At 46.4% G+C, this 141,465-nt stretch overlaps 6 protein-coding genes and 1 long non-coding RNA gene across 16 annotated transcripts in view; 5 read left to right on the top strand and 2 right to left on the bottom strand.

The window, feature by feature from the left end:
- The window catches only part of DNAJC18 (DnaJ heat shock protein family (Hsp40) member C18), a 50,607-nt gene extending 15,431 nt beyond the window's left edge, over positions 1 to 35,176 (top strand). Inside the window, exons 5-9 of one of the 4 annotated variants that reach the window (XR_006292637.1) lie at positions 7,643 to 7,755; positions 10,462 to 10,571; positions 14,618 to 14,790; positions 25,110 to 30,242; positions 35,111 to 35,176. Coding sequence is in view for 3 of the 4 variants with exons in the window: in XM_037906027.2 (XP_037761955.1) it covers positions 7,643 to 7,755; positions 10,462 to 10,571; positions 14,618 to 14,790; positions 25,110 to 25,234 (521 nt within the window). In the remaining variant the exon portion in view is untranslated. Of the gene's footprint in view, positions 1 to 1,455; positions 1,952 to 7,642; positions 7,756 to 10,461; positions 10,572 to 14,617; positions 14,791 to 25,109; positions 31,107 to 35,110 lie in introns of those variants that run through there. The other 3 variants (XM_037906027.2, XM_043552732.1, XM_037906028.2) reach the window with 3 other exon arrangements.
- SPATA24 (spermatogenesis associated 24) lies at positions 34,174 to 42,786 on the top strand. Of its 2 annotated transcripts, none has more exons than XM_037906031.2 (6): positions 34,174 to 34,332; positions 35,111 to 35,176; positions 37,606 to 37,736; positions 38,856 to 38,926; positions 40,360 to 40,462; positions 41,852 to 42,786. In XM_037906031.2, exons 1-6 carry the CDS (start codon positions 34,231 to 34,233, stop codon positions 41,940 to 41,942), a joined length of 564 nt encoding a protein of 187 aa, XP_037761959.1. In that variant the 5' UTR covers positions 34,174 to 34,230; the 3' UTR covers positions 41,943 to 42,786. The 2 variants fall into 2 exon arrangements, with proteins under 2 accessions (XP_037761959.1, XP_043408668.1); XM_043552733.1 differs by lacking the exon at positions 34,174 to 34,332 and adding an exon at positions 34,411 to 34,576.
- A 7,927-nt stretch (positions 42,787 to 50,713) lies between these two features.
- On the top strand, positions 50,714 to 67,293 carry PROB1 (proline rich basic protein 1). Its single transcript, XM_027821661.3, has 2 exons — positions 50,714 to 51,961; positions 56,015 to 67,293. Exon 2 carries the CDS (start codon positions 56,211 to 56,213, stop codon positions 60,738 to 60,740), a length of 4,530 nt encoding a protein of 1,509 aa, XP_027677462.2. The 5' UTR covers positions 50,714 to 51,961; positions 56,015 to 56,210; the 3' UTR covers positions 60,741 to 67,293.
- A 1,735-nt stretch (positions 67,294 to 69,028) lies between these two features.
- MZB1 (marginal zone B and B1 cell specific protein) lies at positions 69,029 to 80,779 on the top strand. The gene is made up of 4 exons (XM_007059193.4): positions 69,029 to 69,365; positions 75,291 to 75,412; positions 77,411 to 77,515; positions 78,419 to 80,779. The coding sequence occupies exons 1-4, from the start codon at positions 69,144 to 69,146 to the stop codon at positions 78,603 to 78,605; spliced, it is 636 nt and encodes a 211-aa protein (XP_007059255.1). The 5' UTR covers positions 69,029 to 69,143; the 3' UTR covers positions 78,606 to 80,779.
- A 2,292-nt stretch (positions 80,780 to 83,071) lies between these two features.
- Positions 83,072 to 111,476, top strand: SLC23A1 (solute carrier family 23 member 1). 3 transcript variants are annotated; one of them, XM_043552730.1, is made up of 17 exons: positions 83,296 to 85,095; positions 85,678 to 85,846; positions 87,844 to 87,933; positions 94,605 to 94,706; positions 95,362 to 95,519; positions 95,661 to 95,749; positions 96,924 to 96,991; positions 98,891 to 99,072; positions 100,833 to 100,953; positions 101,650 to 101,806; positions 102,688 to 102,835; positions 104,006 to 104,111; positions 106,233 to 106,362; positions 107,477 to 107,620; positions 108,333 to 108,428; positions 109,679 to 109,920; positions 110,658 to 111,476. In XM_043552730.1, exons 2-17 carry the CDS (start codon positions 85,811 to 85,813, stop codon positions 110,685 to 110,687), a joined length of 1,899 nt encoding a protein of 632 aa, XP_043408665.1. In that variant the 5' UTR covers positions 83,296 to 85,095; positions 85,678 to 85,810; the 3' UTR covers positions 110,688 to 111,476. The 3 variants fall into 3 exon arrangements, with proteins under 3 accessions (XP_043408666.1, XP_043408665.1, XP_043408664.1); XM_043552729.1 differs by having other exon boundaries at positions 83,296 to 85,846; XM_043552731.1 differs by lacking the exons at positions 109,679 to 109,920; positions 110,658 to 111,476 and adding an exon at positions 109,489 to 109,671 and having other exon boundaries at positions 83,072 to 85,846.
- Positions 111,477 to 113,222: 1,746 nt separating this feature from the next.
- On the bottom strand, positions 113,223 to 130,764 carry PAIP2 (poly(A) binding protein interacting protein 2). Of its 4 annotated transcripts, none has more exons than XM_027821640.3 (5): positions 130,607 to 130,758; positions 128,413 to 128,519; positions 123,277 to 123,436; positions 117,553 to 117,732; positions 113,223 to 114,303 (listed from the first exon to the last, which is right to left on the bottom strand). In XM_027821640.3, exons 2-5 carry the CDS (start codon positions 128,421 to 128,423, stop codon positions 114,247 to 114,249), a joined length of 408 nt encoding a protein of 135 aa, XP_027677441.1. In that variant the 5' UTR covers positions 128,424 to 128,519; positions 130,607 to 130,758; the 3' UTR covers positions 113,223 to 114,246. The 4 variants fall into 4 exon arrangements, with proteins under 4 accessions (XP_027677441.1, XP_037762479.1, XP_027677442.1 ...); XM_037906551.2 differs by having other exon boundaries at positions 128,413 to 128,588; positions 130,607 to 130,751; XM_027821641.3 differs by having other exon boundaries at positions 128,413 to 128,496; positions 130,607 to 130,751.
- On the bottom strand, positions 114,502 to 115,959 carry LOC122466808. Its single transcript, XR_006292639.1, has 2 exons — positions 115,693 to 115,959; positions 114,502 to 115,477 (listed from the first exon to the last, which is right to left on the bottom strand). It is a non-coding gene; the product is annotated as an uncharacterized LOC122466808 (long non-coding RNA).
- Positions 130,765 to 141,465: the final 10,701 nt, after the last annotated feature.

Raw genomic sequence — 141,465 nt, 5'->3', positions numbered from 1 at the left:
ATTGGCCGCTACCACCACCAAACAAATACTGGTTACTGGGGAAGAGCTGTTTGGAAACGTCTTTCCCCCCCAAATACTTCCCAAAACCTTGCACCCCACTTCCTGGACAAGGTTTGGTAAAAAGCCTCACCAATTTGCCTAGGTGACTACAGACCCAGACCCTTGGATCTTAAGAACAATGAACAATCCTCCCAACACTTGCACCCCCCCTTTCCTGGGAAATGTTGGATAAAAAGCCTCACCAATTTGCATAGGTGACCACAGACCCAAACCCTTGGATCTGAGAACAATGAAAAAGCATTCAGTTTTCTTACAAGAAGACTTTTAATAGAAATAGGAGTAAATAGAAGTAAAGAAATCCCCTCTGTAAAATCAGGATGGTAGATACCTTACAGGGTAATTAGATTCAAAACATAGAGAATCCCTCTAGGCAAAACCTTAAGTTACAAAAAAGATACACAGACAGAAATAGTTATTCTATTCAGCACAATTCTTTTCTCAGCCATTTAAAGAAATCATAATCTAACGCATACCTAGCTAGATTACTTACTAAAAGTTCTAAGACTCTATTCCTGTTCTATCCCCGACAAAAGCAGCATATAGACAGACAGAGACCCTTTGTTTCTCTCCTTCCTCCCAGCTTTTGAAAGTATCTTGTCTCCTCATTGGTCATTTTGGTCAGGTGCCAGCGAGGTTACCTTTAGCTTCTTAACCCTTTACAGGTGAGAGGAGTTTTCCTCTGGCCAGGAGGGATTTTAAAGGGGTTTACCCTTCCCTTTATATTTATGACAGACGTAGAGCTGTCCTTTGCTTTGTATATTCTAGAAGTGGGTGAAGGGATAGAAATGTACTAGGCTAGTTGCATTTGTGTGTGCTTCACATTCCCCAGTGCAGCTAAGCAGTGTGGTGGAACAGTGTGTTAATACACACCGAAACATCACGAGAAGCCTCCAGAGAACTCTCTAGGAAATTTTCCTAGAGGTCCCTTCAATCCTCTGCCGAAGGTTCCTTGGCAGAGGTGCTTTATTCCTTCCCCCATTGTAGGAAACTTTCTTGCGCCAATCAGCAATCACTGTGCAGGGACCAAAGCAGCACACAGGTGAGCAGCATATGGACCCGGTCTGAAGCCACACGCATGCAGCAGATGCATTGTTGCTTAACTTCAGGAGTGAGATATCTGCTTCAGTGACCCCCACCTGTGGAAAATGGTGGCAGAATTTACAGTATTGTCCCTAGTTGCCTGCAATGATCCCCTTAAAAAAACACTTCCTAGATCTTTTGCCCCATCTTGAACGTCCTCCCCCCCCAAGCCAAACTCACCATGGTTAGGGTATTAGTGGAACTGTGTGCTTGCCAAAGGACAGTGAGAAACTCATTCATATGTAAAAAGAGGTGTATTTTACTACAATGATTCAATGCTGTGTGTGCATGCTTCTGCTTGTTGTGCTTCTGCAGACTTGGCTGTCAGGGGAACCCCCTACACACCGGCGGAGCACCTCCGCCAGATAAGGACGCAACCAAGGAGGAGCAAGGAGGACATATTTCAAGAGGTGTTCCAATACTCGGAGACTGAAAAACAAGAACGCAGGGTATGGAGCGAGTCTTTAAAGGAAAATTTTAAAATAGACAGGCAGGACAGAAAGGAGAGCCAGGAGCAAATTTTTATGGGCCATGAGCAGATGATAAAACTGATGGAGGAGCAAACAGAGATGTTGAAGTCCCTAATCACGCTGCAGGCAGAACACATGCGTGTTCGCCCTCCCTGCAGCTGATACAGAATTGTGTTCCATGTTCTCCCAAATGCCTTCCACAAGTTCCTTGCAACTTCCTGGCCTGTGTCAATACCCTGTTTACTTCATCCCTTCGGACAGCTTCCAAAATTATAGCTGGACTTACACACCTGTACTGCCCTTCACTGTTATCTATTAATTGGTATTTAATAAAAACATACTCTCTGAAAGATAACCAGTCTTTGTCTCCTATATGCGGTTGTTGCAGCTGGAATTAATACACAGTGCAATTTGATCGTTTGCTGAGTACAAATCCTGGTCAGGAATCATCAACATTTTCATGCAAAGTGGCAAATAAATAAAGCATGGCAGAGTGCTGTGTATAGAAAAACACATTACTGGTGCTGCTTATCAAAATGGTGTCTTGAATAGCCTCTCATTGTGCCCCTCTAATTGCCCTGGTATCTGGCTGCTCAAAATCAGGTGATCCACCTTCACGCTCCATTCCAGGGGAAATTTTTCACCCTTAGTCTCACAAATATTATGGAGCGCACAGCAGGGGAATATTTTCCTCATTTAAATCTAACCACTCATAAAGACAGTGCTAGTGTGCTTTTAGTCTGCCAAAGGCACATTAAGCAGTCATTCTGCACCTGCTCAGCCTATTGTTGAAGCACTCCTTACTGCTGTCCAGGTTTCCCATGTATGACTTCATGAGCCATCGGAGTAAGGGGTACACTGGGTCTCCCAGGATCACTATGGGCATTTAAACATCCCCCACTGGAATATTCAGGTCTTGAAAGAAAGCTTGGAGCTTTCTGTAAAGACAAGTGTTCCTGAAGATGTGTGCGGCATGCATCTTCCTGGACTACCCCACGTTGACATCCGTGAAATGTCCACCGTGATTCCGTCGCAAGATGGTCCGGGGCCAAAATTGGAATATGTGTTCCATCTGTCGCCCCACTGAAGTTAGGAAATCCCATTGCCGCAAAGCCATCCAGTATTTCACGCACATTGCCAAGAGTGTCAGTCCTTTGTAGCAGGATGTGATTAAGGACCCTGCACACTTGCGTTAATGCAGCCCCAACGATGGACTTCCCAGTCACCAGATGCCACACAGCAATCCACACACGCTTCTCCACCAAGAGGACAGCTCTCATTTTGGTGTCCATGCGACGCAGGGCTGGGGTAAGCTCTGCACACAGTTCCAGGAGGGTGGCTTTCCGCATCTGAAGAAAGTCAAGGAAAGTGTGGGCCCCTTACTGAATGAGGGAGGCAACCTAGCGACAGAGGATGTGGAAAAAGCTAATGTACTCAATGCTTTTTTTTGCCTCTGTCTTCACGAACAAGGTCAGCTCCCAGACTACTGCACTGGGCTGCACAGCATGGGGAGGAGGCGATCAGCCCTCTGTGGAGAAAGAAGTGGTTTGGGACTATTTAGAAAAGCTGGATGAGCACAAGTCCATGGGGCTGGACGCACTGCATCCGAGATTGCTAAAGGAGTTGGCGGATGTGATTGCAGAGCCATTGGCCATTATCTTTGAAAACTCATGGCGATCGTGGGAAGTCCCGGACGACTGGAAAATGGCTAATGTAGTGCCCATCTTTAAAAAAGGGAAGAAGGAGGATCCTGGGAACTACAGGCCAGTCAGCCTCACCTCAGTCCCTGGAAAAATCATGGAGCAGGTCCTCAAGGAATCAATTCTGAAGCACTTAGAGGAGAGGAAAGTGATCAGGAACAGTCAGCATGGATTCACCAAGGGCAAGTCATGCCTGACTAATCTAATTGCCTTCTATGACGAGATAACTGGCCTGTGGATGAGGGGAAAGCAGTGGACGTGTTGTTCCTTGACTTTAGCAAAGCTTTTGACACGGTCTCCCACAGTATTCTTGCCAGCAAGTTAAAGAAGTATGGGCTGGATGAATGGACTATAAGGTGGGTAGAATGTTGGCTAGATTGTCGGGCTCAACGGGTAGTGATCAATGGCTCCATGTCTAGTTGGCAGCCGGTATCAAGTGGAGTGCCCCAAGGGTCGGTCCTGGGGCCGGTTTTGTTCAATAACTTCATAAATGATCTGGAGGATGGTGTGGATTGCACCCTCAGCAAGTTTGCAGATGACACTAAACTGGGAGGAGAGGTAGATACGCTTGAGGGTAGGGATAGGATACAGAGGGCCCTAGACAAATTGGAGGATTGGGCCAAAAGAAATCTGATGAGGTTCAACAAGGACAAGTGCAGAGTCCTGCACTTAGGACAGAAGAATCCAATGCACCGCTACAGACTAGGGACCGAATGGCTAGGCAGCAGTTCTGCAGAAAAGGGGACCTAGGGGTTACAGTGGACGAGAAGCTGGATATGAGTCAACAGTGTACCCTTGTTGCCAAGAAGGCTAATGGCATTTTGGGATGTATAAGTAGGGGCGTTGCCAGCAGATCGAGGGAGGTGATCGTTCCCCTCTATTAGACATTGGTGAGACCTCATCTGGAGTACTGTGTCCAGTTTTGGGCCCCACACTACAAGAACGATGTGGAAAAATTGGAAAACGTCAGCGGAGGGCAACAAAAATGATTAGGGGACTGGAACACATGACTTATGAGGAGAGGCTGAGGAAACTGGGATTGTTTAGTCTGAGGAAGAGAAGAATGAGGGGGTATTTAATAGCTGCTTTCAGCTACCTGAAAGGTGGATCCAAAGAGGATGGATCTAGACTGTTCTCAGTGGTAGCAGATGACAGAACAAGGAGTAATGGTCTCAAGTTGCAGTGGGGGAGGTTTAGGTTGGATATTAGGAAAAACTTTTTCACTAGGAGGGTGGTAAAGTACTGGAATGGGTTACCTAGGGAGGTGGTGGAATCTCCTTCTTTTTTGGTTTTTAAGGTCAGGCTTGACAAAGCCCTGGCTGGGATGATTTAGTTGGGGATTGGTCCTGCTTTGAGCACGGGTTGGACTAGATGACCTCCTGAGGTCCCTTCCAAACCTGATATTCTATGATTCTATGATCTGAAAGTTCTGCAGCCACTGCTCGTCATTCCAGACCTGCGTAATGATGTGATCCCACCAGTCAGTGCTTGTTTCCTGAGCTCAGAAGCAACAGTCCACTGTGTGCAGCTGCTCCATGAATGCCAAAAGTAATCTGGTGGTGTTTCTTTCCATGGCGCACAGCAGGTCAGGCACCTCTGATTCCTGTTCAGATTGGGTGCTTATGATATACTGCAGGACCAGCAGTGATGTGGTCATAACAGTGACCACAACAGTAGAGAGCAGTGCAGGCTCTGGGCACACAGTAAACAGGGGTCATTGAAAAATGCCACGAAAAACAGTCAGAACCTGGGAAAGGATAGCTCAGTGGTTTGAGCATTGGCCTGCTAAGCCCAGGGTTGTGAGTTCAATTCTTGAGGGGGCCATTTAGGGATCTGGGGCAAAAATTGGGGATTGGTCCTGCTTTGAGCAGGGGGTTGGGCTAGATGACCTCCGGAGATCCCTTCCAACCTTGCTATTCTGTGATTCTATAAACCTCATGGAATGATGGGACAGGAAAAAATGAGTCATGGGACATAGAGCCCGCACCCATGATGCACTGCGATCCACTCCACCATTCCACAGTTCCTAGCTGCAGAAGGTGGCAAGTAGGATAGTTACCCACAGAGCACTGCTTTCACTGTGGATGCTAAAGCTGTGGATGTGCCCCACCAACAAAAGGAGCATTGTGTGAACATCCACAAGCGATGTAATTATACCATTTTTTGATCATTGGTGTAACTTGCATCAAAAAAACTCTAGTGTAGACAAGGCCTAAATGAGGGTGTTACAGATTCTGTGGCAAAGAAAAATAAGGGAGCACAGGGATTTTCATTACAACTCCCTATTAAAACTAAATAGCTATGATTTTAGAACATTTTTTTCTTCCTGTTTGCTATACAACTAAACATCTTCCTTGCAATTCTTTTGCAAAGCAGAAATTGTGTATGCTTTGCCTACTTCAAGCTTAAACAAAGCTTAAAATTGTTTTGATATTCAAACCAAATCATAACTTCCTCCAACCAAATTAAATTAAAACCAAATCTTAACTTCCACCTCACTTTTGAGATGAACTTTCTGTACCTTTTCCTAGCTCAAAGGTTATTTTTCTCTTTAATTGAGGAAAATCCATCCAGCTATTTTGGTGCCCATGCACAAACCCCATGTGCACCAAAACGGTTGTAAGCTGCAGCATAGTCTTTTTGAGTATTGGAGTTGAAAACCTTTGGAGATGAGCAAAACTAAAGTTCCACACCTAACTTTTTCTTATGCTGGTAGGGCATTCTGCGTGAGGGTCCTGGGATCTTGGAACTTGCTCCCTCCGCTTTGTCTGAAATATTCTGAACTTGATGTCCTTCTGTGCATGCCACAAAAGCCATTCAGGTTTTGAAGAGATGGAAGATATGGACCCAGAGGCATTAGGGGATGGAAAGTAACATTTCTGTTCCTTTCCATTTGCTGGCCAACTGAGCCCTATTGTCTACACTTTTAGATCAACCCCTGAATGCCATAGTTAAGTTGACCATACTTCCAGTGTGATGCAGCGAGGTTGACAGAAGAATTCTTCTATCAACCTAGCTACTGCCGCTCAGGGAGGCAGATTACCAGCACTGACAGAAAGACTCCTTCTGCTGATATAGGAAACGTCTACGTAACTGTGCCACTGTAATGCCCAGAGTGTAGACCTGCCCTGAATTAATTTGTTACTGTTTGTTTGAATGCTGCAAGTAGGCTGAGTTTATGATATCAATGGGATTTTTTTTTAATGCTGCTGGATGGTCATTATGCTGTTGTAAATAATTGGCAGGGTGCCTCAAGCTTTGTGTATGGGCATTTTGTTATTTAGACTTTAATAAATAAAAGTCAAGAATTTATTTTAAGTTAGGTGTCATGGAACAATGTTATCTTGCCCATGTTTGTAAAGTGCTTTGAGAATCTTGGATGAAGGATGTTATAGAAGTGTAAAGTTATATTAATTTCATGCGGACTTAAAGATGGAGTCATATTTCTATGATTCTGATTAGGACAAACATTTTGAATTTGGAGCCTCTACTACAAAAGAGTTCTGAATTAAAAAGGAAAGAGCATAGCTATTCCGGTGTTCATGTGATGTAAAATTCATAGCTTTAAAAATTGGTAGAGATTTTTAACAGCATCATTCTGATCAAAATAGCTTGTGCTTCTTTCTTCCCCCATCTTAGAAGTTCTAAAATAAATCAGCTATATACCGTGTCTCTCTTTAGCCTACAAGAAAAGGAAATCCTGAATTGTATTCTTTATCAAGTAGTACTTCTCCTTAATCTCGTCTCTCATTACAAAATCCTTAATGAGGCAATAAAGAGCTCAAAGAAAGAGAACAGAAATGATTACAGAAGGGCAAATTCAGTAATTAAGAGCAGCCTAATTTATGGACTGAATGATAAAGCCTATTTCTTATATTTGGAGCCTCAGGTTCCCACGCAAAATAGTCTCTCAATGGGACATGTTAAAACTCATGTGAAAGCAAGAGTTGCAGTATAAAAACCCCAATGAGTCTCTGGTTGTTGGTTCTTTTTAGAAAATTAACTGAGATGGTTTTGCACCAAGTTTTGCTTTGCCTTTTGTGGTGGTGGTTTTCTTTTTTTTTCTTTTTTTTTTTTTAAAAAACATTCATTTTCTCTTGGCACACCAATACCCCAACATGCTGCATACTGGCTAGCTCCCATGTGCTGTTTTGGAATTTCAGTTCTGAGTTGTATTATTTGAAGTTTACAGTCTGGCCTTTCATGACTATGCCTGGTAACTCAGGCCATTTACTGTAAGATTGTATAGCCAGCTAGAATTTCTGAGGAATATTAGATGCCTGCAATTGAATGAAAATGGCTAGTTCACCTCTCTGGGTTTTTTTAAAACAGGAAATACTCATATGTTTTCAAATGTGACACCAGACGCCCACTATTATCGGCGACGACACCGAAATGAGAGAGCCTGGATGCAGGACAAAGAGGAGGACGAGAACAGGCCTCAGGTACCGTGGGAGGAAGCTGTTAGCTTTAAATATTGATCATGGCTACAGTGGGTGCACTTCAAGATCATATTGGTTTCAGCAATGTTCCCTATACAGTAGAACCTCAGAGTTACAAACACCAGAGTTACGAACTGACCAGTCAACCACACACCTCATTTGGAACCAGAAATATGTAATCAGGCAGCAGCAGAAACAAAACAAATACAGTACGCTACTGTGTTAAATGTAAACTACCAAAAAAAAATAAAGGGAAAGTTTTAAAAAAAAAAAGATTTGACAATGTGAGCAAACTGTGTCTGTACTTGTTTCATTTAAATTAAGATGGTTAAAAGCAGCATATTTCTTCTGCATAGTGAAGTTTCAAAGCTGTATTAAGTCAATGTTCAGTTATAAACTTTTGAAAGAACAGCCGTAATGTTTTGTTCAGAGTTATGAACATTTCAGAGTTACAAACAACCCATTCTGGAGGTGTTCGTAACTCTGAGGTTCTACAGTTCTTAAAATGGGGAATGCCTCTAGAACCAGTAATATTTTTACAATCAGAAAGGACTTTTTATGTGGGACCACTGTACTTGTCTCTTTATTTGCTACTTCCAACATGTATCTTATTGTGGGGGGGCTCAGAAAAGAGCTACAGTCTTTCATCAGTTGAAATGGATCAGTAGTGGCTGAAAATCATTACCATCCAATGTCAGTTGTGTAGCCTAATAGAAAATACATTTATGGTGTGGACAGACAAGTGTTCATATCACATGCAGTTGCAGTGAGCATTCTTGTTGGTAATCTTGATACAGACACCAAGGACTGAATAGCTACAGACTGCTTTCTGCTCTTCCCCATAAGGGCCAAAGTTGAGGCAGGTGGGCAAGACAATGTAAAAAGAAACTTACGCTGTTACTGTCTGGGCGGTTTGTTTTATGGAGTAACAGAAGACTTTTGTCCCTAGAGCCATCACTGTTTCACTTGCACTAAATTCACTTACTTTGAAAAACATATTCAAACAAATAAAAGAAAATACACATATATAATTCCAAACTACACTAAGTATTGTTTATTAACCTGTAACATTCTTAAGAGTTTCAGAGTGGTAGCTGTGTTAGTCTGTATCAGGAAAAAAAAACAGAAGTTCTTGTGGCACCTTAGAGACTAACAAATGTATTTGGGCATAAGCTTTCGTGGGCTAAAACCCACTTCATCAGATGCATGGAGTGGAAAATACGGTAGACTGGTATAAATACACAGCACATGAAATGATGGGAGTTGCCTTACCAGTGGGGAGTCAGTGCTAACGAGCCAATTCAATTAAGGTGGAAGTGGGCTATTCTCAACTGTTGAAGGGGTGAATACCAAGGGAGGGGGGAAAATCACTTTTTGTAGTGCTAATGAGGCCAATGTAATCAAGGTGGTCCATTTCAAACAGTTGACAAGAAGGTGTGAGTATCAGAAGGGGGAAATTAGTTATTGTAGTGACCCATCCACTCCCAGCCTTTATTCAGGCCTAATTTGATGGTGTCCAGTTTGCAAATTAATTCTAGTTCTGCAGTTTCTCGTTGGAGTCTGTTTTTGAATTTTTTTTGTTGAAGAATTGCCACTTTTAAGTCTGTTATTGAGTGTCCGGGGAGACTCAAGTGTTCTCCTACTGATATTTGAATGTTACAATTCTTGATGTCTGATTTATGTCGATTTATTCTTTTGCGTAGAGACATTCTCTGGTTTGGGTAATGTACATGGCAGAGGGGCATTGCTGGCACATGATGGCATATATCACACTGGTACATGTGCAGGTGAACAAGCCCCTGATGGTATGGCTGATGTGGTTAGGTTCTATGATGGTGTCCCTTGAATAGATATGCGGACAGAGTTGGCAATGGGGTTTGTTGCAGGGATTGATTCCTGGGTTAGTGTTTTTGCTTTGTGGTATGTAGTTGCTGGGACTGGGAGTGGATAGGTCACTACAAAAACTAATTTCCCTCTGCTGATACTCGCACCTTCTTGTCACCTGTTTGAAATGGGCCACCTTGATTGCATTGGCCTCATTAGCACTACGAAAGTGGTTTTCCCTCCCTAGGTATTCACCCCTTCTTGCCAACTGTTGAGAATAGGCCACTTCCACCTTAATTGAATTGGCTCGTTAGCACTGACCCCCCCCACCCCCCACTTGGTAAGGCAACTCCCATCTTCTATATGTGGTGTATTTATACCTGCTTATTCTTAAAAGTTTCAGTCATTGGGTAGAAAATAAATCTTAAGTATTTTATGGGATTTGAGAAAAAAAATTGTAAATTTTAGAAACTACAGGGCACCTGTAGATGTAAACTGTATCCAAGCAGGGTGTTCCTGGAACTGCGTTGCCGCCTGGCAGCACAGTGTGCACATACTTTATGAGGGAAAAGATATTTGACTTATAAATGGAATTGTGCATTAAAGAAACTTTGCAAAAATTTGATTTGGAGAAAACTTATTTATTTGAAATTTAAGTTATTAAAGTGTTTTTCTAATGAAGGTAATTCTGAAATTTAACTAGTTTGAAATGTAAATGTCACACTTCTTCTGTAAACTCAAGTGTAGTCTCTGTTCTTGTTGTCTGTTTAACATCTGATACGTTCTCTACCTAGAGACAGCATTGCATCCTGCCTTTTATGAGCTAGTAGGTCTTATTCCCATCTCTAACTTTTATCATCCACTCACTATGGTTGTCCATTTCAGAATACGTACTCTGCATTTATTCAGTTGCTGCCGGTTTTGGTGATCATAGTTGTGTCAGTTATAACTCAGCTGATGGCCACTAATCCACCGTACAGCCTGTTCTACAAATCGTAAGTCCAATTTTTAAAAAACTGTTTATCTGATCTAGGTTACTTGGGGTGGGGAGGTAGAGGGATGTTGGACTTAATAAAGAGTTCACTAACTTTTCCTATCCGCTCTCTGCAGAAAGCATTATCATTTTGGAATTAAGGGACTAGGGCTATTTCAATTTTTATTGGTTGGTTTTCCTAGGCACTACCATAATACAAAACCATCAAGGAGCAGGGCCCCATTGTGACAGGCTATATACAGACAAGTAAGAGAAGACAGCCCCTGCCCCAGAGAGCTCACCATCTGGTTTAAAACACTTTCATAGAGTGGGCTAGTAGCATTAGCACCTTCTAAGCCAGCAGGAGCTGGAGCATTACAGAGCAACCTGGTTAGCCCTGGAAGGAGTGGGGAATGCCTAGCATTGTTCTAATCAGGGCTTGGGGAAAACCCACTTGCCTGTTCATCCAGCGCAAGTAGAAATGCTGTCCAAGAGAGCAGGCCAATTCGGGATGGAGAGCTGGTGGGGGGATTTTCCCTTGGGGGAGAGTAGAGCCACCCAAGTACTGCTAGTTGTTTTTTTGGGGAAAGGAGCAGTAGCTAGGTGGAGCTGTAAGGCATGAGACCTGTGTCCTCAGGATGGCAGCGATGGCAGCAGCAAAGGAACCTGCAAAAGTTCTGGAGTTGCGAAGGTATTGTTGATTTGAATGGTAGGAAGGATGTGCATGGTTGATTTATACACCAGTGTAAATCCGATATCCATGGGCTTGGGGTTGTGGACTGCAGGTGTTTTTCAGTTGGATGAATAGGTGTCAGGGAAACATTGCAGACCCTCCTTTCAATCCAAAGCAGTTCTCTCATGCCAGTACTGGAATAGTATTAGCTTGGTGTTCAATTCTTGCTGGCTCAAAAGGCTTATCATGACTGTGGAGGAATATTTAAGGGGAGTTGGAACAAGTAGGTGGGAAAGAAACCTGCAGTACTGAACGCTCAGCCCACGGGGGTTCTGCTTTGTTAATCAGGAATAAAATGAGTTTGAGGGTTTAGGCATTTGCCTCCTTGCAGTTTTGTCATTTAAAAAGCAAATAGCTGTTTTGCAACAAAATTCCCCCCTCCTTTTGGGGCATTGTCACACGTTGTCTCCTCCTTCACTTGGGCGTTCCTAATGCTGAGAGTTGTTGGTTAGGTGACAAACTGGAGCATGTGTGAGAGGAGGGGCATAGTCACAAAGCGTTCACTTCGGATGAAATCCAGTGTTTGAAAGGTCTGGGTTTGCTCCGTTTAAAGAACGGGGGTCATTTCAGATTTCAGGGGGGGCAGCTTCTTGCAGGAGTCTAGGGGTTGCTTTGGCCCCTGGCAGCTGTTGGATGTTTTGAAGGATAAAAGGTAAAAAATCAGTCTGTTTCATTTGTTGTGGTTATTTCCTATATTGTTAATAATAATTTATATAGGCTTTCTACAACAAAATTATCAACACAGGACAAACAGGAAACTTTTAAAGCTAAGCAATCTGCACCTAGGACCCACTGCCAAATAAAACTTAACTTTCAAGCTTATAAAGCAGCAAAGTTCAGACCATACAGGCTACAAATACAGTAAAATATTATTGATTCCAGATAGCAGTGCAGTCACACAGCAGTCTACTCCTACAGCTGCTTGCCAGATATCTCTGAAATGACTATGCAGGATCACCCATCTTCAGTTTTTAAAACACAAAAGCATGAAATTTAGTGCTCACACCATACTTTTTAAAACCTTCTTTTCATCCCAATACCTTCCTGGCTTAGTGCAAGACTCCAACAACAACAACAACAACAACAACAACAACAACAACAACAAACAAACATCGTAAGCCCTTGACATAAAACGTATTGTGCTTTCATTTGAAAAATGTGACAGAAAAACTTGAACTTCAGTTGCTGTTTGACAGGATAACAAAAGTGAAGATCTAATGATAAAATAACTGGGGGTGGAGGAAAGAAAAAAACGTGAGGCTGTGCATTTGCATTGCCATCCATTTCTTGGCAAGCTCCAAGTGAGGGGTCAGCAGTCTGGCGTTGGTCACAAAAGGGAACACATATTGATTAAAGCATGTTTTAGGGGCTAGTGAGGTAGGAGTACGAATCCAGTCACTGCACTGCTGGAACAGAGGCAGTGGTGAGATTGAGGGACTCCTTCAGAGAGAGATCACAAGAACATCACATGAATACGTGAATCCTGTGCCAGAAGGCGACTGTCAGGCTTCTTGTGGGTTGTATCTGCTCCCACCTCCTTAGCAGAGACAGCTCTCCCTGTCAGCTCAGCAGGAACAGGCAGGATAAGGTTTCACCACCCCTCCTGTTGTGGGCGGCTTGCTCCCTATCCTGCTGCCTGTGAGGTGGAGTTTCCAGACTTTTCAGTGAACTTCTGGGGGTTTTGCTGCCTGCCTTTCCCAGCACTTGCTCCCTCGTACCCCTTCAGCGGGACAGATGCCTGGCAGACAGGCTGCTCAGCATGCAGAAAGGTACCCACCCCCCAGGCTTTGCCAGCAGCAGATGGCTCCTGCTCCAAGATACTGGCAAGCCCGATGGTCGGGAGCCCAGGCGGATGAGCTTTAGTCCTTAGTCTCTCCCCAGTGCAATGCAGAAGGACAATGATGCCAAGGGGGAGCTGCTGTGGGAGAGCTTTGCTTTCTGCCTCTGCCTGCCCTCAGCTACATGCTTCCTTTATCTTCAGCTGGGGCTGAGGCGCTTCATGGGGGAAGGAGGAAATTGCCCCTCCTAAATGGCACCCCTATTGGGGGTAGCGTAATTGGAACTTGCTGAGGTTGGACTCGCATTCTGTCCTTTTCCATGGGGCATTTGTTTTTCAAGCTGCCCCAAAATTCTTATCTCTGTTACCACAAGATGTCAGCCTGCATCAGCAGACAGCAAGAGACTCCCCCACTGAGTCTTTTGAGTTGTGCCAATCCCAAGTGAAACCCCCCTGGCTGCTCCCAGAATAGGCAGTCCTTCCTGCTGCCTCCGTGCTCTTTGATCCAAGAGAGTCACACTTCAGTCCTGCACATAGGCACATATGCTCTGCCTCTAAACCTTATCTTTAGGAATTAAACTCTACAAACTTCATTGTTCTTAATGCAGAGAATAAAAATCCCAGACCTTAAGAGAGGAAGAAAAGAAGGTTTTTAATAAACCAAGAAGGAAGGGACAAACCGAACTGTGGAAGGAGGGAGAGGCATGTCAAATGGAGCGTGACCCTCCCTTCTTGGCTGCTTTCCCCTCATCCAGGGTAACAATTCTAAAGATGCAAAGAGAGGAGCCAAGAAGATTAGAAAGAAGAATATGGTTTAAACCATTGGAGGAAGCTAGCTCCACACAGCTCTCCTGACTGCAGGGCAGTTTCAAAACATTTGAAGGAAGTGGAACCAGGATCACCCCTTATTCAGAATTCCACATTCTATAATTTGCCCTGGGGTACCTAAAATGTGAGGCAGTGGAAATCTACGTGGAATGGGCTATATGACTACAGTCACATTGCACCCTAAGATATTTGGCCCTGTGCCCTAAATGCACCCTGAAGACTGCTGTCCTTTCAAGTTTGTCCAGTCGTTTCCCACTGATGTTGACAGGAGGCTGCTGGAAAGTGCAGGCAAACAAACAAAGCTGTGTTTGGGCCTTTTTGTCTTGGAAGTGACTTGACCCAGTTACCAAGAACTCCCTAGAAAAATGCAGTCTCATTAATGCATACTGTACTTGAGTTTGGGCAGTGTTAGTTCTGAGGTTGCTCCTTTTAGATTCCATTTTTCATGTTAAATCTCTTTAGATATTGTGTCTTCATTGTGTTTTTCTAGCCAGTCACGTTTATTTCATCAGCTGTGTTAGGAAGGTGTAAGGTTGATTATGGAGCAGGGAGAAGTGTAATTTCTTTAGTGAATGATTGAGGGCGCTGTAGTTCTGCAGTAGCTGCTGTGAAGAAGTTACAAGTATTTCCTGCTGAGAATATTGGAATGAAGGAGCACTTCTCTCTCCTTGCCTTTTTTTAACATTCCTTGATATTTCTGAACACATTTGTCTCTCTGCTGTTTTCACAGGTCCATAGGCCATACCATTCCTAGAGAAACACAAAACCTGCAGGTGCCTTATTATGTTGATAAAAACTTCGAAAATAGTTATAAAGGAGCAGAACTTCAAGAGCTAGAGAAAACCGTTGAAAAGGATTATATAGACTATATCCAGACCAGCTGCTGGAAGGAGAAACAACAAAGTAAGTAATCTTTGTTGTTTATAAGTGTATTGGTACGCATCACATAAAAGCCAGAGCGTGGCTTTGTTTGAGCAGGTATTTCCATTATAAGCCCTAGCTTATGGAAATATATAACTTCCTAAACCGTTGGTTCTCAACTTGCGGCCCAATCAGAACAGAGCTGTGGCCCATGTGACATCCTCAGGGCCATACAGGTAGTATATATATGGTGTGGATGCGGCCCACATAACACGTAGAGAGCTGCATATGCTACCCACGGTGGTAAATGTTTAGAACAGTGGTTCTCAGCCTAAATTACCTTTGCACTGGTTTTTGTCACACCTGCTCTCTTTTGTCACCTAGTGAATTTGTTGTTGAAAGCTTGACATAGATCTCTTTGGCTGATTTTAAGAGATGAGTTTGAAGTGTTTTTCACCAGTGGACTTTTTTTTTTTTTCGGGTGCTTTCTTTTACACTTGAATAACTCAGGGTAGCAATGTTTTAAACATGAAATCCACCACATTTATTCATCCAGTCTTTGACAGATTCAGAAAATTTTTGAAAATGGCATTCACATACCATGTTACTTTGTATCACATTTTAAAAAGAGAGAGGCAGAAAGCATGTGCGTATTTGAATGTGCCACCTTTATTTGAGTCTGAGGTCATGTTTTTTACCATAGTCAAGCATTTATTTTACTTTAAGAAAATGCAATGCAAAAAGTGACAATCAATAAAATGTTGAGACTTTAAAATGCACAAAAAAGTTAGGAAATTCAAAATTATTATTCTCACATCAACCTTAACTTGGTCACATGGCACATATATATTAAGGCATAAACTTTAACACCATATAGTACTGATATCTGAATTGATGTGCATGGAACAAAGATTCAGTCCTTGTCCCTTTCTTACATTTTAACAAAATATACACACACAAGGGGACCAAGTTATATGGGGAATCACAAGTTTGAATTTCCATAATTGAAATAACTAGACAAAGTGCATAGTATACTGAAAAAAAGAGAGAAACATTTATCATCTTAAGTGTTTTAGTAATAGTAAGCTTAAAGCACTTTCACATAGAAGTTTTTCTTTTTAAGTTAATAGTATCCCTATAAATCTCAACCTGAACATGTTTTAACAAACTTTTTGCTTTTGATTGATCTCCTATTATGTCCAGCAATCAGGTCAATATGGCACAAACATTGTAGAGCACATGCCTTGTCCAAACAATATTTGCTGTATCAACAAAGAGGCATCAACAATGTTGCCAACTCTGGTAATCTTCTCACAAGTTTCATAATATTTGATGTTTTAAAAAGCCCCAGCTCCTGGATTCAGGTGATTTATGTGAGACTCTCAGCTTTCCTTAAAAAACAAACAAAAAAAAACCTAGCCATTTTGACTGCAGAGAAAATCTTGAAGGCCCAAAAACCAGAAATCAAGTTAAAAGAACCCAAGAGGCATGTAAGTTTGTTTTTTGTTTTTGTTTCTCAAATATCATGATTTTTAAGCTACTCTCATGATTTTGAGAGGCCCAACTCATGATTTTTGGGTACTTGTGGACACAATACCAGCCTGTAGATACAACATGGCTGTCTATGAACTTGAATACAATGATAATGGAGTCTCACGTCAATGTCTACATACAAGGATTCAGCAAACACTGTAGGTGAACACGTATATGTGAGGCAGACCAATACAGGAACCACAAACATGGTTACATATGAGACACACAGGATTATCCAATACCATTGCTTTTATTCCTTGCTTAGTGCTATTCTTGTTTTTCACATAAGGTGTTAATGGGCCTTGCTTCAAAGCATATAACAGCGACATGACAAATCTGCTGCCACCTTGCTCTGTTGTGGGCTCTTCCTTCCCAGTTGCTCAGGTCAACCTGATATGCTTTCAGCTTTGACTTCAGTGTATCTTTATATAATTTATACTGACCACCATGAGAGCAGGTGTCTTGCTTTATCTGACCCTAAAACAGAGGTTTTCAAACTGTGGTCTGCGGACCACCAGTGGTCCACGAGCTCCATTCAGGTGGTCCTCAGATAGGTGCGCGCCTGGGCAGTCGCGCACGAGAAAATGAAGGCCCACCCACCTAATTAGTGGAGCCACGCAGGCGTGGCTCCACTAATTAGGTGCCTGGACCCTGAGAAGACGCACATGTAAGGTGAGGTGGTGGCCTTGGGGGAAATAGGGGTAAGGGGCAGTGGTGAGAAAGAAGGTGAGGGGTAAGAAGAAGAGGTCTGGGGAATTTGGGACATGCAGGGCTGCGTCGGCCAGAGAAAGAGGCAACTTTCCCCAGCTCCAGGGCTGTGGCTGCTGGGGAGAGACCCCCCTCCTTCCCAGCCTCAGCTCTGTGGCTGCTGTGGCGGGGGAGAGACCCCCCTCCTTCCCAGCCCCAGCTCGGGGGCTGCTGTGGTGGGGGAGAGAGGGCACATCTATTGCATTAGAAATGTAAGACTACTGATACTAACATATGAGTTGTGTGCTTTAATTTGTAGAACAAATTGGTACAAACAACATTTGAAAAGATCATTAAGTGGTCCACCAAGACCCTCAGCAATTTTCAAGTGGTCTGCGAAAAAAAAAAGTTTGATTACCCCTGCCCTAAAATATGGCCTTGGGTATTCTCAAGTTGGACATACGAATGAGATGCCCAGATTAAGGCAGCTGAGTTTTTATGAGCGTGCTTTGAATGCCAGACATCCAACAACAATTAAAGATTTCAATATCGGGAATCCTGTCCAACCACTTGATCCTGCAAATAGACCAAAGACAGCATGTATGGAACTGAACAAGTGACCTAATGTGGCAGCACTATATTGTCATGTCTCTCAATCATATAGAAGCATTGTAAGCATGACTGCTTGATAGACTTTTAGCTTTGTGTTTATTTTGACATTCCTATTGTTCTATAGGTGGTGTGACAGCATTCCAAATGCAGTGCTGGCCTTGGTTATGCAGTGGGTAATTTCATTATCAAATGTGGCATTCTGTGAAATCATACACCTAAGGTAGCAAAACTTCTCCATGGACTTGAGAGGAGCATTGCTGATCCTAACAATTGGGTAGACATGCACATGTCCCAGAACAAATTGGTATGGTATGTCAGTTTTCTTTAGGCTGATGGTGAAATCAAAATGATTGCATGAGCAAAGTGATCAGATATAAGTTGAATGTCGTCAACCGAGGGAGCATCAGCAATTAAAAGGTCTTTAAAAAGTAAATCTGCCACTTTTGTGTGAGCACAGAAGCATTGCAGGTTGAACAACTTCCCATCTGCATGGAACTGGATAAATACTCCTGTCAATGTCATGAAATGCATCCATAAGCATAGCCAAAAAAGGATGGAAAAGAATACGGGCACCAGCATGCAACCTTCTTTGGTGGCATTGGTGAGCAGAAAGGGGTCTGATATATTTTCAATATGACCTGTTCAAGAATTTTCCCAGCAACAGAGTAGGGAAATGCCACAGTCATCATCGCAATTTGCCCAATCATTTTTATGTTTATAGAGGTAGATGAGGTTGGCAGCCTTGAGAGTCTGTGGCACCAACTCTTGCTCCCAGATAATATGGAAGAGCCATTTGAGGTGCTTTGCATAGTGGTAGCCACCCTGTTGGAATGTCATGTGGTCCAGGTGCTTTCCCTTGTGACATCTCCTGTGGCTGCGGTGGTCTCATGTAAAGTGGGGGTTATTGCTAGTTTTTCTTTTAAGAAGCATTGTGTAAGAGCATTAATTACTTCCGAAGATATGTTGGGAAGGGTGATTAAGAAGCAAACTGAAATATTCTGTCCGTCACTCAAGAATTTCTTTTTTTTTCTTTTTCCAGCTAAGGGTCGATTGCAGTGCAGTTTGCATACAGGGCTTATCTTGTTGCACATGGTGCCGTATATAATATGAACACCAGCAAAAAAAACTTTTGGTGTCTTTGCAGTCTGCTGCCAATTGTAACGCTGCAATTTTATTTTCTCGTCACTGTTTTTGTTATTTGCCGAATTCTGGTCTGAACCATCTTTTTTGTTTGGTATGCAGCTTTTCTAGCTGCTGAATCCTTGTCCACTATGTAGGCTTGATGGGTAGCATGCAGGGAGTTCAAGAGCTGACATACTTTGGGGTCCTTCTCAACAAATCAGTCCTGATATTTCCTCTTAATGAAGCAGAGAACTTTAGCAGCCATGTTATATATTGTGTCCCCAGAATGTTTCCAGACTGCCTCAATGTCCACTGAGGCTTCTGTAACTGAGGGAAATGCTCCCATGAGTTTCTGTTGGAATTCAGACTGTTTGTCACGGTTTTCCAGGCTTGAAATACTGATATTCTTCACTGGCTTGAGTTGCTATCAGTGTTGCTTGAGAACACTACAGAGGAACATTTGACTTCTCATGAGTCTATGGGCTGACTAGAAGTCGGCGCCTCTCATGATGCAAGTGAGCCTGACATGGCAGAGATTTCTTCACCATATAGTAACATAATCATGTGCCAGTGTTTTGAACAAGGATGCATTCAGGTCATATACCTGTGGGCCTGTTGAAATGTTGTTGGTGATGATTAGGTTGTATTCAGTGCATTTGGAAAGTAGTAGCAAACCATTAGGTCGTCATGGAGTTGGCAATGCGAACTCTATACATTCCCCATGATTCATAGGTTTTGGCCATTTTAATGACAGGCATGATTGGAACCATCAGTTTATTGTTCTGTGGGGCCAACCTGACAACGTTATCAAGGGTTTGATAGAAGTCCTCCGTATCCTCATCTGGGTAGATCATTGTTGGTGCCTATACACTGATGACAGTAGCAAGGCCAGTGCAAAGGAGCATAAATGTGTCATTAACACCCTCCAGCAGTGACTCAAATCTGCAGGCAATCAAAGTCTGGATGGCAAATCCCACCCGTGCATCGGCATTCATCCTCAGATTTGCCAATCCAGTAAAAAGTGTAACTAGCGCTCGCTGGTGAGTTGCAGCTAGAAGAAGTAAGTCTTGTCTCACTGAGCCCAGCAACATCTGTATTGTACTGCGCCAATACTTTGCCAAATACAGTGGTCCTATGCTCAGGTCCATCACCTCTGTTGAGGAGCATGTGAATATTCCAAGTTGCAAATGTTGTTTGTCTTCCTTATATTTTGACTGCAGAAAAGCTGGGTGACCAGTCATGTGGGACACTGACAGGTTTGGGTGGAGCAAGCGTTTTTTAGGGTCCTTTCTCCATCCCACTCCCCCTTTGAAACGAGCAGCACTGTTCCTAGATAGTGCTGCTCTGACACTTGAGAAGGATACAAACGTGGCATCCAGCTATGACTAATGGCCATCACTCCCATTCAACCTGTGTGCAGGATTGTGACTAAGGACTTCCAACAGCATCCTCTGCCTGTCCCTGTTGCCATGCCCCCTCACTGCAGGTCTTGGATTAAGAGATTGCAGAGTCACTATTGCCTTGTTGAATCACCTGCACTGTGATTGGGTTCTAGAGGGAAAGGTGTGTGCAGTTCCAGTCCCACTCTCCTGTCCATGCAAGCCATGTGCTGTTCTGGTACAGAAATTGCAACGAGTAAGCGCAACAAACATGGATGCAGGTTTACATTTTGAGTTCTTTCTCCAGTGAATGTCCTTGGCCCCTTGTGAGTCTTCCACCTTTCCAGAGTTACTTTTGGAAGGGCAATCTCATGTCTCTATAGGTTGCTATTGGCTGTTGGCTTATTTGATGGTGGCCTACCATTTCCTGGTCCACTATTGACTTTAGGCATCTATGGCATTTTATAAGGCATTGCAAATTATTTCAGTTGTATACTTGAATACAGGTTTGGGTCTTTTCCTTTTACATAAAAAGATTTGATAAAATGACTTGGTGCTGGTGAAATGTGCCAGATGAAGAGCCCTGTGCTGAAGACCGAAATCCCTGTGCACAGAATGGGCTACACCAGAGGTTGTGGCAGTGCAAGCTTCCACAGTCTGCTCCAGTCTTGTGCTTCAGGGGTAGGGGAACACATCAGTCTCCATGCACCTTTCAGTCCTTTGTCTCAGTGGAATCTATATTGAGTCCCTAGCTGTGTCCAGTCCTGTCTGTCTGTCTGTCTCTGGACAGGAAATGGTACTTTTGGTTTCACAGCATAGGGTGGAAGAAATGTCTAGTTTAGTCTGCTTATCTTGTGCTGATGATCATGGCATTATCATTTCTCATACCCTTAAGATTTAGAGCCATTGCACCATGCAATTTCTTGTTTAACCAGCACCCTGGGACCTTCAAGTTTTTAAATGAAGAAGAACAGTATCTTCCTTACGTGAACATTCTTCTTCAGCGAATAATTGTTTTATAGAATTTGTGCTGTCAGATACTTCAGTTGGCTTCAGGACACTTACATTAAGCACATAGCTGATCTCCTTCATGTAGTTCTACAAAGGTCTCCAGAGCCAAGGAATGCAAAGCTGGAAATGGTTGCAATCACTTTGGAGGCCAGGAGTAGAACTCAAAATGACCATCACAAATTAGAGAAGTGGTTTGAAATCAACAAGATAAAATTTAATAAAGACAAATGCAAAGTACTAAGCTTATGAAGGAAAAATCAAAGGCATAGCTACAAAATGGTGAATAACTAGCTGGTGGCAGTATGGATTAGAAGGATTTGGAGGTTATAGTGAATTGAATATGAATCAACAAAGGGATGCAGTTGCAAAAAAGGCTAGTATTCTGGGATTTATTAACACAAGTGTCATATGTAAGACACGGGAGATAATTATCCCACTCTGCACGGCACTGGTGAGGCTTCAGCTGGAGTACTGTGTCCAATTTTGGACTTTAGGAAAAATGTGGATAAATTGGAGGGAGTCCAGAGGAGAGCCACAAAGGTGATAAAAGGTTTAGAAAACCTCACCCATGAGGAAAGGTTAAAACCACTTGGTATGTTTAGTCTTGAGAAAAGAAGACTGGGGGGGTGGGAGGGAAGCACCTGATAACAGTCTTCAAATATGTTAAGGGCTGTTTATAAAGAGGACGGTGATCTGTTGTTCTGCATGTCCACTGAAGATAGGACAAGAAGTAGTGGACTTAATCGGCAACAAGGCAGATATAGGTTAAATATTAGGAAAAACTTTTATTGTAAGGATGGTAAAGCTCTGGAATAGGCTTCCAAGGAAATTGTGGAATCCCCATCATTGGGAGGTTTTTAAGAACAGATTGGACAAACACTTGTCAGGGATGGTTTAGGTATACTTGGTCCTGCTGAGGGGGTGGAATCAATGACCTTTTGCAGTCCCTTTCAACCCTACATTTCTAAAATTACATGCCCCAGAGTTTGCAAGTCTAAAAGGATCTGAGAGTTAGAGGGAGGAGAAGATCCAAGTTCATAAATGCAAATAATCTTCCACTCAGCATTTTACATTTGTACATTAGCTTTCAGCCCAAAGCACATCTTAAGGTGAGGTGGGGAGGGGAAGCCAGCCAGCGGATAGTACACTGCACAATCATGGGGAGAAGGAATATGCCTGTTGCTGACATGGAATGTGCTAGTGTAAACAAGGCTTCAGACTTTAGTAGGGCTGTATGTATTATGAGATGGCAATGGTTGCTCCATATTTAAGGTTAATAGATTGTAAGGCCAGAGGGGACCTATGTAATCATCTAGTCCAACCTCCTGCATGATGAGGGCCATAGGACTTCCCTGAATTAATTCCTGCTTCAAGTCCAATATGCTCTAGTTCAACTACAGCTATCTTTTACAAAAACCTCTCACCTTGATTTTAACATTGCCAGTGATGGAGAATCCACCACAACCCTTGTTAAGTTGTTCCAGTGATTAAGTATTCTCACTGTCAAAAATGTGTGCCTTATTTCTAGTCTGAATGTGCCCCTCTTCCAGTCCCAGCCATTGGATCTTGTTGTACCTTTGCCTGCTAGATTGAAGAGCCATTGATTGTAAAATTTCTTTTCCCCATGTAGGTATTCATAGACTGTCATCAAGTCACTCCAAAACCTTCTCTTTGATAACATATGGTTGTAATAGGAGCCAGATCCTCAGCTAGTGTAAATGGTTGAGATCCATTGACTTCAATGCAGATTTATAGCAGTTGAGGATCTAGGACCTCTCTAAAATCCACAAATTTAAGAGAGATGTTTGCTGGGCACAATGGTCCTAGAAAAGGAAAACATTACAATTTTGCCATTCTGTTAACTAAAGAGCAAAAACATATGCTCCCATAATTAGCCATGGTATACGTTAGAAACACATCTGCAACTATATTTACAGTGTTTGAGATTAGCAGTTGCCTGAGGACACCACAGTAATTAAAAACCGTTTAAGAATGATTATCATCTGGTCCGGTGAGCCAGTAATGAGTACAGCTGAGACTGTGCTAACTTTAGACAGCCAAGTTTGTAAAAATAAACTGTTTGAATGCAAAACACAGTCATGGAGAAAAGCTCTCTGGAGACCTTTAATCAGCTGTTTTGTAACTTTGGTCCATTAATTCCTTTCTGTTCAGATGTTTAGCCTCATTTGGGCCATGCATTTTGTTAAATGAGTATTTATTGATAGTAGGTAGTTTGTTTTATTTACTGGAGTTTACTTCGTTGCTGATGGATATAGATATATACAATTTCGCAAAGTTAAAACTACAGGAACAATGGATATTGTATTGTCTTTGATCTGACTATTGAAAAGGTTTCTGTCTGCTGTCTGTCTACCTCATTAATGGAGACTACAAAGTAGTCATTCAACAGCCTACTAGTCCACTAAAGCACATGGTCGGCCGGTCACTTTTTTGGTGCCTCTTATTTATTTTAAAAGATTTGATTGCCAGCTGCAGGCAGTGTTTCTCCTCTTGTGGCTTAGTATTGCACAATAGGCTGGGTGTGCTGTGGCTTTTTGTCCTTTAAAACACCTGATATAGGCTGAAGGAAGGATACCAGATTTGGATGGACCGTTAGTCTGTTGTGGTAGAGCACTTTCTGTGTAAGACTGAAGTTAACAAAATTCAGGACCAAAGAACACCAAATAAAGACAACTGAAAATAGGGGGTTAAAATATGACATTGAAACAACATATTTGATGAATACCATATTACATTATTTTCCTTTATAAATTTTAACTGGATATTAAAAGATACAGGTATAAGGACAAATCAGCATAAAGAATCAGATAAAGTATAGGAGATTTACATGATGAAATTCATACCAGCATAGGTGTAAACATCCCACAGTAAGAAGTTTGACCCCCATGAGAGAACTTGTAACAGAGACTTCATTTCAATAAGCTTTCATTTTAAAACTAGTTGACTGAGAGTCCCGGTGTGCTGAGACCAGCCTAGTCTTGGCTGGCATCTGAAAACATGTTCTTATACAAGTGCCTGCTCCAAATCCATGTGTGTCTGTCAGGTGCATGCTGTACTCAGTGGATGGTATTTTAGTGTTAGGGAATGGAGGAATGGGTTTCTGATTCAAAATAAAAATCCTTGATGCTTGTCACTGTATAGAGTCATTCAATAAATACAAAGAACAAAGTCCTACAGTTACTACTCAATCAAAACTCCCACAGATTTCATGGGACAGAGTAGCAACTACAAGATTTGTCCCATTGTGAGGTTCTTTCCATACTGAATCAGCCTGTTGGCTGTGATATCTGACAGCTGTGTAAAGTTCTTCAAACAAATTGAATGACATCAGGTAGCTTGTGCATAAGGAAACTTTTCTGACCTGTTCAGAAATCCATGTCTGCCATTCTCCATAGGTACATGTAACTGTTTTCAATTGGTAATTTCCTTAAGGAAAAAATTATATTAGTGAGCAAATCAAAAAGACTAAAAATAATTTTTCAGTGAATGGAATTAGGCAGTTTAGGATTTAGGCAGTGTAGTTGGTCCCTTGTTCATTTCCCTCACCTCCCCCCCCCCTCCCATGTTCCTCCGTGCCCCCAAGAGGTGCACGCCCCACAGTTTGGGCACTACTGCACTATGCTGTTTGTTTACATTTTGTATTTTTCTTTGTGGACAATGAAAATAGACAATCAGTTTCATTTTTGATGTCTACTCAGTTTCATTTTCTGGTTCTCATACACTAGCACAAGGCTGCAGTGTTTGGATTACAAACACTGCAGGAGATGGTTTATTTCATACAGTTAAAATTTTAAATAATGATGGAAATATTTGTTTTTACTTTCCTAAATGCCTAGCCCAATTTGGGCTGACAACGTCTCCGTAAAGATAACTGCTAAAAAGTTATAGGATTTTATTAATCTTATTAAAATGTATTGAGGAAAATGAAGCATTAAACATGATTATACACATCAGGCTCAGTAGCTTTGTTCTAATGTTATCTTTTTCATCTTTCAGAATCTGACTTGTCGAATTTGGCCAGATTATACAGAGATGAGCGATTAAAACAGAAAGCGGAGTCACTGAAACTTGAGCACTGTGAAAAGCTCTCCAATCTTATTGGACTACACAAGGGGGGCTGAGTAGGCCAGACAAATCCTGGGTTATTTATTGCTGTTTTAACTTGTTTCTATTTTCCTTTGTATTTATTAAAAAAAGAAAAGAAAAAGAGCCTAATGTAGAGTTTTAATAATTGGTAACTTTGTAATGTTCACCGAACTGGGCAACCCTGAGCCATAGACACAGTATTTGCTCTAATATACTATATACGCTGGTTTGTTCCAAAAACCAATGGTATTCAATGTAAATTAACTCCCTAAAATGTAGCTTAGTTTGGCACCAGTCTTCATTTGATATAGTTTTTCTGCCAACCAAGCAACTTTGGTTCCCCGAAAAGTGTACATAATATCCCATATACCCTGTATTTTATTTGGACATAGACCACACTCAGTCATTCAGGCGATGTAGGTTTCAGTTATATGCTGGCATTTCCATATTCATCTGAAGCTGATGTCCTTGCATCCAAAATGGCTTGTGAAAAAAAATTGAGAGAGGGCATACTCCCTGCTCCATTCTGCTTTCCAGTGCTTACCTCAGGTATTCATCAAAGCCTTGATTCAGCTAAGTACTTAAGTATGTACTTAGGTCTCATTGAAGTCAATGAGATTTAAGCATGTGCTTAAAATTAAGCATGTGTTATGTGCTTTGCTGAATTTAGATCCAAACCTATACTATTCTTTTATAATTAGTGATGTAATTAACCCAGATTGCCAGTAAGAATTTGGAAATTGTTTATTTCTGCAGTAGCATATTTCAGTTGCTAACATTCATTTCTGTGCATGTGGGATGCATTCCTGGAGTCCCTGCTCTTGCCACAATGTCTCATTTGAACTCACCCATTTATCCTTTTCTCTCACGTGGAAAACTTGCAATGATAACATTCATTGTGAAAATTATAGCTATTCTTTAGCTAAATTTGAAGGATGCCAGTGGATCTAATTAAGCAAAGGTGTATCCCATCTCTTTTGCAATGAGCGGGAGAAGCTTTCCCCCAACTAACTAAGAAAACCAGCTCAAACTTTGAGAGTTTCATTGTAATCAGAAACTTACAAGAGGTGATAATTTTGTTAACTTTACAGTAGGAAAGGAATCTTAGGTGGATTCTTATGACTGCCAAGCCACTGGAGAAGAGGATGCAGCCAGATACATTGTTCTCGTGTATTCTATTCAGTGGCACAGTATTTTTATTTTTTAAGCTCATTGTCTAGTTTGATTTTATCTCCAAGCCTTCTCTTTCTTCTTGCTCCAACAGAGATTCTCCAGGCAGTTTTTTGATACAGTTCTTATTTAACACATTCTTGCTTTGATGTGCAATTGTCATGCATGTTTCACTCTAGAGATTGAATTTTTTTCTTTGTAATACTAATTTATTACTCTCCTGTTTTATAATCCTCTTTTATAAAATCTGACATTTAATGGAAGGCAGAGGAAGAGATGTACTCATATATAAAGTTATGAGTGGTGTGGAGAAAGTGAATAAGGAAAAGTTGTTTACTTGTTCCCATAATATAAGAACTAGGGGCCACCAAATGAAATTAATGGGTAGCAGGTTTAAAACAAATAAAAGGAAGTTCTTCTTCACTCAGTGCACAGTCAACCTGTGGAACTCCTTGCCTGAGGAGGTTGTGAAGGCTAGGACTATAACAGGGTTTAAAAGAGAACTGGATAAATTCATGGAAGTTAAGTCCATTAATGGCTATTAGCCAGGATGGGTAAGGAATGGTGTCCCTAGCCTCCGATTGTCAGAGGGTGACGATGGATGGCAGGAGAGAGATCACTAGATCATTACCTGTTAGGTTCACTCCCTCTGGGGCACCTGGCATTGGCCACCGTCAGTAGACGGGATACTGGACTGGATGGACCTTTGGTCTGACCCAGTATGGCCATTCTTATGCTCTTATGTGAAGAGAACAAAATGTTACTACAAATAATCAAGTTACTGGGTGTGTTCCTCTAGTGCAGGGCTGCTACTGTGTACTACATTACCATTATAATCTAGTTTAACTGGCCTAAGAACTGTAAGGCTGATCCTCCAGTGGACTAGATCTGATGTAGAGGCTCTTATTCCACACAACCACCCTGCAGCCAGTGTAGCTGGGAAAAGAGGGCATGGCCCAGATGCTTCTGCAACATTTCAATCCTCAGTTGCATTTTGGCCCCTTGTAACTATTTCAGCCTGGTGTAAATTAGAGCATTCTTTGAGCTGCTCTAACAGTACAAAGAGACCAGCCTGCATGCAGCTGCAGGAGGATCAAGGCTGTCCAAAGGTGGGTTTTAAACCACTTATGCCTATACCATTAATAGGACTCTGCAGCTTAGCTGCACCCCATGTTCTGGACTGTTGTATTTCATCTTTGACTTGACTTAGCAGCAGAAGGGGTAGGCACTCATACTTTTCTTTTTCTGTCTACAAATTTGTTGAACAGGCTCTTCTAGAGGATGAAATTGCCTTTTTCCACGGACTAGGTACATTACTTCTAGTGATAGTGCAGGCTTCTCCATGTTCAGCCCAGATCTTGTTGTAATAGTGACTCTTGTAATGTGTTGACACCTCTCCACTAAGAACTAATCCAATACTCCACCCACTTTTAAACCTCACGATAGGTAGTGCAGGTAGCCACAATTTGCTTTTTTTTTTTTTTTTTAAATCTAGGATATCACATACAAAATACTACCTTAGAATAACGTTAAGGTTGCAAAGTCATGGGCTCCAAAATTAAGAAATGGCAGAATTAAGGTTGCCCATGCAGCTTTAGTGCAGCCTCTGCGTACGTTATGTTGCAGTCTATAATTACATGATCACATACTTTTTTTTTTTCCCCACCGGACCGCTGCCTCGTTCAGTGTACAGGATGCAGTGCTGAGGAAAAATTAATCAGGGTTGCATAGAGACAGTTGTCTGTAAGACTGTTTATTCTAGAAATTGGAAGGTGCGTGGGGAATGAAATGGGATTGCAGTAAGAGAAAGGATAGTTTGATAGTTAAGGTAACTGAATTCCACGCTTGAAAAGTTGGATTCTGTCCCTGCCTCTGCCATAAAGTTTCTGTGTGGTGCTGGGCAAGTCACTTAAGCCGAACTTTTTTCACAGGTGGCCACTAGTTTGTTTGTCATCTTGTGAGTGTCTGATTTGAGACACCTGGGGGCTGATTTGCAGAAGTGCTGAGCACTCACAACTGTAGATGAAGTCTGTGTTTTGAACCTATAAAGTGTTATAAAATACGAAGTTTTCTGAAAAATCAGACTACAGGCACCTTAGACACTTTTGACAGGAATCTCTCTGCCTCAGCCCCCCCATATGTGAAATGGGAATAATACCCCCTTTTCTCTAAGGGTGTTGTGAAGATAGATTGATTAATGGTTGTGAAGCACTCAAATACTATAGTGATGAGTTCTATAGAAAACCCACAAAGAAATTAAATCTGTATTTGGTGCAGGGCTTGGATGGCGTGCAGTATAAATAAGGATGGACGCCACAGACTGCTCAATGAAGATAAAACAAAATATTGAGTAGCTGCATATTCAGCGAGCAACATCCATCCTGTGCTCTGAATGAGGCAGGGATCCTGCAGGGGGAAAAAATAGTATGTCCTCATATAATTAAAGATTGTATCATCGTGCATGCTCACAAGGGTGCCAAATTAACATTTCACAGGCGACCTTAATTCTGCTGTTTTCCTAATCTGAGTGCTGTACTTGACTTTGTTTATAAAGTTTTTTAATATAGCATTGTACATGTAATTTGATATATGCCACAATAGATTTTATGTGAACAGCAGGTCAGTGTTTACACCGAGTTTAGTATCCTCCAGTTATTTCTAATTTACGCTCCCAGTACTATCAAAAATGTGGTAGGAAAACTGAATGCTATGAGCTGGTTAGACATATAACATGTACTGTATATAACTTGAATACCTACATAATATTTTGTAATTACAGTATATTTCACCTTTCATCCAACAATCTTAAAGTGTTTTATAGAGGCAGGACATGATCTATAAGAAGCACCATCATTTTAGGAGTCTTCTGTAGGACTCAAGAAGAGAACATGATTAAGTGGAAAACACGACTGAAAAGTAAAGAGATGTTTTAAAAAACAGTAAGATGTTCTGTATTCAGAATCATGGCCAGTCATATCAGAGATTAAAATCCTTCTCAGAGACTACTTCAATGCCAGTATTCTAGGGAATGTGAGTAAAAACAATTAGCAACATAAAGTGTCTTGTTCTAATGTTTGTCGCTACTTCTGTTTTTGCTAGGAAATAGATAAAATAGATCAAATCTAGTCAAATATTTCTCAAGGTAACAGTAACTCGTTAAATGAACTGCTTTCTTTAACCAGAAGGCATTTACCAAATTGTGATCAACTTCTATTTCCTGGTCTCTAAATTAGAGTGTTTTTCTGAGCAGCAAGTAGGGCGTGTTCATTTTTATTTAGGCTTCTAATATTTCCTGCCATGATATAAATGTGAGCTGTGTAAGGATATTTATTACTTTTAAGAAGGTGCTTGAAGCTTTGTAAGCCCCCTGGGCTGTTTCTATGAGAATTCCAATAGATTTGTGAATATGATTATATTTTTAGAAATGAAGGATTTCACATTCTAATTTATGTACATACTGTGGGTGAAAAGATACTGAATATGAAAAGAGACATGGTTGTGGAGTTTTGGGCTTTATCATGTGAAATTGACGATGTGCAATGGTTTCCACAAAGACTTGTAATGAAAAATTAATAACTGTCCCACTGGTGGCCATAATCCTGAGGCAGTGGTTCTTCAGTTTTCTTGTGAAGATGGAACACTCTTGGCTTCTTAAGCAGCGGGAGGGGTGGGGAACAAGGCAGGGCAGCATAGCATTGCCACTTGAAAAGCCTGTTTTCTTCCAAGCAGAGAAAGCAAAGCAGTTTTTGAAGGCTGTCCTTGGAGAGTCTAGATTACCTTTTCAGACCAAGCCATTAACGCTGTCTTCCTATCTATGATCCACTTGAAAGTCCCAATCTCTCTTCCTCTTGCCAGCCCCCGAGACAACATAAGGTACAAACTCTATCCTTAGATGTACTCAGATATATAATTAATATATATTATTTCCAAAGCACAGGGCCAAATATAATTTAAGCCAATGGCAGTTTCATACGTGTATCCAAAGGGAGAATTTGGCCCTGTGCTTTGGAAACATGGCTCTATTGTGTGATCTTCTCTGATGCACTGGATTTTGATAGGAGCAGCCCACGGTAATCAATTAATTGATACTAGAAACAGTTTTTCCACTTTGCTAAATTGCAAAGTGCAGTAATGTTACAACATACAGATTTATAGTCAGGATTCACTATGTATTTGCTTCAATATTTGTCCAACTAAAGAGATGCTCACTTTGTGGGTAAATATAGGTGGTAATATAAACGAAAGATTTGCATTTCCTGGTGATATTATAAATTATTTCTTACCTAAGCACGCATGACGCATCAAAAGATGCAGCATTTATTTTGTTGGTTTCAAACTTTTGTTTAATGGAAAGTGCAACCTTAGTATTCCTATTTATTTAACTTATTTCAGTAGGAGATATTAAAGTATTTTCTGAATGTATATTCCATTTACCTTAAGTAAATCCATATTGGCCATACTGTAATAGTGTATCAGTCCATTGAACCTTGACTGTACAGTTCTAATTTACATAAGTTGTATATTTGTGTATATTTCCTCTCTGTATTGTTACACTAGATGATTAGAAAATAAGCTGTTCTGTCCTTACTACAGTAAGAATTCTGGAAAAATCAGTTCTGTCTTGATTGTTGGGTCTGAATAATCAGCTCAGTTCTTGAGACCTTAGTTTGTTTTGACTTGTGTACTCTTAATCAGAAGATGAAGTTTTTGTATTAAATGTAATGGAGTCACGCTGTTCATCTTGGAATGTTGATCCGAGCTATTACTGGGCTCCCTGAAGCACTCCTTTGGGTTATGAGATTTAACAAGGCTATATCTAAAGCTAGTGCCATCAAAAATTATGAATGGGAAGTAGTAAGTGAAGCTACCATTCCATCGGTTTTGTGCTTATGTCTGTGCCAGTCAGGCCTGAAAAAGAGGTGCTAAGGCCAAGCCTAAAACCAGATCTGAGTACCAAACAGCTGAATAAGTGCTTAATGTGTTTCTGTCCCCTATCCCTATGCCTCACTGGAGTTTGAAGTGCAGAAACAGCCAAACCCATTGTATTGCTTAGGGTTGGCACGTTCCCTTCTGTGGCATGGGATGCCTGCCAGGATTCCGGGGACTGGTAGGCTCCCTGCCAGAGCTGTGAACCCTACAATGCTGGCACTTGTCCAGTAAAAACCTGCTTGCATTGAGGCAAAAGTTTTTGTGAATATTTAATAGATTCAACAAAACGTTTCACTGCAATGAATCAGCATTTGGTTTGTTGGAAATTTTCTGACCAGCTGTAATGATGTTAGCCAGTTGCAGCTAGGACAATACTCCTAACGAATAATCTAGCCTTTCTATAAAGATAATTGATCTGTTCCCTCTTCCCAAATCTTTGAGAAATATTTCACAGTTAACTGTCACACAGTAAACTGTTAACATTAGCAGACTCAAGCACATCAGCTGGAAACATCACGAGGAAGTTCATACCCCCATACAGCCAGATGCTTAAGTCCCAAAGGACTGACTTGTCCCTTAAGCCTTCCAATATTGATAAATTGAGTACCTTGGAGTTTATTATGTGGAGGAAGCTTTCAGAAGGTACCTTTTAACTGAATTTCTACTTGCTCTCTCTCCTATCACACATGATCAAAGTAGCTGACTGCACCAGGCTCCTTAGCAAAATTGCCTACTCCCTGTCGTGTGAAGTGCCAGGGCTGGCTGCTGATCTGTACCCCAATACTTCATAGTATAGGGCTTTAGCATCAAAGGTCATAAATGTAAACCATTTGCTTTTAATAGTCCTGTTAATCAGCAGCTGACAGAGGTTATCCATTGTGTACAGCCCAGCTACAGATCAAAAATATATTTAACATGAGTAAATCAGTACCAGTAAAACTGCATTTTCCATAGAACTTGGACTCATTCCCAGTGGGTCACTACTGAAAAAACAAGGAGAATGATTCTCAGTATAAACAGACACCATACAACTTCATTTCCTTAACAGAATCAGTGCCATTAATGCAGCTGGGGGGAGGGGCTGGAGTTTTGGGAAAACATGGGAGGGAAACATGCTTTAAGCAGAATGACAACTATTTAGAAGATGAGACCTACATTCTTTGATGTCACCTTATTGCTGTAAGATTCTCATTGCTTTCTAACTGCTCCTTTAACATATCTTTCCAGAGTTACACCAGTGTTCCCTAGCTTCTCTCCTATATTTCCTGCTCAGACCGATAGTTAGAACACCTGTACCCCAATCAGGGCTAGCGCAGATTCTGCACCAGCAGTGGGAGAATTGCTGAAGTCTTGTATAGATAATGCCCCTGCATGTGATCTCATCTCTTGCTATGGTTTCAACAGTCACCAATACAGCAGTGGCTACCATTTGACCAGGTATCAGAGCAGAATATTAGCAGCAGCAGAGCCCTGCCTATCATAAGAAGAAATCACAGGGAGGGGCCTTGTCTATGACATTTTAGCAATTTTCCCACCATTTACTAAGCCCAAAACTTCCTGTAGAGGTGAAATGTAAGATCCACCTTTTTGAAGATGCTTTCCTATAGCAACAGTGCCTTTAACCATTGCCAGAAACAAAACCCAACGCTTCCATTAACAAAGCCAGATATATCACTGTGCTTTTGTTTGACTGGTAATTTTGTGTGACAGCCAGGGGGGAAGCACCTTTCACGCTACCTTAGGTATTGGCATTAATTATTATTTGTGTTGCTGTAGCACCTTTGAGCCCGTGTCACAGACCAGAACCCTTTTGTGCTAGGTGCTGTACAAACCCAGACCCAGCAATGATGATCCCTGCCCCAAAGAGTTTATAATCTAGGCAGATAACCATTTATCCTCCATTCACTTCTACATCTGAACCTGTCTGATGGCTCCAGTGTCAGCTCCATGAGTCTGATGTTCCTTTTGCTTTACACAGGCATAAGGAAGGTGAATCCACACTGAATTTACTGACAGGTGTAAATGGGTTTTAGGCCCAACGTGTCTAGGGTTGTTGACTCACTCTCTTTCTGCCCAGGCTTCCCTTACTTAGTGTCAGTGCTCCCAGGAGCAGGCTGCCTAGCAGGAATGCTTACTCCTCTGGCTTGCAGGCCCCTGCAGCTGATACTGTGCTGGCCTCTCTGGCTCATCATGGCCTCCCTTCCCTACCGCCTTGGCCACTCCTCGCCTGGCCTGGCCTGCAGGCCTTTTGCCACCTTGCCCGTGCTACCCCAAGCCATGCCCCGGCCCTCTCTCCCAGCAGCCAGTTCCCAAAGTCCCAGCAATGCTGCTGCACTGGAGAGAAACTCTTCCCTTCCCCATCTGTCTTAGCCACCGGTGCACAGGTCACACACCAAAGCTGGGGCTGCCCTGCACCTGGGTTTATGGGTCAGGCCGCACAGCTTCCCTCTCTCCTCCTTTCTAACCCCTCAGCCCCCTTGCTGTCTCCCTTCTCCCTCTCCTTGTCCTCTTCCCCCCCCCCCCCCCCCCCCCCCCATTTGTGTTTCCTTCTGTATATGTCTACGCTGCAGTTAGCCGCCATGGGCTGGCTCATGCCACCTGACTCTGGACAAGGGGCTGTTTAATTGCAGGGTAGATGGGGCTGCAGCCTCAGCCAGAACACCTCTGGGGCCCTCCCCCCTGGCAGGGCCCCAACTCCAGCCCCAGCCTGAATGGCTACAATGCAATCAAACAGCCCCTTAGGCCAGGGGTTGTTCTTCCCCGTGTAGACATGCCCCCACGTGGCTCCTTTCAGGAGTGGGCGTGTCCCCCGCCCGGTTGCCAGCGGGCGGTGCCTCGCTGTCCCCGTTGCTGGGGGCGGTGAGGGAGCTGGGTTGTGATTGGCCGGGGGGAAGCGGCGGCGGCCATTTCCAACGGCGCGGGGAGCGCGGAGATGGCGGCGGAGCCGGGGCCGGGTACCGAGGCTCTGGCTTTCCGGCAGCTGCGGGACCTCGTCGCGACCCAGGAGGCGCTAATAGAGCGGCTGCGGCTCCGGGTGCGGGCGGGGCCCATGGGCGGAGCGGCGACGCGGATGGGCGGGGCTTGGAGCGTTGGTGGGTGGGGCCATTTAGAGGCCCCGCCCCCTCACCCTGTGCTTGTTGCGCTTTGTCCTAGAAGGTTCCTGCGGCCCCTCACCCCGCACTAGGGCGCCCGCTGGGCTGCACCCGATACAGGGGTCTGAGCAATGGGTGTATGTGCTCACCCCTCCCCCCGGCTCTATGACGTTTGCACGTGAGCAGGTGTGTTTGTGTTGCCTCTGCCAGTGCTGTTTTCACAGGCATGCAAGGCCCCAGCTGCCCCCTTTTCCCTAGTTTTGTTTGTGTTCAAGATAGTGAATTCCTCTTGAGACACCTCTGCCCCAGCGACTGGCTAGCTGCTGGCAGGCAGCAGGGTCTTTGTAGCACACCTGGTTTTTATGGCCAGGCCTTTAAAAAAACATAAGTGATTTGGGTGTGTCTGTTGTTGGGTGTCCAGGTTGAGACACCTTAAAAAGCGCTGATGGTCAGAAGATGCTGAGCATTTGCCCTTGGAAAGGCAGCCTTCTTTCTTCTTCTACACTCAAAAGCTGTAGCTCACGAAAGCTTATGCTCAAATAAATTTGTTAGTCTCTAAGGTGCCACAAGTCCTCCTGTACTTTTTGCGGATACAGACTAACACAGCTGCCACTCTGAAACCTGTCAAAATCGCTAGTGACTCTGGTAGTCTGCCCAACATACATTGAAGCTCTATCTGTGCATGTAACTGACTTATTGAACTTCAAATTCTTTTTGCAGATAGTAATACAGGAGGATAATTTTGTCCATAAAGAGGATTATGAGGCTGTTGTGAAGAAGTTGGAGGTAAGTAACCTCTTGGGGGTAGGGACTACATCTTCATACATTTTGAACAGCATCTGGTACCAATGGGGCTCCAATCCTGGTGGAGGCCTCAATGAATAATGTAATGATTTCTGTTTCTATTGGAAACTAGGCCAAACAGATTGAAATTAGCCTTGCAGTGCTTAATGAAAGGTAGGAGAGCTGCATTTGGACTCAAGGGTAGTTTTGGTGCAGCTTAGCAGTTCTAAAAAAAATTTGCTGAGTACCACATTAATTAGACAGCAAAGAGAGTGAAGCTCATGGAAAGGACTATTAATTGTCAGCAGACTAAGATTCCATGGGGCTACATGTGGCACAAACAGAATAAAAAAACTGTCTTAGTACCGTTAACGATTCTTCTCTGGGTGTGTATTCTCTCTACCACCCCTGGGACCCACGCCTTTTCCTCTCTTTTTGAATATTTGTCTCTAGCTATTTTGTGTTCAGTGATGCTGTACTAGAGGCTCATGCTTGATTCATATGTGGTGAGCTGTCTAAAGAACCAGGTCAGTGCCCTGGAGCTTGCTTAGATGTTTGACATTTTAACTTTTTGTGGCTCCTGAGGTTATATAGGGTAAAGGATACTAGGAGGCCCATGGAGCATGGATCTGAGGAGGAACACACACCCGTTCAGCCAGTGGAAGTGTTTGGGAGCTGGTCAATTAACTCCTTTCCCCAACCCCCTACCCCTTCCCTCGAACTAAGAACTATCACAAACCTTACCACGTTCCACTCCAAGTGCAAGGTTCATTTATTTGACCTTGCCTTCTTTAATATAAATACATAGCAACAGGTATATTTTAACAAAAGAAAAAACGCTCCGAGTGGGCAAGGGTGAGAGAGCAAACAACACATGTGAGATGTGCATTACTACTACTGGATGGTGCTCAGATACTACCATGATGAGTGCCATATAAGAACCTGTGAAAAACAGAACAGAAAATAACCCTGTTTACTTTGGAGCTGTGAGCAGTTTGTCTGTTATGTGATGCCTGGTTGAAGATGAAGGTTAGGATGTTGCTTAAAGGTGATTAAAATGACAAATCCGTTCACTTCATTTTAAAAAATGATTTCAATTCCAATAGGTATAAAATAGTAGTGAATTTTAAATGCACTTTTCCAAAGTATCAAATATACCAAAAAATCTGCCACATGTTGGCCTCTTCCATGCCAGCTCCATAGTAACTGGGAGATCACAGCAGAGTGCATGTTCAGATGTCATGGATAAGTGGGAGCTGGATAGCTCAGTGATGGAGGGGATCTAACAATGGAAAAAAGGTGTTCAGTTGTTAGTGTGTTGAGAGCCACTTAGCCTGAATGGTAAGTTGTGTATGGTAGGAGCAAGTGAAGTGGGACACCCAGTCCATAGCTGGTGAGGTAGCCCACATATATTGTGTAATTAATGGATTTTTCCATCCTTTGATTGAGGTTCACCAGGAAAGATGTAACTAATAGAGCCCCTGATTACTCAAGAGCTTGTGAGCAGAAGGATGAAATTGGTCAGTCAAGATCTTTTAATATTTACATTTAAAGAATTGTGGCTGGATAATTCAGTAAGTGGCACTCATCTCTCTGAGTAGATATTGAATTAATATTCCTTAGTGGTGCTAGGGGCACCGTTCTGCCAAAGGTGGTGTCTTTTGGAGAAGACAAAATGGTGGACTTGTCCACTTGTGATCATTAAAGATCCAGTGACACATTTCCTTAGAGTTTGGGTGTTAATGCTAGTGGCCCGGCCATTGTAGGGATTTGCATTCTGCCTCCTTCAACTCCCTTGCAGTTTCAACTGGCTATAGTAATTTTTTTTAACACATCCTGTCCTAACTTGCTTTGTAATTTTGCTGTGCCCTGTTAACCAGCTACCACCTTCCATCCTAGCCATGGCTGCTTTTCATTAGTGGGCAAAATGATTAGAGTGTTTGTAAAGTGCTTTGGCAACTTCTGAAATGAAAAATCCTCTGGAACTGTAAGATAATGATCAACCCATGTTAGATTTTTGAGGGGGTGCAGGGACCTGATAATAGTCTTCAAATATGCTAAGGGCTGTTAGAAAGAGGACAGTGATCAATGGTTCTCCATGTCCACTGAAGTTAGGACAAGAAGTAATGGACTTAATCTGCAGCAAGAGATTTTGGTTAGTTATTAGGAAAAACTTTAAGGCTAGTTAAGGGTTAACTCTAGGGGTAGTTAAGCTCTGGAACAGGCTTCCAAGGGATCCCTGTCATTGAAGGTTTTTAAGAACAGGTTGGACAGATACCTGTCAGGGCTGGCATAGGTTTACTCAGTCCTGCCTCAGTACAGGGGGCTTGACTTGATGACCTCTCAAGCCCCACATTTCTATGAGTCTGTGATTTACACTCTGTGTTGGTCTGGGGCTGGCAGAGAACAGAGGGATGCTGTGTGTATTACAGAAAGAAGAGGAAGAGCACTCTAAGACCAAAATCCTGCTTGCCAAGGAAGCTGAGAAGCTGCAGTTTGCGCTCGGGGAGATTGAGATTTTGTCCAAGCAGCTTGAAAGAGAGAAACAAGTCTTTGAAAAAGCGTAAGTTTGGTTGGGGGAGAGGGATTTTTGTGTTTAATATTTGAAAACAGGCAGCAAGTATTTTGTCTCGTTGGTAACCAGGCTGGGTATGACAGCATTGTACTTAATTAGGGACTCCATTTTCACGGGGGGGGGGGGGGGGGGGGGGGGGGGAGTTGTTTACCCGAATTTAATAGAATTAGAGATCGGAAAAAAGTTAAGCACATACTAAAGTGCTTTGCTGAATCGGAGCCAAAAGCAGTTAGCAACCCTTTTTTGTTCTGATTGTACAGCCCCTAGCACAAGGGGGCACTCCCTGGTCAGGGACTGGGGCAACTGGCCATTACAATAATACAAGTAATAAAATCTTCATCACAACAAACTCCCTTGTTGACTATATTTACCTATATATTTAAATTCAGTTGACGTAAATGGGACTTAAGCATGCGCTTAATTTGAAGCTCGTAATTAAATGCTTTGCTGAATCTGGACCCAAGTTCAGCATTGTGAGGCCTGGAATTTAGGGTTTGGAAGACAAGGCTCTTTAGATTGCCTCTAAAATGTATTGCTTTGTGATGGAAGAGGTTCAGCAGCGTTTTTTAAAGGACATTTCTGCCTAAGGCCCCAGCCTTGTAAAGTGATTTGTGTGTGGAGATCATTTTGAAGCCACTGGGCCTTTGCCTGGTCTTACAGGTGTGCCCAAGTGGATCATTTTGCAGGATCAGGGCTTAAAATGTAGTCCCAATCAGTGTCATTTGGATGCCTGAGTGCATAAGACTGGCTATACTGGGCCAGACCAAAGGTCCATCTAGCCTAGTATCCTGTCTTCTGACAGTGGCCAATGCCAGGTGCCCCAGAGGGAATGAACAGAACAGGTAATCATGTAGTGATCCATCCCCTGTCACCCATTCCCAGTCTGTCAAACAGAGGCTAAGCAGAGTAGCTGCCATGCGAGTGCACATCAGGTAATGAGATCTCCAAATGCCGTGGAGGCGGGGATGTTCAGAGCTGCGTAAGGGGGTTGCATGCCATGTTGGTGCAGAAGGAAGATCAGCCCTTAAAAATGGGAAGGTTCTTCAGCATTTAAAATTACACTGACACTCTTGTCACTTGCCTTCATTTTTGTTGCTTCTATTATAGACTTTCCAACATTAAGACCAAAGCGCTAAAAGAATCCACCAAAAAAGACAAGCTAATAAGCAAATGCAATGGTAAGTTTACCAGAGGCTACAGTCTGTTATGCATTGCTCTACTGGCTTAGAAACAAAAGCCCAGTAACTAGGATTTTCTTTAATTAGGAAGGGTGATGTGACTTAACATTGTACTCCTGCCAAGACTCTGTACAGGCGTGTAAAGGGGAGTAAGACAGACACACACGCGCCACCTGCCACGGGGTCTCTCTGAACCGTAGATCCAGGTGTAGGGGATGGGGGAGCAGGTTCCATGTAGTCACTATTCCCAGGCACCTACGAATACATGGGCATGAAGCAGGGCAGGGAGTTGGTGGAGCCGTAGTTCCATTCTCCCGTTAGTATATCAGCTGAGCTGGTGCAGGAGGGAAGGAATCTGCAGCTGGGAAAAGCCTGGTGCAGATACCAGCCGCTCCTGGAGAAAGGGAGGAGCAGGGAGGGAATCATGCTTCTCTGAGTCACTGAGCAAAGGCTCGGAGTGGCCCTGCTTGACTGCTAAGGAGAGCTGGCTTTCTCCGCAAGCAGACGGCACATTTTAAATATCTACCCACTTTTTCCTCCCCAGTCAGGTTAAGGTGCTCCCAGGGCATTAGGCTGAAATCCCAGGCCAGGCAATGAGAGCCATGCATGGCCCAATCCAGGGTTTGAGCAGTAAAATATTTAACAGGGCAACGCTTTGTTCCACTCAGTGTCTTCTCATCTGTAATGAAAGCACCTTACTGTTTAGCTTCAGGAAGCACGACCTGGAGTTGAAGGCACAGGGGGACCTGGGCCTATCTCTGCCACAGATATAGCATGTGATCAGGGGCAAGTCACTTAGGGCCTGATCCTGGGATGTGCCAGGCATCTCCTGGGAGGTGCCCAGTGCCTTCAGCTGAAGTCAGTGGGAGCTGAGGGCATTCAGGGAGTACTCAGCATTTCATAGGATTAGCCCTTTAACCTCTCTGTGCCTCAGCATCTCTAGCTGTACTATATTGCTTGTGATAAATACCTGCTTCACGGGGGTGTGGTGAAGCCAACAGATGTCCGTGCAGTGTCCTGAAGCCTGCAGATGGAAGGGGTTAGACCCAAGAACCTTTATTTTTGGTGTATTTCTGTTTAACAAGCTGTCCTCTCACCTTAGCTGCCCTAGTTAGGTTTCATGCCGCCATTGCAGACAGTTTGTGTTTATGTGAAACCAATCCAGAACTGACTGTAGCCGAACGTCACTGTTGTCAGCATTTCAGCAGCACCTGCTGCAAAGCTGATCTCCATTTTTGGGGGGTGTGGGAACATTTTCCCCATGTTTTCGGTATCCATGTTTGTAGCTGATACTATAAGAAATTCTTAGAACAAAGGCCAAAAAAAACCCCAGCTGCCGTGCTGATGCCAGAGGAAATAGAAATGCACCTAAGATTAGCTGCATCTCAAGTGAGTTTTAAGCCTCAACTCCCCCTCCGCATTTTTTTTGGTAGAAATCGAGAGCCATATTATGAAACAGGAGGATCTTCTCAATGACAAAGAGAATGAAATTAAGGAGCTGCAGCAGTTCATCACCAAGCAGAAGCAAACACTCAAGTAAGTATTACCTCCTTAGATCGTTATCGGCCCTACGCTGCAGCCAGTGGGAGTTTGATGCTGACCTCAGTGGGAATATGGGGTCTGTTTTGTCTGTTTCAGTGTTTTAACAATCTACCCATCTGGCTCTCTAGCAGCCTCTGATATCACTTCAAAAGTAATCCCGTTAAATTCACTCCAACTAGAAGCCACCTGCCTCCGCACTGACCCTTTGCCCCTGTCAGTCCCCTTCCGCCTCAGAGCCCTTGCAGCATGCCTGGAAGGTCAGCAGGCCGGTGCTGTTTCAGAGCAGGTGGGAGGGGAGTAGGTTCCAAAGTTGAGGGCCCCTCACAGAGAACATCCTGTCAACCCCCAACGTGTAAAGCAAGAGAGATCTAGCTCAAGTGCCTCTGCGGATTGCAACCAGGGCAGCATGGCACAGGGGCCAAGGCATCTCTCACGCAGGCAGATCCCAGTGGCTGGGAATGGGCATCTGCATTATGAAACCCATTCATCGGCCCCATTGCTAGCTGTCTCAGTAGAGCAGCTAAGGACTGAGCTGTCCATGGAGACTTCCCCTCTGGACTGTCCCTCCGGATCAAGGGGCAGGCACATTAATCGGGGGATGTTTGCGCCTGCTGTACCTGCTCTGTGGATAAATGGAGAACAAACCCTCTCTGCGGCTGCCAGCCTTGCACTTTTCATCTGTATGAAATTCTCTTTAATAAAAAGCACTGCATTCTTCTTCAGGTGTATCTACGGCATGGGGCCCATGCTGGTGTCACCCACCAAGCATGGACACAGCCTACATTGGCAGACGGGGTTTCTGTTGGTGTAGGAACACCACCTTCCTGAATGACATTGGCTACATCAACAGAAGCCTTCTTTCATTGATGCAGCTGTGTCCGCACTGGGGGGGTTTTCAGCATAGCTGTGTCGCTCGGGGGGAGGGGGGGGGGTTGTTTCACACCCCTGGCCAATGTAGCAATGCAGACATAACTTTTAAGTGTGGACCAGGCCTGAGCTACCTCTTGACTGAGCAGTGAGTCTTCCCTGCACCTTTCACACCTGGAGTCCGATTTACCAACCTGACACTGATTGCCAGGAACAGGAAAGTTACATTGCCAATACCAAGAAGTGAAATCAATGTAACCCTGGTTTGCCAACACACCTGGCTATAGAGTGACAAAAAACTCCTGAGTGGTACCACCTGGGTAGCCGTTAGCTCTGGGTTAATGGAGCATCCTTGTTAATGCGGCCATTTCCTTAGTAAGTGCTTAAAAGATCCCTGATTAACCTGCCCAGGAAGCAACCAGGAGAATTGGTGATAAATTAGCAGTGTGATGCCTGCCAGTGCAACTTTCTGATGGGTGGTTTGTTTGTTTTTTGTTTTTGTTGGTTTTTTTGCAGGACTCAAGTGTCAGACTTAAAAATACAGAAACAACAGGAAAGTTACATAGCACAAGTGCTGGAAAAGAAACAGAAGAAGGGTTTAAAGTGAATGTATTAGACATTACACTACCATCCATGTATCCCCTCAGTATGCAACTGCTGTTGCAAAAAGATTCTAGTGCTCACAGTTACTGCAGTGGCCAACAAGACCAATAGCAATATCCAGCACTATCTCAGGAAGGTTGTAGATGAGTCACCACATTAACCCATCAGTGGGCCTTGGCTTACACAAACATACTTTTCCTGGCCTGGTGCAGAGGGGAGGCCCCCGGGGCAGGGGGAGGTCAGGGCGGGGGTTGGAAAGCAAGCCCACCCTGCACTCATCCTTCATTGGTGGCTTCTGTCCTGTGGGGCTAGGCCCAACTCCCCACTCCAGGCAGTGCGACCTGGCACATGGGGTTTGCGTTGCTGCCGCTCACTCAAATTTGGCCCAGCTACCCCTCTGTCATGGCCAAACCTGAGTGCAAAGACAGACTCAGGCTGCTGCAGGTGTGGTTTAATACAATGGCCTTTCACCCCTGGAGCCTGGTGCAAGTGAAATTAATTAGATGGGCTTCCCCTTGTCCTCTAAGCATTTGTGTGCTTCACAAAGCCACCACCTCAGCTGGGTCTCTGCTCAGAGCAGGCCCTGGGTTGCAATAGCGGCAGTTCCTTGGTCACTGCTGCTGTGGGCTAGGGGCTTATATGGAAACGCTCCCATTGCCTAGCCATGTTCTGCCCCTTCCTAGCCAGTGCTGTTTGTGTCTCACAGCTTCCCCTGTCTGACCCCCTGTACCCACCAAGAAAATGGCAGGGACAATCTCCTGAAGCTTGGTAAATACTGTTAGACCCCAGAAGGGTGATGGGATGCATGTACAGGCCAAGTGCCTTCAAATAAATGGTTTTATACTAAATACCTCGAGATCAGCTTCCCCTTTACTGCCCTGTCATGATCTGAGTTCAGTCCTATGTGTCCCTTGCTGCTGAACCCGGCATCTCTGCACCATGCCCCTTCTTGGGGGAGGATGGGACTCTTCAGTGGTTCAAGAACTGCTGGTAAATTTCCTTCTTGACCCATTGGACTCAATGGGGACTCTTGGCATTGCATTCCTGCTCCCAGCCTTGCAGGTGCAGGTACCCAGGATGCAGTGGGGGGAGGGCCGGATGTGACTAGACTCTGACTCCCCTGCCCCCAGCAGGGAGACACCCCAAAGTTTCCCTCCAAGATGGACAGATGCTGGAGGGGTGCCTGTTGCTTTAAACAGCCTGTGATGGGAGGGCAGGAGAAGCTGCATTGGATTCTGCATCCATTCAGCCCCAAAGGCTTGGCCAGAGGTGCGTAATGCTCTGGGTAAGCCTTGCCCCACACTCCTCCTGAAGCACAGTTCCTGGCAGCCTCCTGCTGCCATCGCCCTGGCCTTCCAGTCGCTTCTGCATCACGTTCAAGCCTGGTGACACACAGGGCCCTGCATCCTCCATTCCCTAAGCTCCTGCCTCCCGTGGCTGTGCCTTTGCCCCTGCCACCCTCGTACTTTCCATTGTGCTGCACTGGAGCCCTCTCCGTTTCCTTCTCACCCCCGTTAAACCCAGCTCCCCAAACTCCCCTCCCTTGCCTGAGCCTTGTGTTTTTGGCTGCCCTAGACCTTGCAGTCCCTGTGGAAGCCTGTGGTGATGGGGGGCTGCATAAGGAGCAGCTGAGAGGGAGCAGCAAGCTGCATGGGACAATGGTGTGGCCTAGCCAGAGGGGCCCCTGCATTGCTTGATTTGGGGTGGATGGGGGCGGAAAGTTGGGGAGAAGAACTGAGAGGAGCTGGGAGGGGTCAGCTAGAGAGGGAGCAGCCGTGGGGGGTGATGAGATGGGTGAAGCGGGAGAAGAGCAGAACAAGGAAAAGACAAACTCCACCCTGCAGGTGCCTGCTCTCCTGCCAGTCACAGCCGGAGGTGCCGCCTCCGAACACAGTGACACCCCCCTGGAGTGTGCAGATGGGGTGTGGAGGGGAATGGCAAACACCCAGTAAATTGAGACTCTCCACGCATGGACAAATGCCTCCCTTCTTCTTCCCTCTACTGCCCTTCTCATGGCCAGGGAGCTTGTTCGCTCCCCCCGTCTGAGCTTGAGCTATAGTGGGACACTCTGGGTGTCAAGGGACTGCTGCTGACGTACCAGATGGGGCTACGCTGGAGTCCTGGTAGCTCAAGTAAGACGAAACCCAGGGTCCTCCGTAGGTGATGGCTGCAGAGCCCCTGAGGGATGTGTCGTGTGCAGCGGGTAGTTGGCAACATGATCAGTTGGTCATGGTTGAGGGAAGTAAAGCTGAGGGAAGTAGACATTTTACTTCCATTTTTCCCAAGGGTGATGGTTCTGGAGCAGTCTCAATTCCGCAGGGGAGACACAGTTTGGCCATCAGTTGCAAGTGTGAATCTCCCACTGAGGAAGCAGCATCTGAGTGTATCCCCTGTGTAAATCTGTAGTGACTCCCCCGCTGTGCGCTAGGCTCACTGAGAGCAAGGTCCAGCCCTATGGGGGTTACACACGTATCCGAGGGCAGAGTTCTCGTGGGACAAAGCACTTTCTTAAGGCAGTGCCCCCTCATCCTGCCTCCTACTCTAGCCCGATTAGGATAAGCACACGACTAACCACACAGGGAGGCTTGTTATTATACCATGGCCTTGCCTTGCTGATCCCATCTCACACAGGACTATGGCATAAGCCTTAAGGAATGGTCTACAGGTGAAAATTAGATCAACCTAGCTACATTGCTCAGGCTGTGAAAAATGTTGTACCTTGTACAATGTAGTTAGAGTGAGCTAACCCCACTGTTGATGTAGGAGGGTGAGAGAAGAATTCTTCCAGCGACCCAGCTACCATCGCTCCGAGAAGTAGATTATATTGACAGAAAAACCCCATCTGTCCATGTAGGAAGCGTCTGTGCTATGGCGCTACCAGGGCACAGCTACAGCTCTGTAGTTCTGCTGCTCAAGTGTAGACATACCTTAAACTGCTTCGCTGCAGTTCCTGCCAGAGCTCAGCCTGTAAAGAAATCCTGAGGCTAATCGACTGTTTCTGGTCTGGACCAAATTCAGCTGTTTGTCGCATGGGGTGGAACCAGTAGGCTCTGAACCCTAATTAATGGAAGCAATATTGGACAAAACACTGGACAGCTGAGAGGGCTTTCCATTGTTGAGGGGGCTGAGCCTGAGTTCCTTTGCACACGTGCAGCATAGAACTGGGAGAGTCTTGCGTGTTCAAACAGCCCTGCCACACTGGTTGTGTTTCACATAAACACACTGGGCTACCTCCTTTACACAAGTGACTTCAGTGGTGTTACTCCAGCATTACCCTGGGCTACCTAGAGCACAATAATGTCACCCTCTTTCTCTGACAGGCTCTGTGCAGAGGGCCCTGTCTAACACACATCGCTGCAAAGGGCATTCTGTAGAGTTCACAGCAGACAGGCTTGGCCACGCATGTGAGTCAGTGCACAGAGCACTTTCCTCAGGCTATGTCTCCACCGCAATGTGAGCCCAGGCTTAGCGGATTCGAGTCAGCTGACCCACATTAGCGAACCCAGGGCTTGAGCAGCTACGTTGTGTTTTAACCCTACATTAAGACATTTTAAACCTGTGCTCGAACCTAGGGCTCTGGCCTCCACACTGCAGAGCGCAGACTGGAGTCAAAATAACCATATACCAGAGTCCCTAGCGTTCTCACTCTCCCCCCAAAATATGGTCATCCTCGCCCTAGGACTGTGATGCACTGTGGAAAAACTTTACTGCCCACCCTGCGCATCACAGGTGGTTTGAAGCAGCTCCCTTTGCAAAAGGTTTGAGGCCTTCACTCTCTATTGCAAAGCCCAGAGGCTCTCTGTAGTGTGCTTCCAGATTGGTGCTCAGGAGAGAATATGTTAATGCTGACTGGAGTGGCTGTCATTCACAGGGTGGAAACGGGCTCCTGTTATCAACAGCATGTATTTCAGATTGTTGGCCTAGAGAGGACTGAGGAAGTTATCCCATGGAATTGTGGGATACTTCTAGCTGACTCCTGGAACCCGAGTCAAGCGGGGCAGTGTCTACACTTCAAAGCAATAGAGCTTGGACCCTGGGTCCCAGCTTAACTCAAGCATGGACCCTCCAGCCCTGCAGGGTCCTGGGACCCTGGGTCTGAGCCCTTGGTTAGTGCAATTGCAGTTTAGACTCGAAGGGGGTTAGGCTTGAGCCCAGGCTCAAGCATGGGCTTACTTTGTAGTGTGGACGTCCCCTTAGTCACGAAAGCACCAGCAGGAGGGCAGAGGGCACTGTGCTGCTTTCCTTCAGAAGAAATATAAACTCCAAAGCCTGGTCCCTTGTGCTCACTACAATCCTGCGGCACTCTGGCTTGTCTGCATGAGACGTTACTGTGCAGCAAGCCAAGTTGTGAGGCTATGGCACATTAGCTTGCCGAGGAGTAACAGTCTGTGTGGGCATGGCTAGAATGCGCTGAAAGGCCTGGAATGGTCTTTGGCTTATAACACTTTACAAGTAGTAGCCACACTCCCGGCTTTTCAGTGCTCTGTAGCAGGGTCTGGATGGGATGTTACTGCACGGCAAGCTGGTGCACTGGAAGTCACACCCCAGCTTGCTGCACAATAATATCCCATGTAGACCAGCCCTTTAGGGCCCAATTCAGAAAAGGATATAGCCTCCACATGCTGAAAGGTCTTTGGGCTCCTCAGTACCTTTGAAGATCTGGGCCTTAGGTCTTAAGCACATGCTTATGTGATGTGGGGTCTGTACAAACAGTGTCCTGGCCAGATTTCCACTTGGTTAATTCCCGTCTGCTACTGAAGTCTTGCACTTTCATTTGGAGATGGGGCCAAATCTCCAACTGTGTAGCCCCACGGACATCAAGGGAGCAATGCAGTAGCCGAGGTTCTGGCTCACTATTCCTAAAACGGCTTTGTGGTGTTGTAGATGCTGTTAACAGCTACCACATCCACTCCAGAGGAGATTCTGTTCAGAGGGGTGCCTGTCCCTGCCTTACCTCCTGGAGCACTGTGAGGATTTCTTCATTAATGTCTGTAACATGTCATGAGAGCCTTTGCTGAAACGCCCCAGAGAAAGGAACATTGATGACTATTTAATACATAAGCAGGCACTCACAGATGGCCAGCTGCGATGAGCTCGCACATATAATTATGGAAGAAGTACCTGACCCAGTTGCAGACGGTCTGTCCTGGTAACACAGCAAGGACGGGGCAACAGAGAGATCTTTATGGACAAGTATTTCGTGTTCCTCCAGCATGTAGGGTGACCAGATGTTCCGATTTTATAGGGACAGTTTTGATTTTTGGGTCTTTTTCTTATATAGGCTCCTATTACCCCCCACACCCTGTCCCGATTTTTCACACTTGCTGTCTGGTCACCCTACCAGCATGAGCGCTGAATAAAAGCGGCTTGTGATGAAAAGGCCAGATTCTAAAATGTTCTCCCTTTTTCTGGCACTGAGTTCAGAAATCAAATGCTGGGGATCAAGGCTTGAGCGCTGAGCCAGCTGGGGCCTTTTTGGTGTAACAGGCTGTATGTCCCAAGCCCAAATATGTCCCACTCCCACTTTCATTCTTCCTCTGCACTCTGTGCATGATGTTATTCATCCTGGAGAGGCAAACGGGAATTGAACAAAGCAATCAATCCACCTTGAAAGCTTGCGAGAGCCATGCTGCCTCAGCCCTTAACTCCTCTAGGGCTGTTTATAAAAGATCACATTCAGTAGCACTTTTGGGTTCCTAGCTCTCCCCACCCCAATGATGGTGACATGAAATCACCTTTTGTGCTGAACAAGTGAGTACTTCACAATGGCACTGTCTGATGAGCTCAAGGTAACACAGATTGACAAGGGCTCGGTCACCCCGAAGGCCACAGCCACAAGGCTGCTGGGCAGTCATATGATTCTTCTTACATTTAAATAGCCCATTTGGGTGTGGTTGAGTTTGGCAGCTAAATTCCCCAAACATTCTGTCCGCACTGAGCGTGCTCCAGCACACTCAGTCCCTGCATGTGACCAGGCTGCTCGTGTGCCAAGCCCACAGAGTGACAGAGCATGTCCCAGCCCAGGGCTACAGAACTCAGGACTTTCCCTGTAATGACAGCGGCTGGCTGCTCCAGCTGGGCACTGGAAGTGAGAGGTGGGAGCCTGTCTCCTTGGTGTCTATGCCCCTGGCTGGTGCCCAGGCAGAGAGGAGAAGAAGGGTGGGGAGACTGGGGCAAGGGGCCAGAGGGATGGGAGGAGACTGGGACAAAGAGCCAGGGGAGTGGCTGGGAAAAGGAGCTGAAGGAGATAGGATGGGGGCCTGGGCTATGGAGCTGAGGTGGGGTCTCGAATTGGGAGGTTGGGCTGAGGCAGAGGGTATCTGGGAGTGGGACACAGAGCCGAGGGGGGAGGGGTGAAGGGGAGACTGGGACTAGGACAACAAACTGAGGGGGCTGGGAAGAAGGCTGGGACTGGGACAAGGGTAGGCGGGAGGGGCCAGAAGCAGACGGGGTCAGACGTGGGTTACTTCCCAATTGCTGAGGGCAGGAGTCTGCAGTGTCAAAGTTCTTTGTGTGTAATACACGTTGAACAACACGGTAGGTATACGGCTCCCTCGGTGACGTTCCAGCGCTGGCCAGAACTGATTGCCTCCTCTCGTCAGTGACTGGACCTTCCGGAGGCCAGACCCTCTCCCCGCCCCACCCCCGGCAACATCCCTTAGTTGTCAGAGTTACGTTCTCTGGTCATTTGGTGGGGGACATTCACAGGTACACACAATAGCGTAAAGCATTGCTGGAAGGCTCTCAGCCCCAGACTTTAGCATATGAGCCAGGCACTAATGGTTGGGGAAAACTTGCCCCAGGGGCAGGTTATTCGGTAATTTTCCACTAGGGGGATTCTTGCACCTTCCTCTGCTGCTGGCAGTGGAGTGGCTGGACTGTGGGTCTGGTCCATGCTGGCAATGCCTCTGGGACACTGTATGCCACATTTCCATCAGTGTGACTGAGGGAAGCGTTTGCCCACCCGTCCTACCTGGCATGCCCAGAAGGCCTGCAGGCTAGCGCCACAACTCCTTGCTGCCTGTGTCATCGAGTGGTTAGGGCAGAGGACTGGACACTAGGACTCCTGGGCTGTGCTCAGCTCTGCCCCAGACTCGCTGTGCAAGCCTGGGCGAGTCACTCGCACACTCTGTGCTGCATTTCCTGCAGCTGCGAAAACCATAGTCCCTGACCGTGCACGGAGGTGTGTGCACCTGAGCGCCCAGGTGCCGGCAGCGCCGCAGTGAAGCCCGGGCAACTTGTAGCAGGGTCGGGCCCACTTCTTTATGTGCTTGTTTAGTTGGTATCAGCTGTGTCCATTGCAGCCTCTAGTGGCACGGGCATTGGTTTTAACACAGCACAGCTTCCTTGGCACCGCGTCAAGCCCCGAGTACTCGGCCCAACAGTGACTCAGCAGGCGCCAGACTCCCGCTCCGGCCCAGCCTGAGGGCACAGATGGGCCTTTCTGCCTGCGCTGAGGGGCATTCGGGCTTGCTCTAGGGATGGGGTCTTACTGATGCCTGCCTGGCCTCCTTCTCAAAGATTACTGGATGTTTGCAAGGGGCTCTGAGATCCTAGAACGGGCGTGACACCTTGTTCATTGGCTCTGAAAGAAACCCAAGGAAATGGGTGTGCAGGGCACTCAGTCTCAGAGCTGCCTTTTTAAGGTGTCTTCTTTACTAGGATGCAGCAGAGATCAACAGGATTTAGGCCTGTGGTTTTCCTCCAAGCTTGTCTCTTATTTCAACTCCAGCATGGCTCTCTTTGTCTTATGCTTAGCTGGCTGCCCCAGGCTGCCCCAGAATAGTCGAGATCTTTAAAGGGCCAAGCTGCATGGACAGATCCTGCGACCAACTCATTTAGTTGTACATGCATCCTTGTGTGGCACAGCCTCTGGTGGTTTATGGGCCTTTCATATGCCTTCTGCTTAGGTGCTTCCTCTGTTTCCCTGAGCAAGGGCTTTGTGAGTTTGGGGCATTCAAAGTGGCTGCCATCTGGAGCCTGGGTTTACACATCTCACTCTGGCACTCCCATGGTTAGAGCCTCTGCAGGTTTTTGATAAAGCTAGATGGTCATATGGGCTCACCACACTCTCATAGACTTGTGTCCTCCAAAGCCAGAAGGATTCCAGCAGCTCATATGCCAGGCTGTTTTGTGAGTGGAGACTGATGGCCAGTCAGAATAGGGTGTTTATTATTTATGGCAGGTTTCCTGTGGGCTAGATTGTACCTTCAGACTGAGACCTGAGCAAGGCGAGATTTATAAGTGACACCACGCCGCACCCCCTGGAGCATCCAAGGGAGGTCCTATGCTGCAGAGACATCCCTCAGAGGCACAATTCCCTTCCTGGTTCCTCAGGCTGCAGCTTACTCCCCCATTATGTCTGACCAGCCACTCTGGGGGGAGTGGTTGGGAGCTTTGGCTCTGCTTCTCCTCTCACACTTCCTCACCCACGAGGATTGCAGAGGGTAAGGGCTCCGTACCACACCAGGCTTAATCAATCTGTCTGTCGTGTGCTTACACGGCCCTCATCCCCATAGTCTCAGAAACCCTGGACCCAAGATCCAGGTAGGCTGAGCAAAGCCATGAGGTGCCTTACTCCTGTGCTAGGCTGAGTAAGACAAGGGCATAGTAATGCTGCTCTGTGATTTAGCTTTATTAACCTACTCTCATTATGCATCATGGGCCCAACCCACGGCAGGCCTTCAGTGCATTAAGCTCCTGCAGGATTTGTTTCTCTAGTCTCAAAAAAGAATACAGCTATTTGGATGTAAAATAATGATTGGGTGAAAAATACCAAAAGAACTGTCAGTAACGATCTGGTTGCTTTAGCATATTGTCCTTTCTGGACATCTCCTGTAGAGTTTCACAGAGGAAAATCAACTTTCTATAGTGCTTGTCATACCATCCTATAGACTTTAATAGGGAATTCTATCCCCGCTACAGAATTCTACAGGACGGTTTAAAAAAACTATGGAAAGGACCTTATTCGCTATTAAGCTCTGTAGGTTTGAGAGTCCTTTCTATAGAAACTTCTTAATTCCTTGTTAAAATCTACAGGACATTCCCATAAGGACCCAGGTGCCCCAAACATATGCTTTACAAGAGGGATTTTCAAACCCAAATTGCTCAGATGTCTGAAAATCCCTTCCTACAAACATAGAATACAGTTCACTGCAGCTAGCATGTCTGTCGGGCTCCAGGCATGTGTCTGGTGAAGGAATTGACTGCAGGAGGCAACTCCTCCAGTAAGAGTTTGCTGAGTATGTAGCCCTGATTCTGCTGCAAATTGATGACCTCTGGCAACTCCCCTAGACTTCAGCACCCTGGAGGGTCAGGCCCCAAAGGCTGCACCTAAAATAACCCGGTGATCAAGCAAAGCAAACAGTCTGCAGGTTGTCTGAACACAGAAGAGTTAATTGCCCTGAGAGTTATTTCTAGTAAGGTCTTTTTTTAATTACTAAGGATTATATTTAGTCCCCTATGTGAACCCAATTGAACAGGAGTCTCCAGTTACTTCTGAACCTGGCACAGCTCTGATGCATCAGCACCTGCCGCTGTTATTTTGCTGATCTATATTAACAACCAACAACAACCCAGACCATAATCTCCAGTAAGACCAGCCTAGTGCATCTGATTTTATAGCTATGAAGCTGACACTTCTGCATCTCATTGATGTTCAGATGCAGATCCACATGCTTTGAACCCAATCAAGAAGATCTTTCTTCACACAACTTTTTCTAAACATGGATGAGCTCGGAGCTGTCAGCTCCAAAGGCAGATTTGGTTTCAAGCTCTGCAGAGACAGAATTCATTCTTGGCGTTGAGACAAGTTTGGCACCCACTTTGGGAATGGTGTGGTTGGATCCCTCCACTGTGAAATGACTGTGTAAGTCAGTGTCAGATGTACCCTTAACAGTCTCAGCTTTATTTCACTATGGCACTGATGTTCGGAGAGCTGGGTAAAGCCTTTGGCATTTGGAAACTGTGAAATGCTCACAAGAACACACGTTACTTGCCACAGTACCCTGAGTACTTCCAAAGGTAATTTAAACTTTCTTAATTTAGCAGTCACTTGTGAATAGAGTTTTGTCCTCAGAGGAGGGGGGGAGGGGCGGGGGGAGAGGCATCTCTGAAATGAGGGATGCAGAAAAGCCACATTAAATAAATGATCCTGGTGCAACTGATTTTAACTGTGGCTTTCCTTCTGTCAGTGCTTAGGCAAAATAAACTGGAGCCCCCTATGTATAAAAAAAGAGGGGGGTCCAAGCAGGGTGTTGTCTGCAAGGGCCCTCAACTTGAGAGCTTGGTCCAAAAGCATCTATATATGTTGCCCCTTGCATGCTGCAAAACACATCTATTGCCTGGCTTTTTTTGGGGTGGGGGTGGGGGTTGGGGAGAGTCTCAGTGCCTGCTTTTTGTCAGGCCATTACTGGTTGGGGGAGCAAGATGAAACCAAAGGATCTGTAGCGATAATACTTGTATTTGTAAATATTGCCAAGGGTGCCCTGAGCTGCAAAAAGGCAGCTGCTCTGTTATCCTTCATCTCTTAGAGAAAGGGAAATAAATACCACTCAAAGTGACCCTTTGGTTTAGAGATGGGTTTGAACTGCAGGGTTCAGCCCTGGATCTGATCCAAATTACCTCAACGCCCAGTAGGGTTCAGACTGAGGCTTTGAGTCCAACTTTTATCCTGTTCTGAGCTATCTAAGGGCCAGAGCCTATGCTCTTCTCGTAGGGCCCGATTCTGTTCCCACTGCAAACAATGGGGGTTTTTCCAGACTATAGAACTAATGACCCTACTGCTGCTCCCCTTGAAATCAATGGCAAACTATCCCCCGGCCTTCAGTGGAAGCAGCACAGAACAATGGAGGATTTGATGTGGCTTGTAAGCAAAATCCACAGCAAGGGACAGGCACTGCTCCCTTTGGAGCAGCTGGACATTGTTTCATTAAAATACTTTTGCATTAAAAAAAATTATTTTGCTCAAAGTTGGCCAGTTTTTCATTGAGAACCCCGGAAATTGAAAAAAATATCAGTAGAAAATGTTGTGGGCTTTGGTAGAGATTGTCTCATTTTTGTTTTTGAAAACTGAACATGTTTTATTGAAAATTGTATATCAAAAACCGCACATTTGGGAGGCAGGGGGTTCCCGTTTTTTGTTGGAAACCCAACGAAACTTTCACTGGTTTAAAAAAAACTATTGTAATGAAAAATTTTCAAAATTTCCCATGACAAATAATTGTTATTTTTTCTAAGCGCGGAGTGAGAGGCGTTTTGCCTCAAGTAAGAAGAATGTCCCTGCACACAGCCAGTGTGCCCACTGCTACACAAAATAGTGGGGGATGGGAGACAGAGCCCTGGCGCCACCTCTTCTCCAGGTGTCCCCACCCCTTTGGGCTCAGGCCTGCGCTCAGTGAGTGTAATTCTACCTGGCCCTCACTCGGGATCTCCTTGGACCCTGCCCTCAATCCAGACCCTATAAGGCCAGGAAGGGTCTGGGCCTGAGCAGTTGGGGGAGGTCATGGGTATGAGCTAATCCAGAGGTGTTGAGTAAATATCTCCTTTCCAGATGAAACATTCCCTCCATATACAATTGATAGCTGCATTCTTTGTCTCCAGACACTGAGTCAGTGATCCTGGTGGGTCAGTTTGCCAAGCATCTGTAATTTTAAAATGCCATCAAGGCCCTCCCTGAGAAGCTGGTTCTGAACTGCTGTTTGTAAAGGGATCTGTCACATTCCCAGCACAGGGCCTGTTTCTACTTGCCTCTGTAAATCTTGCCTCTGGCTTGAGCCTAAAAAATCCCTCCTCAGACGAGTAATCCTTTCACACAATCCAGTCACTCCAAAGGGCCTGCCTGCATGAGCAACCGCTACTTGCCCGAGTGAAGTTTAGCAGGCCGAGGCCAGATCTCTGTAACCCTGAGCTGTATAAATACATTCTTATTAATCAATAACAACCATTCACACCGAAATTGCTTTCTTCACTGTCTTTGCAGTTTTGAGTGCAATCCCACAATGATAGTAGCAAAATAAATATGCACTGGGGAACCCTGGGGCTACAGATTAGCATGAGGAGGACATGCCTATGAAGGTGCTGACGCCCAGTAAAATCAATTTGCCTGGAGGAAAATGATAAAAGCTAATGGCACTGCTTGCTTGTGAGAGGGTCTTTCCCCTACTGGGAGTTCTTTTGAAAGGCAAAAATGAAACCCAGCCTGTTGATTAATGAAAGTGCTTATCTGTGATTAACCATCATTAGTATTATAATTACATTCAGGTTTTTTCAAAAGCACCTTGTGACTTCAAGGCCTAAATCTCATTAAAAGTCAATTGCACTTTGGCACCTAACAGTCAGGTCCTCAAAGGTTTTTAGGCCCCTAATTCTCAATGGGAGTTAGGCACCTAAACCCCTTTAAAAATCTGCACCTAGGTGCCTAAGTCCTCTGGAGAGAGTTGTGGTGGATTCTCCATCACTAGAAATCTTTCAATCAAGACTGGATGTTTCTCTAAAAGCTGTGTGTTATGTTCATGGCACACATACTGAGAAGTTAGATAAAAAATACGCATACTCTTACTGGAAGCTTGCAACATACCACTACTTTCTGTCTTAAAATCCAGAATGAGTACCATGATCCCAAGAGAGAGAAAACAGGCTGCTCTGTAAGGCAGCGAGAGGCACAACTCACCCCACCTTTCTTTAAACTGGACCTTTTCAGACTGACTCTGAATGTACACTTTGAGGCTTCCTTACCAAGCCCCCTAGCCTGCCAGCAGGACTAACAAGCCCCCCACAGTCTTAAAGTGATAGTTTGATATTCCCGTACAGCCCTCAATACTTCAAAATATGCTCTAGATCAGCCACAGCAACTGGATTTGAAAAGTAATTAATTCTGGGAAGTTCTATGGCCTGTGTTATGCAGGAGGTCAGATGAGGTGATCACAACGGTCCCTTCTGGCTTTAAAATCTAGGTATGAATCTAAGTCACTTAGGTGCTTTGGAAAATTTCACCCTGCGGTGATATTACACGGCACAAGAGGGCTCGGATTTTTTCACTAATAAAACATTTTAATAATTTATGTGAACAGTACAGCTGGAAATGATCCAGCTTTAAGGGGCTTGTGTTGTTACAGAATGAATTTTGAGGCTAAGACTTTCAGAACAGTCTAGGGGGGTTGAGAGATGCCTGGTTCCTGTTAATTTTAATGGGAATTGGGCATCCAAACCCCTTGGAACTGAATATTGAATACTCATAATAAAGGGAACTTCTTTGTGAATGCTTGTTTGTAACACAAAAAACCTGGGCGTGTTCAGTCTTGAGAAACGAAGATTGAGAGGGGGGATGACCAGATAACAGTCTTCAGATATGCTACGGGCTGTTCTAAAGAGGACGGTGATCAATGGTTCTCCATGTCCACTGAAGGTAGGACAAGAAGTAATGGGCTTGATCTGCAGCAGGGGAGATTTAGGTTAAATATTAGGAAAAACTAACCAGAAGGCTAGTGTAGCTCTGGAATAGGCTTCCAAGGGAGGTTGCGAATCCCCATCACTGGAGGTCTTTAAGAACAGGTTGGACAAACATCTGTCAAGGATGGTCTAGCTTTACTGGGTCCTGCCTCAGTGCAGGGGGCTGGCCCAGACGACCTCTCAAAGTCCCTTCAAGCCCTACATTTCTATAATACTATGGTCTTTATCTCTGATTTATTCATGGATGTTTAGTATTGTTCTCAGCATCCTGGCCGTTTTTTGGGAGGGCGGCTACTAAATCGCCGCACATGAAAGGGGCAATCTAGGCAGAGACCTGTTAGATTATGGAAAGGGTGCTGCCTCTCACAGCACCTCCCCAACTGAGCAGTCCGTGCATGAGACCCATGCGGGTATTTTGTTAGGACTGCATCTCACAGCTGTTTCTCAGAGCATAGTGTATAGCTGGCTGCATTTCGGAACGGCTTCCTGAATACATACTGTCGAGCTGAACTTTTCATTCCGTTGCCTTGCTTGAAAACAAAAATAAATCACTGATACCTTGGCTCTGGGCAGTTATTGTCAGTTGTGCTGCTAGCATATGATATCTGTTTGTTTCTCCTTTCCTAGGCTGGCAACCTATAACAGGTTTTGCTCTTTATTATGACCGTATCAAACGGTGGGGATGGAAAATGCGCCCCCGGAGAAGATCAGGTTCTCAAGTCCCAGGGGAAATAGCACCAGCTCCAACAAATATAAAGAGGTGCCTGAGCTGCATTTTCAAATGGAATCCTCTGAACCTAGCATGTGCTGCAGGGAATAAAAAATGATCCCCGCAGTGAAAAGAAATACTGTCCAGTTCTCTAGGCCGGGGCAGCCCCCTGAGCCTGATGGATTAAGTGGGGAAGGGACCTTCAGTGACTCTGAATGCAAAGAAGCTGCTTCAGAAAAGAACAGCCACACACCTAGCCAGTCCCCAGGAGACCCCCTAAAGGACACATCGGACTCCTCTGTCTCCTCTTACCACACTGCTCTGTGCTCAGAGGGGGCTGAGAGTTTTAAGGACTGCGCGGAGTCTCTGGAAGACGAAGGGGACGCTCTGTTAACCCAGCCGCCTGATGGTGACCCAGATGATGAAAGCGATCTGCATCGCAAGAACAAAACTGCACCGGTGAGCCTTCCTGAACGGAGCCCGGCTGGCATGAAAGGGTTCTGGCCAGGCGCTTCTGAGGACACAGCGGAGCAGCTACATGGGACGCCAAGCGATTTTGACAAAGCCACATGGGAGCTGCCTGATAAGAACAGCAAAGGTGCTGGTGATATTTGTGCTGCTGGCTCTGCGGCCGTAGTTCATTCAGCTTTAAATAGAAGCCAGGCTTCAGGGGGGAGTTTAACAGCCACAGCTGAGAGGACCTTGAGCCCCCAGGCAGGCAGGGAGTGTGCCACAAGCAATCAAGTTTGCAGACACAGAGGCTACCTCAGTGCCAAGGAGAAGCAACAGGTTCAGATGTCAATCACAGGCCCTGCTAAGAATAGCTCTGCTCCAGGGTACAGCAGCAGGATGGGTCTAGCCACAAGAGAGCTGCAGCCTGGAGGCGGTGGGTCTAAATATTTGGATCCACCTTTACGATTCAATGCACCGAAACCCAGGGAGATGTTCCTCAAAGCGCGCAATACGAAAGGCAGCAGAGCTCCTGTGATTAGCAAGGCCTCCTACCCCCAGTATTGCGCTGAGAACTCCAGCGCTGGGAGCGACTCCGAAGAGGCTGATAATGAAGTTCAGAAGCTCACTGCTCTGTCGTTCCGGAGCCTCTCGTGCCCTCACGGTGGTTCCCTACATATGTACAGTTCTAGTAACAGGACATCATCTAGCTTGTCCAATTCCTTGTCAGAAGACAGTAATGGAATGAACAGGTGGTCAACACGTAATGAGCTGAGAAAAGCAGAGGTGGTCAGCCAGGCAAAGGGCAGCAGACAATTCCCTGCTGGCAGCCAAGTCCCAGAAAAAGATCCGCCCAGTTACTCATTCGGGAAGGACCCGCTCAAGTGTGTTGATGTGGCGTTGGAAAGTGCCGACGGCAAAAAGGGCCACCCCAAAAAGAGGACCGTGCCCAAGAGGCAGATCCAGCTAAAGCAGAGAGACAGGAATCAGATGAGTTTCCTCAGAGCAGGGGACTGCACTGCTCATCAGCCCTTTGCAGCACCCAGGAACAACCCCTGCCTGAAGGGCAGGACCATCAGCGATGAATTCAGGATAAACTACAAACAGTTTATGAGAACAGCGTCATTAGACGACTCGTACAGCAAAACCAGGATGGCCTCCTGCCTGGTGAAAAATGTGCTGGCCAAGAAAATGCAGTATGAGCAGAGGATCAGAATGGAGCAGAAATCGATGCAGGGCAGCTTGACGTCTTCTGTACCATCCTCCGTAAGTACGGACCTTGTGGGGGATTTCACGGAAGGGAAGTCAAGTTCTCTGTCCAAGTCCGACTGCAGCTGTTCAGCTGAAGATCTGCAGAGTCATTCAATGAGTGAAAGATCTGAGTCAATGAGCCAAGAAAGTACCGATGCCATGCGGCCTACCAAAGGGGTAGTGCTGAACGAGCAGCAAAGGGAAAATGTCTGCAAGCTGAAAAAGACATTCAATGAGCTGAATGAAAGACTGAAGTCTCAAGAAGCCACCCAGTCCAAGCCACTCCCCATCTTGGCAGATGATATGAATGGGGATTCAGGTGACAGCAGGAAGCAGGTTGCCAGAGAGAGGAAAGAATACTGGAGAGCTCGTGCCCTGTTTGAATCCAAGCAGGCTGAGGTGAAAGGCTTGGGTGTCACCCCGACGTTTTCCAAAGCACAAAAGCCATGGCCCAGTTTGAAGCAGCGAGCGATCAGCAAGAACGAGCACATGTCATGGAAAGAGGAGAAGGTCCCTTTCAAGCCAAAAAGCTTGGTGGTGCCCAGGGATCCAGCCAGGAACATCTTCACGTCCACAACGCAGGAGATGAAACTGATCCCACATAGCAAACCCGAGCAGCAACAGAAGATGCTGAATGTCTCCAGGCAGCTGACTCCGGAGGGAGGTGCCGAGGAGAAGAGGCCAGCAGCAGTGCAGAGCACCAAGCATTCTGCTCTCATTTTGCCCACTTCCTGCAGATCACGCAGTGATGAGAAAAGCAGACCGCCTGAAGCATCATGCACTCAGAAAGCCAAGAAGACAGAGAATAAAGGGAAGGGGCGGATACATCAGCCCAGGGATGTCAGAAAGTTAGTTAAGAACACCTATAGCTTGTGCTTTAAATCTTCAGACAGCTTCAATATAGACCAAGAAACCAACAGTGGGGATAGTGTAAGCCTATCAACAAAGGAGTCCACTGCAACCTCCCCTCTGTTTATACACTGTACCTCGGTGTGTCGCAAAGATGATGTGCAAACGAAGACCCATTCACATGGAAAAAACTGGGAGGAGCCGCTGACCTTAGATGTGTCAGCGGTTTCCATACCAGATCAGAGAGCAAGTGACCTGCAACACAGTGCCACTTTAAACCCCATCACTAAGCCCCACGTGGATGGACCTGCCAGTCTTACTGAAAGCAAATGCACTGCAGTGAGTGAATCTTCAATGCACATCACTCAAATTCAGTCCAAGAAGAAGGTTGTAGCTGGGAATGAAGAACCGCAACTAAAGCCTGAAAATAAACAAGTGCATTACGAGAGGAGTGAGCTAAATGTAACACCATCTTCCAAAGCCACGAGGAAAGCACCTCAGATGGAATCCCAGCTTAATATCAAAGTCAACAGTTCTCTTTCCAAGCATCCACACAGAACACAAGCTGACCACTTCCCTGCTCCAAATTACTCAGCTTCGAATGGAAGGGCTACGAAAGACTCATTGACACAAGCTAATTGCAACTCACTAGAAAAAAGTGAAGCTGTTCTGTTTCCGTCTTCAGCCTCTCCTAAGGACACCAAGAACCACACTGACATCAATCACAACACTGCCAGGCCAGGTCACAAGGAGTCTGAGTGGCCATTTCAGAAACATTTATCCACTGAGATCATCTCATTGACACCTCACAACAGTCAAGACTATTCTGTCAGTCCAAAAGAAGAAAACAAGGTCTCCGAACCGACCAAGGAAGGCTACAGACATCTACAGCCCATAAAGCCAACAGTGACAAGTACCCAAACATCCCACACAAACACGCCAGCAAACAATCAGTCTGCTAACAGTTCGCATCAGCAGAAGGCCCAAAACAAAATGCTTGATGCCCCCAGGCCGTTGGATAGCCAAGTGTTTGTGCCAGCAACCCACATGTCTCCAGAGTGTGCCAATTCCAATGCCCCCTTGAGATCAAAGGTATACGGCGAAGGAACCAGACTACCAGGAGTTCCTTCTGCTGCACCATCGCCCCCAGCTGGAAAGCTCCAAGATCAGAGGGAGAATTGGGATCACTTGAACAGACAGCAGGCAGGAAACGAGCAATATTTCACAGCCACCCATGCTGAGAATGCCAACTATTTAACGATTCCTGTGAAAGCCCAGAAACCCGAAGCAGCTCCTAAGCCCTTGGTGCCCTCCCATCCACGCCACCCTTTGGTCAGTTCCAACGTGTCCTTCCAGCCAGGCAGGGAAGCACCCATGAGCACAATGAGCAATGAGTCTCCTCAGCCGAAAGCACCAGAGGGCAAGACAGCCACGGACCACGCCATGCAGGACCAGCCAAGCCATGTCCAGCCCCACTGCAGAGTCAACGACTCACCCAATTTCTTGAGGAGGAACAATGGCGTTTCACCGGGCAGCAGAAGTGCCCCTAGCCCCACCAGGTCTTTTGCTCCCCAGCCCCAGGCTCACAGGAAAATGCTCGTTGATCCAGACAGCGGGAAGTGCTACTACATGGAACCTCCCAGACAGCCGCAGCTGAAAATGCTCTATGACCCAGAGACAGGCCAGTACCTTGAAGTGTTGATACCACCAGTCCCCTTGGCATCACATAGTAGGCTTTACCCAACTCCTTTCAACCCACTGGTCATGAATCCAGGGGTTTATGGACCCCCCTACATACCATATCCGGGATTCCCAGGGTTTCCTCCTCCTCCTGTGGCTGTGCCATCCGTCCACCCCGATCTGCCAAACCAACAGCCTGGTCAAGAAAATACAAATGTTACTGAAATCTTCAGCCCTGGTCCAAAAGGCGAAGCTCCACCAGCTACTCAAGCCACCGACTGCAACTACATGGAGAGTTTATATTATATTCCTACTGGGATGAATTCAAGTCCTAGCCCTAATCAGCCTTTGTTCTCCCCAGCTGCAAGTTTCAGTCCTTCCATGCCAGAGAAAGGGCCCTTGTTCCGGATGTGAGACCCTCACCCAAATGAACCTGCAGCACACGGAGGGTTAAAATGGTGGGTTTCCCCTCAATGAATGTGTACTGCGTATTTATTTCTGACCATTCGTACTTGAAAACAAATCAAGCCTACACCAGTCCCCAAGATGTGTTGGAAAAGGAGAGAGAGACCCACTGCCTGACCCTGCTGGTTACAGTTTGCTCCCCTTGTCCAGATGTTTGGGCTTCCAAAGCAAATCAGAGGTAACAGTGCACCAAGAAGACAGCACAGGGCACATCACTTCCAGTTCATCTCATTGGTTTCTAATGAGAATGAAGAATGCAATAGCCAGACTAATTAAATGTAACCAGCCCTGACCATCCTGGTGCTCGTGAAGTCAATGGGAATTTTGCTATTGATTTCAAAGGGACCAGGATTTAGCCTAGCAGCCTCTCATCCATAACTGCTGATCTGTTTCTTGATGCACAGAACAAACTATTCTAATGCTGGGCCTGATCCTGGGAGGTGCTGTTCACCAGCCACCAGAGTTATATGTGCTCAGCACTAAGTGGATCAGGATTGGGCCCTGTGCCAGGTAACAGTCATTTTATTTTGGTTTTTGCTTACTCTGTATTGGTAGGATGCTGTCCAGGAGAAACCCACTCTCTCGCTTTGAAAGACAAAACTTCCACTAGTCAGCATTACAAAAATTACCCACACAACCTAGTTTTTATTTGTGAAGATCGCTGTTTCAAGGGGCTGCATGCATGAAGGCTGGAATGCATACCGCCTCCGAGCTTGTTTTGTCCTCTCAAGCAAAGAGTCTGTGAAAAGGGGAGGGCATGCTGCGTTATGGGCTGTGGTCACTGGCTGTGGAAGCTGACTGTAAAATTATTTTAGGGAAGTTTTCTACCCTGCAGGAGGGCAGCCTGGCTGGTCACGGTGTGACAGCCTGGGAATCTGTGAGAGCTGTTATGGAACTTGTCCAAGTATTTTCAATATTAGCAAAAAGGGTCAATAATCATTTTTAAAAACAGGTTCTCAGACCTGTGGGAAATGTTAGCTGTTTCTTGACTGCTTTGTGGGGCTGGCTGAGTGAAATGCAGCCCTGCAGAGGGAAGGTACACCACGTAAGTCCTGCTTAAACTCTTAAGGCTCTTACCTGCCTGCTTAACCTCTTACCTGACACTGCAAACAGTTGCTGTTGGGCTTGGCTTTGCCTTTTTTTGCAATGGTTTGTTCTTGTTCTGACATATTTTTCACTGCATCGTTATTCCTTTGGTTTCTTTGGCCTACACGCTCCCAGGGTATGTCTATACTGCAGTAAGGTTGGTCGCAGCTTGACGAGACAGATTCGAGCTAGCTAGCTCCGATGCGAGAGCAGTAAACCCACGGCAGTTTGGGCAAACCCAGCAAGTAATTACCCAGGTTAGATTAAAAGATTGCAAGTTGCAACTCAAGTTGCACTCATGCCCCGTGACTGCAGTGTAGTCAGACCTCCCCGCCCCACACCAGCTCAGATCCTCAGCTGGTGTAAATCAGACTGGTACCACTGAAATCATATGAGGTGGTACCTGTTTTCCGCCGCTGAGGTGCTGGCCCAAAGAACTGAGTGAGAAATAATTAAGGAATCTGGCGCTTTTGTCCTTTGCTGTATAGAAAAGAAAAATTACAGTATATCCAAAGCACGTCTGTTAATAACTATTAGGATAATTAATGTATTTATGTACATTGTGGCAGCGTCAAGGAGCCGCAGTCATGGCCCAGGACCCGGTTGTGCCAGGCGCTGTACAAACACCGAACAAAAAGACAGTCCCTGCCCCAAGGAGCTTCCAATCTAAATATAACAAAAGACAACAGGTGGAGACAGACAGGCAGGCAGACAAGGGGGCACAAGGAAATAAGAAGTTCGTATGGGTCAGCATGGAAGGCAATGGCTATTTAGTAAGTTGCATCTTAGTGCTCGGCAGATGGTCAGTACTGGAACAAAGGGACCCAGTCCAACCCCACTGGACGTTTGGAAAATAAGCAAGCAGTAGGAAGAGTGAGAAGAGAATTAATCAGTTATTAAACTTCTTCCAGTGTAAACGATCAGATCTGCTGCTGGTAACCTGGGTACAGAAACTGTGTTTGAACACGGTCTAAACCTGCCTTTGTGGCCAGGGGAGGTCCTGCCTCTGTCCACATTCAAAATGCAGGCAGTCTGCTGGTGGAGAAAGCCCATCACATGCTCCAGCTCGGTGCTAGACCCAGCCTGCAGGCCCGATCATGCAGCCCTCCTCAGCGCAGCCCTCCTCAGCGCGAGTGGCCTTTGCCCCCCGTGGGAATCCCACTGACATCAGGGGCATGGCTAGGGTGAAGAACTGTGCATCAGAACGTGCCTCACAGGATCGGGCCCCAGGGGTGTTTGAGCTCCAGCGTCCAGGGCAGTGGTGCAGAGCTCTTGCTGCTGCTTTGCAGACAGCTCCCTGCTCACGGGCCGGCTCACTGGTTTCCAGCTGTTCTGCAGGTGTCAGGCTCAGTGCAAGGAAGCAGCTAGAGAGGCTGGAAACAAGGCAGAACCAGCTCAGCTGCCCTTCCTAGGAGCCACTGCACCACAAGAGGAAAGGAAACCGGAGCAGCCCTCAGGGACCAGAGTCAGCCAGGGGGAAGGACTATCTGGGGTGCAGAGAGTGAGGCTGCTAAGCAGTGTGTAGTGGGGAGAAACACGTGGCTGGTTCAGGGAAGAGGGGAGCAGAAGTGATGTGGGGGGAGGTGGAATGAGAGCAAAGGGCGACGGAGTTAGAGGGGAGATTTGCCCTTCTGAGGCCAGAGTGTAAGCGGGGCCCTGTGCCGAGTTTTAACAAGGTTTAATGAGAATCTCTAGCTAACAGCTCAACACTGCTATGCTTTAGAGCTGCCAGCCCTGGAGTAGCTTGGACGTTCTGGCTGGGCAGGAGCCAGAGGTGTTGGGTCCAGCCATTCTAGACTCCTTGGAATTGATGTCTGGTCAGGTGAAAGGAGGGTTGACGCAGGTTGAATAGTGAGTGCGAAATGGGAAGGGGTAATTTAATAGTGGTGCTTACAGGTGAACTGCAAATCAAGCATGAAACCTGAGCTAAGCAGTGATTTCGATCCCTTATGCCCCCGCCCTGAGAGAACGCAGCATAGGCACGTGAATAGGGTGACAGAGTCATGGTGTCGATCCTCTCTCTGCCACTGATTCACTGGGTGAGCTTGGGCAAGTCACTCAGATGCGGCATGTCTCAGTTTCCCCATCTAAGGGTTATGATAGTGACTCATCTCTGTAATGTGCCTTGAGATCTACTGATGAAGTGCATTCTGTAAGTGTGATTATTATTTATCATGCTGCCATGGGAGGCATTCAGCACAGAAATGATGCCCAGCACAGCAGGGCCCTGCCTTCTAGGCACTACTGCAGGACAAATTCATAATAAGAAGTAAACCTTTACAAATTCTTTCTAGCCCTCTTGGAAAGCCTCTCAGTACTTCCTGCTTCTCTGATGCGATTCCAGAATGCATCTTTTGGCGACATCCAATGGATTACCATGGATTATCCAGGCTGCACTGCGACCTCCGGTATTTGTGATGTCACATCCTGGAATCTCGTCAGAACTAACGGGATTTCATGCAAGGGGGCGGCAAAAGAATCGTATACAAGTAAATTAAACTGTATTTCTCTGCGGAATGCCCATCATGGCCTGGCAAGAGGTGGGGATGAGTATCTCTAGGGAAACCTACAGCCGGAAAGCAAGACATATGAGCCCACTAGACCTTTGCAGTGTCATAGATAACACCTTTCTGTGCCTACTACAGAGCTTTTGGGAAAGTTCACTGCAGATGAACACAGCTCAACAGCCCTTGCTAGCCTTCTAAGCCACCTTAACTTTTCATCCCTTTGCTGTTTATCATGGACTGCAGCCAGGGAAAAGCTTGATCAGCCTTCTAAATTGCACCCATCCTGGAACGCCTGACATGCTGGCTCCATGACAAGCTGACCTGTTCAGAGCAAAGGACAACATGTTGAGCAAGCTGTAATCCCCACCATACCACACTAGGGCAAGCCATAGGTCTATGAGTACCCTAAATCCAATAAAGGAAGCACCCTTCCCTCCCATAATATCATATGTTCAGTGCCAGATCAGGAGAGAAGTGTCCTTCCTGACCCTATCAGTGATCAGCAGCAGCCCTGAAGCATGAGATTTTATTACTCAAGATGCTTTCAAATATTTTCTTTTTTATCTTAAACCAGGGAAGTTAAAAGCCAGTAACTATGTTAAATGCAACAGTAAAAGCTGGGATCTGAAAGCCACTTATGCCTGAAGAGACTCCCACAGGAACCATTCCACCATCCTCATGTGCACTGCAGTAGGGTCAGTCATTAGGTGACCACATAACAATGGGGCAGGCTTGTCATTAGATATATAGGGTGGGATTTTCAAATGCACTCAGTTTTGATTGGCCTAACTCCACTCTCCATTCAAGCCAGTGGCAAAACTCCCGTTGATTTCAAAGGGAGTAGGGTTAGGCCAATGCAGAGAGCTTTTGAAAATTCCCTCCTTATTTGACAAATAAGAACGGCCATATGGGGTCAGATCAAAGGTCCATCAAGCCCAGTATCCTGTCCTCTGACAGTGGCCAATGGCAGGTGCCCCAAAGGGAATGAATAGACAGATCATCATCAAGTGATCCATGCCCTGTCACCCAGTCCCAGCTTCTGACAAATAGAGGCTAGGGACACCATTCCTGCCCAAGTATAAGTGAAATAGCTGGTATTATAGAAATGGGCCAGACACTGAGGGGCACAACCTGCTCTCAGTTACAGTATGTTAGCCTGAAGTGAATCCACTGCAGGATCCGCACTGCAGAACATTGTGAGCTTTTAACAAAGAGAAGAAATGTGTAATGGGTCCATCATCTGGGGAATAAAAAAAACAGAAGGCCTTTTTTCAAAGGTAAGCATGGGTTCATCTGCTGGAGACCCTGCTTGTGCAATCAGACCTGCTAGTGTAGCAGGTGAGAGGGGCGTAAATTAGGGTTAGCCCAGACATCAAGATTCTTCACAGGTGCTCTGGTCTGTGGGTCTGATTGCAGGATCAGGACATGGCGTGATCAGTATTTGGATTCCTAGTAAATGCAAGAGCTGATCAGTTGTCTAGTGGTGCTAATCTGGTTTTGTTTTTTAAATGTGATCACGTGCGGCACCAGAAAAAAGCAACAGGAGTGACACTTGACGCTCTGAACTGCCAGGCCCTCTTCGCTCCGGAGAATATGCTTTGCCCAGCAAGCTGGAAAGATAGGTTCAGATGGACCTGCTAAAAATGCCTTGTTGTCTCCCTTTGATGTATTTGTGTCTTTCCCCTGTTCCAGGAAAATTTTGTATACACTTGAGAAGATGAAGACACTGAACAAAATAGCAGGTGCTGAATACTTTGTTTTGGTTTGTAATGCAGAGGTTATATCTGCAATGAGATAGGACTGGACGGGACTGTCACACTGGACCCTGACCTGCTCGTGGGGCTAAAGGAACCTTTCTCTAACATGCATAAAACAAATACATTTTTAAAGGGCAATAAAAGTGGTGAGATTTGAAACCATTATATTAATCATGTGTGTGAAACTGTATCGGAAGCCACCTTACGGGGGGCGCGGTATGTTGATGCAGATTCCTGATATGTTCGAATTGAATGCAATTCTTCTGTACAGTACAGGCTGATTCACTGAGGTGCCGATCCAAAGCACAGAGAAGCCAATGAAAAGCTTCCTGTGGATTTCAATGGGCCATGGGCACTTTGGTAGTCAACCTGCTATGCCAGTTCAGCCTCTGTCCCCATTAAGGGGCTGGTCCTGGAAGCTGTCTATTTGAGGAGCCCCAGTTGAAGATAAGTCACCTCCGTTTGCAGGACTGGACCATGACAGAAAACATCATTAAGAGACAATCCAAAAAAACTTGAAATCAAATACAATGCTGCATGGAACAACAGCCCCAGGCTAAACCGATACTTGTTGCATTTCTGTATTGCTGCACTCCACAGGGTGTTTTGGGTAGGCAAAATATGTAGGATCAGGCTCTTCCTCGTGATGAGAGCTTTACTCCTTCTTCTTTTATTATTTCTTTGCCTTTCTGTTGGGCTGCACAAACAGAAATGATTTAAGCCCCACAACGCCCCGGGAGGTAATTAAGTGGCATATTATTTTTATTTTGCAGATGGGAAAACTGAGGCACAGAGCTATGCAAGCTCTGATTCTGCACTGAAAACTGTGCAGGTGGGAGGTTCGGGGTGGGGGGGGACCCAGGTTTAAGCAAAAATAAAATCTATCCACCTGGAAAGAGCAGCAACTGCCAGGAATGGTGCCAACTGGTGCTTTATTTGGCTATTGTATTCTATTCTATATGGGTTCTTATACCATGCTCAGCAGATCTATGTACTGAGACCTGCCAACTCATTTCACAGATGCCACTGACCTGCCGTCTTCCATTCACCAGCAGCCTGCTCCATTTGTGCCCGTCTGAGCCAGGCTGACCTTTCCGCTGTATATCTGAGCCAGCTGTAGAGCCAAGCCCTCAGTGTGTGCTGCGTGGAAGGAAAGGGGTATGTTTGCTTGGACCAGGCCCTACATTTTCAAGCCTTAAGATTCTAAGTGGTTTTCTCCCCAAGGGCAATATAACTGCAAGTCTGCTCTTCCGATCTGCTGATTTACCTGGAGGCAACTGAAATTTCACAAAGATGGATCCAAACTTCCTTAGTGCAGCTAGGAATTGTGCCAGTCAGCTGATCGCGCCTGGCCTGCAGCCACCGGGCTAACCCTTCCTTGCACTTTTAGCTCTGAGCAAGGGGCCTGCCGTGTTTTAGAGCACATCAGTGAGCCCAGGGGGTGGGGTGGGGGGAGCTTCTTGTAGCTAAAGCAAAGGGGGCAGAGCAAACTGCCATAGAAATGTGAGAACCTGGTGGGAGTTTGGACAGAAGAGCTGGGGGTGGGGGGCTATGATGGATTTGTGCTTAGTGCCCAGCTCCACCCCCCAGTGAATTAATAAAGCCTGGATTCCCTGAAGATAGTTACAGAATCCAGGATACACCGACCAGCTGCCTGATTGCTTCAGTCAAAACATAAGGGGCCAAATCACCAGCTAGTGTAAATCAGGCAGCTCCAGCGAAGTCTATGGACTGCCCCAGCTGAGGCCATTATGTCATGGAACAGTATTTGTTAGGAGAGGCTGTGACTGTCCACAGAGCCTAGTGGAGTTAGGTGCCCCAATGAAACCATCTCTCACCTGTTGGAGTCGCAGACTGTCTGAGCAACGTTTGGGGTCTGACCCTGCAGGCCTTAATCAGGTACTGCTCCCACTGATTCAGTGCTCAGGGCTGGGCTCAGGCAAAGTTTGGTGCCAAAGAGAAAGTGAACCACTCGTTACCACTGCTAGAAAAGCAACACAAGCTGTCACTTCCTCCTCCCCTGGGGAGACGTAGGGCGAGAAAGTGGAGGGAATGCAGCAGGGAAGAACAATCAAGTAATCAGGGGATTGTTGGGGGGCTGATTGAAAAAGAGAGAATAAAGGATTTCAGAGTGACCAGCTTGTAAGTGGGAACTTGAGAACTCTTTGCAAACCCTGGAAGTGTGCAACATCTCAGTTGGGGTGTGGAATTATTTAGGGTGGCATTATTTATCAGGAGGACAGAACTAGGGATCAGGGGGTGGAATTAAGCTGAAAACACTCCTAGGGGTTAGTGAATGAGGCAGAGGAATAAACTCTCCCAGGAAAGGGGTGGAAACCTGAGGCCTGGAGAAATTTAACCCTAGACTGGCCAGGAGGCTAGCTAATAAGCTCAACCCTGCATCAGCCCAAGAGGGAAGCAGTCTGGTTGCTCTCGTAGGACTTCCAGCTGTAACACCTTCATGCTTCTGTGTCTTTATATTTAGCTTTCAGAGTACCAGCCGTGTTAGTCTGTATTCGCAAAAAGAAAAGGAGTACTTGTGGCACCTTAGAGACTAACCAATTTATTTGAGCATAAGCTTTCGTGAGCTACAGCTCACTTCATGCATCTGATGAAGTGAGCTGTAGCTCACGAAAGTTTATGCTCAAATAAATTGGTTAGTCTTTAAGGTGCCACAAGTACTCCTTTTCTTTTTATATTTAGCAGAACTATGGCCACAAGTGACCCCCAAACACCACAAATGCCTTGAGACTGAAGAAGGGGAAAACAGTGGAAAGCTGCAGCACCAATGCCCCCCAGGCCTTAACCAACGGGGTTTTTATTTGGGTAAAAAAACCACAACAAAGCGGGTTGTGCAGAGGGTGACACTGCCTAGGTGAAGTGTCAGTGTCTTCTCATTGGCCAAAGGGTTTGCTTATTGCTGACCTGCTGCTTCCTTTCAGCGCATTCAGTCTCTCTCCCTTCTCAGTAGCTTCCTGAGAGGGGCTCTCTAAGCAGGGGAAATGAAGTCACTGCTGTCGGCTGTCTTGGTGCTGACCTTTTTTGATCTAAGAGCAGCAGATGACCGAAAGCATTCTCCCTGCAGCAACCCCCTCGGGGACTCGGGCCCAGTCTCGGAGACGACCTTCTCTGCTACAGCCCCCCGCTTCAACGCTGAGGAAGCCTATTCTGCCCATATGCCTGAGCACCTTCAATGTGATGCCTGCAGAGCGATAGCCTTCCAGGTGAGTTCCCGCCCCACAAGCATTAGGGCCACTGGGCCTCAGCGGCCCGGGACAAAGGCCCACACAGAAACGCATTAAAATCTGAAGCAAATCAGTGGATCACAGAACTGAGGGTTCACCTGATGATAGTGACTGTAGTTACACTGAAGTTTATAATACAGTGACTGTAGTTACGTTGTAGTAATTAGTGTATAGTTATAGTGTGGTTATGCTTTCAATACATGGAGATACTATTAACAGGCAAGTGAACTCCATGACTGAATTACTTGTTGTTACCCTTTTAGGGTCACTCTTAACACATGACACTACAACAACTGTGAAACGGTAGTTTTGGGTACAGGTACCTAGCCTGAAATCCTATACCCAGACAGTGAAGTAACTGGGTTACCCTCTAGCATTACGCTGTAACTGCCGTGTAATTACAGTCGGTGTATTATAATGTATGAGCAAAAGGAGAGATGGACAAGACCTGTTAGAGTCTCTATTTTGTTGGTGTTGTTGTTACTGTTATTACATAGCAACCCCCTGTCATGGACCAGGACCCCAAAGAGAACAAGAAGACAGTCCCTCCCCTTGCAGGATCCTTACACAGGGATTTCCAATGCTGCTCAGCTGATTTTGCTGCTGGTATTTCCACCTGGTTGACAGAGGAGTCCATGGCACAGAGAGGCTTCATATGCCCCCCACCCTCCTGCCAGCCAGAGGAGCATGGGCCTCTTGGTTGTCCTGTGGAGGAACTTCTGAAGGCTCAATGGGTGGGTTGGATCAGGCTCTCACCTTCCGTGACCAGAGTAACCCAGCCCTAAATCTCTATGGGGCAAACCCTGCCTTATCCTCCAGCTCTGGGATGGGCTCTGCCCATCACTGAAGCACACAGGTTCTGCTGCTCAGGGAGTGAGGGGGCAGGCACTGAGAGCCAGAGCATGAAGGGGGATCAGAATACCAGAGCTGAGATCTGCCAGGCAGAGCTAAGAGGAGAATCCGGCTCTAAAATCTTGGCAAAGGAATTTTTACCAGAGCTGCTTCCCTTGCCCACATTCCTAGAAACCGTGAGGGAAGAGGAATGGGTCAGCGGCCACTCTCAAGGGAAAGCCAGGGGAACAATATCCATTCAGTCTCCCTGGCATGAAGCAGGCATTTCCTGGGCCAGAGATTTAGGACTCAGTCGTGCAATTGGATCCTCTAGCACTGGCTCTCCTGGGTATTTCTCCCCTTCCTCTGGTATAAATTCCACAGTTGATGCAAGTGACTTGTAATATGTAACCCAGATTTAATGGCCTTTTATTTACTTTTTATGGTTGACATTGTGGACCAGGTACAAATTGCTGTGCCTGGCTATAAACCAAAGTTATATGCATCGCACACCGCTTTGCTGTAATAATCTTTTGGCTCAGCAAGGCACTCTGAGGCCAGATTTTGAGAACCTGGCCCCCAACACAATTTAGCACCCACTGTTATTCGGAGGCACAGTTTATGTTGTAGACACCTTATCCTCTCAGCCCATTCAGGGACTTTCCCATCCAAATGCCATGTGCCACGCTCAGAAAAACTCACTCCAAATCACCTCCTTAAAATGCAGCTCTGCTCTGCAAAGTAACCCTGCAAAAGTACAGCTTCTTACTTGGCAGATCTGTTTCTCATGGGTGTTGGAGCTGAGTTTATCTAGACTTGCTCTGAGCAGAGTTAGGCAATGCAACAGCTAAATTCCAGCACCTTGTCTACACTAGAGCTGCCCTGGAATTAGTAATGGTGTGAAGACATCTTAAGGGGGAAAGGCTAGAGTAGACAAGTGGTGCGTCCTTGGGCATCTTGGGCTGATCCAAAGCCCACTGAAGTCCAGGGGAGTCTTTCCGCTAACTTCAATGCCCTTTGGATCACGCCATTGTGAAACAAATGTTCAGTCCTAACAATGGCACAGCACCTTCCATCCAAAGCTCTCAAGGTGCTTTCTAAGCATGACTGAATTAAGCTTCGCCCCCCTCCCCCAAAAGCTAGGTGGGAATGGACATACGGCTACCAGTGACCTGTCCTGAGCCGAAGTACTGGGCCTTCCCTGGGCTCCTGTCAGTCCTGCTCTCCTACGGCTTATCTCCTTAGCAAAGCAGCATATCTGCATTGAACTCCGAGGCAGGAGCAACTGCTGAGGGCCTTGGGTCCCTGTATTTCAGACAGCCATGCTGCACTGCACAGGAGCTAATGCAGGAGAGCCCAGCTCCCCAGGAGACAAAGGGGTGAGGCGTTCATAGCTTGCCAGTCCAACATGGACAGTTGCAGAAGTTAAATCTACATTAGAGGATGTCCCTGGTGTATTAAAAAGAAAACCTCCTCTTGCAGAGAGGGGCAGGATGCTGCCGTTAACAGCTGGCTCACAGCCGTCCCAAAGCAGCCTCTGTTTTCCCGCTAGAGGGTAAAAATGGATTTATGCAAATCACCCCAACCAGAAGCCTGCAGGTGCAGAGCGTCCCGGGAGAAAATCCCCGAGAAAACAGCCACACAGCTGCTTTCAATAGCCTTCGCTGGGCTCAGGCTGTAGTCAAGCCATACCAGCCCTGTGCGAGTCTGACTACAGCCCCTTCTGGCTGAGATCTCACAGCTCTTTCCTACCCAGGAATTCGGCCTTGCAATCCCTGTAGGAGGTAGGGAAGCATTTATGCCCCATCCCTCAGAGGGTTAGGTGACTTGGCCATGTTCATGCAGCAAGTCAGTGGCAAAGCTGGTCATAGATCCCCCGCAGGAGCCCTGATCACTGACCAGCTGCTGTGTCTGTGCCCAATGCCTTTCTGCCCATGAGCTAATGAATGGGTTTCTTTTGCTGCATCCAGCATCCCGCACAGCTCACCGCTCTGACGTAGTACTGGAGCCCCCAGCTCTCTGGACTTGGCTCATTGATAGAGACTGTTGCATTGGGAACACTTTAGTGGTCTAGCTCAGCTCCTCAGAGGTCTTCAGGCACCTGACTCCCTTTGACTTCAATGGGAACTCGGCCGTAGTGCCTATGGCTGGCTCCAAGTGTGTGTGTTCTGTGCTGGGCTGGCAGCCCCCTAGATAAAGCACTGCTAAGAGCAGCGCAAGCTCCCTCCCATCATGCCCTGCTTCCCCACATGTGCTTCAGACCTGGCCCGGAGGGACCACTCCTACGGGAGAGTGGGGGGTGCCGGCTCCTTGACCCAGAGCAGACAGCCAACGAGAAAGCCAGTCATGGCTGTAGCTGCTCTGAGTTATAGAGGTGGTTGCTGAGAGCTAAGACTGAGGCCCACCAAACTCATTACACATGTTCAGCAAACAGCTGCAAATGGGCACTGACACCCTGGGGCTATGGCAGGGTGCTGTGGTGACTGAAACAGGACCTTTCCAACCATGCTGAATAAAGACGAGCTGAGCTGCAGCTGCCCCTGAGAGTAACTATTTTTTGGCTCTTGTGCCAGGCTTTGCCAAACAGCTTGGCATGTTGGGTATTGATAAATCAGTCCCTTGTTTAGGTGCTGAGCTCTAGCTAGCCTCACCTCTGTTGTGAGTGCTGAGCCTTCAATACCTAGTCTTTCAGCTTGGCAGGGTAGCACAGGGCTCATAAGAATTAGAGAGGGAGGGGCCTTAGGCCATCCAATGCAGGTTGTTGTCTTCCTATCTCTTTGTCCAGCTCTCTCTTCTCCATCATTCCCCGCCCCCCTCCACCAGTCTCTTTCATCTGCCATCCTTCAGGACCAATGCCTGTTTGGTTTTCTGTTGGCCTCAGGCTTTGCTCCAAACGTTTGCTAACAGGTGGCCTGCTGCTGCCTCTGCATGCCCACTGCAGCTGAGCCTTACTGGTATGTGAGGGGAGGATGTAAACTTATTTTAGCTTCTGGCCTGAAAGAAAGGAAACTCTGGGCGAGTGTTCGAGGACCACGTTGCAGACAGGCTCCTGCCCCCACTCACGTGCAAAATGGACTGGAGGTTTGGAGGGAGGGGACACGTGGTGTGTCCCACTTTTAAGCAGATTATTTAACGAGCTGATTTGCATTGTGAAAAGACTGCCCATATAACTTTCAGCTTCAGTCTGTGGGCAACAGGCCCTGGCCCCAGCAGTTGCCGTGCACGGAGCTGCACAAACCTTGGCATATGGGTGGATGCTGGCAGGTGCCAGAAGGGGAACCAGGGGTCAGTGCTGTTCCCTGCTCCCCTTTGGTCCCTGCTCCCCCAGCGGCTGCTTCCTGGTTTGGATCCAGCAGGGGGTGCAGCACAGGGTGAGAGAAAGGGGTCTTCTGGCTGCCTGCGACTGCACCCCTGGTGGCCACCAGCTGCAATTGCATGCCAGGCCTGCAGGATGGTTGGTGGCTTTGCTACCAGCTCAGTCCCCTCCAGCGCACTCTACTCCCCGCCTGTCCAGCCAGGCCCTGCCTTCCCCACACCCAAATCCCCCAAATCAGCGGGGGGTGGCTGAGACAGGCCAGGGTAGAGCCAGAGCTGCCTAGTTAGGAGTCCCAGCTGCAGTCTCCAGCCTGCCCAACTGGGGACTGATGAGACCTGCTGGCTGAGCCCAGCAGCTGTTAGGCCGCTGGCACAGGAAGGGGGAAGGAGCTGGACAAAAGCTGGGGAGAGACATTGTTTCCTCCATTGACACCCCCCGAAAGTTGGGGATATATGTTGGGGGAGGGATAGCTCAGTGGTTGGAGCATTGGCCTGCTAAACCCAGGGTTGTAAGCTCAATTCTTGAGGGGTACATTTGGAGATGACCTCCTGAGGTCCCTTCCAACCCTGATATTCTATGATTCTATGACAGAGGCAGCCAGGCTGGCTTTAGGAGCTGCTCCTGAGCAGCCCCATTGACTGGGGCAGGCTTGGTAGGGCTTCCTAGCCAGTACTGGCATGGCTGCACCAGTGCAGGTCTGAGTGCCTCCCGGGTTCCTCCTCTATGCATGCCAAGGGGAAGGGATGGATCCTTCCACAGTAGGGTTCCAACTTTCTAATTGCTGAAAACCAAATACGCTTGCCCAGCCTCCTGCCCCACTTCTTCCCCCGAGGCCCCGCCCCTGCTCAATCCTTGCCCCCCTCCCTCCATCGCTCACTCTCCCAGGATGCACCCGGCTGGGAGGAGCTGACACAGAGCTTGCCCAATCAGGGCACTGCGAGGGCTGGGGCAGGGAAATCAGGGCAGAAGGGGGGTGGACAGGATCCCCACCACCACCAGGTGGCGGCACCTACCTCTTGGAGCCCGATCTGGAAGCCAGCCACTGCTGTGTCAGGTGTCCCAGCTGAGCAGAGAGCAGCAGCTCCAGCCGCAGCTGCTGCTCTTCCTACCCCCAGTGGCGAAGGCCAGTTACTGTGGCCAACTGGACTTTTAGCATCTGGTCAGCACAGCTGACCGGACGCTGCCAGGTTCCTTTTTCAGCTGGACATTCTGGTTGAAAACCAGACACATGGCAGCCCGATTCCACAGAGCAGGAGTCAAGGCCTGGAAAGAGTCAGTGACTTGCTCTAGTAGAGCCAAGAATTGACCCCAGCTCTTCTGAGTGCAGAGCCTTACCATGACCCTTACACCACGGGCTGGAAGGGGCGGACATAGAGGCACGACACAGGAATCTCCTTATGCCAGGAGACCCTGGGAGTCATTTATCATCTGTTTACACCAGCAGAATGGTTTCAAGGGGCCACATCAGTTTGGAAGATTGGGCCCTGTGTGTGTAATTTAAATATATGGGTGAGGTACCCTGGCTAGGCACCATGAAAGCCCGCAGGTTTGTTTGTGTGTGCACTGTCACATCCACTCGGTGTTTCCCTTCCACGAAAATCTAGGCCCTAGAAGCACATTCAGACAAGTGGGTTTGGGCGTCCCCTGACCAGAGCAGGGCTGTGCATTGCTAACATCACCACCATGCTTCATGGAGCAGTGTTCCCTCCTTAATATTATACCAATCTCAGCTGACCGGTCTCTGTCTTGTACTGAAGATGCAGAAATACCTGACAAAAGCAGAATCCAAACGGTCGTCTGCTAAAGCTCCGGCCGCTCGCCTCAGCGAGTCTGAATATGTGGACACACTGGAGAACAGCTGCTCGCAGAGCTGGGAAAGGTGAGTCAGCGCACGCTTTGATCTGAGCCCATCATATGTGCGTGGTAGCCAGTATATCTGCCCAGCGTAGCCCAGCCTGCTCTCCTCCTCAGCCCCCAGAAAGGAATTGAGCAGCACTTCGGGACCCAGCAAAGCTAAACTCAGAGAGACCCGTGAGCATTTCCAGGGAGATGCCTGCTGATGCGTCAGATGGGAATGGGAAGGGCACCAGGCTCCCCACAGCAACTCAGTCCTCAGCAGTCCAGGGGGAGCTTAGAATGACTCAGAGAAGGTCATATTTAGACAGCACAGATGATCAAGGCAGGTCTTGGATTAGTGGGATTTCTTCAGACCGGGGAGTCGTGCTCCAAGCCCAAAGCAAAGGGTGATGGGGGGGCAAGGAACCACCCTTAGGCACAGCCCCATGCTCTGTGGCCTCTTAGGCACAGCACCGTGATCCTGGAAGGTGCTCGGCACCCATGGAAGACACCAGGAACCTGGGTGAACTGTCTCCCAGAGGTGCTCAGCACCTGGCAGCACTGGGCCCTGAGCAGGCTGGTAGCCTTTGTATTTCCCCAGCATCATTCAGCCTTGTGGTTTCCCCACTCAGGGCAGCAGCTCCCTGGCCTTTCTCACTGGAAAAGGTGGTTGCCGTCTCAGCTGGTCTGATGTCCCAGCCCCAAACACCTGACCCAGGCAGTCAAGGCTGTCGGTGCTGTTCGGTCAGCCTGGATCGCAGCTGGTTGGGAGAGGGGCTCTGCTGGCGCCCCAGCCTGGTGAGCCGACCAGTGAGCAAAACAACAGTGCAGACCTGCGGCTGCTTCTCAGAGGGTTAGCTCAGCCCATGAGCCAGGCCACCAGCGCCTGGGCCAGCCCTTTCCAAACTCCGAGACCCGGGTGAGCCAGTTCCCGGGTGAGCCAGAGACAGCCCGGGCACCTGACACTGGGTTTTCTGAGTCCTAGGCAGTGCCCTGACCACTGGCCCTTCCTTCCTCTCTACAGGGACAAGTCTGGGTTTGTTGTCATTTAGACCAGCACCATGTGAGAGCTGCCAGGAAGCTAGGCACTGTACAGGGTCCTGCAAGATGTGTGGGGAATTTTTTCTGCCTGCTGAAACTTGACCCACTATGACACAGCTAGCCCTGCTCCTGGGAAATGGGCCTGGAGCCTTGAAGAGGCTCAGGACCCCATTTGACGAGACAGTGCCAGGAGCTCCCCTTTCCTGCCCACCCTGGGCAAGGCAGGCCCAGCTCCCGCCTCTCTCCACTGCGGGTGTGAGATCTCCAGTGGGCGGTGGGAAGGGGGCTGCACCCGCTGCCCTGGGTGTAGACTGGGAGGCATGCTGCAGCGCCCTCAGAGTTGGCAGAGGTGTGTCTCCAGTGTGCGCTCCCTATCCTGGCTGACTGCCACAGCCCTGCCTACGGCCTCCAGCCACACTCTGGCCCCTCAATACTCCCTCTAGCTCACTCGAGGGTGCCAGGGGACAGAGCCCTGCCCTCGGAGAGGGGCCTGTTATGTGAGGCTCAGCCCTGCACTACCCCGGCACTCAGAGCACTGGGATCCAGGGCTGCAATTCAGGCCCACCTGCAGACGGGGGCCAGCTGTGCCGCTCAGCTCTGGAGCTGCCCATCTCAACAGCTCCCGAGGGCTCAGCTCTGGGCTTTGGGCTCCAGCCCAGCCCTGCAATTGATCAAAGTTCAGATTCAAGCCAAACTCAGGGAGGGTGTTTTATTTAGCTGCAGGCAAATTCCCAAGGCTCAGTGACATGTAACAACAGGGACATAAACAAGGGGGTTAATAGATTCCTGCTCACAGGCCCCCCATGTAATCAGAGGAAAGGCCTGGGCTGCCCTCCCCTCACTAGCCCCAACCACCAACTGCTTGGCCTCACACTCCCCTTCCCCAGGGGACTTGGGGTTTGTGTGGAGCAGCTGCTTCCTCACAGCTTCTTAAAGGCGCAGACTCATGTTTCATGTCACCATCACTGTGACTTTGTGATGTTCCCTCTTCTCTCCCCAGCTATGGAGTGAAAGAAGTGGGGGGAGTGAAACGCTTCGCAGGGCCTGGCCTGAAGAGCCAGGAGACCATGAGTGTCATGATGACAGGTGGACCATGGCCAGCAAGGTAAGCCCAGAGCCAGGCAAACAAGAGTGGGGGACTGGGGAGCGTGTTAATGGAGGAGTAGCCTTGGGGGGTGCAGCAAAGTTTGAAATACCAAATGCAATTCCCTGCTGTATTTGGGGGGAACAACCCCCCTAGAAGCCAACTGGCTGTTTTTCTGGATGCTAAATGGGTTGCCAGTGGCAAACTGGGCTCTATTAATGGTGCCTTCCAAAAGAAATGGAAAGGAGGCTTGCACAGGTCCCCCGGGGCTCTCGCTCCCAGTCAGGGACCAGCCTGAGCCTCCACTTCCTGCTGAGCACCAAAGGAGAGAGGGCAGCTGCTGAGCATGCTCTCCACACCTGACTCCCAGACTGGCACTGTGACGCGGGTAATGTTTGCAGAAGTGCCCAAAGGCCAGATTTTAAAAGGGTTTTGGTGCCTAACTCCCAATGGGACTTAGATGCCTAAATACCTTTAAGAGTCCGGGCCTGAGTCCCATTTTCCACGGTGCACGTTGCCAACCTTGTGCCAAGCAGTAGCAGATTTCGGAGCCATGCACGTTGGCGGAGAAATCCATGGCCCTGAGTCTGGATATTTTTGTAGTGTCACTTATTTGTTGACACTCTTTGTGCCAGTCCAGGAATGGCGGTGTTCACACAGCACCCAGACAATCCCCTCTTGCAGAAATCTCAGCCCCAGTAAGCAACTCTAGCTCAGGAGATTAAGGCAGAGAGCAAACTTGCTAGATGTTTGCAACAGCTCCCCGCAAAGAAACTAGATCACAACCCTGCATTGCTTCCAACTCCCTGCACGGCTTACACGCTGAGATAAACAACCTGTTGTCCTGTGTGTGACAGCGCCACCTGGTGGCACCTGCCATAACAACGACATGAATTCCTGTTTCTGTTTCTCTTGTCTTTGTAGGTTATATAAGCTGTGCCACAGCTACCTGGGTGAATTTGGGGAAGAGCAGATCTACGAGGAGTACCGACGCAGGCCGGCTGCCTTGGCAGAGTTCCTGTGCGCCGAAGAGCAGAGAACCTGTACAAGACTTCGCAACACCAAGGGCAAAAGCCTAAACAAAGCGAAGGCTCTGCAGAGTGAGCTGTAGTTCTGCTCCCGCTCAGGCAAGATTGGCAAGTAGGGCTAAGCTGACGAGTGTGTTCCATCAGCCTGGCTTCTGCCAAGGCAGATTGGCCATCAAAGGAGACCAATGTGATGGTTCTGGGCTTTACCCAAAAAAGAAATGCTTCCAGGCTCTTTTACATCGTTGCTATTGCTTAAAAAAGATCAATCCCTGTAGCCTCGCAGGGCTGACAGGCAACCCAATAATAACAAACCACCATGTACATCCGGGCAACCCAATAATAACAAACCACCATGTGCATCCGGGCAACCCAATAATAACAAACCACCGTGTACATCCGGGCAACCCAATAATAACAAACCACCGTGTACCTCCGGGCAACCCAATAATAACAAACCAAAATATACAGTCAGGCAACCAAATAACAACAACCCAATATGTAAATCCAGGCAACCCTATCATAACAAAACGACACGTACAGTCAGGCAGCTTTATAAGAATAAAATTATATTCTTAGCCCAGCAATTATTTATTGGCAACCCTAAAATAAACCAACACACATATATAATTACACATCATATATCAATCCAATGCCAGAAACACATGGTGGCAGATCCTCAGTGTAAATTATCATAGCTTCAGCGAAGTCTGTTGGAGCTGGGCTGTAGTCAATGGCACTCTGACAATTTCCACCTGCTGAGGCTCTGCCCATTAGATCTCATATAAGCTCAGTATACTGAAATAGTTACATCCAGCCTGCTTTTTAGAAGCCCCAACTCCTCACAGGTCCCTTTGACTTCCTTTCCCACATTGAGGCATGGGGCATATGTAGGTTTGCTGTTGAATTCCTCAGGTTTCTAGCTGTACATTCTATAAATAATGCATTTTACTAACTATATGAGTATAAATCAATGGCCCATCATTTCCCACTGTATCTCACATCTTTAAGTCATTCTCAGAAGGTCATTTCAATGATCATCAACCCTATGGCGCCCATGGTGCAAATACGTGTTTCAGGTGGTTTGAAAAATCTCTTTCTAGGCTGTTCCCTCATATGGGCTAGTGCCCATTGCCTGGCAATGCTAAGGTGTCTCCTCCATCACCCTAACTGAGCACAAGGGCATTGATGGCTTAAGTCAGTGTGGAAACTTTCTGTCTTTGTTTAGGTGGAGGGGTTTTAAGTGCATTTGGGGGCCTTTTACTTACTGTATGATCAATTGTTTTCCCTTGGCTATTCTTCCCCTGTTATTTCTATCTAATTTTAGGCTGCCTGTCTTTTGCTCATCACCTGTGGGCTCAACAGGTAACCCTGCTGCCCTATCTTCCCAGCACTTAGGGACCTTTCAACCCTTTTCCACCTAACTTCATTCACTTCTTCCTTCACAGTGGGATTTTTCTGACAGCGAGAGTCATTCCTTTGCAATGTTTCCAATTATTAGCTGCTTCCTTTTGTGGCTCACAGACCTGCAGTCTGATGAGCAGGCTGTGCATTTAATACTTTGTTCTGATCCTGTTCTAGGTTCCTGCTTTACATTGTTAAGTTCTAGCTGGCCGAGTGTCTGGGCTGAATGGCGCTGTTATTTCAGGGGATGGTTTGTTTTATAAAACATGATGGCCTGAAAACTGGTTTATTTTGCCACAGAAAAATACAATGAAAATTAAAGAAAACTTGAAAATGTTGACATTGCATTGAAAAATCAAAAAAGTTTGTCTGAAAAGCAAAAAGTGTTTGGTTTTCAGTTTTTCAATGAAAACTCAAAATATCCCAGGGAAAGCAGCCACTTTTGGGGAAAAAATTTATTGAGTTGAAAACTCAATTTTCTGTCAAAAACCTGCTGAGATCAAAAAATTTTGACCAGCCCTACTCATGGGCCTGGCTTAGTAAAAGGCTCAGGACAGTGGGAGCTGAGCACTCTGGGAGATCTGGCCTGATCTTGTGTAGTGCTGAGCACGTCCTGAGACAGCATTCTTCAGCTCTGATTACTGTCAGTAGGAGTTGGAGGCACTTAGCACCTGGCTGGATCAGTCCCTGCTTGTGTGTGTTCAGGCATTTGTGGAAATGTTCACAAGTGCTGAAAGTTTTCCCAGCTTAGCAAAGAGCGTGCTCGTCTGTAAAGCATGTTGTTCGTTAGCCTTTCATGTAACAACTTTTAATGAGTCAACCATTTGCAGCTGATTAAAATGGTTCATTCTTCCAATCAGGGAATGGAACAATGTCATGTGACTTTTGGTAATCGACTACATGCCCCAAACAAGGAATAGTCTGAGTGAACTGTTCACAATCGACTTACAGTCTGAAAATTATTCACTCCAACACATTCACTGAAAAAAAGCCTAGACTGATTCATACACTGTTCTCTAACCAAGAAAGGGTCTGATGTCACGATGCATACTGTACATAATGAATAGCTCAACCAGTTCATGAAGTGAGACCGTTTGTAGATCCTCTGTCGGGATCATCACATACTCCAACTTTTTTTACATTGTCCCTTTAAAGAGCCATTGACAAAACCAAAAGAAAAAGTGTAACGTTTTCCAAAGTGCCTATGTCACGTCGGAGTCTAGGACTCGTTAAAAGTCAAAGGGCATTAGGCACTTTTTCAAATCGGATTTAGGTTCCCAAGTCACTTACGCACTTTTGAAAATTTTACCCACAGCCTATGGCTGAATGAGCGCTGACATCAAACTGAAAATGAGGGCCCGAGTCTGCTCCCCCTTATATTAGTGTAACAACACTGCAATGGAGTTGCTCCTGTTTTACACCAGTGTTAATGAGAGGAGGATAAGGCCCTAAGGCTTTGGCTACATGGCAAGGTTTTGCAGTATAGCCTACAGTGTGAATTTAAACCATTATAATTCTACCAGCATAACTCCCTCTATGGACACTCATACCAGAAAAAGTGTGTCCACACAGGAGGTTGGCTATGCAGTATAACTATAGCCATGTAACTGGCACACCTTTCCCATGTAGACAAGGCCTTAGTTAAGTCAAGTCAGGTTCTAATATGCTCCACGGCCATTATAGCATTCCTCCTCATTCTACATGAGAATAGCTACTACATTCATGTACAATGTTACCATGTCCCTTAGGGCTGAATGCTCAAAGAGTTAGATGCCTAAATACCTCTGAGGGTGTAGTCCAGATTCCTCTTCCCATCACGCAGCCCAAGCAGTGCTGGGCAAGGCAAGTGGGGGAGCATTGCCTTGTGCGGCATTACCTTGCATTGGGTCACTTGACCGCTGCAGGTGGCTTCAGGGGCAGTGACCAGCAGCCATCAGATGACGGCATGGCCAAGGGCTGTGGGAGCAGAGCAGGCAGCTACCCAAAAGCACTGGGCCTCCATGCAGATGGCATTGGCCTCTGCAGGTGTCCAAAGAACTGTGCAGGACTTAGCAACATTTACAGGACTAGGGGGCCAAACCCCCAGCTAGAGCCCTGTTCTTCCCAGCCCCTTAGGGAATGAGTTGGAGCAACTCTGGTAGTTTTCTGCCCCCTAGCTTGGCTTTTAATGTGGCCACCAAAAATTAGAGATGGAGAAGACATCTTTGGTCATCAAGTCAATCCCTGCCAGCATAGGATTGTACTTTGGGGCTTATCTATACATGGTCTTTGTATCACTATAACTCCAAACCTCTAGTGTGGATGCAGTTATACTGCTGCTTATAGTTACAGCAATACAAAATCTGGTGTAGACCAGCCCTTATAGGGTCATTCTCAAGTGTGTTGCTCAGGTCAGTTCCCCACCATTCAAGCACTGGGCCTTGCAGTGCTTCCCATGGGGTTTCTCTCATTCCAGATGGGATTCCCAGATGAGCAGCCCGTCCCAGATCCCACAATTGCCATCCTTCTGGATGCATCAAGAGCTAGGTTTCCTCTTTGTGATGGCAGTTAACATGACTAATTCCACTCTGTGTGTGATGGGGTGTCCACACCACACAAGGCAGAGCAGGCTGCACCTTGGGGAGAGCACAGGATTGAAAGGTTGATTGATGATGGAGCCCAGCTGAGAAGAAACAGGTAGGGCTGGTATAAAGCCAGGAAGTTCACAGCAGAAAGAGGCTTCAGGGGAAGTAGTCTGCAATCACCCCCTGGGAGAAGGGAGTTTGGGCTGGTAAACCCGGAGGAGTCAGAAGATGTAGGAAGGAGTCCAGGGCAATAGCAGCAGGGTCTGGGAGAAAGCAGACCATAATTGCTAGACATAGGGTCCCTGGACTGGATCCTGGAGTAGAGGGTGGGCCCGGGTTAGAAGTGGTGCAGACTGGACAGTGGAGCAGAAGACTGCCTGGGACTGTTGTACAATAGGACTTTGCAACTGCAGAATGGGAGAACCATAATGACCTGGCCTGAGGGCCAAGCCATGAAGAGAGAGCCTCCTGAGTCACACAGAGAGAGGGAGGGAGGTGGCAAGGTGTGTGAATGAGCGGCAGCAGTGGGTGTTGGACCCAGAAGGAGCTGGTCCCCAGAGAAGCCAGGAGGAGGTGCCCTAGTAGTGAGTGGACCCTGTGACACCTTGCCCTCTCCCATAGTCCTGGCCCCTGTCATCAGCTGGGACTTGGAAAACATTAGCTCCCCCATCCATCAGCAAACATTCTTTAGCATCTAATGTTGCAGTTAATGCTTAATTTCATAGCAACCTTTGGAACTAATAGGCTACTAGAGAGAATCGGTGTGAATCATGGATAGAAACGGGTACAGAGACTTTATGCCAACAGCAGCACAAGCCTGGGGCTGTGGACACCTTCCCACCAGCCTCCTGCCACCCTTGAGCTTTAGATGGTGAAAGACACTGGATGGACAGCCCTGGTGACCAATTACTCTGGGTCTTCACAGCATAGACAGTGGCAGCACAAGCATCTTCCATATTCCCAGCCATTGTGCCCCACCCCTGGCCTGGAGACACCAGTGTGAAAGGAGAGTTTGGTCTGCATGGCCCATTCAGTCCTTGGCCTATCTACTGAGGTGGTTAGCCACTGGGAACTGGATCAGCACCACCAAACAGCAGGATGACGGTGCCAACTTTCAGCTGCTGAGGTCCAGGAACAGATTAGAACCAGCGTTATCAGGCCATGCCTTTAAGGGTGTGTCAACTCTGGGAGAAGTGTGGGGCCATAGCTCCCTGAGAAATGGGCTGTGCCCCTTTTCTGTGGGTCGAGGCATGTAAGCTGAGGGCCTGGTGCTGAACATAAACTGGGGTGAATCTCTGCTAACGATTCCCACCCATCCACGAGTTTTGTCGGGAACGCTATTTCAACAGAGATGCTTTTATGGGAAGGAAGAAACTGTGGTGTTGTGAGATACAGGCCAGGTCTACACTAGAAATGTTTGCCAAGGCAATGATGTTGTGGGCGGGGCCTGATTTTTACCACATTTCTGCATGGTCCAAGCCAAGACATTGGGATCAGAATCCAGGTCCAGAGCTGACTTGCCCCAAAGTTTGGGGCTGTCCTCTGACCGATGGTGAATCTGTTTGTAAAACAGCTGTGGTGTCTGTAGACCTGAAATACCCATGTTGGGCTTGTCAGTATAATGTCTAGCCCTGAGGCAAGCATGACCCCAAATGGAGTGTGCGTTTGGAACTACTCAAGGCTGTAGCTTTGCCTGTGCAATGCACTGCTCTGTTTGCTCCTTGGGGGTCCCCCTGGGGAAGCCAACTCTGTGTAGCTGCCTCTTGAGTCGGGGAGGGTGTCTGAGATCTATGAGACCTATGGGGAAATGCTCCACCTCTTGTTGTCGGGTGATCTGGGACTTGGGATCACTGGGTTGTGTTCCCAGCTCTGCATCGCCTTGGACAAGTCAGCAAAGGGCCTGCCACGCAATCCTTCCTTCATGAAAAAGGAGTGAAAGGCTCAGCCCTATTCGCCTTGCCTCAGTTTCCCTGTCTATAAAAGGAGGGTGTAAGAGGCTCAGTTCATTGATGTCTGTAGCATGCTGAGGACCCTGGGAGGGAAGCACAAAGTGCTGTTATTTAAGGAGCAGTAAATGCCTCCATACTTACTAAGGAGGACTGCAGCCTGCAGCCTGCTGGTCCCACATCTGCCATCCCACAAAGATCCCACTGTCCAGAATATGGCACACGAGCCTCTAAACATTTGGAGCAATAACACAGCTCTGATCTCATCAGCATGGACCTCCTGCCAAGTTAGCAGCTGGGGTAGAGGAAAGTAATCAGTGTCTGTAATAACCTCCGCCAGTCCCCACTGGCTCAAGGTGAAAGGCAGCTGGAGCAGTAGCCTAAGAACAGGTCTGTCTAAGGTCATTTGTGCCTTCTTTGTTCTCATGGCATGACACTGACATATCTCTGCACTCTCCTCTCCCACACAGACACCCTGGAGCAGCGGCTCTTTGCCCGCTGCTGTCGCTTGGCTCTGAGAAGCAGCAATGCCCATCAGCTTTGCCTGCCTACTTTAAAGACGTCCCCCCACCTCCAATCACTGGCTCTAAAGGCATCAAGGTTTTGTGGGCACCAAGATCCAGACTTGCACACAGTCATTTTCCAGGGTCTAAAATATCCAGGTACCTTTTGTTATTTCTCTTTCTGCCTGTCCAGGTTCCATCCTCTGTAACAGGAAGTGCCATGGAACAATCTCTTATCCAGAGACGGCCAGTCCAGAGTTCAGCACGTGTCTCAGGTTTAGGGGTGTTCTGACTGGATTTGGAAAAGTCTGCTGGGCCCGAACCAAAACCCCAGATCCAAACACCCACTGCATTGTGGAACGTCGCATCTGGGGGGATCTGCTTCCAAACCAGAACCACCTGCCCAATGAATGTACACCGCACACAGATCTAAGAGCCTCTGACTGGGGGCGCTCCAGTGGGCTGACACATCAGAGAGTACACGAGTGGGCGCAGATGCATTGGCCCAGCAGGATGGTGCTTCCTATCAGACTTGATGAGCTGATTAGTGCAATCTGTAATTCTGTCCATTTATGAACTAGTCGGTTACACTGTAACTCAACTCTCTAATGTTTTCACAAAAGAGCTGTGAAAAACCGATACATTTAGGAAAGGCGGATCATTCCCCTGTGATGCCAAGCCTAATTAATGGAGTTAATATATTATCTTTAAAAACACAGCTCTCATTTCTTTCACAATCAGCAGCCAATAGCTGTGGTTATAGATTGACTCCGTGAACAATGTCGGGTGTATTGACTAAAGTCCTCCCCAGGACCATAAAACAGCCTCACTCTACAAAGTCCCCTTGGAAATCCCAGTGGCACTCTGCAGGAGAATGGGGAACAGTTCGGAAGATTTGTCTCAAACCAAGGTGAACATGTTGTTTGCTATTACCGTATTTTCACTCCCTCCTGTTCCCTCTCCCCAGATGCATCCATTTCCTTTCTTACCAGTGTTTGAGGTAACTATCTGAGAATTGGGTGGCAAACTATCTGTGTTGGTTGTTAGAAGGGAGGGGAGCAGTGATCACAGGTTCTTTCTTAGACTTGTGTCTGAAGGTAAAGGCAACTTATCATTTGATCATTTTTGGAAGCCAGATTTCACAAAGCGCTTCCCTTTGGACTGACTGATTAAACATACCCATCTATCTTAGAAGCGAAGTGGAAGCGACTCGGCCCCCAGTGGGGGGTGACTCCGCTGTGCCACTCAGGAATGGAGCACTTGACATCAAACAATGACTTAATAGAATGAATAAGGTTCAAGTGATGTCCTTTTGTCGCTGCTGGTTCCCCTCCTTGGATCTGCCTCACCCTGGGCAGCTCTCCCCTTCAACATGGCCCAGGGAGCCCTGGCAGCTCCACTATGCGTTCACGGACTCAGCTAAAGGCTTGTGAGGTTCTAAGAATCAGGCTGGGTCTGGAGGTCAGGCAGACCCGTCAGTCAGGCCCCAGGAGAGAAGAGAGCCCGGAATCCGGGCCCCAGAGGGTAAGGACCACAGACAGAGAAATGGGATCCAAGAAACTGAGGAATCTTGGGGGTTTTGTCAGGTAAATTAGCAAGGAACTTGGCTTTATTTTGTACAGGCTACTGTAATACAGGGACTGATGCTGTTTTCTGCTGAGCGCATGCAGCTGCCACTGAAGATACTGGGTGTGAAGTGCACTGAGCACCCCACAGCAGCCTCAGCCCTTTGCAGGATTGGGCCCATACTGTGAAGGATTTGGTGTGACTCCTTTACAATGCAATGTAGCATGTATTCAAGATCCAGCTTCGCTGGGGCCGGGGAGGGGAGAGCAGGGCAGGTATTAAACACTAGTGTATTCTATAGCAATGATCCAAACCCTGTCAGCATTACTAGTGAAGGGAGAGTGAGCTGAGCCCCAGGAACTCCTGGCTGCTAATCCCACCACGGACACCAGTGGACTGGGTGACCTTGAGCAAGTCACTTACTCTCTCTGCCTTGGATTTCCCATCTGTAAAATGGGGGTGATAGGTCACTACTATCTCCTGGGGGTGCTCTGAGGTTTAACTAGTGTTCTGTAAAGGTCTTTGAATGTGCTATACAGGTGGTGACAATGCTGTTAAATCCATTCACTTATTTTAAGGAGCGATATTATGTAGCTATGTAACTGCCATTTGATTTCTCTGTACTGTACCTTTGTGTTTCTAAGGCCTGGCCTACACACCGACTGATATAGCTGTTACAGTTAGGGAGTGTGACTTTTCACTGATATAGTCATACTGGTGTCAGTGGATGCAATTATACCAGTATAAAGGTGCTTCATACCAGTATCGCTCATTCCCCTTCCTGTCTGGGGATTGCTCTACTGGTATAAGCACATTTATACTGGTTTAGCTGCCTCCACATTGGGGGATTGTACCACTTTAACTATACCACTCTGATAACATGTTAGATCCATATAGTTAAAGCTGAACAACTTAGATAAAGCCTAATCTGCTCAGCTTCAAGGCCAGCAGCCCTTGTGTGAGCAGCGCTGCTGCAGGGTGTCACAGAGGAGACACACACATGGCGCTCTCACTGAGCTGCTCCGTTTGTTTCGTCTCACATTGCTGCTCCCTGTAATGTCAATCAAAGCCACTCAGATTGGATCGTGGTGGCTGCTCTTTGCATGGGGAACAAAGACCAATTCTTTGCTCTCCAGTCCTGTGGTACGTCTCTCTGGGTTCCCAAAACAGACAAGCTGCTTTTAGCAACAGCCACCAGCATGGTGGAGACAGTGGCATCCTTCCAATCCGCACTGCCTCTTCTGCGCTGCGATCTTTTATTTTCCTGGTGATGGTGCTTCCATCAGCAGTTTCTCTAAGAAGTGACTTGCTCTGTCTTCCATGCCCCTTGGGGAAATGCAGAATGGAAATGCAGCTTCCACCTGGCACGAGGAGACCCCCGAAATCATCACCGAGAATTCGTATGGGAAGGAGCTGGAGAGCGAGGACAAGGTGAGACCAGCCCTCTGCCTAGGATGCCAGGCAGCTGAAACTGCAGCTTGCCACTAGCTTTAGCTGAGGGATGGGTCCATTGTTAGGTGAGGGGCTCAGCTGAGCTCTGAGCGAGGGGCAGCATATGGCTGCGCTGCCTTAGGGGCAGACCAAGGACCAGGCTGGGACTTGAGAAATCACAAACTGCCCCCTTTGGCTCCATGCAAGAGGTGATCTGTGCCAGCCTTTTACCTGGTGCACATTACTGCAGGCTCAGCTGGCATGCTGTGGGGATGCCACCGAGGCTCCACCCACTGCCTTCCTGCCACCCCTTCTTCACCCAGCTGGGTGCAAGGATGGGCAGTGGCCCCACACTTGCTGCCTGCTGCGATACAGGTAGCTACCACAGGAGAGAAAGGGGGCACTGTGGGCGCATTGAGCATGTCATAGTCTGCCCCTAAAAAAGTGACATTCCTTGTCTTTAAAGCTCATTGTGGGCTCGTTCCACCCTATCCCCTTGTCTCTCTGTTGCCACCCGCCCTTGCTCAGGTAGCAGCTGGCCTGTCTCAGCACCTCACCACTGGCTTGGTGCAAGAGCCTTCTCCTCTGCAGCCATTGGTGTCTGCAGCAGCCCTCCTGTAGCCCACTGACTCGCTGGGTATTTTCCAAGCTCCCTGGAGAGTCATCCCTTCCCCTCTGAAACACAAACATTGGGGCCATTGCGGAATGTGGCAGAGTTAGAGCAGGTCTTTTTTTTTTTTTTTTTTTTTTGTTGGTCAGTGACATTCCCAAAGCCGGGGATGTTTTGAAAAGGGATGGAGTGAAAAAAGGGAGGGGAGGAAATAACCCCCGTGAGTGGTGTTCTATTTCACTCAGTGGCAAAACGGGGCGGGGGGGGAGGGGAAGGAGGGGAACAACAACGACCCTTTCATGTCTAAAGAAACTTTGCTTTTTGAAAACTGAACCGACACACCAAGCATTCACTTGATTTTCCCTGGGAAATTTTCCTATGAAAACTGAACAAAAGAGTTCAAAGGGAAACTTTTCATTTGAAATGTTTTGGCGGGAGGGACAGGTATTTTGACCAGCTGTAATTGCGAGAGTCTAAAATCACTGGGGCTGGTAACACTAGCCGGAGGATTGGGGATAAAGCACTGGGTTTGGGCAGTGAAGCCAGAGGCTTGGTGGTAGCAGAGGAGCTTTTCTCTGGGTCTTGGCAACTGTTTCTGGGCTTTCAGAGGAGTAGATTCACAGATTCCAAGGCCAGAGGGACCATTCTGATCAGCTAGTCTGACCTCCTGTATAACCCAGGCCGGAGAACCCAGGCAGTGAGGCTCGCATCTAGATCATCATTCCTGGCTGAGCTGTAGCATCTCAGTTAGAAAGACATCCAGTCTTGACTGACAGACATCAAGCGATTCAGAATCCACCACATCCCTAGATCAAGTGTGCCAATGGTTAATTACCCTCACTGTGAAAAATTGGCACCTTGTTGCTAGTCTGCATTTGTCTAGTGTCAGCTTCCAGCCACTAGATCTTGTTATGCCTTGTTCTGCGCTCTGCTGTCAGAAATCTCTTCCCCATGCACGTACTTATAGACCATGATCAACTCACCTCTTATTCTTTTCTTGGACAAACTAAATAGACTGAGCTTCTTTAGTCTCTCGCTATAAGGCAGGCTTGGCAGACGCCACATATTCTTGTAGCTCTGTTCCGCACCCTTTCCAATTTCTCCACATCTTGTTTGACATGTGGCCAGCAGAACTGGACCCAATATCCAGGCCATGTACAGAGGTAATAGCACCTCATAGAATCATAGAATATCAGGGTTGGAAGGGACCTCAGGAGGTCATCTAGTCCAACCCCCTGCTCAAAGCAGGACCAATCCCCAATTAAATCATCCCAGCCAGGGCTTTGTCAAGCCTGACCTTAAAAACTTCTAAGGAAGGAGATTCTACCACCTCCCTAGGTAACGCATTCCAGTGTTTCACCACCCTCCTAGTGAAAAAGTTTTTCCTAATATCCAACCTAAACCTCCCCCACTGCAACTTGAGACCGTTACTCCTTGTCCTGTCATCTTCTACCACTGAGAATAGTCTAGAACCATCCTCTTTGGAACCACCTCTCAGGTAGTTGAAAGCAGCTATCAAATCCCCCCTCATTCTTCTCTTCTGCAGACTAAACAATCCCAGTTCCTTCAGCCGCTTCTCATGTGTTCCAGACCCCTAATCATTTCTGTTGCCCTTCGCTGGACTCTCTCCAATTTTTCTACATCCTTCTTGTAGTGTGGGGCCAAAACTGGACACAGTACTCCAGATGAGGCCTCACCAATGTCGAAGAGAGGGGAACGATCACGTCCCTTGATCTGCTGGCTATGCCCCTACTTATACATTCCAAAATGCCATTGGCCTTCTTGGCAACCAGGGCACACTGTTGACTCATATCCAGCTTCTCGTCCACTGTCACCCCTAGGTCCTTTTCCGCAGAACTGCTGCCTAGCCATTCGGTCCCTAGTCTGTAGCGGTGCATTGGATTCTTCCGTCCTAAGTGCAGGACTCTGCACTTATCCTTGTTGAACCTCATCAGATTTCTTTTGGCCCAATCCTCCAATTTGTCTAGGTCCCTCCGTATCCTATCCCTACCTGCCACCGTATCTATCACTCCTCCTAGTTTAGTATCATCCGCAAATTTGCTGAGAGTGCAATCCACACCATCCTCCAGATCATTTATGAAGATATTGAACAAAACCGGTCCCAGGACCGACCCTTGGGGCACTCCACTTGACAACGGCTGCCATCTAGACATGGAGCCATTGATCACTACCCGTTGAGCCTGACAATCTAGCCAACTTTCTACCAACCTTATAGTGCATTCATCCAGCCCATACTTCTTTAACTTGCTGACAAGAATACTGTGGGAGACCATATCAAAAGCTTTGCTAAAGTCAAGAAACAATACATCCACTGCTTTCCCCTCATCCACAGAGTCAATTATCTCATCATAGAAGGCGATTAGATTAGTCAGGCATGACCTTCCCTTGGTGAATCCATGCTGACTATTCCTGATCACTTTCCTCTCATGTAAGTGCTTCAGGATTGATTCCTTGAGGACCTGCTCCATGATTTTTCCGGGGACTGAGGTGAGGCTGACTGGCCTGTAGTTCCCAGGATCCTCCTTCTTCCCTTTTTTAAAGATGGGCACTACATTAGCCTTTTTCCAGTCGTCCGGGACTTCCCCCAATCGCCATGAGTTTTCAAAGATAATGGCCAATGGCTCTGCAATCACAGCCGCCAACTCCTTTATCACTCTCGGATGCAACGCATCCGGCCCCATGGACTTGTGCAAGTCCAGCTTTTCTAAATAGTCTCTAACCACTCCTTTCTCCACAGAGGGCTGGCCACCTACTCCCCATGCTGTGTTGCCCAGCGCAGCAGTCTGGGAGCTCACCTTGTTCGTGAAGACAGAGGCAAAAAAAGCATTGAGTACATTAGCTTTTTCCACATCCTCTGTCACTAGGTTGCCTCCCCCATTCAGTAAGGGGCCCACACTTTCCTTGGCTTTCTTCTTGTTGCCAACATACCTGAAGAAACCCTTCTTGTTACTCTTAACATCTCTTGCTAGTTGCAGCTCCAGGTGCGATTTGGCCCTCCTGATTTCATTCCTACATGCCCGAGCAGCATTTTTATACTCTTCCCTGGTCATTTGTCCAATCTTCCACTTCTTGTAAGCTTCTTTTTTATGTTTAAGATCCGCAACGATTTCACTGTTAAGCCAAGCTGGTCACCTGCCATATTTACTATTCTTTCGACACATCGGGATGGTTTGTCCCTGTAACCTCAATAGGGATTCTTTGAAATACAGCCAGCTCTCCTGGACTCCTTTCCCCCTCATGTTATTCCCCCAGGGGATCCTACCCATCAGTTCCCTGCGGGAGTCGAAGTCTGCTTTCCTAAAGTCCAGGGTCCATATTCTGCTGCTTACCTTTCTTCCCTGTCTCAGGATCCTGAACTCGATCAACTCATGGTCACTGCCTCCCAGATTCCCATCCACTTTTGCTTCCCCAACTAATTCTTCCCGGTTTGTGAGCAGCAGGTCAAGAAAAGCTTTCCCCCTAGTTGGCTCCTCCAGCACTTGCACCAGGAAATTGTCCCCTACATTTTCCAAAAACTTCCTGGATTGTCTGTGCACCGCTGTAGTGCTCTCCCAGCAGATATCAGGATGATTAAAGTTGCCCATGAGAACCAGGGCATGCGATCTAGTAGCTTCTGCGAGTTGCCGGAAGAAAGCCTCGTCCACCTCATCCCCCTGGTCCGGTGGTCTATAGCAGACTCCCACCACTACATCACTCTTGTTGCTCACACTTCTAAACTTAATCCAGAGACACTCAGGTTTTTCTGCAGTTTCATACTGGAGCTCTGAGCAGTCAAACTGTTCCCTTACATACAGTGTTACTCCCCCACCTTTTCTGCCCTTCCTGTCCTTCCTGAACAGTTTATAACCATCCATGACAGTACTCCAGTCATGTGAGTTATCCCACCAAGTCTCTGTTATTCCAATCACATCATAATTCCTTGCCTTCACCAGGACCTCCAGTTCTCCCTGCTTGTTTCCAAGGCTTTGTGCATTTGTATATAGGCACTTGAGATAACCTGCTGATCGCCCCTCATTCTCAGTATGAGGTAGGAGCCCTCCCCTCACAGACGTTCCTGGCTGTGCTTCCTCCTGGTATCCCGCTTGCCCACTTACCTCAGGGCTTTGGTCTCCTTCCCCCGGTGAACCTAGTTTAAAGCCCTCCTCACTAGGTTAGCCAGCCTGCTCGCAAAGATGCTCTTTGCACCTCCTTATTCCTACTCGATATGGCCCTGTTCACACATCCAAGCATCACGTTCACCCTTTTAGCTACAGAATCGCACTGGGAGCTCCAGTTCTGTTGCCCCCAAAGTCCTCTGCAGCATCACTGCTTTCCAGGATCCTGTCCCTCCTCCTAAGCATGACCCACGTTCTTTGTCCCTTGCATTTGGCTGTATCAAAAGGCATGTTGGTCAAATGAGCCCAGCTTACCAAGTGATGTATAAGTGACCTGTCCATCTTGCCACCACTTTGTGTGTCCGTTGCCCATCTTACTAGAACAATTTTCTCCTTCCAGAGCTCTGAGAAGGATAGTGAATAGTGTTGGACTGAGAACAGATCCCTGCGGGACCTCACTAGCAACAGGGAATGCTGCAGGGGTTTGGGGATAGTTGGCAGCTCCCTTCTTAAGCAAAAAACCTCAAGCAGCAAGGCCCTTACCAATGAGCTGTTGGGATAAGAGGAGAGCAGTTCTTCCCTGTGGATTGCACCACTCTGTACCACATCCTCATGCACAGCATTCCTCGGGAGAGGAGACACCCCCGGAGAGGCCTTTGCCCCTTGCATGTGAAATTCAGACGCCAAGCATGCACTTTGCCCAGGAAACCCTAGAGCTTTTGGAAACAGCAGGCAAAGGGCCAACAGCTGTAGAACTCCCAGGTAGCACATGGGGTAACACAGGGTCAGAGCCAGGCCCAGCTGACCGAGTTTTGGGGCCCTGTGCACTCTGGAAATTGGCAGGGGGCCCACCACTTTCCTTAAACTAGAACTCTGCTCCAGCTGCCTGTGCCCACTTATCCTGGCAGCCCCCACACATCCCAGCAGCCCTGACCTACATCCTTCTCACCCAACATCCGCCCACTTGCCCCCAGCCCCTCACCCACTGCCCCAGGGACCTTCCTGGCCACCAGCACCCTCTTCCCCCCATCTCAGCACCCTGCTCCCATCCCAAGCTAGGGCAGCTGCCCCTGATCGCAGTCACCCTCACCCAGCCCTGCGCTGCTCAGGTTTGACCCGGCAGCTCCCCTGTCATGATTGGAGAGCATGGTGCTGTGACCTGGTGCACGGGGTTACAGCACCACTCCAGCTTGGATTGGGGTTGTTTCCTGTGGGTGGAGGCTCCCTTGAGATGGGGGCCTTGTGCAAGTGCACCCAATGCATGCTGGGTAATCCCGGCCTGCTCTGAGCACTGGCCCTAGGAACGTGTGGCTAATGGAAACAGCAGCGCAGTGGAACCAGAGGCTTCAGGGAACCGGAGACACCAGCTCTGGGTCTGAGTGGTGACACCCAGAACCTCGGGGGCCTGTTTGGAGCCGGCCCCAGGGGGGCTGTGCACAAGTGGGCAGGGAACAGAATGCTTTGTCCCCCCCTGTGCAGGAGCGAGCCAGAATTCCACGGGAGAATGCAGCCCCGTCTCCCTGCTAGCCCTTCACTGTCTGAAGTGGGCATGAGAGGTGGGGCAGGGTGGTACTAAGTTCCCTTCCTCCCCTGCTGTGGGCATGGAGTGGGGAACACACTGTACTGGGGGCAGCACTATTGCTCCAGTGTGGGCTCCCTATGAGGAGCCAGCCAGGTGCTCGCCTGTGGGCTCCAGCTGCAATGTGGCCCTTCAGCAGGCCCGAGGGCTCTCAGGACAGAGTGGGTGAGTATGTTACTCCAAGGCAGCTGGGGCATAGCAGATGTGTCTCAAATCTCCCTGCACTGGGGCGATCGCTTCAGAGACCAAGTCATGGGGGAGCAAGGAAACCTACTCGCATTTGATTTCTGTCAAGCTTCTAAGCCTAGCTGCCAGCTTCTGCTTTCTGCCCCTGCTGGTGCTGAAATCGTCCTTCCTCCATTTCCAGCGCCAAGCCACAGAAACAGGGAGGGAGCAGAAAGAATTCGACATGATCTATAAAATTGAAGACGTGCCCCCATGGTACCTCTGCATCCTGCTTGGCTTTCAGGTAAGGAAGGAGAGAACAGAGGGCTCTGCCCCACTCTCTTGCTCCCAGTGCTGTTATGGTCATGACATACACACAGAGAAGTTAGGATATTCTGTGGTTTTTAATCTTTCTGGAAGGGTGCAATGTAACACCACTTTATGTCTTAAAATCTAGTCCCTTACCAACAAAAAGAAACAAAACCAGAGAGAGAAAAAGCAGGCTGCTCCCTAAAACAAGTATTACTCATTGTCTGGTGCAAACTGACAGTGACTCACACACTTCCCTACAGAGCTCTCTAGACTGCAAGCAGAACCAGATGAGGGTGGGGTGGGCAAGGGGAGCGAGCGGAGCAGGGTGGCTGCTATCAGGGGGAGCTGCCCTAGCTTGGGATGGGAGCAGGGTGCTGAACATTTAAAGTGATCGCTGTACAATTTTAATATAGTTTTCCCTATACCACATGCCCTTATACGTGACTCTGAGTTTCAGTCTCATTAGCAGTGGCAAGAGCAAACCCCTGACATTCAGAAGTCCAGCACAAGGCGCACATAGCACATTGGGACTTAAGTGTACCACAGCCTTGTGCAGAGGCGAACTTCATTCTCCCTGGGAATGGAGATGGGTTATCAGATCCTCCCAACAGCCTTAACCAAGGACTCCTTTCCCTTCCCCGCTCCAGCACTACCTGACCTGTTTCAGTGGGACGATCGCTGTCCCGTTCCTCCTGGCAGAGTCCCTGTGTGTGGGAAAGGACCAATACACAGTCAGCCAGCTCATCGGCACCATCTTCACCTGCGTTGGGATCACCACACTAATCCAGACCACGCTGGGGATCCGGTAGGTTGCACTCTATGGCAATTGTTCTCCACGCTTTCTTCTGGCTGTTGCTCCCTGTTGAACCATTCCACGGGAAGCTTTGAAAGCGAGGCAGAGCGGTAGCCTGATTGCAAATGAGGCTTTTCCTTCTTGCTCATGCAGACTCCCCCTGTTTCAAGCAAGCGCACTCGCCTTTCTGGTTCCTGCCAAGTCCATCCTGGCCCTGGAGAAATGGAAATGTCCCCCAGAAGGTAACTGAAGCTTCGTTTACAACCAGGTCATGCGGTAAAGACCATGAGTCACTTAACGGCCCCACCAAGTACAGCCCTTACAGGTAAGGATACAACAGGGCTCAAGGCCAGAAGAGGCCACCAGACCTCCACTAGCCTGAAGGGGCCACCACTAGCCTGACCTCCCGCATATCAGGCCAACAACCCAACCCGGGACCTGCACACTAATCCCAACAACCAAAAGGGGACCACGCCCATAGGAGACAGCGCTAGAATGAGCACGAACTAGGGGGGGGCTGAGATGCACCAGTGCCTGAGGCCCCTGCAGTGGCAGGGAACTGATTAAGTGAGAAATACCCAGAGGGTCTTGGCAAGCAACCTGCTCCCCACGCCACAGAGGAAGGTGAACCCCCCAAGGTCACTGCCAATCTGAGCTGGGAGAAAATTCCTGCCTTACCCCATGTAGTCCTGTGAGCAGGAACAGCCAGCCAAGCACCCAAAAGAGCGAACGCTCAGGGCCAGCACCGAGTCATGTCCCACCCTGCCGAGTGTCATGGCTGAAGCACCGCTATCAAGAGGTAGTATAGTCTAATGGGTAGGGCACCAGCCCAGGAGGCCGCGGCTCTGTTCCCAGTTCCTGCTGGGTGATTTGGAGCCAGTCCCTTCCTCTCTCTCTCTCTGCCTCTGTTTCCCCTCCCACACTGGTCTATTGAGGGCACGTCTACACAGCAAATGAAGATGTGATTGCAGCACCATTAGGCATGCCAGGGTTAGCCTGAATCCAGCTGGCATGGGTAATGTTGATCGTGGCGGCGCAGGCTTCGGCACAGGCAAGCCACCCCAGTACCAGCCCACCAGAGATCCTGGGTACCTACCTGGGCTGCTGGTCCATGCTGCTGCGTCTCCAGTGCTATTGTTGCCCATGCTGGGTAGATTAAAGCTCGCCCAGATATGCTACCAGTGTTACAATCCCACCTTTACCTGCAGAGTAGATGTACCCTTTGCCAGTCGGCTCTTTGGGGCAGAGATCGGTCCTCGCTCCGTGGGTACATGGTGCCAGCACAACGGGGTCTCTAGATTCCAAGGAGATGCACCAGTGTAAACAGGACTAGTGCAGCAGTGAATCATGCCCTAGGCGGCAGGGCCTGGAGCGCTGTTATCCCCGCGCGTCTAACAGCCTCGTTTTGCATCTTAGAGGAGATCTACGGCAATTGGACGTTACCGCTGAACACATCTCACGTGTGGCACCCGAGGATGAGAGAAGTAAGCTGTGCTCTGTGACTACATCGCCAGGGGCGTACGTGGATCAGGGGCCCTGGGGAGGAGTCTCACCAGGACACGGGAAAGAAGACTCCCCCCTCAGACAAATACCCAGCTTGCTTACGTCTCGGCCGCGTTAGGGCCACGCACCTTGGTGTTTATGGCCTCGTCGGTGGGGTAGCGTGAGCATGGATTGTTCAGCAGCACTGCAGCCTCCGCTCCCGGGTGAGATTCACCCCTGTGCAGGCGGCCAGTACAAAGTGTAGGTGCCACTTCTGTCCCTGGTAAACCACAGCAATTTCCCCCTCCTTCTGCAGTCATGTCCAGCCAAGGTGCACAAGCAGGAGGGCCCTCCAGGTGACTCTGGGTGCACTTGGCTGGACAATGGGAAATACCTTCAAACACATCTCAGGTCAGTGCTCAGACATGCCAGTAGCACCATAGCTGTGAATGGTGCTGGTGTCTGTCTCAGTGCAGAACAATGGAGAGGAAGCATTGCCTATTAGTTAGGACACTGGAATAGGATGTGGGAGACCTGTGCAGAATTCCCTGCTCTGCTCTGTACTTCCTGTGTGACACTGGGCAAGTCACTTAGTCTGTCTGCCTCCATTCTCAGCTGAGCAATGGGGCTAGCGCTGCCCTACCACACGGGGTGTGGGACGATAAATACCTTTAAGATAGTGTGGTGCTTTAAGATCTGCTGCTGGAAAGGGCTATGTAAGAGCCAGGTATCGTTATTAACAAGGTCTATGCTGATAGATGGAGAGATATCTAAATGACACCATCCTCCCTCAGCCCGGGAAGCTCCAATGTGCAAAAAAACCCAGTTTGGAATGGGACAGAATCTTCCAGGCTCTAGAGCATAAGCCAGCCTCTAACTATTGAGAGCTAGGAGGAATCATTCCCTCAGGGCTAGTTAGCCCCTAACAGCCCACTGCAGGGCTCCCTGCAGCTTCCGATGGAGAAGCTGGCGCTGGCCCCAGCTGGAGGCAGGATCCTGGGTTAGATAGAGCCCTGGTCTGATCCATTGTGGCAATTCCTGTGTCCAACGGAAGGTGGTCACCAGACAGCATCTCCTGCTGGCAAGTAGGCTAAGACCCAGAAAATGCAGATCATCGCTGGGCTGCCTGGCCACGGTGGAGAGTTTCAGAGCTGCTGGGTTTTATAACGTGTAAAGTGCAGTTATTCTCCAGTGGCTTAATCTTCTAACCAAACAAGAGGACTTACTTTACAGCAGCTACAAGAGTTCTGGCTCTCGCCCTGCACGCAAACAGGAGAGGCCTGGCCTGTGGCCTCCCAGACATCGTCCGACTGGAGTGACTGTGGCTCCCGGGCTTATTCACTAGTCAGCTTCATTTTACCCAAGACACATTTTATGTGGCTTTAGTCATTTGCTCTTCTTTGAACCAGGATGCAGCCATTTAGAATTGCTCTTGCATGATACTGGTGTGTCCCCTTATGCTGTTCAACCCAATCTTCTCTAACTTGTGAAGAGCATGGGCTGGACGGATGGATGGACGGATGGACGGATGGACGGACGGATATATATAGTGACTGGATGGATGGATATTCCCATTACCATCCCAGTCCAAGGTTCTTCCATGCTTTAATCCTTCCCCTTCCTCCATGATGAAGCCTTCCCCAGCACAACAGCTAAACCCTTGTAGCTGATGGCCACGGTGCTCCCTGCCCATGTGGGGCAGAATGTGCTGCCTTCACAGCCCCAGCAATGGGGGGCCGGGCTCAGCACGTGAGGTCAGAGCCATGCCAATGCCACTCGGCCTCCAGGCTCTCCCCTATCTCTGGCACCTGCACAGGCGGAGGAACCTGGCAGCATGTGACAGCTCTGAGCTGACCACATCTCCACACCTCACATGCTTTTTCCCTCCTTTTGCGCCATAGATCCAAGGGGCGATCATCGTGTCCAGCCTGGTGGAAGTGGTGATCGGGCTTGTGGGGCTGCCAGGAGCGCTGCTCAGCTACATTGGACCTCTCACCGTCACTCCCACCGTCTCCCTGATAGGACTGTCAGTCTTCCAAGCTGCGGGGGATCGCGCAGGATCTCACTGGGGCATTGCAGCACTGTACGCTCCTCGCTTATCATACAGAGACCAGCCACAGGGCTCACAGAGTGACATGCTGCTAGTACTTAGTGTCACACCCTCATGGGTATGCATATCTGGAGGAAAAATCTGGCCCTTAAGCTCCAAGTTACCCCCAGCTCAGGATTAAATTCCATCCTCAGACACATTTGCTGATTGCAGCGGGGTTTGCCCTATAGACCCGATCCTGCTCTTATTGAAGCCAATGGGAGTTTTGCCTACATTTGCACATTTCATATGGAAAACGTGCAGTGCTGCTCCATGTAACTTACAGCAATTGGTTTTTCATAATCAAGATCACTTGATAATGAGTATTCGAGCCAAAAAGGGGGGCAAAGGTTGAGAGGGGAAGAATAGATGACACTAGTCATTGCTTTGCTGAGTTTTCAATAGGATGCAAGGTTCAAAATCTGTCTGATAACTGATCTGTCTGTGTGTCTGTCTATCCTAGAAGCATATAGGGCACCAACCACCACCATATCAGAGCTGACTGAAAATACCATGAAAGTTCAACCTGTGTTTTTGTCCCAAATTAGGATGAAACATTGAAATATCAAAATTTTTGGCAGAGCAGAATGTTCTGAAAAATTGAATTTTCGTTGGGGAGCAAAAAGTTTGGAAAAATTTCTATTTGGAAATGTCAAAATATTTCAGCTCAGTTCTACATTAAGCTGTGTGTGCCTGAGCTGCACCAGTACCTCATGGGAGTTGTACTTCAGATGCCTCATGCCTCCATTCACCTCCATGGGCCAGGGTCCCTAGCCAGACTACATCTCCCATAATGCAACAGGGGCATGGGACTCTCAAGATGCACTGTGGCAGTTCAGCATGAAGGGAAACTGTGATGCATTGTGGGAGATGCAGTCCAGTCAGGGAGTCTGGCCAATAGAAGAAAATGGGGGCACAAGGCACCCAAATTACAACTCCCTTGAGGCCCTACCACAGCTCAGACAAACACAGGTTAACGTCAAACTGTCCCAAAACAAAACATTTGATTCAGTTGGACAAACCAAAATGTTTTGATTCAGCTGGACCTGACCCAAAGCAAAACATTTTTATTTGATTTTCCAAGTAGAAAATCAAAAAAATTCCATAAAATTGAAATTTTCCCTTGGAAAAATCTTGATTTTGCAGCCACTGCAGGAAAAAAACATTTTGACAGAAAATTCCTGAGCAGCTCCACTCAGCACCCAATACATCCTGCTGTTGTAGCCCAGCTAATGAACAGTGGATTAGCTTACTCCAGTCAACTAAACATATGTAACGCAAACACCTCACCGGGATTATCTTTCACCATTTACTTGTGACACGTTCTCAGAAAACAACAGCAACTCTGAACTTAGCAGACACAAAATGATGAATGAGGAAATTGGCCACTGGCACCTGCAGGCATGTTTGCCACACCAGCATGGATTGTGTGTTCTTCTCATACTCCAGAGCTGTTCTCCTTCCCATTTCTGCATAGCCTAATGGACACTGGCTTGCATGGACTGGCCCGTAACTGTTTAAAAGCATTTGGGTTCAAATACACTATTGTTAATATTATTTATGGTAGTGCCCAGGAGCGCCAGTCATGGACCACGATCCCGTTGCACTAGGTGCTGTATAAATGCAGAACAAAAAGATGAGCCCTTGCCCAGAGAGCGTACTATCTCTGGACAATGGTGCAATTCGGCCCTCAGGGAGTTCCCCTTCTGCATTTCCTAGGGATGTCCTAATGACTCTTTTTCTCTTTTCAATAGATCCATTTTTCTGATTGTTTTATTTGCCCAGTACCTGCGAAATGCGACCTTTCGGCTGCCTGGGTACAAATGGGGGAAAGGCTGTATTGTGTTCAGGCTACAGATCTTCAAAATGTTCCCGGTATGGACAGTCCCGTCCTCTGCTAATTATCAGTGACAGGTGAAACCTCCCACAGCTCAACGGTCTGGGTCAGATACATACCAGGGGGTCTCAGTCCTGTGACAGAAATGTCTATGAACGATCTACTGCTGCTGGGGCTGTGGTGTCGGGCTAACAATCACTAGCACTTACAGGTGGGCTGGAAAGGCAGAAAGCGTGGCCGTGGCTGTGGCATTTTCACACTAACCGTGCTGGCCAGAACCCAGGAAAGCGAAATACTTGCAAATGTGAAATAAACAGGGGAAAGACTGGAGTTAACTGAAATTTTCCAGACCTCAAAATACTGTCCTGGATGGGTGCGGGTGCTGGTGTCATCACCGCCCTCTAGAGTATGGACTGGGTACTATTCCACTGTGTAGCAGGGTCCTGCTACAGCTAGGGGCTGAGAGAGCTTCTTCAACGGGGCTGAATTGTGGGGTTGGATGTGCTAATTTCAAGCCCTGCTGTTGCCGTGCTGGTGTCAGCAGTCCCATAGCACAGGGATCTCTGTGAAACCATAGAGGTCCTGGAGTTGTTGGCACAGGTTGCGGGTTTTGATACCATGGTGGGCAATTCTTACTGTATTTGAAGCAGTTCTCCCGTCTGGCTGCCGGGGGGTGTTGCTGCTCTGTGTGCCTGGACAATTATGTTACATGGGCCTCTGTTTTTCATCCCCAGATCATCCTGGCCATCATGGTGGTCTGGCTGCTGTGCTATATTTTAACACTGACGGACGTTTTCCCACGCGATGCTGAGGCATATGGCTACAAGGCCAGGACAGACGCCAGGGGGAAAATCATGTCAACTGCACCCTGGTTCCGCCTACCATATCCTTGTGAGTGAACGTGAGATTCTCTCGTGACTGACTCTGTCCAATCACGAGGGATCAGGGGAAGTGTGTGCACGTTTCCGTGCAGTGCACAAGTCGGGTTTGCCTGCCATTGGTGCACATACCAGCCCAGCTTGCAGGACACTTTTGCACACTTCCCCAGGCAAGGCAAGGAGCTGGGGCACCTTGCCCCTGCTCAGTATCTTCCACTGATCCTCAGGATTTTCCCCCCTCGCTCTGCTCCCCATGCTGGAGCTCAGACTGGGGGAGTGAAATTACCCTTTCCCCTAATCAGATACTCAGCAGAAGCTGCTGGCAGGAAAAGATCACCTCTATCACCTCCCCTGGTGCACAGCACCATGCTGAGCCACTGGGGTCCATACTGATTCACAGGGAGAGGAGGCCATTGGTAACGCCCACAGCTGAGTGGGTGGCCCAGGAACAGAGGAGAGACGCGAAGGCTGGCTGGGTGTGGCCTAAGCTGGCATCCTCCTGCACAGGCACTGCCCCCGTGGCTGGCAACACCACCGTAGCAGAGAAGAAGGCTGGGCGGTTCTCAAGTAGCAACCTGCAACAGCAGAAGCTTATCTCCAGTGTGTGTGTGTTTGGGGAGGGCTCTAGGGGCTTGCAGCTTTTCCCACCCCCATTGCCTCACAGCTGGGTTTGGGCTGCCCGGGTCACCTGTGCCAAGCACAAGTCCCTGGTGGGCTTTGTCAGAAGGATAATGGCTGGGCAGCCTTTGCCAGCACACCCTGTGTCTGGTCCTCTGAGCTGGGCAGGGCGCGCTCCGGAACCCATGCTAGTGCGGCTCCTGAGCGGGCATGGCCATGTTCAGGGCTTGGGATGCCCGGGCTAGCTCATCCCTTGCTCTGCTTTCCCCGATGCAGGTCAGTGGGGCTTGCCCACCGTGACGGCAGCAGCTGTGTTAGGGATGTTCAGCGCTACCCTGGCTGGCATTATCGAGTCCATCGGGGATTACTACGCCTGTGCCAGGCTGGCAGGGGCTCCAGCGCCACCCATCCACGCTATTAATAGGTACGGTACAAGCAGCTCACCCATCTCTCTAAATCACACACGGGTTTGTGTGGGAGACCCAGGATTTGCACCACAGCAGGACGATTCCTACTGGGCAGCAGTGGGTGGGAGCCAGGACACCTGAGTTCTAGGCTAGCCAAGTTTTCAAATGCCCAGTGTTTGGCCCCTCCGTAACTTTGGCCTGACTTTCTAAGGGGCTACGCACCTGAAGCTCCAATGAGGTCAGCTGGAGCTGCAGTTTCAGCACCTTGAAAATGTAGGTGCCGAAACATGGCTGTTGGTGCTACCCTTTGGCACCCAAATTTGACAACCGTAACAGGCTTCTGTTTGGCACCCGTAACCTGGATGAGCTCGGCCTCCCCAGGTGGTAACTGGGACAACCCTCCCCACCTCCCATGTTTGTCGAGCATTTAGAACATGCAACATGCTGTGCAAGTGTCCCGTGCGTGAGTGTGAACCTCGCCCATGCTTTGTGCCAGGGACGGTTACAACGCGGCTGGGGCATGCCCCATCCATGGCTCTATTCCCCATCACAGGGGAACTGCTAGCCACTCGTGGCAGGCTATGTGTGTCGCACCCTTTCTCATCACATGGGAGCAGAAGCCGCTGGCTGGAAATTCTCCCACCACAGCCCTGCCCCGTCTGCACCCCCTCCAGTGGAGGCTGTGTCTGCCACATGCAATCTGCCCCTAAGTGCCCTCATGCATCCCTGCTCTCTCCAAATACTGCCCTGAGAGCTGCCGATGTGATGGGAAATGAAATTTCACCAAATGAAATTAATAGGCAGCAGATTTAAAACACACAAAAGGAAGTATTTCTTCACACAACGCAATCAACCTGTGGAACTGTCTGCCAGAGGGTGTTGTGAAGGCCAAGACTATAACAGGGTTCAAAAAAGAACTAGATAAATTCATGGAGGATAGGTCCATCAATGGCTATTAGCCAGGATGGGCAGGGATGGTGTCCCTAGTCTCTGTTTGCCAGAAGCTGGGAGTGGGCGACAGGGGATGGATCACTTGATGATACCTGTTCTGTTCATTCCCTCTGGGGCACCTGGCAGTGGCCACTGTCGGAAGACAGGATACTCGGTTAGATGGATCTTTGGTCTGACCCTGTATGGCCGTTCTTATGTTCTTATGAAATCTCTTGGATTGGCTTGTCTGTTTACAGAGGCATTTTTACAGAGGGGATCTCCTGTATCATAGCTGGGCTGCTGGGAACGGGCAACGGCTCCACATCCTCGAGCCCCAACATCGGCGTCTTGGGCATCACAAAGGTACCAGCCAGTGAGCTTCTTTGGACACCTTCCCTCTGTGCTGAGTCAGGAGGGATCGCTGCAAAGCTCTCGGCACCTGGACAGATCAGCTGGTGCCCAGCACAGCTACCTGCCTCTCACCTGGGCTGCAGAGAATATCAGCATCTTCCACTGGCATCCTGGTTATTTTGTGGGTGCAACAGAGGGTGCAGGGTTCAGGCTATAAAATCCTTCATGGATCCATAGACACCATGGCCCAGGTTTTTTCCTTACGAAGTAGCCCCTCTACGATGCTATTCCTAAGCCATAAAGAGGGCTTAAACGGCCCGTGCAATACTCTGCTCTTGAGGCTGGTGGGGGTTTTACAGCCAGCACAGAGCTGGCATAATAGCTCTCTCCAAGCCCCTGGTGTAGGTGATGGACTGGGGAAGCAAGAGATCAGGAAGAGGCATAAGAGCACATGGAAGCTGACACAACTTAGAGCAGTACTAGGGCTGCTCTAAGTTGCACCCAGAGCCCAGCATAACACTGAATTAGGAAGGTGCTGTGCTGGCTTAATGCCATTTTGTGTGCCCAGTGTAGAACCGAAGGAGCAGAAACTCTGGCCTATTCTCGCTCATAGTGCACTGGCCTGGCAGCTCCGCTCAGCTGAAAGTTGGTAGCCACAATTTGCTGGGTCTGGGGCAGGTGGCAGAGCGTTCTCAGCAGCCAAACCTCCATTCTTGGATTCACATTCCATCTGGGCCTGAGTCCCAGGTCAGTACAGGGTCTGTCTAGTTTCTGATGCTGGCCCTGAGGCCCTTCCTGGTCATTGTGTTTATATAAGGTGTGTCTGCAATAGCCCCTCTATGACACTGCTGTGGCAAGGAGAGGGCAGCCTCTTCGACCCCTGAGTCCTTGGACCTGCCTGGTTCCTCTTGCCTTGCAGTCAGAGTTCGCTTTCTGTCCCCGGCCACCTGTCAGTAATTCTAGCTATCTATGGTGCTTCTCTGCCCCCTCTTGTGTCTGAGTGCCTCCCACTCCCTGCATTTAACCTCACAACCCCACCGTGAGGTGGGGGGGGGGGGGGGATCCCAGAGCTTGGACTGCAGCCCAAGGCCAAAAATCAACAGTGCAATGAAACAGCCCCACGGCAGCGAGCACGAGTCAGCTGGCCCGGGCCAGCTGTGAGGTTTGAATTACAGTGTAGACGTACCCAAAGTGCCTTGCCCAGGAGCGTGGCAGGGCTAAGATTGGAGGGAAGATGCTGTAGAAGGGCTCAGACTTGCTGGTGTTTCTTACCCAGTGCAGGGTAGAGCATGCACCACTGAGACTAACTAATAGTGCTCAGCCCATAGCGAAAGCTCTGGCTCACCAGTCTCTCCCCATGAAACAGAACATCCCCCCCTCTTTAATTTCTAAAGTCTGATGCAGCTTGGTGCACTGAGCAGGGAGTGAGGAGGCCTGGGGCCTCAGCCACTGCATGAGCTTGCACAAACCTCACTGTATCTCAGTTTCCCCATCCCACTGTCACCCAGAAATCAGTGCCAGAGTCTGGGTATATTGTCAGTGCCGTGTATTTGTTTAGACTGTGTCACTCAGTCCTTGAGCAGAGGAAGTCACAGACAGCACCCAGAAAAACCACGTTCAGGGTTCTCAGAGAGCAACCCCGCTGCTGCAAAAATTCCCACTATGTTAGAGAGAGTAAGGCAACGAGCAACTCCTGTCCTGCTTGCAACAGCTCCCCCAAAAGGAACTGTATCACAAACCTAGCAACAACACAGCAGGTTTTCACAGACTGTGCCCTTGTTTGCGTGCTAAGAAAAGGAACTGGTAAAACTCTGGGTATGTCTACACAGCAAAAAACCCCGCAGGTGCGAGTCTCAGAGCCTGGGTCTATAGTCTCAGGCTTGCAGTGCTCCCACTACAGTGCTAAAAACAGCCATGTAGCCATTCCCACTCAGTCTGGAGCTTGGGCTGTGAAACTGTGTAGATGTACCCTACACAGAGGCATCTGGTGTCTCCCACCATAACAATACTTACCTCCTTTGGGAAGTGCTTTGAGATCTCTGGATGAACAGAGCGGTATAATAGCTACATATTATTAAGCCAGGAATGACTCTAGCCAATTTGCTTCACCTTGCTGCTGGTTTTCCTCTACAGGTGGGAAGCAGAAGAGTGGTGCAATATGGAGCTGGGATCATGCTTGTTTTGGGAACCATCGGCAAGTTCACGGCTCTGTTTGCCTCACTCCCTGACCCTATCCTCGGAGGGATGTTCTGTACATTATTCGGTAACGTACCTATAAAGATATGTTTATAAATGTAATCAGCAGGGTGTCAAGGCAAAATTAACATTAAATTGCCGTGCTCTTTCCTACCAATTGTTTCCTAATATATTCATTTAAATTTGATTTGCCTAAAGGTGACTTACAGAGCTTGCGCCAGGCTGAGATTTGCAACGCTGCCTAAGAGAGTTGGCTGCCCAGTGCCCATCAACATTGGCTTTGAAGCTCTCTACTTAAACTGCTTGCTTTCCTTTCAGAATCAGTTACAGGGAACAATCTCAAAGATGCAAAAGAACTGCAGCTCCATAGCATCACTGGGGATAGGGAGGGTAGCAGTGGGATGCACAACTACTGCCTGTATTCTAGGGTTCAAGTTTTCCTCCAAACCTAAGAGACTATCATTAGTGTGAGCTATACTTTTGTCTCTTGACCCTAAGTGGTGGGGCTGCCAATGCATTATAGCAGCCTTAGGCCTTGTCCATATTTAAAGTCAAATCAGTGTAACTTTAAATTGGTTTCAGAAGTGATTTAGTTAAACTAGTGCAGAATACAGTGTGACTGCAATTAATTCAATTTCAGGCTGGTTCATATTGATTTAGCTTAACTTGGTAATGAATCAATTTAAGCTAAATTGATATAAACCAGATTTAAATCAAATTAAGAGCGTCCACGCAGGTGTTTGCACCAGTCTGATTTTATCAGATTCAGATTGCTCTTTCAGGCTTGATCTACACTTCAAAGTTAAGTCAACATAGCATAGTCAGAGGTCTGAAAAAAATCACACCCCTTATTGACATAGCTGTGTCAGCCTAACCCCCGTGTAGACGCAGCTATGTCGACAGAAGCAACCCCTTCTGTCAATGTAGGCTGTGTCTACGCAATGAGTTAATGCCAGCATAGTTACGGCGATGTAACTATGCCAGTATAGTCTCTCTACCATTAGACATACCCTTAGTTAAACTGGTGCAACTTTCAGAATAGAGATGGCTTTAGTGGTACCTAATTTTTTGCCTCTCAGTCCCAATGACTCAGCAGGTGGCCACCTCTGCCTTGTCCAGAATGCACACAGACCCTTTGTGTCTGTAACAAGGCTGCGTTTTCTCTGTTTGCACATTTGCAGGAATGATCACAGCTGTTGGCCTTTCCAACCTGCAGTTCGTTGACATGAACTCATCCCGCAATCTTTTCATTCTGGGATTCGCAATGTTTTTTGGGCTGACGTTGCCAAACTACTTGGATTCACGCCCCAGTGCCATTAACACAGGTATGCCTCTCTGGATGAAAGCCTCAAAACATGCTTTATATCCCCTTTTAGTACTGCAGTGAATGGAGGACTCTACTGAACTCCTGGCATCTAGTAAGATAGGAATGTGGGTCTCTTGGGCACTATGCTAATGCGTGGTATAAATGATTATCAATATTGCAATTCTTAATTATGATGGAATGACATTAGGAATTTTATGTAGCTTCCATAGGAATGTGGGGGGCTTTAGGGCGTTTGTCATGCTCCAAATGAGATCTAAACCCTAGTTAGCTTGCTTTTGTTTGCAGCTGTTGGTCTCTTCTCCCTTTTGATATGTGCCTATAGCTACTCTCAGCATTTCAACATAGAAGTGTGCTTTGTAAACTAGATTTTTAGGAACTCTAATAAAACAAAATGGACAAGGGGATACGAGATAACACATACACTGAGTCAGTGGGCCTGAGATACTCATATAAGCAGAGTTACAAGGGAAGGCAGGTAGATAAAATAGATGTCTTGGAATATCAATTTAATCTAATCTGGGCCCACAAATACCTTCGTCATAATCATAAAGTTATTGATTGCATGGCATCACTGGTGTTCATTGGTAGAAAAGAGCCAGTCCTCCTTAAATACACACACTCTAGTCTTATTTTTCTTTTTCAGACAGAAGATAGTAGCATCTAACCTTGTGCTCCGTGTTAATTGGTGTAACATTCTGCATGTTTTGTAGGTGTTCCTGAAGTCGACCAAATATTAACAGTGCTGTTAACAACGGAAATGTTTGTTGGGGGTGGCATTGCCTTCATATTGGACAACACCATTCCAGGTACAGCCATTGCAAGCTTTCACAAGGCCTTATAATGCACTGGTGCTGTCAGCGGCTTGACTCACTTTGTGCATGTCTGGTTGTACACTGTTTTAGTTATGATTTCAGTCCTGGCTGGAGAAGCTGAGCTATATTAATTGTTGTTGGAGAACTATCTTCTGGCAGAATCAGTGATTCAGGGTTGTAGCTGGAGGTAGAGCAGGATTTGTATGCGATAAGAGACTCTCTCTTTGAATATAGTTAGAACAGTGATACTCAGACCTCAGTGGTTCAGGAGCCAAATCAGTGATCAATGTTATGCAAAAGAGCCACAGTTGTGTGAATTCATTGTTTCATTTACTAGTTATATATATATATATATTATGCTCACAGCAAAATGACTCACCAAGTATTCAACAATTGGTTAATAACATAGTGAAAGCATCCTGATTGGTTAATAACATAGATCGGTTATTAATTAAATCACAGTGTTTTAATATCATAGGCAGGATACACATTAAAGAGCCACTGGTGACTCATGAGCCTCAGTCTGAGTATCACTGGCCCAGCACAGTAGGGCCCTGTCTTGATTGGGTTCGCCAAGTGCTAAATAATAGGAAAAGAAAAGCTTTGAGAGAGGAATCTATTGAGTAATTAATTCCATATAATGATGGGTAAAACTGGTCAGTCCTTCCTGTATATCCCATCTCATTCCCTGACAACAAAGGGTCACTCAGTGAAGTTAAACTATGAGGACATATTTTATGTAGCACATACTCAACCCGTGGAACTCACTGCTGCAGAAAAACACTGAATCAAACACAATGGTAGAGTTTGTTTTTAAAAAGGGTGGGATAATTTTACAAACACTAGCAAGATAGGTAGCACTACAAGCTTGATCCTGCCATGTTTCCTGTATGCAGAGGTCTCACTGGAACTCAGGCTCATTTTAACTGCATCTCCCATCCCCTGAAAGCATAAGATTGCATTACCTCTCTTTCAGGTATAAAAGATAGGGGTGTTCCCCCCTACGTAGAGCATTGAATAACTGGCCAGGTGCATTTTTCTGTCTTTTTGGAAGCATCACGCCCCGGCCATTTCAGAAGGCAGGACACCAGCCTAGTCCATGGTCTGAGCTGCTGTGGAACAATCCTTTCTCCGGACCACTGTTTGTGCAGAACTTGAACCACATCCAGTGAAGGTTACTTTGAATGAATAAGCTATTTAGTTATTTTGCTGTCCTTACACTCAGGATCTCTCACTCTCCCCAGGGACACAGGAGGAGCGTGGGCTGGTTCAGTGGAAGGCCGGAGCACATGCAGACAGAACCACAGCTGCAAATTTGAAAAGCTACGATTTTCCATTTGGAATGAGTGTGGTAAAAAGGATCCAGTGGTTCACATATGTGCCAGTATGCCCTGTTTTCAAGGGATTTCGTTCAAGAACAAAAAGGAATTGTGACACAATGGAAAACGTACAAGAGAACACAGACAACCTGTTCATATGTACTAAGGTCTGAAAGACTCCTGTAATGTGACAAGCACAAGTTGTTCAGTGCCAGTTAGGTACAATGTACCACAGTTCTAGTTCCGTAGGTTACTGAAGGAAGGCCAGGGCAGAGAGCAGTGTCAAACTGAAGAGGGGAGAACAAGGGGATCAGTTCATAGGGGTTCCCGCATAGCTTTGATTCATGTCCCTGTGGAGTCTACAAAGGGCAACACACCCTAGTTTGAGTCATCTTTATGCTGTACTGTACATTTGGTCTAAGCATGTGAGACAGTTGTGGCCTGCTTTCTCTTGAGATCGCCCAAGCCTTCAGTATTGTACATGTGGCTAGTGTGTGTCATCCTAACAAACCCCAAAGCAGCTCAGCCAAAACAGCAAAGGTGTGGCTAGATTGACTTCAAAACAACTTTTGCATAGTTTCCAATTCTAACCCCAAACTGGTTTAAGATTTGTTCAAAACTTGGCTCAGATTCACTAGAATGTTTATGAATCTAGGCAAAACTAGCCCAAGTTTTACACAGCTCAACTGGTCATCCTGTGTAATAAACTGCTACCTGGACACTCTGGGCTAAATTCATTTCTGGTGTAACTCCATAAACTTCAGACGACTTATACCAGGGATTAATTCTGGATCAGCATGGCCACCATGGCACACTTAATATGGAGACTATGATGCTTTTTTGGGGATAATGTATTCGATACATTAATATTCCAAATCATTTGTTTCTCTGTTTTCATTGACAGTGGAGAGAACTGCCCCTTATATTTGCCTAACTAGTCCTGCAGCGTAACCCTGGAAAAGTTTATGTTGGATAGCTCTGCTACACCGACCATCTTTCCTATTGCCTGTTACATTGAGCGTAAACTACCTTGGCCTTTGCCACACTGCTATTTAATGGACAATTAATAGTTAAGATTTTTGCAGGCGGGTGTTAGAATTCTTGATCTGTCATGCATGGAGGCCCATTAACACCTACCTGAATCCCTGATCCAATGGGCTGAGGTTCAGAATCTTGTTAGCACAGGCTCTGATGGATAGCATCAATGTAGCGATGACCTCCACACTCAGCAGTTCATGACCAGAGTAAAGCAGCGTTTTTCCACCTTGTGAAGAAAGTTCTGCTAGACAAATGATGCACCAATAACAGCTGAGCAACTACCTAACTTTCAATAGTTTGCATAAGTATAATTAGATCTTAAATAACTTAATTATGTCCAAGGATGAACAGACAAGCTCGTTTTCTGAGCTGCCGTGGCTCTGCAGGGCTAAGACAAGTAAACATGAGAAACTGACTCTGAACACAGGATCAGATATCGTGCCCAGTCACTTGCAGAAATTTCCTACTAGGCAATTCTGGAAAGAAACCACTACATCAAGTCATACCTGTGAACGCATCTCCCTAGGAAATGGAATGCACAAGCACTGCAGCTTGACTGGACTGAATATGGATATGTTTAATGCAAAGGTGATCCCGCCCTGGACCCTGATGAATTGCCCTGTTAACACCAAAATGCAGCTTGTGACTGGATATGCAAGTGTGCCTGAGCTCCCTTGCTGATGAGTGATACGATCTAAAAGGGGAGGGCCTCTATGTGACTGACCAGCAACGCTCCCAGAGAACACCCACTGCCACTTTGAATATCATTAATAAACTTCTCATACTACACATGCTTTGTTAGCTCTTTTCTGTTGTCTAAGTCATTTTAAAGATTCTTGGTTGCATTACTACTCTACCACTAGTAGGCTCCTACATATAGTGTATGCAAGTGACAGGTTTCAGAGTAACAGCCGTGTTAGTGAAGTGAGCTGTAGCTCACGAAAGCTTATGCTCAAATAAATTGGTTAGTCTCTAAGGTGCCACAAGTACTCCTTTTCTGCATGCAAGTGAGAGCATTTAGCAGCCACATGCCTCCATAGCATCACATCTCAGAATTCAATCAAGTCGACACACCGAGAGTTTGGAGACCCTTTCAAAGACAACTAAGGCTGGAGGAGGAAGTGGTGTTGGCAATGCAGGAGCACTCTTCTGGGGTGAAATTCACCCTACTCCCCAGCTCCGGGGGTGGGGGGGGAGGGGGACCCTAGTGGTGTGGCATTTCATTTTTTTTTTTTTTTTTTTTTTTTTACACTTGACACATTTCACCTAACATTTGATACTGATATTAGGCTCTAAGCACTATTCTGCAAAGGAAATGTAAGAAAGGAAGTGATGAGATCAAGGTTTTTGTTGCATCCCTTAAGAAGTCAGCTACAGACCTGACGAGACGTGTATTAGAAAGGGGAATGATGATTTAGGAGGGGACAGGGCTAGTAAATGGAGACAGATGTCATAAGATGTTGGAAAGGCCAGTGGGTGCAGTTTGAGGTTAGTTGGTCTAGTTTGGTAGAATCTGTAAATATCTTGAAAGTGGGCATGGCCTCCAATAGTGTGGATTTATACTAGATTGTCAAATTCATCTTATTTTCCCCCCTAATCTCCAGAGATTCTTCTAGGTGGTGATTTCTCATTCTAAATGTAGAAAATATTAAAGTTGCTGATCAGTACTAGAAATGGGTGCTTAGATTACCAAATACCAGTGTGTGAATAAATTACTCAACATGCCTACAATCAGAAGAGGAAGCAATCCAATAGATTTGAATGGAAACAAAGCTTCTAAAATAAAATGCTGGCATTGTCAAGAGTACATATAAGTAGAAGGACAGAAAGGATTTGGGTTCATCTCAGAGAAAGTCAGTTCAGCATTAAGTGCACCATTAAACAAAGCTAGCTGGGTGGAAATTAGGATCCATCTCTATTCTGCCAACACTTTGAAGCTACCCACTATACCCATAATGATCATTTAAGTCCCTTTCCAGTGTCTTCCAACAGCTTTTCATTATCAGCTGCATTCAGGCGCAATTTGCCTGTGACACCCAAAGTGTGGCAGGACTCAGACTGTGCCATAAAAGCTTCTGAAAGCTTCTGACAGTTTTAGCCATTGTCCCTCAAATGGTGCCATCAGCTGGGCACTGTCTATACTAGGGTTTGCAATACTGCAAGCAATGATGGAGTTGAACTGCCATTAGTAGTAGCGAGAAATGTCCCTAAGGGAAGATGGTCAAGGAAATGCTAGTATGAAGAAAGGAGAAGTAAACCAGATACCAACTTCAAGTCATTACTTTGGTCTAGCCTGTTACAAGGAGCACCATTCATTAAAACCTAAAGCACTAGTCTTGCTGGGGTAGTGCAGAATTATCCCCCTCATTTCCTCACACTACCAAATGCGAGTGTCTGAGTAGGGTGCATATTAAAAGAGACAATCACCAAATCATTTCTACTATTATTTATTTTTTTAAATATTTTTGAAAAAATATAATTTTTTTACAATATTTTCAACTTAAACACTATTCACACTGAACACGTATGGCAGCTTAACCTACCCAAATATGAAGTTTAAGAAGCCAAAACTGTTCTAGCTTTATTAAAAGAAAAAAGTTGTTGTGCTGTAGACTATTGTGTAGTGATGATTAAACAAAGCAAGGGAAAAGCACCACTCAAATCACTAACGCTAAAGGTTTCTTGGTTAAATCCAGCTATCTTAAGGTTGTATGCTAAAAGTTACATAGACAGTGTGCTATGTATCCAAGTTCTTGGAAGAAATTGTGATGAAACTCACATCTCCTTAAATGTAATTAGGAAGTGAAACAAACATTTGTAACATGATAGACTGTAAATACAGGAAATTTCTTCCAACTGCTTATTTGTTAGTTCAGTAGCTGAGATCTAGGACTCTGTACAGGTCTGTAAAAGTCTGGTATGATAGTTCATTTACACTTCTCAAAAAGAAGAGCATGAAGTAAAGTTTTTCTTGATAAGGAAAAAAATTAACATTAGTAAAAATACTGAAACGGAAAGTTAGCTAATTTGCATAATGATCCGATAACCTTGCTTTTATTTTTAAGTTAAGGCATTATCAGGTGCAAATTAACACCAGTTGACATGTTTTAGTAACAGACCATCCTTAGTTAAATCCTGTTAAAAAGACAGAGTCTGCAAGAGGTTTTCAAAAATTTGGTACTTTGTCTCAACTTGACTGGTGCTTCTTACCTCACTGTCTCCTTCACAGAAAGCCAGGGTCCAATTATGTTTTCATTAAACTTTTGACAGCTTTTTACTTAATAACAGTCTCAGCACTTTTATTAAGCATGCAAGACTAACAAAACTTTGGCAATGCATAAGTGTAACACAGTGACAAGAAGAGAGAGCTTTTACAATTAAATCTTCTAATACTGGCTTCACAGTGTGGAAATTGTGCTACATCCACCAAAAGAGGGCCCAGTCTACTCATATATTTAGTACTTCACCCCAGGAACAAACTCCTTTGCGTTTGGATTCAGATTACTCTTGACCTGGGGAGAAAGAGACAACCAAATCACGGTATTACTTATATCTCACTTTTCCTGACCAAACAAAGCATTGTTCATAGCCATAGTTTACAAGTTTAAAGTGACAGACAATTTAACGTGAGTTCTTGAATACACTAAATCCAGTGCAAAGAGGTTTAGAACCCTTCACCTGTTCATCATGGCTATTAATATCTTTTTAAAAAAAAAAGAAACCCAAACAGGAGCAGCACCTACAGGCTTCAATTAAATCAGAGTCCCATTGTGTTAGTACTTATTTGTATAGTGCCTAAGGAGAAAGTCCCTTCCCTAAAAAGCTGTAAGTTAAAGCCTGTAGTCTCCCAAAAACACCCAAAGCACCAGAGTTTTAATTCAGTCAAATTGACTCTGGACAAGTGTCACATGGTCTTTAACCTTATACATTTGTTTGTAGACACATTCTGTATGTAACAAGCAAACAGACTTGACGTTAGATTTAAATAATTTTAAGCCATTGACTGACTGGTTTTTCCTTCAAAGAAGAGTTATGTGCTTATTTCATAATTAGCCATCCTATAGCATTTCCAGAGAACTCAGGAATGTAAGAACGTCCATTTGGGCAATAAGCAGCACCAAGAGAAACTTCACTTTACACAATTTCCATGTATTGCCTAACAAAGGAAGAGAACAGAAACTGGGATAGCTGGAAGCATGAATTTATTTAAACTCTTAATTGGTTTACACATTAGTTTTGTCATCAGCATCTTGGTTACCACTTTATATTTTAGACCAGTTGTATGTTTTGCTATCTTGAGTCATTGGGCTGAAAGATACATTGGCCTAGAAGTTACAATTTTATTTTTTCAAGGCTTATTGTGAAGTATCGATATTTAACAAGAAACTTCAAGTCCACATGAACATTTCAGCAGTACAGTTTAGTGTGTGGTTGATCACTAGCATTAGTGTCAGGCTAGCAACAAATCTCTCTCTACTGTCGGATTTCTAGAGAAGTCCAACATTACTGAATGTATCCTGTGTACCTCTATCATGGGTCAATAGCCATTGCACTGAAGGCAGCTGCAAGAGGGTGTGCACTGAATATCAGGGACATTAGGCAGCTGTAATAAGTGTCAGCGTTGTATGTCTCAGCACTGCCACGTAGTTCCCTTGCTTTTGGGAATGTCAGTTATAACATTTTATACTAAGAAAAGGAGGACTTGTGGCACCTTAGAGACTAACCAGTTTATTTGAGCATGAGCTTTCGTGAGCTACAGCTCACTTCATCGAAGTGAGCTGTAGCTCACGAAAGCTCATGCTCAAATAAACTGGTTAGTCTCTAAGGTGCCACAAGTCCTCCTTTTCTTTTTACGAATACAGACTAACACGGCTGTTACTCTGAAACCTGTCATTTTATACTAGTTGCTCTTACAAGTTAACTGTTCTGGGCTAACAGGTACTTTCTGAAGCTTGTTTGGGTACTTTTAGTTCATTTCAACATCTTTGTAAATTTAAGAACAGTTCCTATTTTAGGAACCTAGACATTAAAATACTTCCAAGTACTTGTTGTTAGGATATAGATATTCAGGCCTGTCTGTAAAGGCCTATACTCTAAGAATTTAGGTGTATTATCACTTAGCTAGTTATAGCGGTATAAAAGAAAGAATCAAAATCACTGTCTGCCGGCGTAAGTGCGTTCTCTTACTGTGACAGTCTGAGGCCCTGTTCTTAGGCTAAGGCCTTTGTCTAAGCAACAAAGGCAGCCATAAGCTGGGAAGGGACCGGTCACATGCTCACATTCCAAACTAGTCACATTGAAATAAGGTGCTATTGGGCTGTTAGGAATACAATCCTGTCCTGATAATGCCTATCGCCTCCAGAGAAAGGGAAGTGCCTAGAAGATATAAAAGGAAACTTAGTTTGATAGCATCCTGTCTGGCAAGAACTCACTTATCAATAGCTGGGATGTGAAATCCTCATTTCTTTGTTGTTCTATCACTGTAGTCCCCATTTCCCTATTGTTTGTCTGTATAATCTCTGTCTGGTTCTGTGATCGTTTGCTGTATAATTAATTTTGCTGGGTGTAAACTAATTAAGGTAGTGGGATATAATTGGTTAAATAATCATGTTACAATATTTTAGGATTGGTTAGTTAAATTTCAGTAAAATGATTGGTTAAGGTATAGCTAAGCAGAACTCAAGTTTTACTATATAGTCTGCAGTCAATCAGGAAGTAAGGGGGGGAAATGGGAACAGGGAATGGGGGTGGGAAATTGGAATCATGTTTAGCTAAGGGCAGGAATGGGAACAGGGACACAGGTAAGGCTCTGTGGTGTCAGAGCTGGGAAGGGGGACACTAAGGAAGGAAACTAGAATCATGCTTGCTGGAAGTTCACCCCAATAAACATCGAATTGTTTGCACCTTTGGACTTTGGGTATTGTTGCTCTCTGTTCATGAGAGAAGGACCAGGGAAGTAAGTGGGTGAAGGAAAAAGCCCCCTAACACTTGTAAAGGAGAGTTAGCAAGATATATGCTAAGTTTTTGCAGAAGGTTTAGTTTTCCTGGCACAGATAATCACTCCTAAGGACAAGTAAAAAGATCATCTCCACCTATTTTAAAGTTTTGGCCTGACAAATCAATAATTAATGATACTGGCTACAGTCAATACAAATTTAGGTAATCTCTTTCAAAATGTTCTTCCAGTATATCTCAAGCTATATCTGGACTGTATTATTTCAGTCCTAAGGCTCTATTTCCAACATGCCAAATTCTGTGATAGTTAACTTGAGGTCTGGATGTATATCAGACTGTCTGCAACAAGAGCTGCTTAATTAAGCCATTGCTGTTGGATTACATGCTATGCAGTCAGTATGTTCGACCTTTTGCCTTTCATTTAGTAACGATTTCTGCCAAGCAGCGTATACACCCACACACCACTAGTATTTGTGGCATGAACTGTGCAAAACACCCATGCAATTCTATGGACAATCCCAAAGAACTTCAGCCACTATCACATTCCATACCATTTTTGGTATAAACAGTACTGTATCTAATAATTTAGTATTTCCCCCTACAAGTGCATATCAGGTTAAAGAGATTTCTGGATTATGTATGGGATCTGAGCTGGAGATCCATGATATTACTGATAATTGGTTGTTGCTGTTGGTTTTTTTTATTAACCATTTTAATGACCTATCAAAGCACGTAGAGTCTTTTGGAAGATGATTTTTAAAATTTCAAATACAAAGTTATTAAGAACAAGCGGAGAGGAAACATACCACCAGATCCTCCAGTGATGAGCTGTCACTGATAACGAGGTCATTAAACTGGTCCTGGATTTGATCCATTGTTTGTGGGAGGTCTCGAGCGGGAATAAACCACTCATGTTCTTCCTCCTCTTCCAGCATTTCCTGGAAACAACGCTCAATAAATTCTTCTTCCCATAACTCCTCTTCAATCTAAAGTTAGAAGGGGGAAAAGAGCGTTCTGGTGGGTAAGTGTCTCTATGGCAGTGGTTCTCAACCCTCGACCCAATCAGCACACAGCTGCAGTCCATGTGATATCCTCATGGCCATACCGGTAGAATATGTATTGTGTGGACACAGCCCACAACACAGACAGCTGCATATGCAGCCCACAATGGTAAATGGAGCAGTGGTTCTCAACCTATCATATCCGCACAGTTAACTCAGCACCCAGGTGTGAGCAGCCACACTGCAAAGCCCTGCTTGAATTACCGTGCGCTCACTGGTTCTGTGCCCGTGTGTGTGTGTATAACTAGGATTTCTGGGGGACACATAAGAACACAAAAACAACCCCACTGGGTAATACCAATTGTCCATCTAACCCAGTATCCTGTCTTCCAACAGCAGCCAATGCCAGGTGCTTCAGAGGGAATGAACAGAACAGGTAATCATTGAGCAACCCATCCCATCATCAACTCTCAGCTTCTGGCAGTCAGAGGCTAGAGATACCCAGAGCCTGGGGTTGCATCCCTGACCACCTTGGCTAACAGCCATTGACGGACCCATCCTCCATGAACTTATCTAGTTCTTTTTTTGAACTGAGTTATAATTTTTGGCCTTCACAACATCCCCTGGCAACGAGTTCCACACATTGACTGTGCATTGTGTGAAGTAGTACTTCCTTTTGTTTGTTTTAATCCTGCTACCTATTAATTTCATTGGCTGATCCCTGGTTCTTGTGCTACATGAAAGAGTAAACAATACCTCCTCACTTTCTCCACCCAGTCAAGATTTTATAGACTTCTCTCATATCCCCCACAGTGGTCTCTTTTCCAAGCTGAAAACTCCCAGTCTTTTTAATCTCTCCTCACAAGGAAGCTGTTCCATACCATTAGTTGTTTTTCTTGCCCTTCTCTGTACCTTTTTCTATTCTAATAGATCTTTTTCAGATGTGGTGATCAGACTGGCGCACACTATTCAAGGTGTGGGCACATACCATGGATTTATAGTGTGTTACTATGCTATTTTCTGTCTTATTATCTATTCCTTTCCTAATGCTTCCTAACATTGAGCTTTTTTGACTGCCACTGCATATTGAGCAGATGTTTTCAGAAAACTATCAACAATGTCTCTTTCTTTAATGGTAACAGCTAATTTAGATCCCATCATTTTGTATATATAGTTGGGATTACATTTTCCAATGTGCATTACTTTGAATTTATCAACATTTAATTCATCTGCCATTGTTACTCCTGGGGGAATTCTGCTCCAAAAAATTAAAAATTCTGCACACAATTTTTGTCAAAACAACACTATGTAATCACGCCAGTTTCAATTATTTCGTTAATTTATTTCAAAACACCGGTCAGCATGTCTGTAACAATACAGACAAAAGAAATTTCCCCAGGAGCAGAGAGTTAAAGAAATCCCCGTGACAACCCAGTTCCTGTTTCTTTGCCCTCTCCCACCCGAGCCTGCCAGACACTCACTCTCCCCAAGAGCCCAGCTGTGGGCCCCCGCCCCAGACACTCACACACCCTACCCCCAGAGCCCAGCTATGCGCTCCCTCTCCCCCCAGCCCAGACACTCAGACCCTACCCTCTTAGAGCCCAGGGATTCAGAGGGAGAAACAGCCTGATGCTAGGTCCCAGGGCTTGCTCAGCATTTCCTGCGTGTTGCTGCCTCCTTACTTCAGGGTGTGTGGGCAACTGCAGCTGCTGGAAACCCTCCAGTTCCCTTTCCCTCAACACAGCCTTGTCTTCTATTTGTGAGCTGGGCTCTGCCGGGTCCAGCAGCCCCTAGTGGTGGCCAACATCTCTGCAGCCTATTTCTATGGGGAAAAATGGAAATTCTGCAAGCCCAACATTAATTTCCGCAAAATTCTGTATTGTGCAGTGGTGCAGAACTCCCCGAGGAGTACATTGTGTTGCCCAGTCACCCAGTTTTGTGAGATCCCTTTGTAACTCCTTGCAATCTGCTTTGGACTTATCTTGAGTAATTTTGTGCCATCTGCAAATCTTGCCACCTATTTACCCCTTTTTCCAGATCATTTATGAATATGTTGAACAGCACTGGTCTCAGTACAGAGCCCTGGGGGACACCTCTATATACATCTTGCCATTCTGAAAACGGACCATTTATTTTTACCATTTCCTGTCTTTTAACCAGTTACTGATCCAGGACAGGACCTTTCCTCTTATCTCTTGACTGCTTGAAATATCGCATGGTTCTCTGTACTGCAGTAAGCTAAGCCACTCTGATTCTTTCCTAGTGAATTGTGGGAGAACCTGTCTACTTGTCTGTCCTTCTGGGTATGCAAGAGGAATTGTGGGAAGGCAACGGAAGGCTATCAGCACTCAAATAGTTTAGCCTGTGTCCTCACTGCACGATAGGAAGGTTACCAGCCTGCATGAAGGAAGAACCCAGGCTCTAACCCACAACTCCAACCAGGCCAGCTAGCCTGGGTTGAAAACACCATTGAATTCACTTGAGCGAGGTGTGTGTGGAAAGGGGTTAGGGGAAGCACCCGAGTAAGAGCGTAAGTGAATACTGTAAAAACAACGTAATTAAGGCTAAGATGATGTCACGGAAGCTGACACCACCACCCCCCCCCCGCAACTGACCGGCTGCCGCCATCAGCAGCAACACCTGAGCTGCCCAGCTTCGCTACTGGAAGGGACCTCCCGCAGCTCTCCTGCCACCGCAGCGCGGAGGGGGAAGCCACCACAGCCACCGGGGTCCCTGCAGCTCGCAGCCGCTAGGGGGTGCGTGGATGCAGGGTGCTGGACCTTCCTCCCTCCCCATTTTGTCAGGGATGTTTTTAGTAAAAGTCAGGGACAGGTCATGGCTTCTCTGATTATTTGTTGATTGCCCATGACCTGTCTCTGACTTTTACTAAAAACATCCATGACAAAATCATAGCCTTAGACAATCCTTAACAAAAGTATTGCTGACAAGCTTTGGAGAGAGTTCTATCTGACAGCAGCATCACTGTGCTGCAGGACCCAGACAGAATAAAAAGCAGCAAAATGAAGATGGGCACCCCATGTCTGCCAGGCATAGCCAGGGAACAAAGGTGACCCAGGGAACAGATTAAGATTAGAAAATGTGTTCAGAGGAAGCTTGAACAAGTCTTTCTCCACTCTTACAGTTTACTCCAAGAGATTTGGCTCAGGCACTCAAAAGTTAGGAAATGCCAGAATTAAGGTTCCTTGGGCAACCTTAATGAGTATTCACAAGGCGGCTGAATTATGACTCAACCTTCAGTTACATGAATGCATTTTCACACAGCCCTCTGCCTCATTCAGTGCTCATGGAAAGAGGCAACTGCTCATTATTTCTTTTTTATCCCCGTCGTCCACTGCGTGGACCTTCCCTATTTACAGAATATAGTTCAGACCCTGCAGTGAACAATGCAATATTCATTTCATCAGTCGTTTTGAGGATGCTGTTCAGCAGGGCTGATCTACACTGAAAAGTTAGGTTGACCCAGCTATGTCGCTCAGGGGTGTGAAAAATCCCTGGTGTGGACAGCACTAGGGCAACAGCTACTGCCTCTCGGGGACATGGATTAACTACAGCCTCAGAACCCCTCCAGTCACCATAGAGGCTGTCTACGCTGAAGTGCTGCAGCTGTGCAGCTCTACCATTTTAAGTGTAGACACTGCCTTACTCCCTCCCACAATAAGTTTATCTGCACATCTTCCCTGTAAGTTAACAGCTCCATTTTACAGGCAGAGAAACTCAGAACAGAAGGTTTGCCTAAGGCAACACAGAGTCAGTGGCAGAGCCAGGAGTAGAACACAGGACCTCCGTACTCCACCCTGTGCTCATTCTCCAGGTCACATTGCAGTATCCCAAGAAGTGCTTGGCACCCACAGCTCCCATGGACTTCAGTTGCAAGTATTCAATACTTCAAGAGCAAGGCCCCAGGTATCTCAAGGTGGGCACCTCAACACAATTAATAGCCACTTGCCAAAATGTTGGTTTAAGCGAGTCACTCAGCACCACACTGAACGTCTGTAGCAAAGGCAAGAAGAGAACAGAACTCTGGCATTTACCTGCCTCAACTACATGACTGTTCTCCCTCCTATAGTCCCCTGCCTGGTTTTCTATACACCTTTCAACTTCTAGAGAAAAGGCGGTAGGGATCCCACAAATGGCTTCATTCACTACACAACCCTGGTTCATTCTGAGCATTAACGCATCCTACGCACTGAATAAAGCACAGGGGGTCCCAAGAAAAAAATTGTCTAATTACATATTATCATAATGCATATGCACAAAGGGCAGAATTTACACTGCACAAGCAACCTAAATTCTGGTGTTTCCTGACTTTGTAACCTAAATAGCCTTTTTTTTTTTATAGTTTCTGTATGGTATTTCCTCGGTTTTTCCTAAAGGAAAACGGTGAAATCAATTTCTGTTATATGCAATTGCAACAACTGCCCCATCAGTAGGGTTTAAATCCTGAACCCTCAGCACTGCAAGACAGACTGCTAACATTTGAACTATAGGACTAGCTACCCCCTCATGGGTAGGGGAGGGTGGCAGTGGTTATGTGCTACGGAGGCCATGTATTGAGTGAGAAAGGGAGTGGTTGGGGGAAGCCTCTCTCTCCCCATCCCAGAAGACGAGCAACTGAGCCCATGAGCCAAATCTGGAGGGGCAGAGGTTTGTTTTGGGGGATTCTGGCATAGCTGCCAGAGCTCCCTCAAAGCAGCTTCAGATTCCCAAAGCTGGTTTTGGGTAAAGATGTTCATATTTAATTATTTTGGCAGCACAATATTGCTAACAGTGCAAGTGAGAAGAAAATGGAGATTTTCATAAGTCTGTAACACAACTAACAAATGAAATTTCACGGTGCAGAGAAAGAAGCACTTTTCTAAATCCAAAGACTTCAAAGAATTTCAGAGGCCTGCTGTAAACAGGTGTAAATCCTTCAAGAAAGAAGTCAAAAATCTTTTATAAAGGAAAGCATTAGGCACTTAAATATAGGGGTCACTACCAACTCCCCCTCTAATACTATGTTGCCTCAAGATTCCCATGACCAAGTAGGGTTCTGCAGGTGGATTTATAAAGGCCAATGGTGTAGTTGTAGGCATGTTTTTCACCTGGTTATATCTTAAAAGCACAGTAACCTGGCCTCATGAGATTAACCCCCCTCCACAAAGGGTCTCATGAGAAGTCTTCGAACCCACAGTTCTTTCCTGTAAGCCACACTGTGGAAGACAGCTTTACACATAGCATATTCTCATGTAATTCTGTGCTAATAAAACAAAACTGTACTTCTACAGTGTTTTTCATCCAGTCATCAAAAGATGGGCAGTTACTTATTTTACTGGTGGGGTAATCGAACCACTGATTGAAACTTTCCTACAGTAACATCAGCAAACCAGTGGCAGAATCAAGACTAGAGCCCAGGTCTACAGACTACCTAGTCTCTACTCCAGTCACTAGACCATGCTGTCTTCCCCGTGAGCTAGAAACACAAGTGGAATACACCACAACAGATCTGAAAACTGTAAAGCAACTTACCTGTCTGTTAAACTCCTCTTCATTTTCCATCCACATATACTCAGCGAATGGATTGTCGTCTTCATGAGAGTGACCATTAATAATCACATCTTCATTGATGATGCTTGGGCTAGTACTGCTGCGACTTGGATCTTTCATGGTTGAGCCTTTGAGTTGAAGCCTGAAAGTAATTGCAGTAATCAAAGACTTAAATTTGTCATCTGTATAAACCCCATCCAGTAACCATTAGTAAACACCGGACCTGTATTTACAGACTCCAGTCACCAACAGAAAAATCAAGCGTAGTTGTGGAGCTTGTAAATGACCACCACCCCACAGAGTTACAACTTCTGCTAGCTAAGCAAAAGTCACATAATGGCAAAATGTGGGAGAACCCTAACAGAAGTTCAATTTACATTTTAAACTCTGCTCTGTGTACATTCAAGAAGTTTTCCTTGTAATTACCTCAATAAGCCCCACCAAAACACTAAGAGGCCTGCTGGTCTACACCTAAAGCTTAGGTCAACCTAGCTACATCACTCAGGGGTGAGAAGAGTTCAGAGAGATGAATTCAGGTACGTTAAGCCAACCTAAGCCCCGGTGTAGACACCCTACGTCAATGGAAGAATTAGTCCTTTGATTTAGCTACCACCTCTCATGGGGATGGATTTACTAGTGACAGAAAAACTCTCTTCGTCACTGTCGTAAGCATCTACACTACAGTGGAGTAGCTGCAGCACTTGCCAACACACACAACTTTGAAAGCAAAGGTTTTTTTGTAGATATGAGCAAAATGATTGGGAAAGTGTTCAAAAGTGAGTTTTCAACATACCTGTACCTTTATAACCTCTTTTCTGAATTAAACTCCCCATAAAGACATTATCCCTACTACTACAGATGAGGTAACTAATGTTTCAGGGGATTGAATTCTTTTGAGGAGACTGGGGCAAGGTGGAGGTGGTGTAAAAAGTGAGACTTTTTACAGAACACCACGCATGCATGGATGGACTTTCAGATGGTCATTACACTGCTCAGAAACCCTGGGAAAGTTCATAGACTGCAGTCACTGTATTTTAATTTGGTTCTCTCATACACAGCCACTTTGGGCTTGTCTACACTTGAAATGCTACAGCAGCACAACTGCACCACTGTGGCGCTTCAGCATTAAAACTACCTAAACTGATGAGAGGGATTCTACTGTCAGAACAGGTAATCTCCAGGAGAGGTGGTATTGTAGCCATCTACGCTGGAGGTTAGGTTGCCTTAACTATGCTGCTCAGGGGTGTGTGGATTTTTTTCACCCCCCTGCCCCGTGATGTAGTTAAGCAATCTTAACTTTCCTAGTGTAGACCAGGCCTTTGATGGGACAATTCTATAGTTACCCCATTAACAAAAGCCCACTGACTGAGGAATTTCATTTAAGAGACCATATTTAGGATAAACTGGAAGACAAGACAAGCTTGTCATAGATCCCAAATCACTCTCAGTATGTTTAGCATTAACACATTTGCATAAATTCTAGAGTCAATTTCTCCTTTTGAGGTCAGGATTCTGCATTAGCCCTGCAGTACACTAGGAAGTCATGATAGCATGCAGAGTTTTTGAGTTCAGGACTCTGGCAGGTATAATATGTGGAAAAAATTCAAATCTTTGTTATAAAACTGCATTTGTAATTTAAACCTAGACTTATGACAAATCCCACAATTTTAGTCTTTGCCAGTTTACAAGGTGTAGGTTCAAAAGTATTCAGTATCATAACCCTTTTACAAGGCTGGCAGGCCATGAAGATCAAACAGAAACATATCACTTCTGAATCTATTTGAGTTGTAAACAGAAGAGTGGTTATTCGGCCCTTCATTTTCAGTTTATTTTGTTTAAGATTTCCCTGGAATTTATCAGTGTTTATTACAAAAATTAAAATGGGTGAAAAGTGGCAAAAAACCTAACTATTATTCTGGCTAAATATTGGGATTAACATTCAGGGATGGGAGGACAGAAAAAAGCAAAGAGAAAAGTAAGAGTATTGAAAATAAAAGCAGTTTAATGCTGTGGTTTATTCTGAACTGTACATTAAGAGTATGTACACATGCACATCTTTCACTACACTGCCTTGCTCTGACAGCCAAGCATTTACACTTAGACTCAATAACACATCTACCTAATGTAATGGACTGGATTTTCTTAACATAATCAGTATTTTCATGTACTTTAGTCCAAAATCTGGGTGAAAAAAATCAGTAAAAACTGAATAGCTTTTGTAAAACACAAACAAAATTTACAAATTTTAAAAAATGGTAAAAACTGAAAACAAAGAACCTGACAGTCCAAACTAAAAGGCCAATGTTTTGGTCTATGCTGCATTTAAACCTAGACATTCTTTTACTAGTCTTAGGAAACTTGACTATTTTGACCCCAAGACACCATGTTTACTTTTGAATCTAATCACCTCATGCATTTCATGGTGTTTTTCTCGCCATTTACTATAATTAAGGGAGCTGTGTTCACATACAGAGTTCCTTCTTGGCAGCCCAATTTCTCCTCCTACTGGATGTTGTAGTGAGGTCATTGATACTACGACATCACAATCATTTGTGTGAGATATTAGTTGAAAACAAGATTATGACTTTGCAGATCTCTTTATTGAGATGATGTAAAAGTGGATCAAGCAGAAGGTGAACAAAATCAACTTTATCAAATCAGCTGGGGATACAGAGAGATACTGTCAAAGTAAGTTTCTGAGTAAGTAATTGGCTGTATCGAAAGATGAGAGTCTTAAAAACCTCCAATGTACACCCTGGTACGCTTACTACAGTAGCCATATTAGCTATTAGGGCTTAGAAACGCTGATCCATATTCTATCTTTGGATAGATATGCCACAGATTGCTTCAGAGAAATTGATTCTTGGATTATGAGAGTTCTAGGTCAAAGCTTCACCTTGTCTAAATATCAACAAGACATTGAACAAAGATCTTCTATATGCCTTTTTGAAATCAACCTAGTATTGTATAGTGTTGATGAGGAAGATTAGCAGCTACCACTCCAGTTTGTTCCATTATGGACTTTATAATCCAAAACAAAGGAAAACAAAGTCAGTTTAACTCAAAGGAAAATGCAACAAAATGAGATCAGAAATGAGATTACTGCCTCGTTAGCAATTAGCAGTATAAAGAACATAGTGGATTCTTTTTCTGGAGTTTTACTGAAACACTTTTGTAGTCCTATATTAAGCTGAAGAGCATTAAAACCAACATGACAATTCATATGCTTGTTTACATTTGTACTTTTTAAAAATGACTTCATTTACAGTATTTTGCTCTTCACTCTTTGCAGCTTACATTTAGAAGTTTACAAAATTAAAAAGCTTTCTAGAATTTATGTCATCTTTCCCTTCTATGGCAAGTTCTTCCCCACCCCCTTAGTTTGGATATCAACTTTGATATTAACATTACATGTGACTTTTTGCACACCAGCGTAATTACCCAGATTTTTTTCCAGGAATTAGCATATAATCTATCCTGTTTTATTAAAATCCATACAAAGTATGAAGAAAGATCTATCTAGTCATTTATAGTCCCCCAATATAGCTAAGCACCTCCCAAATATGTATGGTATTATCCTCCAGAGCCTTATGAGGAAGAGAAGTGTTTTTACAAGTAGGAACTTAGGCACAAAGTGATTTGCCCAAGGACACACAGAAACTGAATTCAGATTTCTTGAATCCCATGCTAGTGCCTAACCCAGAAAGATAATTCTGAGTATTTCAATTTTCTGCAGCTCTTACTGAATAAAAAAATCATTTTTAATGCAACATGCAGTATATCTCCACTTCTCCAAAGCATGATCAGTTAATCTTCATAACTGATCACATTCATTAGGCAGACAAATTAAAATAGTCTTGATGAAGTGAGCTGTAGCTCACGAAAGCTCATGCTCAAATAAACTGGTTAGTCTCTAAGGTGCCACAAGTACTCCTTTTCTTTTTACGAATACAGACTAACACGGCTGTTACTCTGAAACTTGATAGTTTCTGTAGCACTAGAAATATGATGTGGTTGCACATATAATTTGGCTGGTTCAGTAAAGCAGTGGATAAAGGAGGGCAGGCTGACAAACTAGACTTTCAAAAAGCCTTTGGAAAAAAAAATCCCACCCTAGAGGCTACTAAAGGAACCAAGGAGTCAGGAAGTGAGAGGCAGAACACTGTCATGGATCAAAAACAGCTGACACACAAAACAGTAGGAACAGTGGTCAATTTTTATTGTGGCTATAAGGAACATTGAGGCAACCTGCTGTTCACTTATCAAATTGACAAAAAGAAAAGGAGTACTAGTGGCACCTTAGAGACTAACCAGTTTATTTGAGCATAAGCTTTCGTGAGCTATAGCTCACTTCATCGGATGCATCCGATGAAGTGAGCTGTAGCTCACGAAAGCTTATGCTCAAATAAACTGGTTAGTCTCTAAGGTGCCACTAGTACTCCTTTTCTTTTTGTGAATACAGACTAACACGGCTGCTACTCTGAAACCTGTCATTATCAGATTGAGTGTTTAATATATTGATGACTATGTAACAGGGTGGAGACTTCAGAAAAGTTATGCCATAATGAAACAGCTTCATCTGGAATAGTGTGCATGGTCACTCAATCTCAAAACAGATATTCCATAATTAGAGATGGGTCAGAGAAAAGCAATAAGAATGATTAGGGGCATGGAAGAACTCTCATGGAGAGATTTAAAAGATTGAGACTGTTTAGTTTAGAAAGGAGGCATGATTAGCACATATAAAAGTAAATGGTGTAGAGAAGGTAGATCAGCAGCTTCTGTTCTCTGTCTCATAACATTAGAGTAAAGGAACATTTGCTGAAATTAAAAGGTGGCAGGCAGATTTAGGATTGATTGAAAGAAAATATTTTCACACAATGCATATTTAGTTTGAAGATTAAGGACAAGAATTTAGCACGATTCAAAGAGACTAGATGTGTATATGGATCATAAGACTATCCAGACCTATAGTAGTTAACGTTAATGAAAAGTTTTGAAAGAGAAAAAGGCTCATGTTTCAGGTCTTAAAACAGATCTCTATTATGGATGAAGAGAAGACCCTTCATAGGGGGAGATTAACCCATATCTACTTACTGAGGGGATTCTTGCACCTACCTCCAAAGCATCTGGTGCTGCCCACTGGACTGGACGGTCCACAGATGTAATTCAGTACAGTAATTCCAATGTTCTCTACAAAAACTGATAGAGTTCCTTCCAAATTTCTAAAGTATTAAGCAGTACTGTAGAGACTGACCAACAGCATCCTCTTAACATTTACTGGTAGCAGTTGACTGAACATTAAGCGAAGTTATGTTACTATGCCAAAAGAATAAAAAAACCTCACTGCAGTGTTATGTTTGTTTACACTACTGCAATTTTATTTCTCTGGCTCTGGCTTCACTAAATTCTTGGTCACATTATCTAAACAGATTTAGCAAGAGCCAATTACTAAACAAACAAGATTAAGAAACCAATTAACGATATGGGGAAGCCGTATGATAAAATCCATGCAGGATGCAAACATATCACTCTGCATAGAAGAATATTTCAAAAATACTTCAGTTTTCTTTAATGGACGTGCTAGTGAATAAACTGAGAAACGAAGCTTTGTTAGCGTGATCGGACAAATAGCATAGAAATCACTATTAATAATCACTGAAATCAAGATGCAATAAGAACAGACTTGAAAGCCAAGGCAGCCTGTTCTGTTTCAATTCTGAAGTCAGAACTGGTTAACCCAAGTCAGTTTCATTCAGGTAAAAAATGCCTATATTTTAACAGCAAGCCTGCTAAAACTCCTAAAGCCTTTTGTAGCCAACTGTAGAAAGGCATTAATACAGAAATCCACCCACTTACAAAGTTCAAGGCATAGTGAAGAAAAACTTACGCTGTGTGATTTTGGGCAAGCCAAATATAGTATATCTATAAAATGGACATAGTATCTTCCTCACAGGGGCAAAGATGGTTTTAATTAATGTTTATGAGAAGGCTTTAAAGTGCTGAGATGGAAGGCACCACAAATTTAATTAAGTTCTAAAATAAACATTTTGAAGCTCTCGGATAGAAAGCCCTGTAGAAGTGCCAACTATTTGTGCTGGGTTCTGTTACACCATTATCTCAATTAGAAGTTTAAGCTGTTTCCGTGGCATCACTCAACTGGACAAAAGGAGGACTTGTGGCACCTTAGAGACTAACAAATTTATTAGAGCATAAGCGTTCGTGAGCTACAGCTCACTTCATCAGCATGCATCCCACGGAGTGAGCTGTAGCTCAGGAACGCTTATGCTCTAATAAATGTGAGAGTCTCTAAGATGCCACAAGTCCTCCAGTTCTTTCTAGGGATACAGACTAACACGGCTGCTACTCTGAAACCTGTCAACTGGACAGACAGCAGCTGGACTGGAACTATTTATTATCGGAGTTGAGCTCCGCTACGCTTCCTGCCCTGGGCATCCCCCCGAACCTGGGCAGCACTCGGACCTAGAGGGGCTGCTCTGCTGCAGAGCACTCCGCACGGCACGGCGCCTTACGGCAGCGAGAACGGTGCCAGGCACCGAACAGCAGGTGGCTGAATCCCTGGTCCCGCTCCATGCAAAGGGGCAGAGTGCCACTGCCCTTCCCCGGCCCGGATCCGCCCTGCTCCCCTCCCGTGGAGGCTCGCCAAGCACATGCCTCTGCCTCCCACAGGCTGCCCCAGCGCTAGGGATGGCCACGCCAGCTGGGGCTGTGCCCCGAGCCCTCTCCTCATGAGCCCGCAGGCTCCGCGCTGCTGCCCCGGAGAGCGCACCCCCCACCAGGGCCGCGCTCCCATGTGGAGGCCCCTGCAGGGATGCCCGGCGAGTTGCCAAAGAGGCAGGTCCCGCAAGCGGAGTAGCCGCGGCATGCCCAAGCCCCACCCCCCTCCCGGTGACGAGTCCCCGCGCGCGCCGCAGGGAGCAGCTGAACCCCCCAAGCGCGCGCCCGACGCTCACCACTACGTCGCGCGCGTGTGCCCGACGCCCCGCCTACTCCCCGCCGCGCGCGCTTTGTTCGCCAACAATAAGGCCACCTCGCCGATCTCGTATGTATGTGTGAGGGGGCGAGTGCTATCCCATCATGCCACGCGCGCGGCCAGAGACACCCCTTTCTTCCCCCACAGTACCCGGATGGAGAGCCCAAGACAATAGACGGGCGCCATTAGACGACCCAGGCCCTCGGCTCCGGATCCTTCAGGGGAGCCTCCCTCCCCCGCACAGAGCCCGGGGGGAGGAACGGTCCCCGCCACCTTCCGCCAGCCGGGCTGGCTCGAACCCCACCTCCCCGGGCCCACCTGCTGTTGGGAGCGGGATGGCAGAGGGTGCGCGCTGGGGCTCCGAGCTGGTCTCTTCCGCCTCGTGCCCCCCCACTCTTTATTCGGGTTCTTCTCCCTCCACCCCTTTCCCCTTCCAAACACAACAGCCAGGCCGGATGTGAAATCACTTCCGCTACCTATGTGACCTCACAAGCCACGCCCCCTCCGCTCCGGAACCAGACGGTGCACTACACATCCCGGCATGCCATGCGTCGACTTGGGGCAGGGCATCTAAGGGACACCGGCGGAGAGGTGGCGCGCTGCATGCCGGGATTCGCAGTCTTTTCCTCGTCGACGGCGTCCGCTTGAAGCGCAGGAGCAGAACGCTGACTAGCTCGGGCGTGCCGCGCTGCATACTGGGACTTGTAGTCTGGGGCGGGGGTTATGCCTCCATCTTGAACATCGAGGGTGGAGCGATGAAAAAGAAGCATTACATGCTGGGACCTGTAGTCGGAGGGGGCGAGTGTGCAGTGAGCCAAGCCTCCATCTTCTGGCTCTGTGGGAGAGGCCAGGATGGAGGGATGTATGGGGCGGACTCAGTGTATGCTGTGGGGCCAGGATTCCTGGGTTTTGTTTGCTTTGCAGCCATAGGTGCTGAGCAGGTGTTGGTGCAGCTGCCCCACTAGTGTAGGAGCTGTGGGATGATCACTGGACTCCTGTCCCCTTCATAGCGGATCTTCCACGGCCCCTCCACATGTGTTGGCAGCCAGGCACCACCAGAGCTCGGTACCGTATGGACTGGTGTAGCCTCGTGCTGGGAACAAACAGCCCAGCCCGCAAAGAACAGGCCAAAACAACAGGGGAGGTGGGTGGCAGTCATGGAAAAGTTAGTACACCGATGCTGCCATACCCAGCAAAATAGACAGAGACCTGACAGTTCCGTGGGTACTTGGTTACCATGTATTCAATAGCCAAAGTACATTCACCTGCGAACAAACAGCACCCTGTCCAATGTTTGTGAATGTTAATGTGTGACAGACGTGTCAAATATGTGTGTGCAGAGTTTCACTCAATAAAATCACTAGAAACAGCATAGGTGTTGGAATAATGCTCACTCTGTAATACCCTGTTAAATAAAAGCTCTGAGGACAATATTCCTGTTAATGTCTCTTTAAACAACGCTCACTGTTGTAATGATTGGTTTGTGGCAGAGATTTACATGGCAAGGATTTATAAACTTATGAAAACCTCCTACATAAATAGTTTTAAAAAATCCAAGTCCTTCTGAGAACAATCCTGCAACACAGGATGGGTTGTTACTGTCTAAAGGCACCACACTTCAGTCTTGCCTGGTGCTGGAATACTGTGCAGGAGACAAAGGTCTAGGGAGCCTCTCACCATATTCGAGCAACAAGCACGGGAGAATACTAAGAGGTGGGCTTGTGTGAACCTGGCGTGTACAGGCATGTCTGGGAAAGGTGACATGTAAAACCTCCACAACCCAGCTTTGTATGTGCCAAAAGCAACATGTGCTGACAAGGCAGAATGCCTTTACCCCTGCTCCCCACACTATGGGGCCTCAGCCTGCCCTGTGGAATTCTGGCCTAGCTGGCAGGAGCCCCGCAGCAGTGGATATCCTGGCCAATATCTCTGCTCCCATCGCTGCAACAGCCAGCCCTAAATTTGGCACTCAGCCTCCTGTCTGTCTAGCACGCTGGGTGTGGTAGCACTGGAGTATTACCACACTCTTTTGTCTTTCTGCTCACTGTAAATAACTTTCAACTCATGTGATTGTCTGAGAGAGGAGATGTTACTTAGGCCTTGTCTACACTATGGGGGGTGGTGGTGGAAGAGAGATCGACCCAAGTTATGCAACTTCAGCTATATGAATAACGTAGCTGAAGTGGACGTACTTACATCTAGGGGTCCACACTATGCTATGTCGAAGGGAGACACTCTTGCGTCAACTCCCCCCACGCTTCTCGTTCAGATGGAGTACAGGAGTAGATGGGAGAGTGATCTGCCGTTGATTTAGTGGGCCTCCACTAGACCCATTAAATCAACCACTGATGCATCGATCGCCACACATCACTCCTGGGGTAAGCGTAGACAAGCCCTGAGAGAAAGAAAAACCCCATACGCTCTAGGACCACATATGAAATGTGCTGTGACATAAGTCACACTGAGAAACAAATAGCACTTGAAGCTCTTTCAGGGCAACTCCACCGAGTGTCCTGCTAGCAATGCTCAAGAGGACAGGGCAGAACCACAGCAGCCTGTGCCCGAGGTGCAAACACCCCATGTGCTGTGTACCACACCATGACGGGACTTCTGCACCTCCACATGAGTGTGTGAAGGAGCAGGGCCAGTGGAGCTTTAACAAGGGCCACTCACCAGCTATTAAGGAGGGTGAAGGTGGTGGGAGGGTGCATTAGCCCTGAGGTAACATTAGCAAACAAAAGGGAGGCCAATGGGGATTCCCATCCCCCTTCAACCTCTTTAGGGATCCTCACAATATCCAGTTACTTCATCTGTGTATGGGGAAGAGGAGTTAGTTTAGTGTTGATGACCAGGACCATATCAACAGCTGGGGAGAATGAAGTTTCACAGCACAGGTTCTTCCTCCATGCTGCCCGAGTTGTGATTGGGCAGCCCCCTTTCTGAGTTCAGTCACCACCGCACCTTCCTTAGCCTCATCGTGGCTGATGTAGCCAACAAAAGGAACAACTGTGGATGAGCACAGCCATCCATCTGGAACTAGAACAAGTTCATCAACTCGTTTCTAAGGCCTTGTTTACACTACAAAGTTTTGCCAGCAAAAGGCAGCTTTTGCCGACAAACCAGGAGAGGTGTACACACTACAAAACTACTTTTAGCAGCAAAACTCTGATGTTTTGCCTGCAAAATAAAACCACCTTAACAAGAAACAAAAAGCTTTTTGCAGCAAAGTGAAAGTGACAAAGCATCAATGTAGAGACTGCTAGTTGTTTTGTTGACATAACTGACTTCCACCACTATCCCACAATGCCTTGCTCTTGCTCACTGTTTTCATCTCTGCTGCCCTGCAAGCATGCCTGCCTCCCCTTTCAAAGCTTCGGGAAGTATCTGACAGCTGAGCCTGCTGCTCTGTTTGGGGAACAAAGAGAAAATCATTAAGGTGGAATGCTCCTGTTCTGCCCTGCACTAGGAACACAGCAGCAGGCAGACTACTGCTGGGGGGAAGGGGCGGGCAGGACGACAGCTGTGCTGCTTTGACATTCCTCAGCACAGATAGCTCACAGAGCTGTTCAGGATGCTGCTCCTGGCTGTGGGAGAATTCGGAGGGAATCACAGAACCATAGGCAGGCAGAGAGCAGCTTGGGGAGACTGCTGTGCTGAGCACAGCCAGGGGTGTCCCCCTCCCCCACCTCAGGATGGGTCAGTCAGCCTGCTGTCTCCCTCCCCCCACCACACTTCAGTTGAAAATCTACTAGGATGCCCCTGGAACGAGGAGCTTCAGACACCTGCCCCATGAGGCATTGCAAACCCTTCCCAAAATACCCTGTGGCCAGTTGCACAGTGGGATAGCTACCACAGTGTACTGCTTTCTGTGTCAATGCAAGCGCTGTTAGTGTGGATGCACTCTGACAACACGAGGAGCTAGTGTGGACATACAACAGCGGTTTTAAAGTGCTTTAATTCAAGCAGCATAACTTTTATCGACAAAACTTTATAGTGTAGACAAGGCCTCGTTGAGGTGGTTTTATTTTGTTGACAAAAAACAGGTTTTGCCACCAAAAGTAGCTTTGTAGTGTATACACCTCCCGTTGTCAGCAAAAGGCAGCTTTTGCCAACAAAACTTTGTAGCTCTATAAACCCATTCCCCCCAAGCCTTTCGAACCCCCATTCAGGGATATTTGATTTTGTCACCCTCAATGTCTGGCCTACAACAGCGATGTTACAGACAAACAAGCCAGGCGCTGTATGAGACAAAGGGACATACTTCCTGCTCTGACTGTGAGCTGGGCATTATCCAAGACACATTCAGGGATGTGGTCCTTCATAACTGAATCAGGAGCTGTATGTGACCTAGAAGAATATAGTTTTTGCCCCAACACTGAGCTGGGTGCTATAGGCTGATGGTGAGATGGACACTATATGAAACTCCTTTTCTCAGTGGTGAGTGAGGCAGTCTATGAGAGGGCAAAGTTCTGTCCCCAACTGCAAGCCAGGAACTGTATGTGACAGAGAGATGTTTCCTGTCCCAGGGAGCTTATCTAAAGAGTTGACACAAGTCACAAAATGCACTGAGTGAGCCAGAGGGTAGTTCTGGGTTAGTCTGCAGCTGTGTGAATAAGGGAGTTGAAAAGCTTTAAGTTGTCTGAGAGTAATGAAGAGTACAAAATGTTACTTTTATCCTCACCTTTCCTGGGAGCAGGAACAGCTGCCTCCTGCCCCATTTATGTTTGCTAGTAATGCAGATACCTGTGCATTAGACTTGGTTCTCTGCACTAGCTAATGTTGCTGCCAGTGATTTCCCTACCGCCCCCCACCCGTCCCCCCACAAGTTTTGTGAACTAGTTACATGCCAATTTAGTGACTGTTTGGAAATTTGAATTGAAATTGAAACATTAATACACACTTTAAAAGCATATACAGTGTATGATAAAATACTTGTATCTGAAAAAGTATAATAGATTTGAAAAGTATGAACATAGACTAGCTTCCTTATACACCTGTTGTTTTTTATGACAATGTCAGTGCATTCATTTCGGTGATGTTGGCCAACCTAATAATTTCAAATGATGATTTGTTAGCAAAGTCTAAATGAGCTCTCCCTGACAGCTAGTGATGAGCTGGGGGAAAAGGCCTCAGGACTAGATTGTATTTACATTCACACCTAATCTACCTAGGTATTCAGCAAACAGAGCTGCGTTGCCCAATTGATAGATTTTGGCTGGGGTTGGGTTATAACTCAGTTGAATGCGGGGGGCGGGGGGAGGAGAAAGAGATGAAATAATGTTTTTATTGTAGGAGTAAAGGGCAGTAGAACTGTACTTAGCCTGTGCTGATTGAGGGCATCAAGAGAGAGGTTGGGGACCTGTCCCTCTCCATTGTTTAAAGACAGAGCTCATTAGGCTCCATAGTCTTTTGTTAAGTCACCACTGCAGCTGAAATCACTGATAATCAGGTCTAAGTGCTTAGTGCTGCTGTGGGGACAGTGTTTCTGTGGAAGACACAGCCCAGACTGCAGGAGCTGTGAGGTTCCCCCACTGAGAGCTCAGCTGAAATCACTGAGAGCTAGGTGGAACCTCAAGAGACCAACTTGCAGAGGTCACAGTGGCAGATGGCAGCAGAAGGTGCCTGCGCAGGGCCACTGGCAACAGAGTGGTGAACAGTGGAACAACGCACAGCAGTGGCCTGAGCGAACAGGGAGCAGCTGGAGGAACAAGCAAGGTGCCTTCTTGGCCCCCACCTGGGAGGTGTACTCATGTGAAAGCATCTCTGAACTCTGAATCTCCACTGACCAGGGAGAACACCGGTGAGGGGGGTGCGGTGGAGGGAAAAGTGAGGAGCACGTTAAATAAACATTTGTTTGTTGGACTATATTTTAGTGACTTTGCTCCAGAATGCTAGATGTGTGACTGGGAATGGAAACTTATATAAATATGTTTCCTAGTAGGCCAAGATTTTTAAAATGCATTATTTGCCAAGGTTGTTCTCACATCGTTGCTATCTTGAGAGTTTCTGTACTAAACATTATTATAATTAATTTTTACATAAGAATGGTCATACTGGGTCAGATCAATGATCTATACAGCCCAGTATCGAGTTTTCCGACAGTGGTCAAGGCCAGGTGCTTCAGAGGGAATAAACAGAACAGGTAATCATCAAGTGATCCATCCCTTGTTGCCCATTCCCAGCTTCTGGCAAACAGGCTAGGGACATTCAGAGCATGGTGTTGTATCCCTCCCGATCTTGCCTAATAGCCACTGATGGACCTATTTTCCAGGAATTTATCTAGCTCTTTTTTTTAAGCCTGTTATAGTTTTGGTCTTCACAGCATTCGCTGGAAAAGAGTTCCACAGGTTGACTTTATGTTGTGTGAAGAAGTACTTCCTTTTGTTTTTTTAAAACCTGCTGCCTATTAATTTCATTGGGTGACTGCTAGTTCTTGTGGTATGTGAAGGATTAAATAACATTTCCTTATTCACTTTCTTCACACCAGTCAAGATTTTATAGACCTCTATCGTATCCCCCCTTAGTCGTCTCTTTTCTAAGCTAAAAATTCCCAGTCATTTTAATCTCTCCTCCTGTTTCATACCCCTAATCACTTTAGTTGCCCATCTCTGTACCTTTTCCAATTCCATTATCTCTTTTTTTGGGATGGGGTGACCAGATCTGCACATAATATTCAAGGTGTGGACGTACCACTGATTTATATAGAGGCAATATGATATTTTCTGTCTTATTAGCTATCCCTTTCTTAATGATTCCCAACATTGTTTGCTTTTTTGACTGCTGCTGCTGCAGTGAGTGGATGTTGTCAGAGAACTATCCATGCCTCCAAGATCCCTTTCTTGAGTGTTAACAGCTAATTGAGACTCCATCATTTTGTATGTATAGTTGAGATTGTTTTCCAATGTGCATTACTTTGCATTTATCAACACTGAATTTCATCTACCATTTTGTTGCCCAGTCACCCAGTTTTGTAAGATCCCTTTGCAACTCTTCGCAGTCTGCCTGGGACTTAACTATCTTGAATAGTTTTGTATCATCTGCAAATTTTGCCACCTCACTGTTTATCCATTTTTCCAGATCATTTATGAACATGTTGAACAGTAATGGTCCTAATACCGACCCCTCAGGGATACCACTATTTATCTCCCTCCATTCCGAAAACTGATAATTTATTCCTACCCTTTATTTACCATCTTTTAACCAGTTACTGATCTATGAGAGGACTTCCCTCTTATCCCATGATGGCTTACTTTTCAAAAGTCAATTTAAATTAAATACATTTTTTAAAAAAATTATATTTTTTTAGAAATCTAGACCTTTATCCTTATGTTAAATTTGCATTATCCTAACAAAACATTTACTTTATATCTCTTTTAGATGTTGCAGGTCAAAGCGAAAAGACAAAAAAATAAACAATTTTTCCACTCAAAAGCCTTAAAAACTAACCAAGGTGAAGAACACATCAAGAACCAAGAATATCTCAACATGTCATCTGAAGGTTCAAGTGGTATATCTACATCCAACCCATCCGAAGCACAAATACAGCTACCTATTGAAGAAACAGTGTCTCCAAAACCTAAAGGCAGTTCCCGATGTTTGTCAGTCAAAGTGTTCCCATTTACTGAAGTTACAAAAGATGGCTACTGGTGCACCTCTTGCAGAAAAGCTTACAAAGAAGGAAAGCTTCCCAATGCTCTAATTGGTAAAAGTGGAGGAGCTTGGTTTGTCAAACCGATCAGCAAAGCCAATGCTGACAAACTATGTGAAAAGGCTGCAAAAACACCAGGCTTCTGGAGTGCATCAACATGCAGAAAGTCTTATAAGCCCACTTTCAAAGCCAATTTTAGAAGTACTTAATGAGGCTATTAAGAATGCTGGAGACACAACACAGTTCATGCGAACAAACATGGTTGTGGCATCCTACTTTCTATTTAAGCAAGAGATACCACACTCTACAAACTGGAAGCCAATGTTAAGTTCATTGTCACTTGTTCATCCTGAAATTGAACACTGGTTCCGAACAAGACCAGCAAATGCTCACTATCTTTCTGCAAGAAACTCAACTGACTGGCTAGAAGCATACGATGCAACAGTGAAAGACTCAACAGTTGAAAAAGTGAAGAACTCTCACCACATTCAAAAAATTTGCATACATGGCTGATGAATGCACCGATGCAAATGGGCATCAAGCATTAAGTCATTGTGTACATTATCTTGATATCAGGGGTAGGCCAGTAGATGCATTTCTAGATGTTCAAGTTATAGAAGTCACATCGGCTGCATCTGTGACAACCCACATCTTAGAGGAGTTAAATGCTCGTCAGTTGGACCCCAAACAGATGGCTGCTTGTGCATTTGATGGAGCTGCAAACTTCTCTGGAAGACATGGTGGAGTACAAGCTTTGCTCAGAGAAAAGTGTAACCCTAATCTCTCCTATACACACTGCAGAGGCCATCTACTCCAACTAGCACAAGCTGCAGAATCTTAAAGACATTAAAAAAAGCTATACACTTAATGTCTTCACTATATTTTTTTCAGCAAGAGTCCAAAAAGACTGAATATCTTGGAAAATACAGAAGATACACTGGGACTGAAGTTCAAATTAGTCCAACCTGGGAAAACCCTCTGGCTTTCTCATGAGCAATTCTTGGCTGTTGTCTTAAAATTACTCCAGCCATTATTACTGGCTTTGGAAAGTATCTACCAAGATGGGATGGATCTAAGTAGTGAGGCTGGTGGATTACTTTTGCTACTGTGTTCAGAGAAGACTATTGCCGTTCTCTCTTGTAAGTCTACTGTTGAAACCACTTGGGTCATTAAACAATGCCATCCAGGCATCTGCTACAACAGTAGTAGATCTTTGTCCAGCAATAGAAGCTACATTTGGATCAGAGAGCTATCCATTGAAAAAGTACTGGAAGAAGCAAAGACTTCAGTCTAGAAGTTGACTAATGAAGGCATTTAAATCCAATCCTTAAGTGAAGAAGACAATAAGTGTTTGTTAAGACAACTGAAAAAAAAGTATACACTTGATTCTTAATCTACAACAGCAACTTCTAGATTCTACTCAACCTTTACGTAGCTTTTACAGATGCCTGGCCTATAAAACACCAACAGTTGAGTGGAGTGAGGCACTACCAGCAATGGGGCTGCCATGTGATCAGGACAGAATAGAGAATTTGAACAGAGTGGAATATCATATGATGAATGAATGAAGATTTGACTTCAACTTCTTTATCATCACTAGTGGCTCGACCCGATCTTTGTGCTCTGTTTCCTGGGATGAAAGAAGTAGGAATTCATCTCTTGTTACTCCCAGTCACAACAGCTACAGCTGAGCGTTTTTTCATCATTGAATAGAATTGTGTTCTGAAAGAAGTCGCCTTCTGCCTGATCATGTGAATGAACTAATGAGCATATCAATTGAAGGAATGGAAGTACCAGACATACGAGAAGCCACCAAAGATGAATGCACTGCATTCAAGAAGTTCATTAACAGAGTTGTGCAAAATTATAACAAGAAACCAAGAAGGATGTAGATGATGTGCTTCATAGAAGGCTTGAGTAGCCAACTTTAATTTGTGTGATTTTAAAACATGAGTTAAATCTCATAAAATGGTCATGAAACATTTCAGTTTTTACTAGGTGGGCTGTATGGCACCATTCACCCTCACAGTCTCACCCCTCATCAGCCCTGACATCTGCCCCTGCAAATTCGAGCACCCCCCCCTAATTTCAATTCCTGGGGAAACCACTGGTTGCTGCTGTTTGAATGGCAGGAGTTCCATGTGGCTGACACCTTTTGTAGGGAAGGGGAAGTTGCTTCAAATGGAAGCAGAGGCTGCCAGTCTCCCCACTTTGCCCCCTTGTCCCACCTTTTTGATTGTTGAAGGCTAAGGCCATGCTGGGTAACTAACCCCAGTTATACCTCAATTGTTCCAGTTTCCCAGAGAAGTTTAGTTTTAGAATTAGGTGTGTCCTGGAGGGGGCTTTTTGGGGGGAAGGGGAGGGAAAGGTAAGCATCTCCTCTGGCAATGGACATATATCAAGGATTCATACTATTTTATTAGCACAGTCTTTACTAGCATGAGCTGCTGATGACTCCTCTGCAGGACCTGGCAAGGGTGAGCTCACCCTACTAGTAGAGAAGGCTTCTAGGGGCACGATGAGCCATAGCTCATTCCTGACTAAAAGCTCACTGTACTGCTGCCACAGGTTTCCATCCCCTCACCCTTGATTAAGGTGTATTTGCAACACCCAGGTGAGACATTTGGGGCTGTAGTACAGCTGATACAACTACGGTACTCAGTTCTATGCCTTATCCTCAAACCCAGTTTTATTCTACCTTCACCCACCCAAGGCCTAGCTGGATTTTAATGAATCCATCACTACTCCAGGCTTCCTGACTGACAGAAGATCTGAAAAAAAATGCCTGTCTGGTTATCTTAGCATTTTCTGGCTTATCTAGCAGATCTCAGGTTTAGCTATGCCTTTGTCACCTCTCGTCTAGATTGATGCAATGTGCTCTAATTAGAGTTACTCTTGAAGTCTAGTCAGAATATGCAGATAGTAGCAGGCACCTAATTTATGCATCACAGTCTGATCTGAAAAATTGCTCCCACAATGCTCTATTGGCTCCGAATTTGCCTTTGGGAGCAAATCAAGGTGATAGTTATGTAAAAATCCCCAAGACGCCTGGCATATGTCTGTACATTGCAATATGAGAATGTTCTTGATATACGTCCCCAGGATTGGATTATTTTGAGGGAAGGGGGTTATCAGATGGACAATTTGCTTCCTTTTTTATACTACTATATTGATTATTAAGAAACCATACAATGCATGCATCCTCTCGAACTCAGTGTAGGTAGAAGGTGCTGCCCTTATCAATGATCGGAGTAGGTTTGAGTTATCAGTAGTTAGTAACAGTTATTTTCAAAAATTCTGTACTATATCCTCCAAAGGAAGACCGGGTGTATAAGGTAGGTAAGGCAGCTATAAAGGACATAGGGCTGAATTTTCAAATATCTTTAGGCACCTAATGATTCAGAGAGCACCTCATTGGATTTTCAAAAACACCTAGACAGATTAGGTGTTTCTCTGAATCTTTAGGTGCCTAAATACCCTTGAAATCTGGGTCACAGTGTACAGCAGTTCTAGAATAGCTGATCTCTGG

This window comes from Chelonia mydas, chromosome 8 (genome assembly GCF_015237465.2).
Source record: "Chelonia mydas isolate rCheMyd1 chromosome 8, rCheMyd1.pri.v2, whole genome shotgun sequence".
Taxonomy (NCBI): domain Eukaryota; kingdom Metazoa; phylum Chordata; order Testudines; family Cheloniidae; genus Chelonia; species Chelonia mydas.
This window is presented reverse-complemented; position numbering and strand designations above follow the sequence as displayed.

What these genes read in the sequence shown, in the direction of transcription:
- MZB1 (XM_007059193.4), top strand. Translation starts at nt 69,144, where the DNA reads ATGAAGTCACTGCTGTCGGCTGTCTTGGTGCTGACCTTTTTTGATCTA. An exon ending in GCAGAGCGATAGCCTTCCAG is followed by an intron (nt 69,366 to 75,290) that starts GTGAGTTCCCGC and finishes CTTGTACTGAAG; the next exon opens with ATGCAGAAATACCTGACAAA. An exon ending in TGCTCGCAGAGCTGGGAAAG is followed by an intron (nt 75,413 to 77,410) that starts GTGAGTCAGCGC and finishes TTCTCTCCCCAG; the next exon opens with CTATGGAGTGAAAGAAGTGG.
- PAIP2 (XM_027821640.3), bottom strand. An exon ending in AAGAGGAGTTTAACAGACAG is followed by an intron (nt 117,733 to 123,276) that starts GTAAGTTGCTTT and finishes TTCTAACTTTAG; the next exon opens with ATTGAAGAGGAGTTATGGGA. An exon ending in CATCACTGGAGGATCTGGTG is followed by an intron (nt 114,304 to 117,552) that starts GTATGTTTCCTC and finishes CTTTCTCCCCAG; the next exon opens with GTCAAGAGTAATCTGAATCC.
- PROB1 (XM_027821661.3), top strand. Translation starts at nt 56,211, where the DNA reads ATGATCCCCGCAGTGAAAAGAAATACTGTCCAGTTCTCTAGGCCGGGG.
- SLC23A1 (XM_043552730.1), top strand. Translation starts at nt 85,811, where the DNA reads ATGGGGAACAGTTCGGAAGATTTGTCTCAAACCAAG. An exon ending in AGCTGGAGAGCGAGGACAAG is followed by an intron (nt 87,934 to 94,604) that starts GTGAGACCAGCC and finishes CTCCATTTCCAG; the next exon opens with CGCCAAGCCACAGAAACAGG. An exon ending in CCCCAGTGCCATTAACACAG is followed by an intron (nt 107,621 to 108,332) that starts GTATGCCTCTCT and finishes CATGTTTTGTAG; the next exon opens with GTGTTCCTGAAGTCGACCAA.
- SPATA24 (XM_037906031.2), top strand. Translation starts at nt 34,231, where the DNA reads ATGGCGGCGGAGCCGGGGCCGGGTACCGAGGCTCTGGCTTTCCGGCAG. An exon ending in TAGAGCGGCTGCGGCTCCGG is followed by an intron (nt 34,333 to 35,110) that starts GTGCGGGCGGGG and finishes TTCTTTTTGCAG; the next exon opens with ATAGTAATACAGGAGGATAA. An exon ending in GCTAATAAGCAAATGCAATG is followed by an intron (nt 38,927 to 40,359) that starts GTAAGTTTACCA and finishes TTTTTTTGGTAG; the next exon opens with AAATCGAGAGCCATATTATG.